The following is a 122,169-nucleotide window of genomic DNA, read 5'->3' as shown; positions in this document are numbered from 1 at the left end:
CGGTAGGTAGCCTAGTGGTTAGAGTGGAGGGGCGGCAGGTAGCCTAGTGGTTAGAGGGTAGGGGCGGCAGGTAGCCTAGTGGTTAGAGGGTAGGGGTGGCAGGTAGCCTAGTGGTTAGAGTGTAGGGGCGGCAGGTAGCCTAGTGGTTAGAGTGTAGCGGCGGCAGGTAGCCTAGTGGTTAGAGGGTAGGGGCGGCAGGTAGCCTAGTGGTTAGAGGGTAGGGGGGGGCGGGTAGCCTAGTGGTTAGAGTGTAGGGGCGGTAGGTAGCCTAGTGGTTAGAGTGTAGGGGCGGTAGGTAGCCTAGTGGTTAGAGTGGAGGGGCGGCAGGTAGCCTAGTGGTTAGAGGGTAGGGGCGGCAGGTAGCCTAGTGGTTAGAGGGTAGGGGCGGCAGGTAGCCTAGTGGTTAGAGTGTAGGGGCGGCAGGTAGCCTAGTGGTTAGAGGGTAGGGACGGCAGGTAGCCTAGTGGTTAGAGGGTAGGGGGGGGCGGGTAGCCTAGTGGTTAGAGTGTAGGGGCGGTAGGTAGCCTAGTGGTTAGAGTGTAGGGGCGGTAGGTAGCCTAGTGGTTAGAGTGGAGGGGCGGCAGGTAGCCTAGTGGTTAGAGGGTAGGGGCGGCAGGTAGCCTAGTGGTTAGAGGGTAGGGGCGGCAGGTAGCCTAGTGGTTAGAGTGTAGCGGCGGCAGGTAGCCTAGTGGTTAGAGGGTAGGGGCGGCAGGTAGCCTAGTGGTTAGAGTGTAGCGGCGGCAGGTAGCCTAGTGGTTAGAGTGTAGGGGCGGCAGGTAGCCTAGTGGTTAGAGTGTAGCGGCGGCAGGTAGCCTAGTGGTTAGAGTGTAGGGGCGGCAGGTAGCCTAGTGGTTAGAGTGTAGCGGCGGCAGGTAGCCTAGTGGTTAGAGTGTAGGGGCGGCAGGTAGCCTAGTGGTTAGAGTGTAGCGGCGGCAGGTAGCCTAGTGGTTAGAGTGTAGCGGCGGCAGGTAGCCTAGTGGTTAGAGTGGAGGGGGCAGGTAGTCTAGTGGTTAGAGTGGAGGGGCGGCAGGTAGCCTAGTGGTTAGAGGGTAGGGGCGGCAGGTAGCCTAGTGGTTAGAGTGTAGGGGCGGCAGGTAACCTAGTGGTTAGAGTGTAGCGGCGGCAGGTAGCCTAGTGGTTAGAGGGTAGGGGCGGCAGGTAGCCTAGTGGTTAGAGGGTAGGGGGGGGCGGGTAGCCTAGTGGTTAGAGTGTAGGGGCGGTAGGTAGCCTAGTGGTTAGAGTGTAGGGGCGGTAGGTAGCCTAGTGGTTAGAGTGGAGGGGCGGCAGGTAGCCTAGTGGTTAGAGGGTAGGGGCGGCAGGTAGCCTAGTGGTTAGAGGGTAGGGGCGGCAGGTAGCCTAGTGGTTAGAGTGTAGGGGCGGCAGGTAGCCTAGTGGTTAGAGGGTAGGGAGGGCAGGTAGCCTAGTGGTTAGAGGGTAGGGGCGGCAGGTAGCCTAGTGGTTAGAGTGTAGGGGCGGCAGGTAGCCTAGTGGTTAGAGGGTAGGGGCGGCAGGTAGCCTAGTGGTTAGAGGGTAGGGGCGGCAGGTAGCCTAGTGGTTAGAGGGTAGGGGCGGCAGGTAGCCTAGTGGTTAGAGTGTAGGGGCGGCAGGTAGCCTAGTGGTTAGAGGGTAGGGGCGGCAGGTAGCCTAGTGGTTAGAGGGTAGGGGCGGCAGGTAGCCTAGTGGTTAGAGGGTAGGGGCGGCAGGTAGCCTAGTGGTTAGAGTGTAGGGGCGGCAGGTAGCCTAGTGGTTAGAGGGTAGGGACGGCAGGTAGCCTAGTGGTTAGAGTGTAGCGGCGGCAGGTAGCCTAGTGGTTAGAGGGTAGGGGCGGCAGGTAGCCTAGTGGTTAGAGGGTAGGGGGGGCAGGTAGCCTAGTGGTTAGAGGGTAGGGGCGGCAGGTAGCCTAGTGGTTAGAGTGTAGGGGCGGCAGGTAGCCTAGTGGTTAGAGGGTAGGGACGGCAGGTAGCCTAGTGGTTAGAGTGTAGCGGCGGCAGGTAGCCTAGTGGTTAGAGGGTAGGGGCGGCAGGTAGCCTAGTGGTTAGAGGGTAGGGGGGGGTGGGTAGCCTAGTGGTTAGAGTGTAGGGGCGGTAGGTAGCCTAGTGGTTAGAGTGTAGGGGCGGTAGGTAGCCTAGTGGTTAGAGTGGAGGGGCGGCAGGTAGCCTAGTGGTTAGAGGGTAGGGGCGGCAGGTAGCCTAGTGGTTAGAGGGTAGGGGGGGGTGGGTAGCCTAGTGGTTAGAGTGTAGGGGCGGTAGGTAGCCTAGTGGTTAGAGTGTAGGGGCGGTAGGTAGCCTAGTGGTTAGAGTGGAGGGGCGGCAGGTAGCCTAGTGGTTAGAGGGTAGGGGCGGCAGGTAGCCTAGTGGTTAGAGGGTAGGGGCGGCAGGTAGCCTAGTGGTTAGAGGGTAGGGGGGGGTGGGTAGCCTAGTGGTTAGAGTGTAGGGGCGGTAGGTAGCCTAGTGGTTAGAGTGTAGGGGCGGTAGGTAGCCTAGTGGTTAGAGGGTAGGGGGGGGTGGGTAGCCTAGTGGTTAGAGTGTAGGGGCGGTAGGTAGCCTAGTGGTTAGAGTGTAGGGGCGGTAGGTAGCCTAGTGGTTAGAGTGGAGGGGCGGCAGGTAGCCTAGTGGTTAGAGGGTAGGGGCGGCAGGTAGCCTAGTGGTTAGAGGGTAGGGGCGGCAGGTAGCCTAGTGGTTAGAGGGTAGGGGCGGCAGGTAGCCTAGTGGTTAGAGTGTAGGGGCGGCAGGTAGCCTAGTGGTTAGAGGGTAGGGACGGCAGGTAGCCTAGTGGTTAGAGTGTAGCGGCGGCAGGTAGCCTAGTGGTTAGAGTGTAGCGGCGGCAGGTAGCCTAGTGGTTAGAGGGTAGGGGCGGCAGGTAGCCTAGTGGTTAGAGGGTAGGGGGGGGGCGGGTAGCCTAGTGGTTAGAGTGTAGGGGCGGTAGGTAGCCTAGTGGTTAGAGGGTAGGGGTGGCAGGTAGCCTAGTGGTTAGAGTGTAGGGGCGGCAGGTACCATAGTGGTTAGAGTGTAGGGGCGGTAGGTAGCCTAGTGGTTAGAGTGTAGGGGCGGTAGGTAGCCTAGTGGTTAGAGGGTAGGGGCGGCAGGTAGCCTAGTGGTTAGAGTGTAGGGGCGGTAGGTAGCCTAGTGGTTAGAGGGTAGGGGCGGCAGGTAGCCTAGTGGTTAGAGTGTAGGGGCGGCAGGTAGCCTAGTGGTTAGAGTGTAGGGGCGGCAGGTAGCCTAGTGGTTAGAGTGTAGGGGCGGTAGGTAGCCTAGTGGTTAGAGTGGAGGGGCGGCAGGTAGCCTAGTGGTTAGAGGGTAGGGGCGGCAGGTACCCTAGTGGTTAGAGTGTAGGGGCGGTAGGTAGCCTAGTGGTTAGAGTGTAGGGGGGGGGGGGTGGGGCAGGTAGCCTAGTGGTTAGGGGGTAGGGGTGGCAGGTAGCCTAGTGGTTAGAGTGTAGGGGCGGCAGGTACCCTAGTGGTTAGAGTGTAGGGGCGGCAGGTAGCCTAGTGGTTAGAGGGTAGGGGTGGCAGGTAGCCTAGTGGTTAGAGTGTAGGGGCGGCAGGTAGCCTAGTGGTTAGAGGGTAGGGGCGGCAGGTAGCCTAGTGGTTAGAGGGTAGGGGGGGGTGGGTAGCCTAGTGGTTAGAGTGTAGGGGCGGTAGGTAGCCTAGTGGTTAGAGTGTAGGGGCGGTAGGTAGCCTAGTGGTTAGAGTGGAGGGGCGGCAGGTAGCCTAGTGGTTAGAGGGTAGGGGTGGCAGGTAGCCTAGTGGTTAGAGTGTAGGGGCGGCAGGTAGCCTAGTGGTTAGAGTGTAGCGGCGGCAGGTAGCCTAGTGGTTAGAGGGTAGGGGCGGCAGGTAGCCTAGTGGTTAGAGGGTAGGGGGGGGGCGGGTAGCCTAGTGGTTAGAGTGTAGGGGCGGTAGGTAGCCTAGTGGTTAGAGGGTAGGGGTGGCAGGTAGCCTAGTGGTTAGAGTGTAGGGGCGGCAGGTACCATAGTGGTTAGAGTGTAGGGGCGGTAGGTAGCCTAGTGGTTAGAGTGTAGGGGCGGCAGGTAGCCTAGTGGTTAGAGGGTAGGGGCGGCAGGTAGCCTAGTGGTTAGAGTGTAGGGGCGGCAGGTAGCCTAGTGGTTAGAGTGTAGGGGCGGTAGGTAGCCTAGTGGTTAGAGTGTAGGGGCGGCAGGTAGCCTAGTGGTTAGAGTGTAGGGGCGGCAGGTAGCCTAGTGGTTAGAGTGTAGGGGCGGTAGGTAGCCTAAAGGTTAGAGTGGAGGGGCGGCAGGTAGCCTAGTGGTTAGAGGGTAGGGGCGGCAGGTACCCTAGTGGTTAGAGTGTAGGGGCGGTAGGTAGCCTAGTGGTTAGAGTGTAGGGGGGGGGCGGTGGGGCAGGTAGCCTAGTGGTTCGAGGGTAGGGGTGGCAGGTAGCCTAGTGGTTAGAGTGTAGGGGCGGCAGGTACCCTAGTGGTTAGAGTGTAGGGGCGGCAGGTAGCCTAGTGGTTAGAGGGTAGGGGTGGCAGGTAGCCTAGTGGTTAGAGTGTAGGGGCGGCAGGTACCATAGTGGTTAGAGTGTAGGGGCGGTAGGTAGCCTAGTGGTTAGAGTGTAGGGGCGGTAGGTAGCCTAGTGGTTAGAGGGTAGGGGCGGCAGGTAGCCTAGTGGTTAGAGTGTAGGGGCGGTAGGTAGCCTAGTGGTTAGAGGGTAGGGGCGGCAGGTAGCCTAGTGGTTAGAGTGTAGGGGCGGCAGGTAGCCTAGTGGTTAGAGTGTAGGGGCGGCAGGTACCATAGTGGTTAGAGTGTAGGGGCGGTAGGTAGCCTAGTGGTTAGAGGGTAGGGGCGGCAGGTAGCCTAGTGGTTAGAGGGTAGGGGGGGGCGGGTAGCCTAGTGGTTAGAGTGTAGGGGCGGTAGGTAGCCTAGTGGTTAGAGTGTAGGGGCGGCAGGTAGCCTAGTGGTTAGAGGGTAGGGGCGGCAGGTAGCCTAGTGGTTAGAGTGTAGGGGCGGCAGGTAGCCTAGTGGTTAGAGGGTAGGGAGGGCAGGTAGCCTAGTGGTTAGAGGGTAGGGGCGGCAGGTAGCCTAGTGGTTAGAGTTTAGGGGCGGCAGGTAGCCTAGTGGTTAGAGGCTAGGGGCGGCAGGTAGCCTAGTGGTTAGAGTGTAGGGGCGGCAGGTAACCTAGTGGTTAGAGTGTAGCGGCGGCAGGGAGCCTAGTGGTTAGAGTGTAGGGGCGGCAGGTAGCCTAGTGGTTAGAGTGTAGCGGCGGCAGGTAGCCTAGTGGTTAGAGTGTAGGGGCGGCAGGTAGCCTAGTGGTTAGAGTGTAGCGGCGGCAGGTAGCCTAGTGGTTAGAGTGTAGCGGCGGCAGGTAGCCTAGTGGTTAGAGGGTAGGGGCGGCAGGTAGCCTAGTGGTTAGAGTGTAGGGGCGGCAGGTAACCTAGTGGTTAGAGTGTAGCGGCGGCAGGTAGCCTAGTGGTTAGAGGGTAGGGGCGGCAGGTAGCCTAGTGGTTAGAGTGGAGGGGCGGCAGGTAGCCTAGTGGTTAGAGGGTAGGGGCGGCAGGTAGCCTAGTGGTTAGAGGGTAGGGGCGGCAGGTAGCCTAGTGGTTAGAGTGTAGGGGCGGCAGGTAGCCTAGTGGTTAGAGGGTAGGGACGGCAGGTAGCCTAGTGGTTAGAGTGTAGCGGCGGCAGGTAGCCTAGTGGTTAGAGGGTAGGGGCGGCAGGTAGCCTAGTGGTTAGAGGGTAGGGGCGGCAGGTAGCCTAGTGGTTAGAGTGTAGGGGCGGCAGGTAACCTAGTGGTTAGAGTGTAGCGGCGGCAGGTAGCCTAGTGGTTAGAGGGTAGGGGCGGCAGGTAGCCTAGTGGTTAGAGTGGAGGGGCGGCAGGTAGCCTAGTGGTTAGAGTGTAGGGGCGGCAGGTAGCCTAGTGGTTAGAGGGTAGGGGCGGCAGGTAGCCTAGTGGTTAGAGTGTAGGGGCGGCAGGTAGCCTAGTGGTTAGAGGGTAGGGACGGCAGGTAGCCTAGTGGTTAGAGTGTAGCGGCGGCAGGTAGCCTAGTGGTTAGAGGGTAGGGGCGGCAGGTAGCCTAGTGGTTAGAGGGTAGGGGGGGGCGGGTAGCCTAGTGGTTAGAGTGTAGGGGCGGTAGGTAGCCTAGTGGTTAGAGTGTAGGGGCGGTAGGTAGCCTAGTGGTTAGAGTGGAGGGGCGGCAGGTAGCCTAGTGGTTAGAGGGTAGGGGCGGCAGGTAGCCTAGTGGTTAGAGGGTAGGGGTGGCAGGTAGCCTAGTGGTTAGAGTGTAGGGGCGGCAGGTAGCCTAGTGGTTAGAGTGTAGCGGCGGCAGGTAGCCTAGTGGTTAGAGGGTAGGGGCGGCAGGTAGCCTAGTGGTTAGAGGGTAGGGGGGGGCGGGTAGCCTAGTGGTTAGAGTGTAGGGGCGGTAGGTAGCCTAGTGGTTAGAGTGTAGGGGCGGTAGGTAGCCTAGTGGTTAGAGTGTAGGGGCGGCAGGTAGCCTAGTGGTTAGAGGGTAGGGAGGGCAGGTAGCCTAGTGGTTAGAGGGTAGGGGCGGCAGGTAGCCTAGTGGTTAGAGTGTAGGGGCGGCAGGTAGCCTAGTGGTTAGAGGGTAGGGACGGCAGGTAGCCTAGTGGTTAGAGGGTAGGGGGGGGCGGGTAGCCTAGTGGTTAGAGTGTAGGGGCGGTAGGTAGCCTAGTGGTTAGAGTGTAGGGGCGGCAGGTACCCTAGTGGTTAGAGTGTAGGGGCGGCAGGTAGCCTAGTGGTTAGAGGGTAGGGGTGGCAGGTAGCCTAGTGGTTAGAGTGTAGGGGCGGCAGGTACCATAGTGGTTAGAGTGTAGGGGCGGTAGGTAGCCTAGTGGTTAGAGTGTAGGGGCGGTAGGTAGCCTAGTGGTTAGAGGGTAGGGGCGGCAGGTAGCCTAGTGGTTAGAGTGTAGGGGCGGTAGGTAGCCTAGTGGTTAGAGGGTAGGGGCGGCAGGTAGCCTAGTGGTTAGAGTGTAGGGGCGGCAGGTAGCCTAGTGGTTAGAGTGTAGGGGCGGCAGGTAGCCTAGTGGTTAGAGTGTAGGGGCGGCAGGTACCATAGTGGTTAGAGTGTAGGGGCGGTAGGTAGCCTAGTGGTTAGAGGGTAGGGGCGGCAGGTAGCCTAGTGGTTAGAGGGTAGGGGGGGGCGGGTAGCCTAGTGGTTAGAGTGTAGGGGCGGTAGGTAGCCTAGTGGTTAGAGTGTAGGGGCGGCAGGTAGCCTAGTGGTTAGAGGGTAGGGGCGGCAGGTAGCCTAGTGGTTAGAGTGTAGGGGCGGCAGGTAGCCTAGTGGTTAGAGGGTAGGGAGGGCAGGTAGCCTAGTGGTTAGAGGGTAGGGGCGGCAGGTAGCCTAGTGGTTAGAGTTTAGGGGCGGCAGGTAGCCTAGTGGTTAGAGGGTAGGGGCGGCAGGTAGCCTAGTGGTTAGAGTGTAGGGGCGGCAGGTAACCTAGTGGTTAGAGTGTAGCGGCGGCAGGGAGCCTAGTGGTTAGAGTGTAGGGGCGGCAGGTAGCCTAGTGGTTAGAGTGTAGCGGCGGCAGGTAGCCTAGTGGTTAGAGTGTAGGGGCGGCAGGTAGCCTAGTGGTTAGAGTGTAGCGGCGGCAGGTAGCCTAGTGGTTAGAGTGTAGCGGCGGCAGGTAGCCTAGTGGTTAGAGGGTAGGGGCGGCAGGTAGCCTAGTGGTTAGAGTGTAGGGGCGGCAGGTAACCTAGTGGTTAGAGGGTAGGGGCGGCAGGTAGCCTAGTGGTTAGAGTGTAGCGGCGGCAGGTAGCCTAGTGGTTAGAGGGTAGGGGCGGCAGGTAGCCTAGTGGTTAGAGGGTAGGGGCGGCAGGTAGCCTAGTGGTTAGAGTGTAGGGGCGGCAGGTAACCTAGTGGTTAGAGTGTAGCGGCGGCAGGTAGCCTAGTGGTTAGAGGGTAGGGGCGGCAGGTAGCCTAGTGGTTAGAGTGGAGGGGCGGCAGGTAGCCTAGTGGTTAGAGTGTAGGGGCGGCAGGTAGCCTAGTGGTTAGAGGGTAGGGGCGGCAGGTAGCCTAGTGGTTAGAGTGTAGGGGCGGCAGGTAGCCTAGTGGTTAGAGGGTAGGGACGGCAGGTAGCCTAGTGGTTAGAGTGTAGCGGCGGCAGGTAGCCTAGTGGTTAGAGGGTAGGGGCGGCAGGTAGCCTAGTGGTTAGAGGGTAGGGGGGGGCGGGTAGCCTAGTGGTTAGAGTGTAGGGGCGGTAGGTAGCCTAGTGGTTAGAGTGTAGGGGCGGTAGGTAGCCTAGTGGTTAGAGTGGAGGGGCGGCAGGTAGCCTAGTGGTTAGAGGGTAGGGGCGGCAGGTAGCCTAGTGGTTAGAGGGTAGGGGCGGCAGGTAGCCTAGTGGTTAGAGTGTAGGGGCGGCAGGTAGCCTAGTGGTTAGAGGGTAGGGACGGCAGGTAGCCTAGTGGTTAGAGGGTAGGGGGGGGCGGGTAGCCTAGTGGTTAGAGTGTAGGGGCGGTAGGTAGCCTAGTGGTTAGAGTGTAGGGGCGGTAGGTAGCCTAGTGGTTAGAGTGGAGGGGCGGCAGGTAGCCTAGTGGTTAGAGGGTAGGGGCGGCAGGTAGCCTAGTGGTTAGAGGGTAGGGGTGGCAGGTAGCCTAGTGGTTAGAGTGTAGGGGCGGCAGGTAGCCTAGTGGTTAGAGTGTAGCGGCGGCAGGTAGCCTAGTGGTTAGAGGGTAGGGGCGGCAGGTAGCCTAGTGGTTAGAGTGTAGCGGCGGCAGGTAGCCTAGTGGTTAGAGTGTAGGGGCGGCAGGTAGCCTAGTGGTTAGAGTGTAGCGGCGGCAGGTAGCCTAGTGGTTAGAGTGTAGGGGCGGCAGGTAGCCTAGTGGTTAGAGTGTAGCGGCGGCAGGTAGCCTAGTGGTTAGAGTGTAGCGGCGGCAGGTAGCCTAGTGGTTAGAGTGGAGGGGGCAGGTAGTCTAGTGGTTAGAGTGGAGGGGCGGCAGGTAGCCTAGTGGTTAGAGGGTAGGGGCGGCAGGTAGCCTAGTGGTTAGAGTGTAGGGGCGGCAGGTAACCTAGTGGTTAGAGTGTAGCGGCGGCAGGTAGCCTAGTGGTTAGAGGGTAGGGGCGGCAGGTAGCCTAGTGGTTAGAGGGTAGGGGGGGGCGGGTAGCCTAGTGGTTAGAGTGTAGGGGCGGTAGGTAGCCTAGTGGTTAGAGTGTAGGGGCGGTAGGTAGCCTAGTGGTTAGAGTGGAGGGGCGGCAGGTAGCCTAGTGGTTAGAGGGTAGGGGCGGCAGGTAGCCTAGTGGTTAGAGGGTAGGGGCGGCAGGTAGCCTAGTGGTTAGAGTGTAGGGGCGGCAGGTAGCCTAGTGGTTAGAGGGTAGGGACGGCAGGTAGCCTAGTGGTTAGAGTGTAGCGGCGGCAGGTAGCCTAGTGGTTAGAGGGTAGGGGCGGCAGGTAGCCTAGTGGTTAGAGGGTAGGGGGGGGTGGGTAGCCTAGTGGTTAGAGTGTAGGGGCGGTAGGTAGCCTAGTGGTTAGAGTGTAGGGGCGGTAGGTAGCCTAGTGGTTAGAGTGGAGGGGCGGCAGGTAGCCTAGTGGTTAGAGGGTAGGGGCGGCAGGTAGCCTAGTGGTTAGAGGGTAGGGGTGGCAGGTAGCCTAGTGGTTAGAGTGTAGGGGCGGCAGGTAGCCTAGTGGTTAGAGTGTAGCGGCGGCAGGTAGCCTAGTGGTTAGAGGGTAGGGGCGGCAGGTAGCCTAGTGGTTAGAGGGTAGGGGGGGGGCGGGTAGCCTAGTGGTTAGAGTGTAGGGGCGGTAGGTAGCCTAGTGGTTAGAGTGTAGGGGCGGCAGGTAGCCTAGTGGTTAGAGTGTAGGGGCGGCAGGTAGCCTAGTGGTTAGAGGGTAGGGACGGCAGGTAGCCTAGTGGTTAGAGGGTAGGGGCGGCAGGTAGCCTAGTGGTTAGAGTTTAGGGGCGGCAGGTAGCCAAGTGGTTAGAGGGTAGGGGCGGCAGGTAGCCTAGTGGTTAGAGTGTAGGGGCGGCAGGTAGCCTAGTGGTTAGAGTGTAGCGGCGGCAGGTAGCCTAGTGGTTAGAGTGTAGGGGCGGCAGGTAGCCTAGTGGTTAGAGGGTAGGGGCGGCAGGTAGCCTAGTGGTTAGAGGGTAGGGGGGGGCGGGTAGCCTAGTGGTTAGAGTGTAGGGGCGGTAGGTAGCCTAGTGGTTAGAGTGTAGGGGCGGTAGGTAGCCTAGTGGTTAGAGTGGAGGGGCGGCAGGTAGCCTAGTGGTTAGAGGGTAGGGGCGGCAGGTAGCCTAGTGGTTAGAGGGTAGGGGCGGCAGGTAGCCTAGTGGTTAGAGTGTAGGGGCGGCAGGTAGCCTAGTGGTTAGAGGGTAGGGACGGCAGGTAGCCTAGTGGTTAGAGTGTAGCGGCGGCAGGTAGCCTAGTGGTTAGAGGGTAGGGGCGGCAGGTAGCCTAGTGGTTAGAGGGTAGGGGGGGGTGGGTAGCCTAGTGGTTAGAGTGTAGGGGCGGTAGGTAGCCTAGTGGTTAGAGTGTAGGGGCGGTAGGTAGCCTAGTGGTTAGAGTGGAGGGGCGGCAGGTAGCCTAGTGGTTAGAGGGTAGGGGCGGCAGGTAGCCTAGTGGTTAGAGGGTAGGGGTGGCAGGTAGCCTAGTGGTTAGAGTGTAGGGGCGGCAGGTAGCCTAGTGGTTAGAGTGTAGCGGCGGCAGGTAGCCTAGTGGTTAGAGGGTAGGGGCGGCAGGTAGCCTAGTGGTTAGAGGGTAGGGGGGGGGCGGGTAGCCTAGTGGTTAGAGTGTAGGGGCGGTAGGTAGCCTAGTGGTTAGAGTGTAGGGGCGGCAGGTAGCCTAGTGGTTAGAGTGTAGGGGCGGCAGGTAGCCTAGTGGTTAGAGGGTAGGGACGGCAGGTAGCCTAGTGGTTAGAGGGTAGGGGCGGCAGGTAGCCTAGTGGTTAGAGTTTAGGGGCGGCAGGTAGCCAAGTGGTTAGAGGGTAGGGGCGGCAGGTAGCCTAGTGGTTAGAGTGTAGGGGCGGCAGGTAGCCTAGTGGTTAGAGTGTAGCGGCGGCAGGTAGCCTAGTGGTTAGAGTGTAGGGGCGGCAGGTAGCCTAGTGGTTAGAGGGTAGGGGCGGCAGGTAGCCTAGTGGTTAGAGTGTAGGGGCGGTAGGTAGCCTAGTGGTTAGAGTGGAGGGGCGGCAGGTAGCCTAGTGGTTAGAGTGTAGGGGCGGCAGGTAGCCTAGTGGTTAGAGGGTAGGGGCGGCAGGTAGCCTAGTGGTTAGAGTGTAGGGGCGGCAGGTAGCCTAGTGGTTAGAGTGTAGCGGCGGCAGGTAGCCTAGTGGTTAGAGTGGAGGGGGCAGGTAGTCTAGTGGTTAGAGTGGAGGGGCGGCAGGTAGTCTAGTGGTTAGAGTGTAGGGGGGGCGGGTAGCCTAGTGGTTAGAGTGTAGGGGCGGCAGGTAGCCTAGTGGTTAGAGGGTAGGGGCGGCAGGTAGCCTAGTGGTTAGAGTGTAGGGGCGGCAGGTAACCTAGTGGTTAGAGTGTAGGGGTGGGGGGGGCAGGTAGCCTAGTGGTTAGAATGTAGGGGTGGCAGGTAGCCTAGTGGTTAGAGTGTAGGGGCGGCAGGTAGCCTAGTGGTTAGAGTGTAGCGGCGGCAGGTAGCCTAGTGGTTAGAGTGTAGCGGCGGCAGGTAGCCTAGTGGTTAGAGTGGAGGGGGTGCAGGTAGCCTAGTGGTTAGAGTGTAGGGGGTGCAGGTAGCCTAGTGGTTAGAGTGTAGGGGCGGCAGGTAGCCTAGTGGTTAGAGGGTAGGGGCGGCAGGTAGCCTAGTGGTTAGAGGGTAGGGGCGGCAGGTAGCCTAGTGGTTAGAGTGTAGAGGTGGCAGGGAGCCTAGTGGTTAGAGTGTAGCGGCGGTAGGTAGCCTAGTGGTTAGAGTGTAGGGGGGGGGGGGGGGGGCAGGTAGCCTAGTGGTTAGAGGGTAGGGGCGGTAGGTAGCCTAGTGGTTAGAGTGTAGGGGCGGTAGGTAGCCTAGTGGTTAGAGGGTAGGGGCGGCAGGTAGCCTAGTGGTTAGAGTGTAGGGGCGGCAGGTAGCCTAGTGGTTAGAGTGTAGGGGAGGTAGGTAGCCTAGTGGTTAGAGGGTAGGGGCGGCAGGTAGCCTAGTGGTTAGAGGGTAGGGAGGGGCGGGTAGCCTAGTGGTTAGAGTGTAGGGGCGGTAGGTAGCCTAGTGGTTAGCGTGTAGGGGCGGTAGGTAGCCTAGTGGTTAGAGGGTAGGGGCGGCAGGTAGCCTAGTGGTTAGAGTGTAGGGGCGGTAGGTAGCCTAGTGGTTAGAGTGGAGGGGCGGCAGGTAGCCTAGTGGTTAGAGTGTAGGGGCGGTAGGTAGCCTAGTGGTTAGAGGGTAGGGGCGGCAGGTAGCCTAGTGGTTAGAGTGTAGGGGCGGCAGGTAGCCTAGTGGTTAGAGGGTAGGGGCGGCAGGTAGCCTAGTGGTTAGAGTGGAGGGGCGGCAGGTAGCCTAGTGGTTAGAGTGGAGGGGGTGCAGGTAGCCTAGTGGTTAGAGTGTAGGGGCGGCAGGTAGCCTAGTGGTTAGAGTGGAGGGGGTGCAGGTAGCCTAGTGGTTAGAGTGGAGGGGGTGCAGGTAGCCTAGTGGTTAGAGTGGAGGGGCGGCAGGTAGCCTAGTGGTTAGAGTGGAGGGGGTGCAGGTAGCCTAGTGGTTAGAATGGAGGGGGTGCAGGTAGCCTAGTGGTTAGAGTGGAGGGGCGGCAGGTAGCCTAGTGGTTAGAGTGTAGGGGGTGCAGGTAGCCTAGTGGTTAGAGTGTAGGGGCGGCAGGTAGCCTAGTGGTTAGAGTGCAGCGGCGGCAGGTAGCCTAGTGGTTAGAGTGTAGGGGCGGCAGGTAGTCTAGTGGTTAGAGTGGAGGGGCGGCAGGTAGTCTAGTGGTTAGAGTGTAGGGGGGGCGGGTAGCCTAGTGGTTAGAGTGTAGGGGCGGCAGGTAGCCTAGTGGTTAGAGGGTAGGGGCGGCAGGTAGCCTAGTGGTTAGAGTGTAGGGGGGGGGGGGGGGCAGGTAGCCTAGTGGTTAGAATGTAGGGGTGGCAGGTAGCCTAGTGGTTAGAGTGTAGGGGCGGCAGGTAGCCTAGTGGTTAGAGTGTAGCGGCGGCAGGTAGCCTAGTGGTTAGAGTGTAGCGGCGGCAGGTAGCCTAGTGGTTAGAGTGGAGGGGCGGCAGGTAGCCTAGTGGTTAGAGTGTAGGGGGTGCAGGTAGCCTAGTGGTTAGAGTGTAGGGGCGGCAGGTAGCCTAGTGGTTAGAGGGTAGGGGCGGCAGGTAGCCTAGTGGTTAGAGTGTAGAGGTGGCAGGGAGCCTAGTGGTTAGAGTGTAGGGGGGGCAGGTAGCCTAGTGGTTAGAGTGTAGGGGCGGCAGGTAGCCTAGTGGTTAGAGTGTAGGGGCGGCAGGTAGCCTAGTGGTTAGAGGGTAGGGGCGGCAGGTAGCCTAGTGGTTAGAGTGTAGAGGTGGCAGGGAGCCTAGTGGTTAGAGGGTAGGGGCGGCAGGTAGCCTAGTGGTTAGAGTGTAGGGGCGGCAGGTAGCCTAGTGGTTAGAGTGTAGAGGTGGCAGGGAGCCTAGTGGTTAGAGTGTAGGGGCGGCAGGTACCCTAGTGGTTAGAGTGAAGGGGCGGCAGGTAGCCTAGTGGTTAGAGTGTAGAGGTGGCAGGTAGCCTAGTGGTTAGAGGGTAGGGGGGGCAGGTAGCCTAGTGGTTAGAGGGTAGGGGCGGCAGGTAGCCTAGTGGTTAGAGGGTAGGGGCGGTAGGTAGCCTAGTGGTTAGAGTGTAGAGGTGGCAGGGAGCCTAGTGGTTAGAGGGTAGGGGGGGCAGGGAGCCTAGTGGTTAGAGTGTAGAGGTGGCAGGGAGCCTAGTGGTTAGAGGGTAGGGGGGGCAGGTAGCCTAGTGGTTAGAGAGTAGGGGCGGCAGGTAGCCTAGTGGTTAGAGGGTAGGGGCGGCAGGTAGCCTAGTGGTTAGAGTGTAGAGGTGGCAGGGAGCCTAGTGGTTAGAGTGTAGAGGTGGCAGGGAGCCTAGTGGTTAGAGGGTAGGGACGGCAGGTAGCCTAGTGGTTAGAGTGTAGGGGCGGCAGGTAGCCTAGTGGTTAGAGTGTAGGGGCGGCAGGTAGCCTAGTGGTTAGAGTGTAGGGGCGGCAGGTAGCCTAGTGGTTAGAGTGTAGGGGCGGCAGGTAGCCTAGTGGTTAGAGTGTAGGGGCGGCAGGTAGCCTAGTGGTTAGAGTGTAGGGGCAGCAGGTAGCCTAGTGGTTAGAGTGTAGGGGCGGCAGGTAGCCTAGTGGTTAGAGTGTAGGGGGGGCAGGTAGCCTAGTGGTTAGAGTGTAGGGGCGGCAGGTAGCCTAGTGGTTAGAGTGTGGAGGCGGCAGGTAGCCTAGTGGTTAGAGTGTAGGGCGGGCAGGTAGCCTAGTGGTTAGAGTGTAGGGACGACAGGTAGCCTAGTGGTTAGAGTCTAGGGGCGGTAGGTAGCCTAGTGGTAAGAGTGTAGGGGCGGCAGGTAGCCTAGTGGTTAGAGTGTAGGGGCGGCAGGTAGCCTAGTGGTTAGAGTGTAGGGGCGGCAGATAGCCTAGTGGTTAGAGTGTAGGGGCGGCAGGTAGCCTAGTGGTTAGAGTGTAGGGGCGGTAGGTAGCCTAGTGGTTAGAGTGTAGGGGCGGTAGGTAGCCTAGTGGTTAGAGTGTAGGGGCTGCAGGTAGCCTAGTGGTTAGAGTGTTGGGCCAGTAACTGAAAGGTTGTGAGATTGAATCCCTGAGCTGACAAGGTAAAAATGTATCGTTCTGCCCCTGAACAAGGCAGTTAACCCACTGTTCCTAGGCTGTCATTGTAAATAAGAATTTGTTCTTAACTGACTTGCCTAGTTGAGTAAAGATAAAATATAAAAGCCAGATAATGGATGTAGTGGTTCATTACCGCCCTCTGCTGGATGATTCTGAGATTACACCATGAAATAGCACTGACATTTACAGTTGTTCATGTTGTTGGTAAGTCTATTTTGCCGGCTCCTTACTGTACTGTCAACTACAGTAACATTACTGATTTGTAAATACAGAGCACTGCCAAAGACAGGTTTAGAAACTCTGGCACAACCATGCAGAGAACCATAGAGAGAACCACGCATAGAACCATGGAGAGAACCAAGCAGAGAACCACGCATAGAACCATGGAGAGAACCACACAGAGAACCATTCATAGAACCATTCATAGAACCACACAGAGAACCACGGAGAGAACCATGCAGAGAACGCAACTTTCTCCACCCGGAACTTTTGCTTTTGTGACATAATGGTGATCTCTCCTATAGACACACACACACACACTCCATTCTATTTCATATTTCTCCAGTATGACAACTCTTACATCTCACGCATTGAAAAGTACGTCTTTTATCATTTTAATTAGTCCAGTAAGCGCGTTAACTTTTCAACTGTGCTCCAAATCGTTCGGAAATAGTAGCATGCAGTTTAACATCACGAGTTTAACCTCTAACCTCTATCATTGTCCTGTCCAGCCACAGCACTGAGCCTGCAGTTTAACCTCTATCATTGTCCCGTTCAGCCACAGCACTGAGCCTGCAGTTTAACCTCTATCATTGTCCCGTTCAGCCACAGCACTGAGCCTGCAGTTTAACCTCTATCATTGTCCTGTCCAGCCACAGCACTGAGCCTGCAGTTTAACCTCTATCATTGTCCTGTCCAGCCACAGCACTGAGTCTGCAGTTTAACCTCTATCATTGTCCCGTTCAGCCACAGCACTGAGCCTGCAGTTTAACCTCTATCATTGTCCTGTTCAGCCACAGCACTGAGCCTGCAGTTTAACCTCTATCATTGTCCCGTTCAGCCACAGCACTGAGCCTGCAGTTTAACCTCTATCATTGTCCCGTTCAGCCACAGCACTGAGCCTGCAGTTTAACCTCTATCATTGTCCTGTTCAGCCACAGCACTGAGCCTGCAGTTTAACCTCTATCATTGTCCTGTTCAGCCACAGCACTGAGCCTGCAGTTTAACCTCTAACCTCTATCATTGTCCCGTTCAGCCACAGCACTGAGCCTGCAGTTTAACCTCTATCATTGTCCTGTCCAACCACAGCACTGAGCCTGCAGTTTAACCTCTAACCTCTATCATTGTCCCGTTCAGCCACAGCACTGAGCCTACAGTTTAACCTCTATCATTGTCCCGTTCAGCCACAGCACTGAGCCTGCAGTTTAACCTCTAACCTCTATCATTGTCCCGTTCAGCCACAGCACTGAGCCTACAGTTTAACCTCTATCATTGTCCTGTTCAGCCACAGCACTGAGCCTGCAGTTTAACCTCTATCATTGTCCTGTTCAGCCACAGCACTGAGCCTGCAGTTTAACCTCTATCATTGTCCCGTTCAGCCACAGCACTGAGCCTGCAGTTTAACCTCTATCATTGTCCCGTTCAGCCACAGCACTGAGCCTGCAGTTTAACCTCTATCATTGTCCCGTTCAGCCACAGCACTGAGCCTGCAGTTTAACCTCTATCATTGTCCCGTTCAGCCACAGCACCGAGCCTGCAGTTTAACCTCTATCATTGTCCCGTTCAGCCACAGCACTGAGCCTGCAGTTTAACCTCTATCATTGTCCCGTTCAGCCACAGCACTGAGCCTGCAGTTTAACCTCTATCATTGTCCTGTCCAACCACAGCACTGAGCCTGCAGTTTAACCTCTATCATTGTCCTGTCCAGCCACAGCACTGAGCCTACAGTTTAACCTCTATCATTGTCCCGTTCAGCCACAGCACTGAGCCTGCAGTTTAACCTCTATCATTGTCCTGTCCAGCCACAGCACTGAGGCTACAGTCTAACCGCTATCATTGTCCCGTTCAGTCACAGCACTGAGCCTGCAGTTTAACCTCTATCATTGTCCTGTTCAGCCACAGCACTGAGCCTGCAGTTTAACCTCTATCATTGTCCTGTTCAGCCACAGCACTGAGCCTGCAGTTTAACCTCTATCATTGTCCCGTTCAGCCACAGCACTGAGCCTGCAGTTTAACCTCTATCATTGTCCCGTTCAGCCACAGCACTGAGCCTACAGTTTAACCTCTAACCTCTATCATTGTCCCGTCCAACCACAGCACTGAGCCTGCAGTTTAACCTCTATCATTGTCCTGTCCAACCACAGCACTGAGCCTACAGTCTAACCTCTATCATTGTCCCGTTCAGCCACAGCACTGAGCCTGCAGTTTAACCTCTATCATTGTCCTGTCCAACCACAGCACTGAGCCTACAGTCTAACCTCTATCATTGTCCCGTTCAGCCACAGCACTGAGCCTGCAGTTTAACCTCTATCATTGTCCTGTTCAGTCACAGCACTGAGCCTGCAGTTTAACCTCTATCATTGTCCCGTTCAGCCACAGCACTGAGCCTGCAGTTTAACCTCTATCATTGTCCTGTTCAGCCACAGCACTGAGCCTGCAGTTTAACCTCTATCATTGTCCCGTTCAGCCACAGCACTGAGCCTGCAGTTTAACCTCTATCATTGTCCCGTTCAGCCACAGCACTGAGCCTACAGTTTAACCTCTAACCTCTATCATTGTCCCGTTCAGCCACAGTACTGAGCCTGCAGTTTAACCTCTATCATTGTCCTGTCCAACCACAGCACTGAGCCTGCAGTTTAACCTCTATCATTGTCCCGTTCAGCCACAGCACTGAGCCTGCAGTTTAACCTCTATCATTGTCCTGTTCAGCCACAGCACTGAGCCTACAGTTTAACCTCTAACCTCTATCATTGTCCCGTTCAGCCACAGCACTGAGCCTGCAGTTTAACCTCTATCATTGTCCCGTTCAGCCACAGCACTGAGCCTGCAGTTTAACCTCTATCATTGTCCTGTCCAGCCACAGCACTGAGCCTGCAGTTTAACCTCTAACCTCTATCATTGTCCTGTCCAGTCACAGCACTGAGCCTGCAGTTTAACCTCTATCATTGTCCTGTCCAGCCACAGCACTGAGCCTACAGTCTAACCTCTATCATTGTCCCGTTCAGCCACAGCACTGAGCCTGCAGTTTAACCTCTATCATTGTCCTGTTCAGCCACAGCACTGAGCCTGCAGTTTAACCTCTATCATTGTCCTGTTCAGCCACAGCACTGAGCCTGCAGTTTAACCTCTATCATTGTCCCGTTCAGCCACAGCACTGAGCCTACAGTTTAACCTCTAACCTCTATCATTGTCCCGTCCAACCACAGCACTGAGCCTGCAGTTTAACCTCTATCATTGTCCTGTCCAACCACAGCACTGAGCCTACAGTCTAACCTCTATCATTGTCCCGTTCAGCCACAGCACTGAGCCTGCAGTTTAACCTCTATCATTGTCCTGTTCAGTCACAGCACTGAGCCTGCAGTTTAACCTCTATCATTGTCCCGTTCAGCCACAGCACTGAGCCTGCAGTTTAACCTCTATCATTGTCCTGTTCAGCCACAGCACTGAGCCTGCAGTTTAACCTCTATCATTGTCCCGTTCAGCCACAGCACTGAGCCTGCAGTTTAACCTCTATCATTGTCCCGTTCAGCCACAGCACTGAGCCTACAGTTTAACCTCTAACCTCTATCATTGTCCCGTTCAGCCACAGCACTGAGCCTGCAGTTTAACCTCTATCATTGTCCTGTCCAACCACAGCACTGAGCCTGCAGTTTAACCTCTATCATTGTCCCGTTCAGCCACAGCACTGAGCCTGCAGTTTAACCTCTATCATTGTCCTGTTCAGCCACAGCACTGAGCCTACAGTTTAACCTCTAACCTCTATCATTGTCCCGTTCAGCCACAGCACTGAGCCTGCAGTTTAACCTCTATCATTGTCCCGTTCAGCCACAGCACTGAGCCTGCAGTTTAACCTCTATCATTGTCCTGTTCAGCCACAGCACTGAGCCTGCAGTTTAACCTCTATCATTGTCCCGTTCAGCCACAGCACTGAGCCTGCAGTTTAACCTCTATCATTGTCCCGTTCAGCCACAGCACTGAGCCTACAGTTTAACCTCTAACCTCTATCATTGTCCCGTTCAGCCACAGCACTGAGCCTGCAGTTTAACCTCTATCATTGTCCTGTCCAACCACAGCACTGAGCCTGCAGTTTAACCTCTATCATTGTCCCGTTCAGCCACAGCACTGAGCCTGCAGTTTAACCTCTATCATTGTCCTGTTCAGCCACAGCACTGAGCCTACAGTTTAACCTCTAACCTCTATCATTGTCCCGTTCAGCCACAGCACTGAGCCTGCAGTTTAACCTCTATCATTGTCCCGTTCAGCCACAGCACTGAGCCTGCAGTTTAACCTCTATCATTGTCCCGTTCAGCCACAGCACTGAGCCTGCAGTTTAACCTCTAACCTCTATCATTGTCCTGTCCAGTCACAGCACTGAGCCTGCAGTTTAACCTCTATCATTGTCCTGTCCAGTCACAGCACTGAGCCTGCAGTTTAACCTCTATAATTGTCCTGTCCAGTCACAGCACTGAGCCTGCAGTTTAACCTCTATCATTGTCCTGTCCAACCACAGCACTGAGCCTGCAGTTTAACCTCTATCATTGTCCTGTCCAACCACAGCACTGAGCCTGCAGTTTAACCTCTATCATTGTCCTGTCCAGCCACAGCACTGAGCCTGCAGTTTAACCTCTATCATTGTCCCGTTCAACCACAGCACTGAGCCTGCAGTTTAACCTCTATCATTGTCCTGTTCAGCCACAGCACTGAGCCTGCAGTTTAACCTCTATCATTGTCCCGTTCAACCACAGCACTGAGCCTGCAGTTTAACCTCTATCATTGTCCTGTCCAACCACAGCACTGAGCCTGCAGTTTAACCTCTATCATTGTCCTGTCCAACCACAGCACTGAGAGCGGTAGTGTATATATATATACATAAACTGGGTGGTTCGAGCCCTGAATGCTGATTGGCTGACAGCTGTGGTATATCAGACCGTATACAACGGGTATGACAAAACATTTATTTTTTACTGCTCTAATTACGTTGGTAACCAGTATATAATAACATTGAGACACCTAGGGGGTTTGTGGTATATCGCCAATATACCACGACTAAAGACTAGCCCTTAGCCATGGTATATTGGCCATATATCACACCCCCTCGGGCCTTACTGCTTAAATATATATACAGTTGAAGTCGGACGTTTACATACACTTAGGTTGGAGTCATTAAAACTCGTTTTTCAACCACTCCACAAATTTCTTGTTAACAAACAACAAAAATAGTTTTGGCAAGTCAGTTAGGACATCTACTTTGTGCATGAGACAAGTAATTTTTCCAACAATTGTTTACAGAACGATTATTTCACTGTATCACAGTTCCAGTGGGTCAGAAGTTTACATACACTAAGTTGACTGTGCCTTTAAACTGCTTGGATAATTCCAGAAAATTATGTCATGGCTTTAGAAGCTTCTAATAGGCTAATTGACATAATTTGAGTCAATTGGAGGTGTACCTGTGGATGTATTTCAAGACCTACCTTCAAACTCAATGCCTCTTTGCTTGACATCATGGGAAAATCAAAAGGATTCAGCCAAGATCTCAGAAAAATAATTGTAGACCTCCACAAGTCTGGTTCATCCTTGGGAGCAATTTCCAAACGCCTGAAGGTACCACGTTCATCTGTACAAACAATAGTATGCAAGTATAAACACCATGGGACCACGCAGCCGTCATACCGCTCAGGAAGGAGACACGTTCTGTCTCCTAGAGATGAACGTACTTTGGTACGAAAAGTGCAAATCAATCCCAGAACAACAGCAAAGGGCCTTGTGAAGATGTTGGAGGAAACAGGTACAAAAGTATCTATATCCACAGTAAAACTAGTCCTATATCGACATAACCTGAAAGGCCGCTCAGCAAGGAAGAAGCCACTGCTCCAAAACTGCCATAAAAAAGCCAGACTACGGTTTGCAACTGCACATGGGGACAATCATCGTACTTTTTGGAGAAATGTCCTCTGGTCTGATGAAACAAAAATAGAACTGTTTAGCCATAATGACCATCGTTATGTTTGGAGGGAAAAAGCTTGCAAGCCGAAGAACACCATCCCAACCATAAAGTATGGGGGTGGCAGCATCATGTTGTGGGGGTGCTTTGCTGCAGGAGGGACTGTTTCACTTCACAAAATCGATGCCTTCATGAGGAAGGAAAATTGTGGATATATTGAAGCAACATCTCAAGACCTCAATCAGGAAGTTGAAGCTTGGTCGCAAATGGGTCTTCCAAATGGACAATGACCCCAAGCATACTTCCAAAGTTGTGGCAAAATGGCTTAAGGACAACAGAGTCAAGGTATTGGAGTGGCCATCACAAAGCCCTGACCTCAATCCTATAGAAAATTTGTGGGCAGAACTGAAAAAGCGTGTGCGAGCAAGGAGGCCTACAAACCTGACTGTTACACCCGCTCTGTCAGGAGGAATGGGCAAAAATTCACCCAATTTATTGTGGGAAGCTTGTTGAAGGCTACCAGAAACTGACCCAAGTTAAACAATTTAAAGGCAATGTTACCAAATATTAATTGAGTGTATGTAAACTTCTGACCCACTGGGAATGTGATGAAAGAAAAGAAAGCTGAAATAAATAATTCTCTCTACTATTATTCTGACATTTCACATTCTTAAAATAAAGTGGTGATCCTAACTGACCTAAAACAGGGAATTTTGTACTAGGATTAAAAGTCAGGAATTGTGAAACTGAGTTTAAATGTATTTGGCTAAGGTGTATGTAAACTTCTGACTTCAACTGTATATACATATATACAGCTTTTATGACATTATTAACATTAGAATTCTGTGTGTATTATGGCTATAATGTACATGGACAATTTGGTTCAATAAAAACTGTATCTGGCTGTTTTTATCTAATTATAGGAAAACAAACATTTACTAGATCTATATTCCTCTAGTGATTTATCACTTGTAGACCCAAAACTAAGTCTTAAAATATTTTAAAGTATTTTTGTAACTACTTTTCCCTCTCAGCTGGGCTCAGAAGGCCCAGAACAGCGCCGACATCCCACAATGCAACACGTTCCACAGGGGTAAATTGCGCCTGCGACCTCAGCTCTTCCTCTTTGGACCTACGTCTCCTCAGCTACAATGGTGAGCCCAAAATGTTCTCGTCCTAATCCACACCAATCTATCTAATCCAAGGCGAATAATTGTAGAAGAAATGATCTGAAGGCCTGTATATATAATTCGCCATTAGATCCACAAGTTATTACAGATATTATTGTGAACAAAATGCTAAAATATATCATTTTTTGTGTGTTTGCATACCTGATAGTCGTAGCAATGGCCGCCCAGTACGTGCATGGCTTTCGGCTTGGCGTCAGGTTTCTGGCTGGCTGAAACCGAGTATACTGCTAACAAGCTACAGCGGAGTGTGTGTGTTTTTTGTAATATTGCAGCAGTCACCAGACTCAAAGCATGGTCCGTGTCAATAACTCGTTATAAGCAAGCAGTTAGTCTTTTCTAGCATGCTAATCTGCGAAGGCTAGTTGCTTGCCTACACTCCCAGTCCGTCCTCGCTGTTTTCACTAGAGGCGGCGGCGTGGCTAATGCTAGCTAACTAATATTCGGAGAAATGCCGGTAACGGTGAGTAACGTTATTCCAGAGTGTGGTTGTCAGACGTTGGCTGTTCCGTCTTCTGCTTTCTCTATGCCGAGAAGTCAACGGGAGCGCTAGTTGAGTGCATGGCTTTTTGTCTACAACTTGGCTAATCGCTAACTTTATGGTTCTGTAATGTTGCTTAGGAAGAGACTGTCGTTGGCTGAATGTTTTGGCATTGCCTCTGTTTAGATATGCATCTGTGTTTGGGAGAGCTATTTCCTATCACAGTAAAGTGGGATTTGCTAACTTGAGAGTTGTGTATGGATAATTGTATTTAATGATGTTCTTCCTCAGGCCAAGCGCACCAAGAAGGTGGGGATTGTGGGTAAATACGGCACGCGTTATGGCGCCTCGCTCAGGAAGATGGTAAAGAAGATTGAGATCAGCCAACATGCCAAGTATACCTGCTCCTTCTGTGGCAAGGTACAGTCCTGCAGAACTGTTCCTGATGTGTTAATAACGGGACAGAACGGAGGTTAATAACAGCACCCAATTGTTTTTAATCTTCAGACCAAGATGAAGAGGAGGGCTGTTGGTATCTGGCACTGTGGGTCCTGCATGAAGACTGTTGCTGGAGGTGCCTGGACATACAAGTAAGTCGTGCTGTGTGGGTGAGAGGGTCTGGACTGTGGGTGTTCCTGGTCGATTCTCCCTCTCAGATCTGTTTGCTGTCTATCCTCTAGCCCTCCAGACTAGAACTAGCTGGTAACGTTTACGTTTTAGTCATTTAGCAGATGCTCTTATCCAGAGCAACTTCCTGTTCATCTTCTGATGGCTAGGTGAGATCCATGTCAGTCATAGTAAGAGGGAACAGTCAGGTGCTGCAGGTGTTAGTTCACAAGAGGCTTTCTGGGGGGGGGGGGGGGTTCTACAATGCTGTTTGTAGAGGTAGGGTTTTGTGTGCTTTTGGAAGATGGGCAGGAACTCTGCTGTCCTAGCTTCAGGAGGAGGCTGATAACACCATCGAGGTGCCAGGACAGAAAGGAGCTTTGCGGGAGCTGCCCTCTCGTAGGGTTGGAAGGGCCAACAGACCTGAGGTGGTTCGCTGGGTTAGTGTGCAGGGTTTGAGCGGAGCCTGGAGGTAGAGAGGTTCCTCTTGCTCCTCTGGGGGGGAATCGGAAGGCTATAATTTAGTGGCTTTCTTTGCCGATCTGGAAACAATGTTCCAGCAGGACTGGAACTAAAGCCTGCACCCTCAATAGTCCATCCTTGGTCTTATGCTGTTTTCACATGTCTCTCACTCTTAGAGAAGGTCAGAGAAGAATCAGAGCCGCACAAAAAGCTTATTTCTCTCATATGTAGTGCACATGTTTGTTTACATCCCTGTTAGTGAGCATTTGTCCGTTGCCAAGATAATCCATCCACCTGATGGGCATGCTGAAGAAGTGTGCTCTCGTGGATGAATCTCGGTTTCAACTGTACCGGGCAGACGGCGTGTATGGCGTCGTGTGGATGAGCGGTTTGCTGACGTCAACATTGTGAACAGAGTGACCCGTGGGGTTATGGTATGGGCAGGCGTAAACTACCCACAAACACAATAGCATTTTATCTATGGGAATTTGAATGCCCAGAGATACCGCGACGAGATCCCGAGGCCCGTTGTCGTGCCTTTCATCCACCGCCATCACCTCATGTTTCAGCATGATGATGCACGGCCCCGTTTCACAAGGATCTGTACACAATTCCTGGAAGCTAAAAATGTCCCAGTTCTTCCACAATCCGCATACTTACCAGAACCAGAAATGTCACGTGTTAAGCATGTTTGGGATGCTCTGGATCAACGTGAACGACAGCGTGTTCCAGTCACCCCCCCCCCATTATCCAGCTACTTCACACAGCAATTGAAGAAGAGTGGAACAACATTCAACAGCCTGACCAACTCTATGTGAAGGAGATGTGTCACGCTGCATGAGGCAAATGGTGGTCACACCAGATACTGACTGGTTTTCTGATCCACACTCCTACCTTTTTTTAGGGTATCTATGACCAACAGATTCATATCTAAATTCCCAGTCATGTGATTTTTTTTTTCTTTTTTTTTCAATTGACTGATGTCCTTACATGAACTGCCTCAGTAAAGTCTTTGAAATGGTCTGTTTTTTTGTTCCGTGTGACTATACCACTGGGACATGACTGTTGGGAGAAGATGGAGTCATATGGGCCCTGTTGAAATAGTTTGGAAGCACATTTTATTTCTTCAACGTTTTGTAGGAAGGACTCTGCCATCTGTCCAGTCATATCAGTTCAGTGATTTGTCCTCTGAAAGACGTGTCAGTAGTGTTGAGTTCTAGCAGTGTTTCCGCTGCAGTCATTTTAGCTGTGGCGCTGCACAATGGTGAAATCCACTACGCCCCCAAAACTATGGGAAGACCAGGCGACCCCATAGTAGTACAGTTGATCTATTCACCCAAGTCGACTGGCTTGTTCTATGCGTGAGAATAGACTACTAATAATTTGTTCTCTGCAGAACCTCTCAACCTCTGTCAGGTTGGATGGGGAGCGTTGCTGCACAGCTATTTTCAGGTCTCTCCAGAGATGTTGGATCGGGTTCAAGTCTGGCCTCTGGCTGAAGGACGGAGACCTAAAGGGGGTCTGAAAATTCAGAATAAAATGGCTAAATGACCGTAAACAATTCCATATAGCTTAGTAGAACCCCCCCCCCCCCCCCCCCCCGGCTTAGACTCGTGTGGGTAAAAAAAATACTTGGATAGCTGTCAATCCTATTTATATGTAGCTACCTTGACTGGATGGTAAACCACATACCTGTGTGCAACACATCCTGGTGCCGCCACCTGCTGCGAACGTTACTTGCGTAGCTATCCGTGCAGGAAATGCGCCCGGCTGCGACGCTTCTTTGGGAAATCTATTCACTTTAATTTAAAAAATATATATGTTTTATTCGTACCCAGACATAAGGACCATCCCACCCGTGAATACTATGATCATAATTGCTAAATTTGACCTTGAGAAAACAACTAAACTTAAGTTAGCTAGCTGTTTACTAATGCACAGGAAGTTCTTCGGAGTTCCAGGGTTCACTTCCACTCCTCAAAAAGCCATTAAAACGTCTAAACTATAACAAATGCAACAATTTCTACTTTTTTAGAGTTACACCATGTAAGGAAATTAGTCAATTGAAATACATTCATAAAGCCTTAGTCTATGGATTTCACATGACTGGGCAGGGGTGCAGCCATAGGTATGCCTTGGCTGGCATAGGCCCTGCCCCTGGGGAGCCAATCAGAATGTTGGGCTTTATTACACACACTGCTCAGCCCCCCCCCCCCCCCCAGACAATCCCGCAGGTGAAGAAGCCGGAGGCAAGTTGGACATGCTGCCAAATTCTCTAAAATGACATTGGAGGCAGCTTATGGTAGAGAAATTAACATTAAATTCTCTGGCAACAGCTCTGGTGGACATTCCTGCAGTGAGCGTGACAATTGCACACTGCCTCAACTTGACATCTGTGGCATTGTGTCGTGTGACAAAACTGCACATTTTAGCTGCCTTTTTAATGTCCCCAGCACAAGGTGCACCTGTGTAATGATCATGCTGTTTAATCAGCTTCTTGATATGCCACACCTGACAGGTGGATGGATTATCTTGGCAAAGGACACATGCTCCCTAACAGGGATGTAAACAAATTTGTGAACAAAATGTAAAGCTTTTTGTGTGTTTAGTTAATGTGAGGATTGATTTTTTTTTGCTCATGAAACATAGGGACCAACACTTTACATGTTGCGTTTTTATATTTTAGTTCGGTGTAAATTGTTCCTCTCTGTACTAAACCATTGTTCCTCTGTTCCAGCACGACGTCTGCAGTCACAGTGAAGTCGGCCATCAGGAGACTGAAGGAGCTGAAGGACCAGTAAAGGGTTACTGGAGGACCAGACTGTAGTTTATCCCGAGCTGGACGCTGCCTCATCAAACATCCACCACAATAAAAAGCAGTCAAGAGAGGAACGTCTGAGTCTCTGTTACTATGTTGTGTTGCTCATTTACTTCTACGTTTTTCATTTAGCACTCTTATCCAGACACTACAGTAGGGAGTCATTTAGCAGACTGATCCAGAGCCACTACAGTAGTGAGTCATTTAGCAGACTCTCTTATCCAGAGAGACACTACAGTAGTGAGTCATTTAGCAGACTCTGATCCAGAGCCACTACAGTAGTGAGTCATTTAGCAGACTCTCTGATCCAGAGAGACACTACAGTAGTGAGTCATTTAGCAGACTCTGATCCAGAGCCACTACAGTAGGGAGTCATTTAGCAGACTCTCTGATCCAGAGACACTACAGTAGTGAGTCATTTAGCAGACTCTGATCCAGAGCCACTACAGTAGGGAGTCATTTAGCAGACTCTCTGATCCAGAGACACTACAGTAGGGAGTCATTTAGCAGACTCTCTGGTCCAGAGCCACTACAGTAGGGAGTCATTTAGCAGACTCCCTGATCCAGAACCACTACAGTAGGGAGTCATTTAGCAGACTCCCTGATCCAGAACCACTACAGTAGTGAGTCATTTAGCAGACTCCCTGATCCAGAGCCACTACAGTAGGGAGTCATTTAGCAGACGCTCTGATCCAGAGCCACTACAGTAGTGAGTCATTTAACAGACTCTGATCCAGAGTCACTACAGTAGTGAGTCATTTAACAGACTCTGATCCAGAGTCACTACAGTAGTGAGTCATTTAGCAGACTCCCTGATCCAGAGCCACTACAGTAGGGAGTCATTTAGCAGACGCTCTGATCCAGAGCCACTACAGTAGTGAGTCATTTAACAGACTCTGATCCAGAGCCACTACAGTAGTGAGTCATTTAGCAGACGCTCTGATCCAGAGCCACTACAGTAGGGAGTCATTTAACAGACTCTGATCCAGAGTCACTACAGTAGTGAGTCATTTAGCAGACTGATCCAGAGCCACTACAGTAGTGAGTCATTTAGCAGACTCTGATCCAGAGCCACTACAGTAGGGAGTCATTTAGGTAGAGCATTCATCTTAAGATAGCAAGGTGAGACAACCACATCAGTCGTAAGTACATTTTCCCTCAAAGTGGGTGTGGTTAATGTCAGTCTTTGAAGAGCTAGGATCTCAGCAGATGGGCAGGGAGGGACGCCGCTGTCCTGACGTTACGGGGAAGCTTGTTCCAGCCAATCCTGACGTTACGGGGAAGCTTGTTCCAGCCAATGATTTTGTATACTGTGCCTTGAGAAAGTATTCATGACCCGTGGCGGCTGCTGAGGGGAGGACGGTGCTAATAATGGCTGGTACGGCGCTAATGGAATGGTGTCAAACACATAAACCATCTGTTTGTATTTGATACCATTCCACTAATTCTGCTCCAGCCATTACCATGAGCACATCCTCAATTAAGGTGCCATCGATACTCCACATTTAGTTGTTATACATGTAGCCGGAATTCAACATGAATACAACAGTCTAAACCAATTACACACTATTCCATAATGACAAAGTGAAAACATGTTTTTAGACATTTTGGCCAATTTGTTAAATTAATGATCTAATGTAATCTATTACAAAAATATAGCGAACGATGGCATATGGAGAAAAATGCACAAAATTCTTCCTGAATCTCCAATACAGGAACGCTAACAAAAATAATTTGCAGAAACTCGTTGCTGAAAACGGAGTCATCTGATTCTCCAAATTATATCTTAAAAGAGGAAGCAAATTATTTTAGGCAGATGTTCTTTTTTCCATCCCATCTTCTTACAAATTATATAAAACATTTCAAATGAACAAATGTACAGAAAGATCAGTGTGAAGGCCAAATTAGAGGAATAACTTTCTGGGGCTATTAAATCCTTTGGAAAAACTCCAGGGCTTGATGGCATACCGGTAGAGGTATATCAAGCCATTTTTGATACACTAAAAGCTCCATTGTTAGATTGTTTTAACTACTCCTATAGAAATGGTAGTCTGTCAGGTACTCAGCAGGAAGTTCTGATTTCTCTATTATTAAAACAAGACCCAGATGGCAAATATAAAGATCCAGTCCATCTAAAAAACTGGAGGCCTCTTACACTTCAATGTTGTGAAGCAAAAATACTAGCGAAATGCACTCAGAATTAAAAGGGTTTTACCAGGTATTGTTCATCCTGACCAGACAGGTTTTTTACATGGACGATACATTGGAGATAATATACGACAACTACTAGAAATAATAGAACATCATGAAACATAGAAGAAGCCAGGAATGGTATTTATAGAGGATTTTGAAAAGGCATTTGATAAAGTAAGACTGGATTTTATTTATAAATGCCTGGATTTTTTCAATTTCAGTGATTCTCAGCATTAGAGGATTAGAAATCCAAGGCTTAAAAACAAAGGTGTCCATGTATGCCGATGACTCAAGTTTTATATTAAGTCCTTAAGCTAGATCCTTGCAATGTCTCATTGAAGATCTAGATAACTTTTCTGTACTCTCTGGACTAAAACATAATTATAATAAGTGTACAATATTACGTATTGGATCTTTAAAAAATACAACTTTTACATTACCCTGCAGTTTACCTATAAAATGGGCTGACGGGGAAGTAGACATACTTGGTATTCAGATCACAAAATATATAAATGAGCTCTCCACAACAGAAAATTAGTAAAAATAGACAAGATCCTGCAACCATGGAGAGGTAAATAGCTGTCTATTTATGGAAAGATTGCCCTGATTAACTCCTCATATGTCAGTTTACTCACAACCCACCCAATTCATATTCATTATATAGATATGCACGCTTTATTTTGTCTGGTTTAGTGTCCCAGATAAAGCAAAATATTTTTTGCTCGTATGATTTGAAAAACGAATCATCAGGAGTAGGCAGCACCTTATGAAATATAATTAAATATAAAAGCATTAAACCTCTCTCTAAAACCTTCACTTATTCAAAAGTTTTACTTGAACCCTAAATGGTTCTCCAGTGGATTACTAAGAATTTTCGATTAATTGAAAATGATACTTTTTTCAAAGTATCTCTCTTTTTCAAACAAGTATTGCAGAGCTGATTACAATTTCAATTTCATCCCCCTGAAAAGATAAAACAAATATTATGGCTGAACTCAAATGTGCTGGTTGATAAAATACCTCTATTAATGGGAAAGATGTTTCAAAAGGGTATTTTGTTCTTAAATGATATTGTAAATTGGAATGGTAGAGTTATGTCCTTCATGGAGTTATCAGAATTGTACGGGAAGGTCTGCTCAATCCAAGAGTACAACCAAATGATTACAGCATTATAAAAATAGCATAAATAGTAAAGTATACCAGTTTCATTTGAGAACCAGGATGTTGACAAAATAGTTGGGAAGAGATTTTTGATGTACCGATTCCATGGTACGAGTTGATATATAAAACAACACAAGATTCAAGACTTTGTACTCTTCAGCTAAAATTATTATATAGAATTCTTGCCACCAACAAAATGTTGAATATTTGGGGCATAAAATCATCGAAGCTCTGCAGATTTTGTTGTGAGGATACAGAATCAATAGACCATCTATTTTGGTATTGCCCTCAGGTAGCCTGTTTCTGGTCTCAGGTTCAGGAATGGCTGAAAATGCATAGCATTGATCTGAAATTGACCCTAGAAATAGTACTGTTAGGAGATCTGGTGAGACTGGGTCAGTCAATTACTAATATACTAATACTCTTAGTAAAAGTATTTATCTTCAACTCTCAATCTGTGGATTCTACTCGATTAGATCGATTGAAATTGTATGTTAAACATCACAGCATAGTTGAAAGATATGTGTTGAGTAGAAACCCGAAGAGGGTGTCCAGCAGAGATAGATGGGATGGGCTGAGGGAAGCTGAGGGTTGGTATATGGAATTGGAGACAAGTGGGAGTGGAGTTGCTGTGTGAGAGAGAGAATGACGGTCAAAGATAAAAGCTTTTTTTTTAAAGTACGTTTGAATGACACTGAGGGGCAGTGTTTTTTACAACTAATGCCGGTTTGCCTGAGGCTGATGCCGTGCAGGTGTTTGTACACATGCATATACACACACTCACTCAAATAAACACATACAAGAACACACACATACATGTAATAGTGCCAGACATGCACACAAACATATACAGTAGGCATTGCTGCTATGATTTTAGTTGTCCTTGATGTTGTAGTTTATTTTTTGTATTGTTGTTTGCTGTTTTCTTCTGTCTTTTGTCTCTTTAGTTCATTCTCTTGGTTGTTGGTGCATTGGGGGGTTCTTGGGGGAATGGAATTCATTGTTTTTTTTATTTTTATTTTTATTCTTGGGGGTGGACTGTGGGAGGGGTGAGGGACAGCTATTGGGGAACTGTGGGGGGATCTTGGAGGGTTCGGGTTCACCTTTTTTGGCCTGGTGGTCGATCGGTCAACATGCCCTTGAGCAGGGCATTGACCCTGGATGCTTCTGTGTGTCGCTCTGAATGGGAATCTGTTGAATGACTGGTATGGTGTAGTTGTTGAGCGGCTTCACTGCAAGTATATTGTATGTTTCCTGTCTAGTTAAATAAAGCAAAAAAATTAAAACAAAAAAAAGAAAATGATTCAAAAATTAATTCTGCCCCTACAGAAAATATAAGAAACAAGTGAAAAAATGAGAAATATCTATATTTTTGTATTTGTATTTAACTATTTTTATGTTGTAGTGGGGATGGTAACATTAGTACTCTCTAAATATATATATTTTGTATGTTTAAGTATGCATTAAGGTGTCTGTAATAGAATAAATGTGGCTTCCAAAACCTGTTTTAAGATTGAGGAAGAGTACCAAGATGGCTGCCCGGTGGCTTCAATACAGCATCCCCCAATAGTCATCCAGGGTTTATACACATCGTTGGTTCCAAAATGCGCACTTGCATTCTTTCAAAGGTGATCCTCCAAGAATACCTGAGAGAGAGCATACGGTCTAGTATGGGAGAATGTAGTGTGTTCCACACAGTTTTTAAACTCTACTGTTTTTGCCATTACATCTTAAATGTACAGTCGTGGCCAAAAGTTTTGAGAATGACACAAATATTAATTTTCACAAAGTCTGCTGCCTCAGTTAGTATGATGGCAATTTGCATATACTCCAGAATGTTATGAAGAGTGATCAGATGAATTGCAATTAATTGGAAAGTCCCTCTTTGCCATGAAAATGAACTGAATCCCCCAAAAACATTTCCACTGCATTTCAGCCCTGCCACAAAAGGACCAGCTGACATCATGTCAGTGATTCTCTCGTTAACACAGGTGTGAGTGTTGACGAGGACTAGGCTGGAGATCACTCTGTCATGCTGATTGAGTTCGAATAACAGACTGAAAGCTTCAAAAGGAGGGTGGTGCTTGGAATCATTGTTCTTCCTCTGTCAATCATGGTTACCTGCAAGGAAACACGTGCCGTCATCATTGCTTTGCACAAAAAGGGCTTCACAGGCAAGGTTATTGCTGCCAGTAAGATTGCACCTAAATCAACCATTTATCGGATCATCAAGAACTTCAAGGAGAGTGGTTCAAAGAAGTGCTGTGAAGAAGGCTTCAGGGCGCCCAAGAAAGTCCAGCAAGCGCCAGGACCGTCTCCTAAAGTTGATTCAGCTGCGGGATCGGGGCACCACCTGTACAGAGCTTGCTCAGGAATGGCAGCAGGCAGGTGTGAGTGCATCTGCATGCACAGTGAGGCAAAGACTTTTGGAGGATTGGCTGGTGTCAAGAAGGGCAGCAAAGAAGCCACTTCTCTCCAGGAAAAACATCAGGGACAGACTGATATTCTGCAAAAGGTACAGGGATTGGACCGCTGAGGACTGGGGTAAAGTCATTTTCTCTGATGAATCCCCTTTCCGATTTTTTGGGGCATCCGGAAAAAAGCTTGTCCGGAGAAGACAAGGTGAGCGCTACCATCAGTCCTGTGTCATGCCTGTGTCATGCCAACAGTAAAGCATCCTGAGACCATTCATGTGTGGGGTTGCTTCTCAGCCAAGGGAGTGGGCTCACTCACAATTTTGCCTAAGAACACAGCCATGAATAAAGAATGGTACCAACACATCCTCCGAGAGCAACTTCTCCCAACCATCCAGGAACAGTTTGGTGACGAACAATGCCTTTTCTATGGAGCACCTTGCCATAAGGCAAAAGTGATGACTAAGTGGCTCGGGGAACAAAACATCGATATTTTGGGTCCATGGCCAGGAAACTTCCCAGACCTTAATCCCATTGAGAACTTGCTTTCAATCCTCAAGAGGCGGGTGGACAAACAAAAACCCACAAATTCTGACAAACTCTAAGCATTAATTATGCAAGAATGGGCTGCCATCAGTCAGGATGTGTATAAATACCCACAACAGTGTGTGAAAACCTTGTGAAGACTTACAGAAAACGTTTGACCTCTGTCATTGACAACAAAGGGTATATAACAAAGTATTGAGATAAACTTTTGTTATTGACCAAATACTTATTTTCCACCATAATTTGCAAATAAATTCATTAAAAATCCTAGAATGTGATTTTCTGGATTTTTTTCCCTCATTTTGTCTGTCATAGTTGAAGTGTACATATGATAAAAATTACAGGCCTCTCTCATCTTTTTAAGTGAGAGAACTTGCACAATTGGTGGCTGACTAAATACTTTTTTGCCCCACTGTATCTGCAAATCAAATTCAGGAAGGTGAACGCCTGCTCCTGTGCTCCTGTTGATCAGGAGCTCTACCGAGGCAGTCCCGTTAGTGAGAAGCTCTACCGGGGGAGTCTCCTTAGTGAGGAGCTCTACCAGGGCAGTCCCGTTAGTGAGGAGCTCTACCGGGGCAGTCTCCTTAGTGAGGAGCTCTACCGGGGCAGTCCCATTAGTGAGGAGCTCTACCGAGGCAGTCTCCTTAGTGAGGAGCTCTACCGGGGCAGTCCCGTTAGTTCCCTTATATACTGACAAATTATATTTGCATGATTTAACTTATTCATCATTCATAATTAATGTTTTCTTCATTCATGTGATGACCAATACTGTTTCATAACATGTGACAGACCTCACGATGCTTCTCTCTAAGCTGAGACCTTGAAACTGAGATCATCTCTAAACGAGGTTCTGGGCGTACTGCCAAATTAAAGATACTGATAGTGAGGATTCGTTCAATCAGTCACTTGCATTAACACAGAAATTGGTTATTAGAAAAGCACAAACATAAAAATGTCCACATTCCATCCACATATCACTTGTGTGATAATAATCATTACATTTTAATACAAGCATTTAGATTTTAGCTTCTATATCATCATATTCTATACTCCTATTAAGGTAAGGGAAATCCACACAGAAAAAAACGGACACTTCATCATTTCAAGCCCTTCATTCTGGGTCGTATGGTAATACTATAATTATAATAGAGGTCCTATTCACGGGAATTCATAAAAAACACACACACAACGTGTTAAATTACATAATTTAGACAAACAAAGAACAAATGCTGCATGCTGCAGCCCATTTGGCCATTTAGGATCCCCAACTTCCAAACAGGGACTCCAACTAGGTTGCAGACGTCCAGTCTGGTTGTGGGGAATTATTCTTAGCAACAGTTGCAATGTATTGGGCGAAATCAGTCATATTAGAAGAATGAGCTGGGACAAAAGTACAACATTCATTGCCAATGATTGAACAAGTGCCCCCTTGGACCTGCCAACAGATAGTGAAGAGCCTCTCTGTTTTACAGAGACAATATACACAATTATTTGAGCATTTCCAATTTTCTGTACGTCTCTAGACATCTCCTGAAATCGGGTCCAGGGCACATTGACTTTCACAGGGAAGCGACAACACATGTTACAACAGTTTCAGACCAACCTTGATCAGAATGAGATTGGGGCAAGGTTAGCTACAATCCAGTGGCTCTCCTCACATGTTTAGGAGCATTACTCTGTCTCTAGAAGGCTCTCCTTTCCAAATCATAATTACAACTATTGATAAATTATCAAACCCAAATGTAGAATGACAGTCCTTGTTGGTTCTATCACTTTAATTTAAGACCCTCAATTTATCACACGCTGATACTAGCAGAATGTGCATTCACATTGACACTATATTCATCTTGTATTATTATCCACATTTCAATCAGCTTAGGATCAATAACGGGGGCATATAAGCAGACAATAAAAGCTCTTACAATATTGAATGATAACATGTCTCTAAAACAGGCTATAGGCTATATGCGCATCACCAAGTCAGAACAGTAGGCTAAGTTCTCAGGGGGAGTGGGACCAAATTATTAGGGTGAGGCTCATGGGCTACTAACAGCTTACTACACAACATACACTTAGTATTACTTTCTTAGCTACAGTATACATATCTCCCTGGCATATTACGTAATATATGTAACAGCATAAAATATATTTTGTTGGACTCACCTTGTTGTGCTGTGCTCACTTGAACAGGAAGGTGGCGCAGCGGTCCTTCTTGTGGGCAAACTTTGTCATCAAACTTTGTCATCAAAGTCTGGCATTCTCTGAATTCATGGTGCATTCTAGAAAACTTTGGAGAAGAAACTAGATCGAATCCTTACGTCAGTGAAAGAGGCCCGAGTTACCAACTTGGAGTTCCGAGTTGGATGACCGTTCAAAACGTATTATCCCAGTCTGAGCTCGTTTCTTTCAGAGTTCCGAGTTGGATGACCGTTCAAAACGTATTATCCCAGTCTGAGCTCGTTTCTTTCAGAGTTCCGAGTTGGATGACCGTTCAAAACGTATTATCCCAGTCTGAGCTCGTTTCTTTCAGAGTTCCGAGTTGGATGACCGTTCAAAACGTATTATCCCAGTCTGAGCTCGTTTCTTTCAGAGTTCCGAGTTGGATGACCGTTCAAAACGTATTATCCCAGTCTGAGCTCGTTTCTTTCAGAGTTCCCAGTTGGATGACCGTTCAAAACGTATTATCCCAGTCTGAGCTCGTTTCTTTCAGAGTTCCCAGTTGTCTTCAACACACGGAATTCTGAGATTACCCAGATGTTTTCAACGTGGATGGAGTCATGCTGGATTGACCAACGTCTTCAACCTTTTCTGGCCCTAGGTGCTGCGTGTGAATGTTTATCCTTTTAAAAGGAAAAGAGACCTTTCCAGACAGATTGTTTTAAACCCTTCAACCCAGACGTGGACCACACACCCTCTCTACCGAAGCAAGGGAAGAAAAAATTACGCAACACTTGCATTTAGACACTGATTCCTTCCTTGTTGAATTTTGCGATTTCCCGACATGATGTGTAATGTTTATGTCCAAATGCCGATGAGCATCGATACGTTTGATCTATAATTTCTCTTCATATGACAAGGATTTAAAAGGATTTGTCAGTAGATTGTCGACGTGATTCATGATGATGACTGCTTCTCATAGGAAAATAAATATATGGCCTTATAGTGAACAACATGAAAGGAGCTGAAATAAAAGGTTCCAGGAATGTTCCATTCCATTTTAGTTCCACTAAAAGCTAATTTCTCCTTTGTCAAGACAATCCATCCACCTGACAGGTGTGGCATATCAATAAGCTGACTAAAACAGCATGATCATTACACAGGTGCACCTTGTGCTGGGGACAATAAAAAGCCACTCTAAAATGTACCGTTTTGTCTCACAACACAATGCCACAGATGTCTCAAGTTTTGAGGGAACGTGCATTTGGCATGCTGACTACAGGAAAGTCCACCAGAGCTGTTGCCAGAGAATTGAATGTTCATTTCTCTACCATAAGCTGCCTCCAACGTTGTTTAAGAAAATTTGGCAATTTCGAGTCTCATATCAAAGGGTCTGTGTCACGCCCTGGCCTTAGTATTCTTTGTTTTCTTAATTATTTTGGTTAGGTCAGGGTGTGACATGGGGAATGTATGTGGTTTTTGTAGTGTCTAGGGTGGTTGTAAGGTTTAGGGGGTTTATTAGAGTAGTTGGGTTTATGTTTAGTATAGTAGTCTAGCTGTGTCTATGGTTGAGTGTAGGTATCTAGGAAAGTCTATGGTTGCCTGAATTGGGTCTCAATTAGAGACAGCTGGTTATTGTTGTCTCTGATTGGGAGCCATATTTAAGGCAACCATAGGCTTTAGCTGTTTGTGGGGAATTGTCTATGTTGAACGTTTGTAGCCTGTGTGTGTGCACTACGTTTATAGCTTCACGGTCGTTTGTTGTTTTTGTATAGTTTTTAATAGTGTTTCGTTTCATGTTCATCTTCGTAGTAAAATAAAAGAAGATGGCTTATTTTCCACATGCTGCGTTTTGGTCCGTCTCTCCTCCACACGATTGTGACAGAATTCCCCACCAACATCGGATCAAGCAGCGTGTGCAACAACAACAGGACCCACCTACACAGGACTATTGGAATTGGGAGGAAATTCTGGACCGCGAAGTACCAGGAGAATATAACCGCCCCAAAGCTGAGCTGGAGGCAGCGAAAGCAGAGAGGCGGAGATATGAGGAGGCAGCAAGGAAACAAGGCTGGAAGCCCGTAAGTCAAACCCAAAAATTTCTTGGGGGGGGCTCTCGGGTAGTTTAGTTGGGTCAGTCGGGAGACGTGAGCCAACTCCTCCTGCTTACCGTAAGGAGCCGGTGAGGGCGGATTTGGAGGAGAGTGACGCAGAGACAGTAAAGGAGTTAATGGAGAAATTGGAGGAGAGAGTTATGAGGGATGTATTGGTTTGGTGCATGAGGCACGGCATCCGTCCGAATGAACGTGTTGGTGATTTAATGTCACCGGGAACAGCTCTCCATACTCGTCCTGAGGTGCGTGCTAGCCGTCTGGTTAAGACAGTGCCTACAGCACGCACAAAGCCTCCTGTGCGTCTCCAGAGTCCTGTGCGTCCTGTTACTGCTCCTCGCACTAGCCCTGTGGTGTGTGTTCCCAGCCCAGTGCCTCCAGTCCCGGCACCACGCACCAAGCCTCCTGTGCGTCTCCAGAGCCCTGTACGCACTGATCCTTCTCCCCGCACTCGTCCTGAGGTGCGTGCCCTCAGCCCGGTACCACCAGTTCTGGTACCACGCACCAGTCCTATAGTGCGCCTTGAGAACTCAGTGTGCCCTGTTGTTGTTCCCCGCACTAGCCTGAAGGTGCGTGTCTTTAGCCCGGTACCTCCAGTTCCGGCACCACGCACCAGGCCTACAGTGCGTCTCAGCCGGCCAGAGTCTGCCGTCTGCCCAACGGTGCCTGAACTGCCCGTCTGCCAAGCGGCGCCTGAACTGCCCGTCTGCCAAGCGGCGCCTGAACTGCCCGTCTGCCAAACGGCGCCTGAACTGCCCGTCTGCCCAACGCCGTCTGAACTGTCCGTCTGCCAAGCGCCGCATGAACTGCCCGTCTGTATTGAGCCTTCAAAGCCGCCCGTCTGCCATGAGTCTGCAAAGCCGCCCGTCTGCCATGAGCCTACAGAGCCGTCCGCCAGACAGGAGCCGCTAGAGCCTTCCGCCAGACAGGAGCCGCTAGAGCCTTCCGCCAGAACGGATCAGCCAGAGCCTTCCGCCAGAACGGATCAGCCAGAGCCTTCCGCCAGACCGGATCAGCCAGAGCCTTCCGCCAGACCGGATCAGCCAGAGCCTTCCGCCAGACCGGATCAGCCAAAGCCTTCCGCCAGACCGGATCAGCCAGAGCCTTCCGCCAGACCGGATCAGCCAGAGCCTTCCGCCAGACCGGATCAGCCAGAGCCTTCCGCCAGACCGGATCAGCCAGAGCCTTCCGCCAGACCGGATCAGCCAGAGCCTTCCGCCAGAACGGATCAGCCAGAGCCTTCCGCCAGAACGGATCAGCCAGAGCCTTCCGCCAGCCATGACCAGCCAGAGCCGTCAGCGAGCCATGACCAGCCAGAGCCGTCAGCGAGCCATGACCAGCCAGAGCCGTCAGCGAGCCATGACCAGCCAGAGCCGTCAGCGAGCCATGACCAGCCAGAGCCGTCAGCGAGCCATGACCAGCCAGAGCCGTCAGCGAGCCATGACCAGCCAGAGCCGTCAGCGAGCCATGACCAGCCAGAGCCGCCAACCAGACAGGATCTGCCAGAGCCGCCAACCAGACAGGATCTGCCAGAGCCGCCAACCAGACAGGATCTGCCAGAGCCGCCAGCCAGCCATGAGCGTCCAGAGCCGCCAGCCAGCCATGAGCGTCCAGAGCCGTCAGCCAGCCATGAGCAGCCAGATCCGTCAGCCAGCCATGAGCAGCCAGATCCGTCAGCCAGCCATGAGCCGTCCAGCCAGGATCCGCCAGAGCCGTCCAGCCAGGATCCGCCAGAGCCGTCATCCAGCCAGGATCCGTCCCTCAGTCCGGAGCTGCCGTCCCTCAGTCCGGAGCTGCCCCTTATCCTGGTGCTGCCCCTTATCCTGGTGCTGCCCCTTATCCTGGTGCCGCCCCTCAGTCCGGTGCTGCCCCTTAGTCCGGTGCTGCCCCTTAGTCCGGTGCTGCCCCTTAATCCAGTGGGGTTAATGTGGAGGGTGGTTATTTGGAGGAGGCTACGAAAGCGGGTAGTGACTATGGTGGGGACCACGACCAGTGCCGGAGCCGCCGCCGTGGACGGAAGCCCACCCAGACCCTCCCCTAGACTTTGTGCTGGTGCGCCCGGAGTTCGCACCTTAAGGGGGGGGTTATGTCACGCCCTGGCCTTAGTATTCTTTGTTTTCTTAATTATTTTGGTTAGGTCAGGGTGTGACATGGGGAATGTATGTGGTTTTTGTAGTGTCTAGGGTGGTTGTAAGGTTTAGGGGGTTTATTAGAGTAGTTGGGTTTATGTTTAGTATAGTAGTCTAGCTGTGTCTATGGTTGAGTGTAGGTATCTAGGAAAGTCTATGGTTGCCTGAATTGGGTCTCAATTAGAGACAGCTGGTTATTGTTGTCTCTGATTGGGAGCCATATTTAAGGCAACCATAGGCTTTAGCTGTTTGTGGGGAATTGTCTATGTTGAACGTTTGTAGCCTGTGTGTGTGTGCACTACGTTTATAGCTTCACGGTCGTTTGTTGTTTTTGTATAGTTTGTAATAGTGTTTCGTTTCATGTTCATCTTCGTAGTAAAATAAAAGAAGATGGCTTATTTTCCACATGCTGCGTTTTGGTCCGTCTCTCCTCCACACGATCGTGACAGTCTGAATCATTTAAGTATATATTGTTTTATATATTTGCAAACATTTCTAAAAACCTGTTTTCACTTTGTCATTATGGGGTATTGTGTGTAGATTGATGAGGAAAAACTTTTATTTAATACATTTTTGAATAAGGCTGTAACATAACCGAATGTGGAAAACGTCAAGGGGTCTGAATACTTTCCGAATGCACTGTATTTGTTTTCTTAAGGGGGAAGGTGTTACCGGTTTTGTTTTTTCCATATATGTTGAGGTTGGACTTTAGCACGTTTATCCCTTTAGCACCAATTACCTCGTTAGTCAGTATGATCCTAGGCTCCTCGCTCTTCTCAATTTACATCAACAACATAGCTCTCTCATCCATATATATGCCGATGATACACTCTTATACTCAGCTGGCCCGTCCCCGGATTTTGTGTTAAATGCTCTACAGCAAAGCTTTCTTAGTGTCCAACTTTCTCTACCCTTAACCTTGTTCTGAACACCTCCAAAACAAAGGTCATGTGGTTTGGTAAGAAGAACGCCCCTCTCCCCACCGGTGTGATTACTACCTCTGAGGGTTTAGAGCTTGAGGTAGTCACCTCCTACAGGTACTTGGGAGTATGGCTAGACGGTACACTGTCCTTCTCTCAGCACATATCAAAGCTGCAGGCTAAAGTTAAATCTAGACTTGGTTTCCTCTATCGTATTCACTTCTCTTTCACCCCAGCTGCCAAACTAACCCTGATTCAGATGACCATCCTACCCATGCTAGATTACGGAGACATAATTTATAGATCGGCAGATAAGGGTGCTCTCGAGCGGCTAGATGTTCTTTACCATTCGGCCATCAGATTTGCCACCAATGCTCCTTATAGGACACATCACTGCACTCTATACTCCTCTGTAAACTGGTCATCTCTGTATACCCGTCGCAAGACCCACTGGTTGATGCTTATTTATAAAACCCTCTTAGACCTCACCCCCCCTATCTGAGATATCTACTGCAGCCCTCATCCTCCACATACAACACCCGTTCTGCCAGTCACATTCTGTTAAAGTTCCTCAAAGCACACACATCCCTGGGTCGCTCCTCTTTTCAGTTCGCTGCAGCTAGCGACTGGAACGAGCTGCAACAAACACTCAAACTGGACAGTTTTATCTCAATCTCTACATTCAAAGACTTAGTAAGAGTGTCCCATGATTGACAATTGTGGCTGCTTTGCGTGATGTATTGTTGTCTCTCCTTTCTTGCCCTTTGTGCTGTTGTCTGTGCCCAATAATGTTTGTACCATGTTTTGTGCTGCTACCATGCTGTGTTGTCATGTGCTGCTGCCTTGCTATGTTGTCTTAGGTCTCTCTTTATGTAGTGTTGTGTTGTCTCTCTTGTTGTGATGTGTGTATTGTCCTATATTTATATTGTATTTATTTTTTATCCCAGGCCCCCGTCCCCGCAGGAGGCCTTTTGCCTTTTGGTAGGCCGTCATTGTAAATAAGACATTTGTTCTTAACTGACTTGCCTAGTTAAATAAATAAATACATTTCCTTAATTTCATGTTGCTCTACTTTTAGGTGTACATCCTGTCTTTAAGTTTGGTGTGGGTTTTTCTTTTGTTTGCCTCTTCCTGGGTAAATTTAGTGGGTGTCATGGTCGGTGTCTTTTAGGTCCCAGTTGTTGTTGCTAGTCAACTGTCAGTGGACACGAGTGTCTTTCAGAACCTAAAACTGCACCTGTTTCGTTTTGGTTGTTGATCAGTTCTCCCTTCTGTTTGAGCAACATCGTAGTTTAATTTTTGCTGTGGATTAGATTTGACTGGATTAGATTTGACTGGATTAGATTTGACTGGATTAGATTTGACTGGATTAGATTTGACTGGATTAGATTTGTCGTCGACAGTGGACCAGATCAGACTGTAATCCTAATGAATGTATAATAAATGTTTAAGTGGTTTAATCCACTGAATGGTTGTATTGGTGTGGTTAGGATTACTCTCCCCGATACTGAAACAGAAAAACAACCATCTTTATTTCCTGAAGACATCTGTGGTGTATTCATTAGTGTACAGTCCATTTTGGTAGCTTCCTCCCCAGTACCCGTTTGGTTCCATTTGTTTTCTGTTTGCTTCTGATTCCCGCTTGGTTGGTTCCCTTATCCTCAGATGGAGAGAATCTGTTGCTGTTTCACTCAGTTGACTCTCTACTGAAGGAGACCCAGGTGCGCTGGTGGTGGAACAGAACAAGGGGGATGGCTGAGCGTCTTCCAGGTGTTAATTAGGAAGAGCTGGTATACACAATTTTAATACACAACATTTTAGGAAATTTAAAATAAATGTGGATATCTGTTGTTGCCTCTGGGCTCCGCCCCTACTGGTCAGTCCTCCTTCATCTTCCTGGTTGTGAACCTCCGCACGCACAGGGACAAGCACTTTAACGTCACCACGACAACGGACGTCGCCACGACGATCAACAGGCCAATCACATCCAAGCTGTGGTACTGGAACCAGTGGAGGTCTTGGGCGGCGGCTCTCAGGTGGCCCGCCCCTTTGTGACGCATCACAAACTCTGTCCAATAGACAGAGAGCTCCAGGGGGTCCACTGGTTGGTCCTTGTGAATGGCTGAGAGCTTCAGTACACTGGACTTATACCTGTAGAAAGACACACCAGGACCCGATTACCAACCGGGCTGGACTTATACCTGCAGAAAGACACACCATGACCCGATTACCAACCGGGCTGGACTTATACCTGCAGAAAGACACACCATGACCCGATTACCAACCGGGCTGGACTTATACCTGCAGAAAGACACACCATGACCCGATTACCAACCGGGCACACAGGGTGGAAAATACCCAGGAGCCTCGCCCTCCAGAGGGCCCAAACTAATTTAGTTCTAATGTTTGATGGACCCACATATTATGCAGATGTTATCGCAGGAGCAGCAAAATGCTTGTGTTCCAACAGGGCAGTAAAAATACCTAACAATATACCACAAATACCCCAAAATAAAAATAAAGGAATTAAGAAATATCAGAACAAACAATGTCAGAGACTGGAATATAACTATATAGTGGTGTGTATAGACAGAATAGACAGAATAGACAGAATGGACAGTAGTAGTTATATAGGATGAGCCATGACTAGAATACAGTATTATACATATGAAGTGGACAGCAGTAGTTATATAGGATGAACCAGGACTAGAATACAGTATTATACATATGAAGTGGACAGCAGTAGTTATATAGGATGAACCAGGACTAGAATACAGTATGAAGTGGACAGCAGTAGTTATATAGGATGAACCATGACTAGAATACAGTATTATACAGTATGAAGTGGACAGCAGTAGTTATATAGGATGAACCATGACTAGAATACAGTATTATACATATGAAGTGGACAGCAGTAGTTATATAGGATGAACCAGGACTAGAATACAGTATTATACATATGAAGTGGACAGCAGTAGTTATATACAGTGAGGGAAAAAAGTATTTGATCCCCTGCTGATTTTGTACGTTTGCCCACTGACAAAGAAATTATCAGTCTATAATTTTAATGGTAGGTTTATTTGAACAGTGAGAGACAGAATAACAACAAAAATATCCAGAAAAATGCATGTCAAAAATGTTATAAATTGATTTGCATTTTAATGAGGGAAATAAGTATTTGACCCCTTCTCAATCAAAAAGATTTCTGGCTCCCAGGTGTCTTTCATACAGGTAACGAACGGAGATTAGGAGCACACTCTTAAAGGGAGTGCTACTAATCTCAGTTTCTTACCTGTATAAAAGATACCTGTCCACAGAAGCAATCAATCAATCAGATTCCAAACTCTCCACCATGGCCAAGACCAAAGAGCTCTCCAAGGATGTCAGGGACAAGATTGTAGACCTACACAAGGCTGGAATGGGCTACAAGACCATCGCCAAGCAGCTTGGTGAGAAGGTGACAACAGTTTCTGTGATTATTCGCAAATGGAAGAAACACAAAAGAACTGTCAATCTCCCTCAGCCTGGGGCTCCATGCAAGATCTCACCTCGTGGAGTTGCAATGATCATGAGAACGGTGAGGAATCAGCCCAGAACTACACAGGAGGATCTTGTCAATGATCTCAAGGCAGCTGGGACCATAGTCATCAAGAAAACAATTGGTAACACACTATGCCGTGAAGGACTGAAATCCTGCAGCGCCCGCAAGGTCCCCCTGCTCAAGAAAGCCCATATACATGCCCGTCTGAAGTTTGCCAATGAACATCTGAATGATTCAGAGGACAACTGGGTGAACGTGTTGTGGTCAGATGAGACCAAAATGGAGTTCTTTGGCATCAACCCAACTTGCCGTGTTTGGAGGAGGAGGAATGCTGCCTATGACCCCAAGAAACCATCCCCACCGTCAAACATGGAGGTGGAAACATTATGCTTTGGGGGTGTTTTTCTGCTAAAGGGACAGGACAACTTCACCGCATCAAAGGGACGATGGACGGGGCCATGTACCGTCAAATCTTGGGTGAAAACCTCCTTCCCTCAGCCAGGGTATTGAAAATGGGTCGTGGATGGGTATTCCAGCATGACAATGACCCAAAACACACGGCCAAGGCAACAAAGGAGTGGCTCAAGAAGAAGCACATTAAGGTCCTGGATTGGCCTAGCCAGTCTCCAGACCTTAATCCCATAGAAAATCTGTGGAGGGAGCTGAAGGTTCGAGTTGCCAAACGTCAGCCTCGAAACCTTAATGACTTGAAGAAGATCTGCAAAGAGGAGTGGGACAAAATCCCTCCTGAGATGTGTGCAAACCTGGTGGCTAACTACAAGAAATGTCTGACCTCTGTGATTGCCAACAAGGGTTTTGCCACCAAGTACTAAGTCATGTTTTGCAGAGGGGTCAAATACTTATTTCCCTCATTAAAATGCAAATCAATTCATAACATTTTTGACATGCGTTTTTCTGGATTTTTTTGTTGATATTCTGTCTCTCACTGTTCAAATAAACCTACCATTAAAATTATAGACTGATCATTTCTTTGTCAGTGGGCAAACGTACAAAATCAGCAGGGGATCAAATACTTTTTTCCCTCACTGTAGGACGAACCAGGACTAGAATACAGTATTATACATATGAAGTGGACAGCAGTAGTTACAGTGGGGAGAACAAGTATTTGATACACTGCCGATTTTGCAGGTTTTCCTACTTACAAAGCATGTAGAGGTCTGTAATTTTTATCATAGGTACACTTCAACTGTGAGAGACGGAATCTAAAACAAAAATCCAGAAAATCACATTGTATGATTTTTAAGTAATTAATTTGCATTTTATTGCATGACATAAGTATTTGATCACCTACCAACCAGTAAGAATTCCGGCTCTCACAGACCTGTTAGTTTTTCTTTGAGAAGCCCTCCTGTTCTCCACTCATTACCTGTATTAACTCCACCTGTTTGAACTCGTTACCTGTATAAAAGACACCTGTCCACACACTCAATCAAACAGACTCCAACCTCTCCACAATGGCCAAGACCAGAGAGCTGTGTAAGGACATCAGGGATAAAATTGTAGACCTGCACAAGGCTGGGATGGGCTACAGGACAATAGAAAAACAGCTTGGTGAGAAGGCAACAACTGTTGGCGCAATTATTAGAAAATGGAAGACGTTCAAGATGACGGTCAATCACCCTCGGTCTGGGGCTCCATGCAAGATCTCACCTCGTGGGGCATCAATGATCATGAAGAAGGTGAGGGATCAGCCCAGAACTACACGGCAGGACCTGGTCAATGACCTGAAGAGAGCTGGGACCACAATCTCAAAGAAAACCATTAGTAACACACCACGCCGTCATGGATTAAAATCCTGCAGTGCACGCAAGGTCCCCCTGCTCAAGCCAGTGCATGTCCAGGCCCGTCTGAAGTTTGCCAATGACCATCTGGATGATCCAGAGGAGGAATGGGAGAAGGTCATGTGGTCTGATGAGACAAAAATAGAGCTTTTTGGTCTAAACTCCACTCGCCGTGTTTGGAGGAAGAAGAAGTATGAGTACAACCCCAAGAACACCATCCCAACCGTGAAGCATGGAGGTGGAAACATCATTCTTTGGGGATGCTTTTCTGCAAAGGGGACAGGACGACTGCACTGTATTGAGGGAAGGATGGATTTGGCCATGTATCGCGAGACCTTGGCCAACAACCTCCTTCCCTCAGTAAGAGCATTGAAGATGGGTCGTGGCTGGGTCTTCCAGCATGACAACGACCTGAAACACACAGCCAGGGCAACTAAGGAGTGGCGCCGTAAGAAGCATCTCAAGGTCCTGGAGTGGCCTAGCCAGTCTCCAGACCTGAACCCAATAGAAAATCTTTGGAGGGAGCTGAAAATCCGTATTGCCCAGCGACAGCCCCGAAACCTGAAGGATCTGGAGAAGATCTGTATGGAGGAGTGGGCCAAAATCCCTGCTGCAGTGTGTGCAAACCTGGTCAAGAACTACAGGAAACGTATGATCTCTGTAATTGCAAACAAAGGTTTCTGTACCAAATATTAAGATCTGCTTTTCTGATGTATCAAATACTTATGTCATGCAATAAAATGCAAATTAATTACTTAAAAATCATACAATGTGATTTTCTGGATTTTTGTTTTAGATTCCGTCTCTCATAGTTGAAGTGTACCCATGATAGAAATTACAGACCTCTACATGCTTTGTAAGTAGGAAAACCTGCAAAATCGGCAGTGTATCAAATACTTGTTCTCCCCACTGTATATAGGATGAACCAGGACTAGAATACAGTATTATACATATGAAGTGGACAGCAGTAGTTATATAGGATGAACCAGGACTAGAATACAGTATGAAGTGGACAGCAGTAGTCATATAGGATGAACCAGGACTAGAATACAGTATGAAGTGGACAGCAGTAGTTATATAGGATGAACCATGACTAGAATACAGTATTATACAGTATGAAGTGGACAGCAGTAGTTATATAGGATGAACCAGGACTAGAATACAGTATGAGGTGGACAGCAGTAGTTATATAGGACGAACCAGGACTAGAATACAGTATTATACATATGAAGTGGACAGCAGTAGTTATATAGGATGAACCAGGACTAGAATACAGTATGAAGTGGACAGCAGTAGTTATATAGGATGAACCAGGACTAGAATACAGTATATACATATGAAGTGGACAGCAGTAGTTATATAGGATGAACCATGACTAGAATACAGTATATACATATGAAGTGGACAGCAGTAGTTATATAGGATGATCCAGGACTAGAATACAGTATTATACATATGAAGTGGACAGCAGTAGTTATATAGGATGAACCAGGACTAGAATACAGTATTATACATATGAAGTGGACAGCAGTAGTTATATAGGATGAACCAGGACTAGAATACAGTATGAAGTGGACAGCAGTAGTTATATAGGATGAACCAGGACTAGAATACAGTATTATACATATGAAGTGGACAGCAGTAGTTATATAGGATGAACCAGGACTAAAATACAGTATTATACATATGAAGTGGACGGCAGTAGTTATATAGGATGAACCAGGACTAGAATACAGTATTATACATATGAAGTGGACAGCAGTAGTTATATAGGATGAACCAGGACTAGAATACAGTATTATACATATGAAGTGGACAGCAGTAGTTATATAGGATGAATCAGGACTAGAATACAGTATGAAGTGGACAGCAGTAGTTATATAGGATGAACCAGGACTAGAATACAGTATGAAGTGGACAGCAGTAGTTATATAGGATGAACCAAGACTAGAATACAGTATGATGTGGACAGCAGTAGTTATATAGGATGAACCAGGACTAGAATACAGTAGAAGTGGACAGCAGTAGTTATATAGGATGAACCAGGACTAGAATACAGTATTATACATATGAAGTGGACAGCAGTAGTTATATAGGATGAACCAGGACTAGAATACAGTATTATACATATGAAGTGGACAGCAGTAGTTATATAGGATGAACCAGGACTAGAATACAGTATTATACATATGAAGTGGACAGCAGTAGTTATATAGGATGAACCAGGACTAGAATACAGTATGAAGTGGACAGCAGTAGTTATATAGGATGAACCAGGACTAAAATACAGTATTATACATATGAAGTGGACAGCAGTAGTTATATAGGACGAACCAGGACTAGAATACAGTATTATACATATGAAGTGGACAGCAGTAGTTATATAGGATGAACCAGGACTAGAATACAGTATGAAGTGGACAGCAGTAGTTATATAGGATGAACCAGGACTAGAATACAGTATATACATATGAAGTGGACAGCAGTAGTTATATAGGATGAACCATGACTAGAATACAGTATATACATATGAAGTGGACAGCAGTAGTTATATAGGATGATCCAGGACTAGAATACAGTATTATACATATGAAGTGGACAGCAGTAGTTATATAGGATGAACCAGGACTAGAATACAGTATTATACATATGAAGTGGACAGCAGTAGTTATATAGGATGAACCAGGACTAGAATACAGTATGAAGTGGACAGCAGTAGTTATATAGGATGAACCAGGACTAAAATACAGTATTATACATATGAAGTGGACGGCAGTAGTTATATAGGATGAACCAGGACTAGAATACAGTATTATACATATGAAGTGGACAGCAGTAGTTATATAGGATGAATCAGGACTAGAATACAGTATGAAGTGGACAGCAGTAGTTATATAGGATGAACCAGGACTAAAATACAGTATTATACATATGAAGTGGACGGCAGTAGTTATATAGGATGAACCAGGACTAGAATACAGTATGAAGTGGACAGCAGTAGTTATATAGGATGAACCAAGACTAGAATACAGTATGAAGTGGACAGCAGTAGTTATATAGGATGAACCAGGACTAGAATACAGTATATACATATGAAGTGGACAGCAGTAGTTATATAGGATGAACCAGAACTAGAATACAGTATTATACATATGAAGTGGACAGCAGTAGTTATATAGGATGAACCAGGACTAAAATACAGTATGAAGTGGACAGCAGTAGTTATATAGGATGAACCAGGACTAGAATACAGTATTATACATATGAAGTGGACAGCAGTAGTTATATAGGATGAATCAGGACTAGAATACAGTATGAAGTGGACAGCAGTAGTTATATAGGATGAACCAGGACTAGAATACAGTATGAAGTGGACAGCAGTAGTTATATAGGATGAACCAAGACTAGAATACAGTATGAAGTGGACATCAGTAGTTATATAGGATGAACCAGGACTAGAATACAGTATATACATATGAAGTGGACAGCAGTAGTTATATAGGATGAACCAGAACTAGAATACAGTATGAAGTGGACAGCAGTAGTTATATAGGATGAACCAGAACTAGAATACAGTATGAAGTGGACAGCAGTAGTTATATAGGATGAACCAGGACTAGAATACAGTATTATACATATGAAGTGGACAGCAGTAGTTATATAGGATGAACCAGGACTAAAATACAGTATTATACATATGAAGTGGACAGCAGTAGTTATATAGGATAAACCAGGACTAGAATACAGTATGAAGTGGACAGCAGTAGTTATATAGGATGAACCAGGACTAGAATACAGTATTATACATATGAAGTGGACAGCAGTAGTTATATAGGATGAACCAGGACTAGAATACAGTATTATACATATGAAGTGGACAGCAGTAGTTATATAGGATGAACCAGGACTAGAATACAGTATGAAGTGGACAGCAGTAGTTATATAGGATGAACCAGGACTAGAATACAGTATATACATATGAAGTGGACAGCAGTAGTTATATAGGATGAACCAGGACTAGAATACAGTATGAAGTGGACAGCAGTAGTTATATAGGATGAACCAGGACTAGAATACAGTATTATACATATGAAGTGGACAGCAGTAGTTATATAGGATGAACCATGACTAGAATACAGTATTATACATATGAAGAGGACAGCAGTAGTTATATAGGATGAACCATGACTAGAATACAGTATGAAGTGGACAGCAGTAGTTATATAGCATGAACCAGGACTAGAATACAGTATGAAGTGGACAGCAGTAGTTATATAGGATGAACCAGGACTAGAATACAGTATTATACATATGAAGAGGACAGCAGTAGTTATATAGGATGAACCAGGACTAGAATACAGTATTATACATATGAAGTGGACAGTAGTAGTTATATAGGATGAACCATGACTAGAATACAGTATGAAGTGGACAGCAGTAGTTATATAGGATGAACCAGGACTAGAATACAGTATTATACATATGAAGTGGACAGCAGTAGTTATATAGGATGAACCAGGACTAGAATACAGTATTATACATATGAAGTGGACAGTAGTAGTTATATAGGATGAACCATGACTAGAATACAGTATGAAGTGGACAGCAGTAGTTATATAGGATGAACCAGGACTAGAATACAGTATTATACATATGAAGTGGACAGCAGTAGTTATATAGGATGAACCATGACTAGAATACAGTATTATACATATGAAGTGGACAGCAGTAGTTATATAGGATGAACCAGGACTAGAATACAGTATGAAGTGGACAGCAGTAGTTATATAGGATGAACCAGGACTAGAATACAGTATGAAGTGGACAGCAGTAGTTATATAGGATGAACCAGGACTAGAATACAGTATGAAGTGGACAGCAGTAGTTATATAGGATGAACCAGGACTAGAATACAGTATATACATATGAAGTGGACAGCAGTAGTTATATAGGATGAACCAGGACTAGAATACAGTATTATACATATGAAGTGGACAGCAGTAGTTATATAGGATGAACCAGGACTAGAATACAGTATTATACATATGAAGTGGACAGCAGTAGTTATATAGGATGAACCAGGACTAGAATACAGTATTATACATATGAAGTGGACAGCAGTAGTTATATAGGATGAACCAGGACTAGAATACATATGAAGTGGACAGCAGTAGTTATATAGGATGAACCAGGACTAGAATACAGTATTATACATATGAAGTGGACAGCAGTAGTTATATAGGATGAACCAGGACTAGAATACAGTATTATACATATGAAGTGGACAGCAGTAGTTATATAGGATGAACCAGGACTAGAATACAGTATTATACATATGAAGTGGACAGCAGTAGTTATATAGGATGAACCAGGACTAGAATACAGTATTATACATATGAAGTGGACAGCAGTAGTTATATAGGATGAACCAGGACTAGAATACAGTATTATACATATGAAGTGGACAGCAGTAGTTATATAGGATGAACCAGGACTAGAATACAGTATTATACATATGAAGTGGACAGCAGTAGTTATATAGGATGAATCAGGACTAGAATACAGTATGAAGTGGACAGCAGTAGTTATATAGGATGAACCAGGACTAGAATACAGTATGAAGTGGACAGCAGTAGTTATATAGGATGAACCAAGACTAGAATACAGTATGAAGTGGACAGCAGTAGTTATATAGGATGAACCAGGACTAGAATACAGTATGAAGTGGACAGCAGTAGTTATATAGGATGAACCAGGACTAAAATACAGTATTATACATATGAAGTGGACGGCAGTAGTTATATAGGATGAACCAGGACTAGAATACAGTATTATACATATGAAGTGGACAGCAGTAGTTATATAGGATGAATCAGGACTAGAATACAGTATGAAGTGGACAGCAGTAGTTATATAGGATGAACCAGGACTAGAATACAGTATGAAGTGGACAGCAGTAGTTATATAGGATGAACCAAGACTAGAATACAGTATGAAGTGGACAGCAGTAGTTATATAGGATGAACCAGGACTAGAATACAGTATATACATATGAAGTGGACAGCAGTAGTTATATAGGATGAACCAGAACTAGAATACAGTATTATACATATGAAGTGGACAGCAGTAGTTATATAGGATGAACCAGGACTAAAATACAGTATGAAGTGGACAGCAGTAGTTATATAGGATGAACCAGGACTAGAATACAGTATTATACATATGAAGTGGACAGCAGTAGTTATATAGGATGAATCAGGACTAGAATACAGTATGAAGTGGACAGCAGTAGTTATATAGGATGAACCAGGACTAGAATACAGTATGAAGTGGACAGCAGTAGTTATATAGGATGAACCAAGACTAGAATACAGTATGAAGTGGACATCAGTAGTTATATAGGATGAACCAGGACTAGAATACAGTATATACATATGAAGTGGACAGCAGTAGTTATATAGGATGAACCAGAACTAGAATACTGTATGAAGTGGACAGCAGTAGTTATATAGGATGAACCAGAACTAGAATACAGTATGAAGTGGACAGCAGTAGTTATATAGGATGAACCAGGACTAGAATACAGTATTATACATATGAAGTGGACAGCAGTAGTTATATAGGATGAACCAGGACTAAAATACAGTATTATACATATGAAGTGGACAGCAGTAGTTATATAGGATAAACCAGGACTAGAATACAGTATGAAGTGGACAGCAGTAGTTATATAGGATGAACCAGGACTAGAATACAGTATTATACATATGAAGTGGACAGCAGTAGTTATATAGGATGAACCAGGACTAGAATACAGTATTATACATATGAAGTGGACAGCAGTAGTTATATAGGATGAACCAGGACTAGAATACAGTATGAAGTGGACAGCAGTAGTTATATAGGATGAACCAGGACTAGAATACAGTATATACATATGAAGTGGACAGCAGTAGTTATATAGGATGAACCAGGACTAGAATACAGTATGAAGTGGACAGCAGTAGTTATATAGGATGAACCAGGACTAGAATACAGTATTATACATATGAAGTGGACAGCAGTAGTTATATAGGATGAACCATGACTAGAATACAGTATTATACATATGAAGAGGACAGCAGTAGTTATATAGGATGAACCATGACTAGAATACAGTATGAAGTGGACAGCAGTAGTTATATAGCATGAACCAGGACTAGAATACAGTATGAAGTGGACAGCAGTAGTTATATAGGATGAACCAGGACTAGAATACAGTATTATACATATGAAGAGGACAGCAGTAGTTATATAGGATGAACCAGGACTAGAATACAGTATTATACATATGAAGTGGACAGTAGTAGTTATATAGGATGAACCATGACTAGAATACAGTATGAAGTGGACAGCAGTAGTTATATAGGATGAACCAGGACTAGAATACAGTATTATACATATGAAGTGGACAGCAGTAGTTATATAGGATGAACCAGGACTAGAATACAGTATTATACATATGAAGTGGACAGTAGTAGTTATATAGGATGAACCATGACTAGAATACAGTATGAAGTGGACAGCAGTAGTTATATAGGATGAACCAGGACTAGAATACAGTATTATACATATGAAGTGGACAGCAGTAGTTATATAGGATGAACCATGACTAGAATACAGTATTATACATATGAAGTGGACAGCAGTAGTTATATAGGATGAACCAGGACTAGAATACAGTATGAAGTGGACAGCAGTAGTTATATAGGATGAACCAGGACTAGAATACAGTATGAAGTGGACAGCAGTAGTTATATAGGATGAACCAGGACTAGAATACAGTATGAAGTGGACAGCAGTAGTTATATAGGATGAACCAGGACTAGAATACAGTATATACATATGAAGTGGACAGCAGTAGTTATATAGGATGAACCAGGACTAGAATACATATGAAGTGGACAGCAGTAGTTATATAGGATGAACCAGGACTAGAATACAGTATTATACATATGAAGTGGACAGCAGTAGTTATATAGGATGAACCAGGACTAGAATACAGTATTATACATATGAAGTGGACAGCAGTAGTTATATAGGATGAACCAGGACTAGAATACAGTATTATACATATGAAGTGGACAGCAGTAGTTATATAGGATGAACCAGGACTAGAATACAGTATTATACATATGAAGTGGACAGCAGTAGTTATATAGGATGAACCAGGACTAGAATACAGTATTATACATATGAAGTGGACAGCAGTAGTTATATAGGATGAACCAGGACTAGAATACAGTATGAAGTGGACGGCAGTAGTTATATAGGATGAACCAGGACTAGAATACAGTATGAAGTGGACAGCAGTAGTTATATAGGATGAACCAGGACTAGAATACAGTATTATACATATGAAGTGGACAGCAGTAGTTATTTAGGATGAGCCTTGACTAGAATACAGTATTATACATATGAAGTGGACAGCAGTAGTTATATAGGATGAACCAGGACTAGAATACAGTATTATACATATGAAGTGGACAGCAGTAGTTATATAGGATGAACCAGGACTAGAATACAGTATGAAGTGGACAGCAGTAGTTATATAGGATGAACCAGGACTAGAAAACAGTATTATACATATGAAGTGGACAGCAGTAGTTATATAGGATGAGCCTTGACTAGAATACAGTATGAAGTGGACAGCAGTAGTTATATAGGATGAACCAGGACTAGAATACAGTATGAAGTGGACAGCAATAGTTATATAGGATGAACCAGGACTAGAATACAGTATTATACATATGAAGTGGACAGCAGTAGTTATATAGGATGAACCAGGACTAGAATACAGTATTATACATATGAAGTGGACAGCAGTAGTTATATAGGATGAACCATGACTAGAATACAGTATTATACATATGAAGTGGACAGCAGTAGTTATATAGGATGAACCAGGACTAGAATACAGTATGAAGTGGACAGCAGTAGTTATATAGGATGAACCAGGACTAGAATACAGTATGAAGTGGACAGCAGTAGTTATATAGGATGAACCAGGACTAGAATACAGTATGAAGTGGACAGCAGTAGTTATATAGGATGAACCAGGACTAGAATACAGTATATACATATGAAGTGGACAGCAGTAGTTATATAGGATGAACCAGGACTAGAATACATATGAAGTGGACAGCAGTAGTTATATAGGATGAACCAGGACTAGAATACAGTATTATACATATGAAGTGGACAGCAGTAGTTATATAGGATGAACCAGGACTAGAATACAGTATTATACATATGAAGTGGACAGCAGTAGTTATATAGGATGAACCAGGACTAGAATACAGTATTATACATATGAAGAGGACAGCAGTAGTTATATAGGATGAACCAGGACTAGAATACAGTATTATACATATGAAGTGGACAGTAGTAGTTATATAGGATGAACCATGACTAGAATACAGTATGAAGTGGACAGCAGTAGTTATATAGGATGAACCAGGACTAGAATACAGTATTATACATATGAAGTGGACAGCAGTAGTTATATAGGATGAACCAGGACTAGAATACAGTATTATACATATGAAGTGGACAGTAGTAGTTATATAGGATGAACCATGACTAGAATACAGTATGAAGTGGACAGCAGTAGTTATATAGGATGAACCAGGACTAGAATACAGTATTATACATATGAAGTGGACAGCAGTAGTTATATAGGATGAACCATGACTAGAATACAGTATTATACATATGAAGTGGACAGCAGTAGTTATATAGGATGAACCAGGACTAGAATACAGTATGAAGTGGACAGCAGTAGTTATATAGGATGAACCAGGACTAGAATACAGTATGAAGTGGACAGCAGTAGTTATATAGGATGAACCAGGACTAGAATACAGTATGAAGTGGACAGCAGTAGTTATATAGGATGAACCAGGACTAGAATACAGTATATACATATGAAGTGGACAGCAGTAGTTATATAGGATGAACCAGGACTAGAATACATATGAAGTGGACAGCAGTAGTTATATAGGATGAACCAGGACTAGAATACAGTATTATACATATGAAGTGGACAGCAGTAGTTATATAGGATGAACCAGGACTAGAATACAGTATTATACATATGAAGTGGACAGCAGTAGTTATATAGGATGAACCAGGACTAGAATACAGTATTATACATATGAAGTGGACAGCAGTAGTTATATAGGATGAACCAGGACTAGAATACAGTATTATACATATGAAGTGGACAGCAGTAGTTATATAGGATGAATCAGGACTAGAATACAGTATGAAGTGGACAGCAGTAGTTATATAGGATGAACCAGGACTAGAATACAGTATGAAGTGGACAGCAGTAGTTATATAGGATGAACCAAGACTAGAATACAGTATGAAGTGGACAGCAGTAGTTATATAGGATGAACCAGGACTAGAATACAGTATGAAGTGGACAGCAGTAGTTATATAGGATGAACCAGGACTAAAATACAGTATTATACATATGAAGTGGACGGCAGTAGTTATATAGGATGAACCAGGACTAGAATACAGTATTATACATATGAAGTGGACAGCAGTAGTTATATAGGATGAATCAGGACTAGAATACAGTATGAAGTGGACAGCAGTAGTTATATAGGATGAACCAGGACTAGAATACAGTATGAAGTGGACAGCAGTAGTTATATAGGATGAACCAAGACTAGAATACAGTATGAAGTGGACAGCAGTAGTTATATAGGATGAACCAGGACTAGAATACAGTATATACATATGAAGTGGACAGCAGTAGTTATATAGGATGAACCAGAACTAGAATACAGTATTATACATATGAAGTGGACAGCAGTAGTTATATAGGATGAACCAGGACTAAAATACAGTATGAAGTGGACAGCAGTAGTTATATAGGATGAACCAGGACTAGAATACAGTATTATACATATGAAGTGGACAGCAGTAGTTATATAGGATGAATCAGGACTAGAATACAGTATGAAGTGGACAGCAGTAGTTATATAGGATGAACCAGGACTAGAATACAGTATGAAGTGGACAGCAGTAGTTATATAGGATGAACCAAGACTAGAATACAGTATGAAGTGGACATCAGTAGTTATATAGGATGAACCAGGACTAGAATACAGTATATACATATGAAGTGGACAGCAGTAGTTATATAGGATGAACCAGAACTAGAATACAGTATGAAGTGGACAGCAGTAGTTATATAGGATGAACCAGAACTAGAATACAGTATGAAGTGGACAGCAGTAGTTATATAGGATGAACCAGGACTAGAATACAGTATTATACATATGAAGTGGACAGCAGTAGTTATATAGGATGAACCAGGACTAAAATACAGTATTATACATATGAAGTGGACAGCAGTAGTTATATAGGATAAACCAGGACTAGAATACAGTATGAAGTGGACAGCAGTAGTTATATAGGATGAACCAGGACTAGAATACAGTATTATACATATGAAGTGGACAGCAGTAGTTATATAGGATGAACCAGGACTAGAATACAGTATTATACATATGAAGTGGACAGCAGTAGTTATATAGGATGAACCAGGACTAGAATACAGTATGAAGTGGACAGCAGTAGTTATATAGGATGAACCAGGACTAGAATACAGTATATACATATGAAGTGGACAGCAGTAGTTATATAGGATGAACCAGGACTAGAATACAGTATGAAGTGGACAGCAGTAGTTATATAGGATGAACCAGGACTAGAATACAGTATTATACATATGAAGTGGACAGCAGTAGTTATATAGGATGAACCATGACTAGAATACAGTATTATACATATGAAGAGGACAGCAGTAGTTATATAGGATGAACCATGACTAGAATACAGTATGAAGTGGACAGCAGTAGTTATATAGCATGAACCAGGACTAGAATACAGTATGAAGTGGACAGCAGTAGTTATATAGGATGAACCAGGACTAGAATACAGTATTATACATATGAAGAGGACAGCAGTAGTTATATAGGATGAACCAGGACTAGAATACAGTATTATACATATGAAGTGGACAGTAGTAGTTATATAGGATGAACCATGACTAGAATACAGTATGAAGTGGACAGCAGTAGTTATATAGGATGAACCAGGACTAGAATACAGTATTATACATATGAAGTGGACAGCAGTAGTTATATAGGATGAACCAGGACTAGAATACAGTATTATACATATGAAGTGGACAGTAGTAGTTATATAGGATGAACCATGACTAGAATACAGTATGAAGTGGACAGCAGTAGTTATATAGGATGAACCAGGACTAGAATACAGTATTATACATATGAAGTGGATAGCAGTAGTTATATAGGATGAACCATGACTAGAATACAGTATTATACATATGAAGTGGACAGCAGTAGTTATATAGGATGAACCAGGACTAGAATACAGTATGAAGTGGACAGCAGTAGTTATATAGGATGAACCAGGACTAGAATACAGTATGAAGTGGACAGCAGTAGTTATATAGGATGAACCAGGACTAGAATACAGTATGAAGTGGACAGCAGTAGTTATATAGGATGAACCAGGACTAGAATACAGTATATACATATGAAGTGGACAGCAGTAGTTATATAGGATGAACCAGGACTAGAATACAGTATGAAGTGGACAGCAGTAGTTATATAGGATGAACCAGGACTAGAATACATATGAAGTGGACAGCAGTAGTTATATAGGATGAACCAGGACTAGAATACAGTATTATACATATGAAGTGGACAGCAGTAGTTATATAGGATGAACCAGGACTAGAATACAGTATTATACATATGAAGTGGACAGCAGTAGTTATATAGGATGAACCAGGACTAGAATACAGTATTATACATATGAAGTGGACAGCAGTAGTTATATAGGATGAACCAGGACTAGAATACAGTATTATACATATGAAGTGGACAGCAGTAGTTATATAGGATGAACCAGGACTAGAATACAGTATGAAGTGGACGGCAGTAGTTATATAGGATGAACCAGGACTAGAATACAGTATGAAGTGGACAGCAGTAGTTATATAGGATGAACCAGGACTAGAATACAGTATTATACATATGAAGTGGACAGCAGTAGTTATTTAGGATGAGCCTTGACTAGAATACAGTATTATACATATGAAGTGGACAGCAGTAGTTATATAGGATGAACCAGGACTAGAATACAGTATTATACATATGAAGTGGACAGCAGTAGTTATATAGGATGAACCAGGACTAGAATACAGTATGAAGTGGACAGCAATAGTTATATAGGATGAACCAGGACTAGAATACAGTATTATACATATGAAGTGGACAGCAGTAGTTATATAGGATGAACCAGGACTAGAATACAGTATTATACATATGAAGTGGACAGCAGTAGTTATATAGGATGAACCATGACTAGAATACAGTATTATACATATGAAGTGGACAGCAGTAGTTATATAGGATGAACCAGGACTAGAATACAGTATGAAGTGGACAGCAGTAGTTATATAGGATGAACCAGGACTAGAATACAGTATGAAGTGGACAGCAGTAGTTATATAGGATGAACCAGGACTAGAATACAGTATGAAGTGGACAGCAGTAGTTATATAGGATGAACCAGGACTAGAATACAGTATATACATATGAAGTGGACAGCAGTAGTTATATAGGATGAACCAGGACTAGAATACATATGAAGTGGACAGCAGTAGTTATATAGGATGAACCAGGACTAGAATACAGTATTATACATATGAAGTGGACAGCAGTAGTTATATAGGATGAACCAGGACTAGAATACAGTATTATACATATGAAGTGGACAGCAGTAGTTATATAGGATGAACCAGGACTAGAATACAGTATGAAGTGGACGGCAGTAGTTATATAGGATGAACCAGGACTAGAATACAGTATGAAGTGGACAGCAGTAGTTATATAGGATGAACCAGGACTAGAATACAGTATTATACATATGAAGTGGACAGCAGTAGTTATTTAGGATGAGCCTTGACTAGAATACAGTATTATACATATGAAGTGGACAGCAGTAGTTATATAGGATGAACCAGGACTAGAATACAGTATTATACATATGAAGTGGACAGCAGTAGTTATATAGGATGAACCAGGACTAGAATACAGTATGAAGTGGACAGCAGTAGTTATATAGGATGAACCAGGACTAGAAAACAGTATTATACATATGAAGTGGACAGCAGTAGTTATATAGGATGAGCCTTGACTAGAATACAGTATGAAGTGGACAGCAGTAGTTATATAGGATGAACCAGGACTAGAATACAGTATGAAGTGGACAGCAATAGTTATATAGGATGAACCAGGACTAGAATACAGTATTATACATATGAAGTGGACAGCAGTAGTTATATAGGATGAACCAGGACTAGAATACAGTATTATACATATGAAGTGGACAGCAGTAGTTATATAGGATGAACCATGACTAGAATACAGTATTATACATATGAAGTGGACAGCAGTAGTTATATAGGATGAACCAGGACTAGAATACAGTATGAAGTGGACAGCAGTAGTTATATAGGATGAACCAGGACTAGAATACAGTATGAAGTGGACAGCAGTAGTTATATAGGATGAACCAGGACTAGAATACAGTATGAAGTGGACAGCAGTAGTTATATAGGATGAACCAGGACTAGAATACAGTATATACATATGAAGTGGACAGCAGTAGTTATATAGGATGAACCAGGACTAGAATACATATGAAGTGGACAGCAGTAGTTATATAGGATGAACCAGGACTAGAATACAGTATTATACATATGAAGTGGACAGCAGTAGTTATATAGGATGAACCAGGACTAGAATACAGTATTATACATATGAAGTGGACAGCAGTAGTTATATAGGATGAACCAGGACTAGAATACAGTATTATACATATGAAGTGGACAGCAGTAGTTATATAGGATGAACCAGGACTAGAATACAGTATTATACATATGAAGTGGACAGCAGTAGTTATATAGGATGAACCAGGACTAGAATACAGTATGAAGTGGACGGCAGTAGTTATATAGGATGAACCAGGACTAGAATACAGTATGAAGTGGACAGCAGTAGTTATATAGGATGAACCAGGACTAGAATACAGTATTATACATATGAAGTGGACAGCAGTAGTTATTTAGGATGAGCCTTGACTAGAATACAGTATTATACATATGAAGTGGACAGCAGTAGTTATATAGCATGAACCAGGACTAGAATACAGTATTATACATATGAAGTGGACAGCAGTAGTTATATAGGATGAACCAGGACTAGAATACAGTATGAAGTGGACAGCAGTAGTTATATAGGATGAACCAGGACTAGAAAACAGTATTATACATATGAAGTGGACAGCAGTAGTTATATAGGATGAGCCTTGACTAGAATACAGTATGAAGTGGACAGCAGTAGTTATATAGGATGAACCAGGACTAGAATACAGTATGAAGTGGACAGCAATAGTTATATAGGATGAACCAGGACTAGAATACAGTATTATACATATGAAGTGGACAGCAGTAGTTATATAGGATGAACCAGGACTAGAATACAGTATTATACATATGAAGTGGACAGCAGTAGTTATATAGGATGAACCATGACTAGAATACAGTATTATACATATGAAGTGGACAGCAGTAGTTATATAGGATGAACCAGGACTAGAATACAGTATGAAGTGGACAGCAGTAGTTATATAGGATGAACCAGGACTAGAATACAGTATGAAGTGGACAGCAGTAGTTATATAGGATGAACCAGGACTAGAATACAGTATGAAGTGGACAGCAGTAGTTATATAGGATGAACCAGGACTAGAATACAGTATTATACATATGAAGTGGACAGCAGTAGTTATATAGGATGAACCAGGACTAGAATACAGTATGAAGTGGACGGCAGTAGTTATATAGGATGAACCAGGACTAGAATACAGTATGAAGTGGACAGCAGTAGTTATATAGGATGAACCAGGACTAGAATACAGTATTATACATATGAAGTGGACAGCAGTAGTTATATAGGATGAACCAGGACTAGAATACAGTATTATACATATGAAGTGGACAGCAGTAGTTATATAGGATGAACCAGGACTAGAATACAGTATATACATATGAAGTGGACAGCAGTAGTTATATAGGATGAACCAGGACTAGAATACAGTATGAAGTGGACAGCAGTAGTTATATAGGATGAACCAGGACTAGAATACAGTATTATACATATGAAGTGGACAGCAGTAGTTATATAGGATGAACCATGACTAGAATACAGTATTATACATATGAAGAGGACAGCAGTAGTTATATAGGATGAACCATGACTAGAATACAGTATGAAGTGGACAGCAGTAGTTATATAGCATGAACCAGGACTAGAATACAGTATGAAGTGGACAGCAGTAGTTATATAGGATGAACCAGGACTAGAATACAGTATTATACATATGAAGAGGACAGCAGTAGTTATATAGGATGAACCAGGACTAGAATACAGTATTATACATATGAAGTGGACAGTAGTAGTTATATAGGATGAACCATGACTAGAATACAGTATGAAGTGGACAGCAGTAGTTATATAGGATGAACCAGGACTAGAATACAGTATTATACATATGAAGTGGACAGCAGTAGTTATATAGGATGAACCAGGACTAGAATACAGTATTATACATATGAAGTGGACAGTAGTAGTTATATAGGATGAACCATGACTAGAATACAGTATGAAGTGGACAGCAGTAGTTATATAGGATGAACCAGGACTAGAATACAGTATTATACATATGAAGTGGACAGCAGTAGTTATATAGGATGAACCATGACTAGAATACAGTATTATACATATGAAGTGGACAGCAGTAGTTATATAGGATGAACCAGGACTAGAATACAGTATGAAGTGGACAGCAGTAGTTATATAGGATGAACCAGGACTAGAATACAGTATGAAGTGGACAGCAGTAGTTATATAGGATGAACCAGGACTAGAATACAGTATGAAGTGGACAGCAGTAGTTATATAGGATGAACCAGGACTAGAATACAGTATATACATATGAAGTGGACAGCAGTAGTTATATAGGATGAACCAGGACTAGAATACAGTATTATACATATGAAGTGGACAGCAGTAGTTATATAGGATGAACCAGGACTAGAATACAGTATTATACATATGAAGTGGACAGCAGTAGTTATATAGGATGAACCAGGACTAGAATACAGTATTATACATATGAAGTGGACAGCAGTAGTTATATAGGATGAACCAGGACTAGAATACAGTATTATACATATGAAGTGGACAGCAGTAGTTATATAGGATGAACCAGGACTAGAATACAGTATGAAGTGGACGGCAGTAGTTATATAGGATGAACCAGGACTAGAATACAGTATGAAGTGGACAGCAGTAGTTATATAGGATGAACCAGGACTAGAATACAGTATTATACATATGAAGTGGACAGCAGTAGTTATTTAGGATGAGCCTTGACTAGAATACAGTATTATACATATGAAGTGGACAGCAGTAGTTATATAGGATGAACCAGGACTAGAAAACAGTATTATACATATGAAGTGGACAGCAGTAGTTATATAGGATGAGCCTTGACTAGAATACAGTATGAAGTGGACAGCAGTAGTTATATAGGATGAACCAGGACTAGAATACAGTATGAAGTGGACAGCAATAGTTATATAGGATGAACCAGGACTAGAATACAGTATTATACATATGAAGTGGACAGCAGTAGTTATATAGGATGAACCAGGACTAGAATACAGTATTATACATATGAAGTGGACAGCAGTAGTTATATAGGATGAACCATGACTAGAATACAGTATTATACATATGAAGTGGACAGCAGTAGTTATATAGGATGAACCAGGACTAGAATACAGTATGAAGTGGACAGCAGTAGTTATATAGGATGAACCAGGACTAGAATACAGTATGAAGTGGACAGCAGTAGTTATATAGGATGAACCAGGACTAGAATACAGTATGAAGTGGACAGCAGTAGTTATATAGGATGAACCAGGACTAGAATACAGTATATACATATGAAGTGGACAGCAGTAGTTATATAGGATGAACCAGGACTAGAATACAGTATTATACATATGAAGTGGACAGCAGTAGTTATATAGGATGAACCAGGACTAGAATACAGTATTATACATATGAAGTGGACAGCAGTAGTTATATAGGATGAACCAGGACTAGAATACAGTATGAAGTGGACGGCAGTAGTTATATAGGATGAACCAGGACTAGAATACAGTATGAAGTGGACAGCAGTAGTTATATAGGATGAACCAGGACTAGAATACAGTATTATACATATGAAGTGGACAGCAGTAGTTATTTAGGATGAGCCTTGACTAGAATACAGTATTATACATATGAAGTGGACAGCAGTAATTATATAGGATGAACCAGGACTAGAATACAGTATTATACATATGAAGTGGACAGCAGTAGTTATATAGGATGAACCAGGACTAGAATACAGTATGAAGTGGACAGCAGTAGTTATATAGGATGAACCAGGACTAGAAAACAGTATTATACATATGAAGTGGACAGCAGTAGTTATATAGGATGAGCCTTGACTAGAATACAGTATGAAGTGGACAGCAGTAGTTATATAGGATGAACCAGGACTAGAATACAGTATGAAGTGGACAGCAATAGTTATATAGGATGAACCAGGACTAGAATACAGTATTATACATATGAAGTGGACAGCAGTAGTTATATAGGATGAGCCATGACTAGAATACAGTATTATACATATGAAGTGGACAGCAGTAGTTATATAGGATGAACCAGGACTAGAATACAGTATTATACATATGAAGTGGACAGCAGTAGTTATATAGGATGAACCAGGACTAGAATACAGTATTATACATAAGAAGTGGACAGCAGTAGTTATATAGGATGAATCAGGACTAGAATACAGTATGAAGTGGACAGCAGTAGTTATATAGGATGAGCCATGACTAGAATACACTATTATACATATGAAGTGGACAGCAGTAGTTATATAGGATGAACCAGGACTAGAATACAGTATTATACATAAGAAGTGGACAGCAGTAGTTATATAGGATGAATCAGGACTAGAATACAGTATGAAGTGGACAGCAGTAGTTATATAGGATGAATCAGGACTAGAATACAGTATTATACATATGAAGTGGACAGCAGTAGTTATATAGGATGAACCAGGACTAGAATACAGTATTATACATATGAAGTGGACAGCAGTAGTTATATAGGATGAACCAGGACTAGAATACAGTACAAACCCAACATGTAAAGTGTGGGTTCCATGTTTAATGAGGTGTAATAAAATATCCCAGAAATGTTCAATACACACAAAAAGCTTATTTCTCTCAAAATATGGTGCACAAATTTGTTTACATCCCTGTTAGTGAGCATTTCTCCCTTTGCCAAGATAATCCATCCACCTGACAAGTGTAGCATATCATGAAACTGATTAAACAGCATGATCATTACACAGGTGCACCTTGTGCTGGGGACAATAAAAGGCCACTCTAAAATGAGCAGTTTTGTCACACGACACAATACCACAGAAGTTTTGAGGGAGCGTGTAATTGGCATGCTGACTGCAGGAAGGTCCACCAGAGCTGTTGCCAGAGAATTTTATGTTCATTTCTCTACCATAAGCCTCCAACGTCATTTTAGAGAATTTGGCAGTACGTCAAGCCAGCTTCACAACTGCAGACCACGTGTATGGCGCAGTGTGGGTTAGCTGAAGTCAACGTTGTGAACAGAGTACCCCATGGTGGTGGTGGGGTTATGGTATGGGCAGGCATAAGCTACGGACAACAAACACAATTGCTGTTTATTGACGGCAATTTGAAAATTTGAATGCCCAGAGATACCGTGACGAGATCCCTGAGGCCCATTGTCGTGCCATTCATCCGCCGCCATCACCTCATGTTTCAGCAGGATAACGCACGGCCCCGTGTCACAAGGATCTGGAAGCTGAAAATGTCCCAGGGATATGCCCCAAAATGTCCCAGGGAAATGCCCCAAAATGTCCCAGGGAAATGCCCCAAAATGTCCCAGGGAATAAGCTTCTTCACCACACTGTAAGTGTGGATGGACTATAGAAAATGGCAAAATTGCAGGAAATTTGCTTTAAAACTGAAACATTCTTAGAACCCACACTGGGGCGGTGTAGCAAACTTTACCGACTGACGTCTCACACACTCCTCTGACCGTCTCTCACACTCCTCTGACCGTCTCTCTCACACTCCTCTGACCGTCTCTCTCACACTCCTCTGACCGTCTCTCACACTCCTCTGACCGTCTCTCACACTCCTCTGACCGTCTCTCTCACTCCTCTGACCGTCTCTCACACTCCTCTGACCGTCTCTCACACTCCTCTGACCATCTCTCACACTCCTCTGACCGTCTCTCACACTCCTCTGACCGTCTCTCTCACTCCTCTGACCGTCTCTCACACTCCTCTGACCGTCTCTCACACTCCTCTGACCGTCTCTCTCACTCCTCTGACCGTCTCTCACACTCCTCTGACCGTCTCACACACTCCTCTGACCGTCTCTCTCACTCCTCTGACCGTCTCTCACACTCCTCTGACCGTCTCACACACTCCTCTGACCGTCTCTCTCTCACTCCTCTGACCGTCTCTCTAACTCCTCTGACCGTCTCTCTAACTCCTCTGACCGTCTCTCTCACACTCCTCTGACCGTCTCTCACACTCCTCTGACCGTCTCTCACACTCCTCTGACCGTCTCTCTCACACTCCTCTGACCGTCTCTCTCACTCCTCTGACCGTCTCTCACACTCCTCTGACCGTCTCTCACACTCCTCTGACCGTCTCTCTCACTCCTCTGACCGTCTCTCACACTCCTCTGACCGTCTCTCACACTCCTCTGACCATCTCTCACACTCCTCTGACCGTCTCTCACACTCCTCTGACCGTCTCTCTCACTCCTCTGACCGTCTCTCACACTCCTCTGACCGTCTCTCACACTCCTCTGACCGTCTCTCTCACTCCTCTGACCGTCTCTCACACTCCTCTGACCGTCTCACACACTCCTCTGACCGTCTCTCTCACTCCTCTGACCGTCTCTCACACTCCTCTGACCGTCTCACACACTCCTCTGACCGTCTCTCTCTCACTCCTCTGACCGTCTCTCTAACTCCTCTGACCGTCTCTCTAACTCCTCTGACCGTCTCTCTCACACTCCTCTGACCGTCTCTCACACTCCTCTGACCGTCTCTCACACTCCTCTGACCGTCTCTCTCACACTCCTCTGACCGTCTCTCTCACTCCTCTGACCGTCTCTCACACTCCTCTGACCGTCTCTCACACTCCTCTGACCGTCTCTCTCACTCCTCTGACCGTCTCTCACACTCCTCTGACCGTCTCTCACACTCCTCTGACCGTCTCTCTCACACTCCTCTGACCGTCTCTCTCACTCCTCTGACCGTCTCTCTCACACTCCTCTGACCGTCTCTCTCACACTCCTCTGACCGTCTCTCTCACTCCTCTGACCGTCTCTCTCTCACTCCTCTGACCGTCTCTCTCACTCCTCTGACCGTCTCACACAGTCCTCTGACCGTCTCTCACACTCCTCTGACCGTCTCTCACACTCCTCTGACCGTCTCTCACACTCCTCTGACCGTCTCTCTCACACTCCTCTGACCGTCTCTCTCACTCCTCTGACCGTCTCTCACACTCCTCTGACCGTCTCTCACACTCCTCTGACCGTCTCACACACTCCTCTGACCGTCTCTCTCACTCCTCTGACCGTCTCACACACTCCTCTGACCGTCTCTCACACTCCTCTGACCGTCTCTCTCACTCCTCTGACCGTCTCTCACACTCCTCTGACCGTCTCTCTCACACTCCTCTGACCGTCTCTCTCACTCCTCTGACCGTCTCTCACACTCCTCTGACCGTCTCTCTCACACTCCTCTGACCGTCTCTCTCACTCCTCTGACCGTCTCTCTCACACTCCTCTGACCGTCTCACACACTCCTCTGACCGTCTCTCACACTCCTCTGACCGTCTCTCTCACACTCCTCTGACCGTCTCTCTCACTCCTCTGACCGTCTCTCTCACTCCTCTGACCGTCTCTCTCACTCCTCTGACCGTCTCTCTCACTCCTCTGACCGTCTCTCACACTCCTCTGACCGTCTCTCTCACACTCCTCTGACCGTCTCACACACTCCTCTGACCGTCTCTCACACTCCTCTGACCGTCTCTCTCACACTCCTCTGACCGTCTCTCTCACTCCTCTGACCGTCTCTCACACTCCTCTGACCGTCTCTCTCACTCCTCTGACCATCTCTCTCACTCCTCTGACCGTCTCACACACTCCTCTGACCGTCTCTCACACTCCTCTGACCGTCTCTCTCACACTCCTCTGACCGTCTCTCTCACTCCTCTGACCGTCTCACACACTCCTCTGACCGTCTCGCACACTCCTCTGACCGTCTCTCACACTCCTCTGACCGTCTCTCTCACTCCTCTGACCGTCTCTCTCACTCCTCTGACCGTCTCTCTCACTCCTCTGACCGTCTCACACACTCCTCTGACCGTCTCTCACACTCCTCTGACCGTCTCTCTCACACTCCTCTGACCGTCTCTCTCACACTCCTCTGACCGTCTCTCTCACACTCCTCTGACCGTCTCTCACACTCCTCTGACCGTCTCTCACACTCCTCTGACCGTCTCTCACACTCCTCTGACCGTCTCTCTCACTCCTCTGACCGTCTCTCACACTCCTCTGACCGTCTCTCACACTCCTCTGACCGTCTCTCTCACTCCTCTGACCGTCTCTCACACTCCTCTGACCGTCTCTCTCACACTCCTCTGACCGTCTCTCTAACTCCTCTGACCGTCTCTCTCACACTCCTCTGACCGTCTCTCTCACACTCCTCTGACCGTCTCTCTCACTCCTCTGACCGTCTCTCTCACACTCCTCTGACCGTCTCACACACTCCTCTGACCGTCTCTCACACGCCTCTGACCGTCTCTCTCACACTCCTCTGACCGTCTCTCTCACTCCTCTGACCGTCTCTCTCACTCCTCTGACCGTCTCTCTCACTCCTCTGACCGTCTCTCACACTCCTCTGACCGTCTCTCTCACACTCCTCTGACCGTCTCACACACTCCTCTGACCGTCTCTCACACTCCTCTGACCGTCTCTCTCACACTCCTCTGACCGTCTCTCTCACTCCTATGACCGTCTCTCACACTCCTCTGACCGTCTGTCTCACTCCTCTGACCGTCTCTCTCACTCCTCTGACCGTCTCACACACTCCTCTGACCGTCTCTCACACTCCTCTGACCGTCTCTCTCACACTCCTCTGACCGTCTCTCTCACTCCTCTGACCGTCTCACACACTCTTCTGACCGTCTCTCACACTCCTCTGACCGTCTCTCACACTCCTCTGACCGTCTCTCTCACACTCCTCTGACCGTCTCTCACACTCCTCTGACCATCTCTCACACTCCTCTGACCGTCTCTCTCACACTCCTCTGACCGTCTCTCTCACTCCTCTGACCGTCTCTCACACTCCTCTGACCGTCTCTCACACTCCTCTGACCGTCTCTCTCACTCCTCTGACCGTCTCTCACACTCCTCTGACCGTCTCTCTCACTCCTCTGACCGTCTCTCTAACTCCTCTGACCGTCTCTCACACTCCTCTGACCATCTCTCACACTCCTCTGACCGTCTCTCTCACTCCTCTGACCGTCTCTCACACTCCTCTGACCGTCTCTCTCACACTCCTCTGACCGTCTCTCTCACACTCCTCTGACCGTCTCTCTCACACTCCTCTGACCGTCTCTCTCACACTCCTCTGACCGTCTCTCTCACTCCTCTGACCGTCTCTCACACTCCTCTGACCGTCTCTCACACTCCTCTGACCGTCTCTCTCACTCCTCTGACCGTCTCTCTCACTCCTCTGACCGTCTTTCTAACTCCTCTGACCGTCTCTCTCACACTCCTCTGACCGTCTCACACACTCCTCTGACCGTCTCACACACTCCTCTGACCGTCTCTCTCACACACTCCTCTGACCGTCTCACACACTCCTCTGACCGTCTCTCACACTCCTCTGACCGTCTCTCTCACTCCTCTGACCGTCTCTCACACTCCTCTGACCGTCTCTCTCACTCCTCTGACCGTCTCTCTCACTCCTCTGACCGTCTCTCTCACTCCTCTGACCGTCTCTCTCACTCCTCTGACCGTCTCTCACACTCCTCTGACCGTCTCTCTCACACTCCTCTGACCGTCTCACACACTCCTCTGACCGTCTCACACACTCCTCTGACCGTCTCTCACACTCCTCTGACCGTCTCTCTCACTCCTCTGACCGTCTCTCTCACTCCTCTGACCGTCTCTCTCACTCCTCTGACCGTCTCTCACACTCCTCTGACCGTCTCTCTCACACTCCTCTGACCGTCTCACACACTCCTCTGACCGTCTCACACACTCCTCTGACCGTCTCTCTCACTCCTCTGACCGTCTCACACACTCCTCTGACCGTCTCTCACACTCCTCTGACCGTCTCTCTCACACTCCTCTGACCGTCTCTCTCACTCCTCTGACCGTCTCTCTCACTCCTCTGACCGTCTCTCACACTCCTCTGACCGTCTCTCTCACACTCCTCTGACCGTCTCTCTCACTCCTCTGACCGTCTCTCTCACTCCTCTGACCGTCTCTCACACTCCTCTGACCGTCTCTCTCACACTCCTCTGACCGTCTCTCTCACTCCTCTGACCGTCTCTCTCACTCCTCTGACCGTCTCTCTAACTCCTCTGACCGTCTCTCACACTCCTCTGACCGTCTCTCTAACTCCTCTGACCGTCTCTCTAACTCCTCTGACCGTCTCTCACACTCCTCTGACCGTCTCACACACTCCTCTGACCGTCTCTCTCACTCCTCTGACCGTCTCTCTCTCACTCCTCTGACCGTCTCTCTCACACTCCTCTGACCGTCTCTCTCACACTCCTCTGACCGTCTCTCTCACTCCTCTGACCGTCTCTCTCACTCCTCTGACCGTCTCTCTCACACTCCTCTGACCGTCTCTCTCACTCCTCTGACCGTCTCTCACACTCCTCTGACCGTCTCTCTCACTCCTCTGACCGTCTCTCTCACACTCCTCTGACCGTCTCTCTCACTCCTCTGACCGTCTCTCTAACTCCTCTGACCGTCTCTCACACTCTTCTGACCGTCTCTCTCACTCCTCTGACCGTCTCACACACTCCTCTGACCGTCTCTCTCACTCCTCTGACCGTCTCTCTCACTCCTCTGACCGTCTCACACACTCCTCTGACCGTCTCACACACTCCTCTGACCGTCTCTCTCTCACTCCTCTGACCGTCTCTCTAACTCCTCTGACCGTCTCTCACACTCTTCTGACCGTCTCTCTCACTCCTCTGACCGTCTCACACACTCCTCTGACCGTCTCTCTCACTCCTCTGACCGTCTCTCACACTCCTCTGACCGTCTCTCACACTCCTCTGACCGTCTCTCACACTCCTCTGACCGTCTCTCTCACTCCTCTGACCGTCTCTCACACTCCTCTGACCGTCTCTCACACTCCTCTGACCGTCTCTCTCACTCCTCTGACCGTCTCTCACACTCCTCTGACCGTCTCTCTCACACTCCTCTGACCGTCTCTCTAACTCCTCTGACCGTCTCTCTCACACTCCTCTGACCGTCTCTCTCACACTCCTCTGACCGTCTCTCTCACTCCTCTGACCGTCTCTCTCACACTCCTCTGACCGTCTCACACACTCCTCTGACCGTCTCTCACACGCCTCTGACCGTCTCTCTCACACTCCTCTGACCGTCTCTCTCACTCCTCTGACCGTCTCTCTCACTCCTCTGACCGTCTCTCTCACTCCTCTGACCGTCTCTCACACTCCTCTGACCGTCTCTCTCACACTCCTCTGACCGTCTCACACACTCCTCTGACCGTCTCTCACACTCCTCTGACCGTCTCTCTCACACTCCTCTGACCGTCTCTCTCACTCCTCTGACCGTCTCTCACACTCCTCTGACCGTCTCTCTCACTCCTCTGACCGTCTCTCTCACTCCTCTGACCGTCTCACACACTCCTCTGACCGTCTCTCACACTCCTCTGACCGTCTCTCTCACACTCCTCTGACCGTCTCTCTCACTCCTCTGACCGTCTCACACACTCTTCTGACCGTCTCTCACACTCCTCTGACCGTCTCTCACACTCCTCTGACCGTCTCTCTCACACTCCTCTGACCGTCTCTCACACTCCTCTGACCATCTCTCACACTCCTCTGACCGTCTCTCTCACACTCCTCTGACCGTCTCTCTCACTCCTCTGACCGTCTCTCACACTCCTCTGACCGTCTCTCACACTCCTCTGACCGTCTCTCTCACTCCTCTGACCGTCTCTCACACTCCTCTGACCGTCTCTCTCACTCCTCTGACCGTCTCTCTAACTCCTCTGACCGTCTCTCACACTCCTCTGACCGTCTCTCACACTCCTCTGACCGTCTCTCTCACTCCTCTGACCGTCTCTCACACTCCTCTGACCGTCTCTCTCACACTCCTCTGACCGTCTCTCTCACACTCCTCTGACCGTCTCTCTCACACTCCTCTGACCGTCTCTCTCACACTCCTCTGACCGTCTCTCTCACTCCTCTGACCGTCTCTCACACTCCTCTGACCGTCTCTCACACTCCTCTGACCGTCTCTCTCACTCCTCTGACCGTCTCTCTCACTCCTCTGACCGTCTTTCTAACTCCTCTGACCGTCTCTCTCACACTCCTCTGACCGTCTCACACACTCCTCTGACCGTCTCACACACTCCTCTGACCGTCTCTCTCACTCCTCTGACTGTCTCACACACTCCTCTGACCGTCTCTCACACTCCTCTGACCGTCTCTCTCACTCCTCTGACCGTCTCTCACACTCCTCTGACCGTCTCTCTCACACTCCTCTGACCGTCTCTCTCACTCCTCTGACCGTCTCTCTCACTCCTCTGACCGTCTCTCTCACTCCTCTGACCGTCTCTCTCACACTCCTCTGACCGTCTCTCTCACTCCTCTGACCGTCTCTCTCACTCCTCTGACCGTCTCTCTCACTCCTCTGACCGTCTCTCTCACTCCTCTGACCGTCTCTCTCACTCCTCTGACCGTCTCTCTCACTCCTCTGACCGTCTCTCTAACTCCTCTGACCGTCTCACACACTCCTCTGACCGTCTCTCTCACTCCTCTGACCGTCTCTCTCTCACTCCTCTGACCGTCTCTCTCACTCCTCTGACCGTCTCTCTCACTCCTCTGACCGTCTCACACACTCCTCTGACCGTCTCTCACACTCCTCTGACCGTCTCTCTCACACTCCTCTGACCGTCTCTCTCACTCCTCTGACCGTCTCTCTCACTCCTCTGACCGTCTCTCACACTCCTCTGACCGTCTCTCTCACACTCCTCTGACCGTCTCTCTCACTCCTCTGACCGTCTCTCTCACTCCTCTGACCGTCTCTCTCACTCCTCTGACCGTCTCTCACACTCCTCTGACCGTCTCTCTCACACTCCTCTGACCGTCTCTCTCACTCCTCTGACCGTCTCTCTCACTCCTCTGACCGTCTCTCACACTCCTCTGACCGTCTCTCTAACTCCTCTGACCGTCTCTCTAACTCCTCTGACCGTCTCTCACACTCCTCTGACCGTCTCACACACTCCTCTGACCGTCTCTCTCACTCCTCTGACCGTCTCTCTCTCACTCCTCTGACCGTCTCTCTCACACTCCTCTGACCGTCTCTCTCACACTCCTCTGACCGTCTCTCTCACTCCTCTGACCGTCTCTCTCACTCCTCTGACCGTCTCTCTCACACTCCTCTGACCGTCTCTCTCACTCCTCTGACCGTCTCTCACACTCCTCTGACCGTCTCTCTCACTCCTCTGACCGTCTCTCTCACACTCCTCTGACCGTCTCTCTCACTCCTCTGACCGTCTCTCTAACTCCTCTGACCGTCTCTCACACTCTTCTGACCGTCTCTCTCACTCCTCTGACCGTCTCACACACTCCTCTGACCGTCTCTCTCACTCCTCTGACCGTCTCTCTCACTCCTCTGACCGTCTCACACACTCCTCTGACCGTCTCACACACTCCTCTGACCGTCTCTCTCTCACTCCTCTGACCGTCTCTCTAACTCCTCTGACCGTCTCTCACACTCTTCTGACCGTCTCTCTCACTCCTCTGACCGTCTCACACACTCCTCTGACCGTCTCTCTCACTCCTCTGACCGTCTCTCACACTCCTCTGACCGTCTCTCACACTCCTCTGACCGTCTCACACACTCCTCTGACCGTCTCTCACACTCCTCTGACCGTCTCTCTCACTCCTCTGACCGTCTCTCACACTCCTCTGACCGTCTCTCTCACTCCTCTGACCGTCTCTCTCACTCCTCTGACCGTCTCACACACTCCTCTGACCGTCTCTCACACTCCTCTGACCGTCTCTCTAACTCCTCTGACCGTCTCTCTCACTCCTCTGACCGTCTCTCTCACTCCTCTGACCGTCTCACACACTCCTCTGACCGTCTCACACACTCCTCTGACCGTCTCTCTCAACTCCTCTGACCGTCTCTCTCACACTCCTCTGACCGTCTCTCTACACTCCTCTGACCGTCTCTCTCACTCCTCTGACCGTCTCTCTCACTCCTCTGACCGTCTCACACACTCCTCTGACCGTCTCTCACACTCTTCTGACCGTCTCTCTCACTCCTCTGACCGTCTCTCTCACTCCTCTGACCGTCTCTCTCACACTCCTCTGACCGTCTCACTCCTCTGACCGTCTCTCTCACTCCTCTGACCGTCTCACACACTCCTCTGACCGTCTCACACACTCCTCTGACCGTCTCACACACTCCTCTGACCGTCTCTCTCACTCCTCTGACCGTCTCTCACACTCCTCTGACCGTCTCTCTCACTCCTCTGACCGTCTCTCTCTCACTCCTCTGACCGTCTCTCTCTCACTCCTCTGACCGTCTCTCTCACTCCTCTGACCGTCTCTCTCACTCCTCTGACCGTCTCTCTCTCACTCCTCTGACCGTCTCTCTCACACTCCTCTGACCGTCTCTCTCACTCCTCTGACCGTCTCTCTCTCACTCCTCTGACCGTCTCTCTCACTCCTCTGACCGTCTCTCACACTCCTCTGACCGTCTCACACACTCCTCTGACCGTCTCTCTCACTCCTCTGACCGTCTCTCACACTCCTCTGACCGTCTCTCTCACTCCTCTGACCGTCTCTCTCTCACTCCTCTGACCGTCTCTCTCTCACTCCTCTGACCGTCTCTCTCACTCCTCTGACCGTCTCTCTCACTCCTCTGACCGTCTCTCTCACTCCTCTGACCGTTTCTCTCACACTCCTCTGACCGTCTCTCTCACTCCTCTGACCGTCTCTCTCTCACTCCTCTGACCGTCTCTCTCACTCCTCTGACCGTCTCTCACACTCCTCTGACCGTCTCACACACTCCTCTGACCGTCTCTCTCTCACTCCTCTGACCGTCTCTCTCACTCCTCTGACCGTCTCTCTACACTCCTCTGACCGTCTCACACACTCCTCTGACCGTCTCTCTCTCACTCCTCTGACCGTCTCTCTCACTCCTCTGACCGTCTCACACACTCCTCTGACCGTCTCTCTCACTCCTCTGACCGTCTCTCTCACACTCCTCTGACCGTCTCTCTCACTCCTCTGACCGTCTCTCTCACACTCCTCTGACCGTCTCTCTCACTCCTCTGACCGTCTCACACACTCCTCTGACCGTCTCTCACACTCCTCTGACCGTCTCTCTCACACTCCTCTGACCGTCTCTCACACTCCTCTGACCGTCTCTCTCACACTCCTCTGACCGTCTCTCTCACACTCCTCTGACCGTCTCTCACACTCCTCTGACCGTCTCTCTCACACTCCTCTGACCGTCTCTCTCACTCCTCTGACCGTCTCTCTCACACTCCTCTGACCGTCTCACACACTCCTCTGACCGTCTCTCACACTCCTCTGACCGTCTCTCTCACACTCCTCTGACCGTCTCTCTCACTCCTCTGACCGTCTCTCACACTCCTCTGACCGTCTCTCACACTCCTCTGACCGTCTCTCTCACTCCTCTGACCGTCTCTCTCACTCCTCTGACCGTCTCTCACACTCCTCTGACCGTCTCACACACTCCTCTGACCGTCTCTCACACTCCTCTGACCGTCTCTCTCACACTCCTCTGACCGTCTCTCTCACTCCTCTGACCGTCTCTCACACTCCTCTGACCGTCTCTCTCACTCCTCTGACCGTCTCTCTCACTCCTCTGACCGTCTCACACACTCCTCTGACCGTCTCTCACACTCCTCTGACCGTCTCTCTCACACTCCTCTGACCGTCTCACACACTCCTCTGACCGTCTCTCACACTCCTCTGACCGTCTCTCTACACTCCTCTGACCGTCTCTCACACTCCTCTGACCGTCTCTCACACTCCTCTGACCGTCTCTCTACACTCCTCTGACCGTCTCTCTCCACTCCTCTGACCGTCTTCTCTCACTCCTCTGACCGTCTCTCTCTCACTCCTCTGACCGTCTCTCTCACTCCTCTGACCGTCTCTCACACTCCTCTGACCGTCTCTCTCACTCCTCTGACCGTCTCTCTCTCACTCCTCTGACCGTCTCTCTCACTCCTCTGACCGTCTCACACACTCCTCTGACCGTCTCTCTACACTCCTCTGACCGTCTCTACACACTCCTCTGACCGTCTCTCTCACTCCTCTGACCGTCTCTCTCACTCCTCTGACCGTCTCACACACTCCTCTGACCGTCTCTCTCACTCCTCTGACCGTCTCTCTCACTCCTCTGACCGTCTCTCTCACTCCTCTGACCGTCTCACACACTCCTCTGACCGTCTCTCTCACTCCTCTGACCGTCTCACACACTCCTCTGACCGTCTCTCACACTCCTCTGACCGTCTCTCTCACTCCTCTGACCGTCTCTCTCACACTCCTCTGACCGTCTCTCTCACTCCTCTGACCGTCTCTCACACTCCTCTGACCGTCTCACACACTCCTCTGACCGTCTCTCTCTCACTCCTCTGACCGTTTCTCTCACTCCTCTGACCGTCTCTCTCACTCCTCTGACCGTCTCACACACTCCTCTGACCGTCTCTCACACTCCTCTGACCGTCTCTCTCACTCCTCTGACCGTCTCACACACTCCTCTGACCGTCTCTCTCACTCCTCTGACCGTCTCTCACACTCCTCTGACCGTCTCTCTCACTCCTCTGACCGTCTCACACACTCCTCTGACCGTCTCTCTCTCACTCCTCTGACCGTTTCTCTCACTCCTCTGACCGTCTCTCTCACTCCTCTGACCGTCTCTCTCACTCCTCTGACCGTCTCACACACTCCTCTGACCGTCTCTCACACTCCTCTGACCGTCTCTCTCACACTCCTCTGACCGTCTCTCTCACACTCCTCTGACCGTCTCACACACTCCTCTGACCGTCTCTCACACTCCTCTGACCGTCTCTCACACTCCTCTGACCGTCTCTCTCACACTCCTCTGACCGTCTCTCTCACTCCTCTGACCGTCTCTCTCACACTCCTCTGACCGTCTCTCACACTCCTCTGACCGTCTCTCTCACTCCTCTGACCGTCTCACACACTCCTCTGACCGTCTCTCACACTCCTCTGACCGTCTCTCTACACTCCTCTGACCGTCTCTCTCACTCCTCTGACCGTCTCTCACACTCCTCTGACCGTCTCTCACACTCCTCTGACCGTCTCACACACTCCTCTGACCGTCTCTCACACTCCTCTGACCGTCTCTCTCACACTCCTCTGACCGTCTCTCTCACTCCTCTGACCGTCTCTCACACTCCTCTGACCGTCTCTCTCACTCCTCTGACCGTCTCTCACACTCCTCTGACCGTCTCTCTCACTCCTCTGACCGTCTCTCTCACACTCCTCTGACCGTCTCTCTCACTCCTCTGACCGTCTCTCTCACTCCTCTGACCGTCTCACACACTCCTCTGACCGTCTCTCTCACTCCTCTGACCGTCTCACACACTCCTCTGACCGTCTCTCTCACTCCTCTGACCGTCTCTCACACTCCTCTGACCGTCTCTCTCACTCCTCTGACCGTCTCACACACTCCTCTGACCGTCTCTCACACTCCTCTGACCGTCTCTCTCACTCCTCTGACCGTCTCTCTCACACTCCTCTGACCGTCTCTCTCACTCCTCTGACCGTCTCTCTCACTCCTCTGACCGTCTCTCTCTCACTCCTCTGACCGTCTCTCTCACTCCTCTGACCATCTCTCTCTCACTCCTCTGACCGTCTCTCTCACTCTTCTGACCGTCTCACACACTCCTCTGACCGTCTCTCTCACTCCTCTGACCGTCTCACACACTCCTCTGACCGTCTCTCACACTCCTCTGACCGTCTCTCTCACTCCTCTGACCGTCTCACACACTCCTCTGACCGTCTCTCTCACTCCTCTGACCGTCTCTCTCACTCCTCTGACCGTCTCTCTCACTCCTCTGACCGTCTCACACACTCCTCTGACCGTCTCTCTCACTCCTCTGACCGTCTCACACACTCCTCTGACCGTCTCTCACACTCCTCTGACCGTCTCTCTCACTCCTCTGACCGTCTCTCTCACACTCCTCTGACCGTCTCTCTCACTCCTCTGACCGTCTCTCTCACTCCTCTGACCGTCTCTCTCACTCCTCTGACCGTCTCTCTCACTCCTCTGACCGTCTCTCTCTCACTCCTCTGACCGTCTCTCTCACTCCTCTGACCGTCTCTCACACTCCTCTGACCGTCTCTCACACTCCTCTGACCGTCTCTCACACTCCTCTGACCGTCTCTCACACTCATCTGACCGTCTCTCTCACTCCTCTGACCGTCTCTCTCACTCCTCTGACCGTCTCACACACTCCTCTGACCGTCTCTCACACTCCTCTGACCGTCTCACACACTCCTCTGACCGTCTCACACACTCCTCTGACCGTCTCTCTCACTCCTCTGACCGTCTCTCTACACTCCTCTGACCGTCTCTCTCACTCCTCTGACCGTCTCACACACTCCTCTGACCGTCTCTCACACTCCTCTGACCGTCTCTCTCACTCCTCTGACCGTCTCACACACTCCTCTGACCGTCTCTCTCACTCCTCTGACCGTCTCTCACACTCCTCTGACCGTCTCTCACACTCCTCTGACCGTCTCACACACTCCTCTGACCGTCTCTCTCACTCCTCTGACCGTCTCTCTCACTCCTCTGACCGTCTCTCTCACTCCTCTGACCGTCTCACACACTCCTCTGACCGTCTCTCACACTCCTCTGACCGTCTCTCACACTCCTCTGACCGTCTCTCTCACTCCTCTGACCGTCTCTCACACTCCTCTGACCGTCTCTCTACACTCCTCTGACCGTCTCTCACACTCCTCTGACCGTCTCTCACACTCCTCTGACCGTCTCTCACACTCCTCTGACCGTCTCTCTCACTCCTCTGACCGTCTCTCACACTCCTCTGACCGTCTCACACACTCCTCTGACCGTCTCTCTCTCACTCCTCTGACCGTCTCTCTCACTCCTCTGACCGTCTCTCTCACTCCTCTGACCGTCTCACACACTCCTCTGACCGTCTCTCACACTCCTCTGACCGTCTCTCTCACTCCTCTGACCGTCTCACACACTCCTCTGACCGTCTCTCACACTCCTCTGACCGTCTCTCTCACACTCCTCTGACCGTCTCTCACACTCCTCTGACCGTCTCTCTCACTCCTCTGACCGTCTCACACACTCCTCTGACCGTCTCTCTCACTCCTCTGACCGTCTCTCTCACTCCTCTGACCGTCTCTCTCACTCCTCTGACCGTCTCTCTCACTCCTCTGACCGTCTCTCTCACTCCTCTGACCGTCTCACACACTCCTCTGACCGTCTCTCACACTCCTCTGACCGTCTCTCTCACTCCTCTGACCGTCTCTCTCACACTCCTCTGACCGTCTCTCTCACTCCTCTGACCGTCTCTCTCACTCCTCTGACCGTCTCTCTCTCACTCCTCTGACCGTCTCTCTCACTCCTCTGACCGTCTCTCTCTCACTCCTCTGACCGTCTCTCTCACTCCTCTGACCGTCTCACACACTCCTCTGACCGTCTCTCTCACACTCCTCTGACCGTCTCACACACTCCTCTGACCGTCTCACACACTCCTCTGACCGTCTCTCTCTCACTCCTCTGACCGTCTCTCTCACTCCTCTGACCGTCTCTCTCACTCCTCTGACCGTCTCACACACTCCTCTGACCGTCTCTCACACTCCTCTGACCGTCTCTCTCACTCCTCTGACCGTCTCACACACTCCTCTGACCGTCTCTCTCACTCCTCTGACCGTCTCTCACACTCCTCTGACCGTCTCTCTCACTCCTCTGACCGTCTCACACACTCCTCTGACCGTCTCTCTCTCACTCCTCTGACCGTTTCTCTCACTCCTCTGACCGTCTCTCTCACTCCTCTGACCGTCTCCACATCCTCGACCGTCTCTCACACTCCTCTGACCGTCTCTCTCACTCCTCTGACCGTCTCACACACTCCTCTGACCGTCTCTCACACTCCTCTGACCGTCTCTCTCACACTCCTCTGACCGTCTCTCACACTCCTCTGACCGTCTCTCACACTCCTCTGACCGTCTCTCTCACACTCCTCTGACCGTCTCTCACACTCCTCTGACCGTCTCTCTCACTCCTCTGACCGTCTCACACACTCCTCTGAACGTCTCTCTCTCACTCCTCTGACCGTTTCTCTCACTCCTCTGACCGTCTCTCTCACTCCTCTGACCGTCTCACACACTCCTCTGACCGTCTCTCACACTCCTCTGACCGTCTCTCTCACTCCTCTGACCGTCTCACACACTCCTCTGACCGTCTCTCACACTCCTCTGACCGTCTCTCTCACACTCCTCTGACCGTCTCTCACACTCCTCTGACCGTCTCTCACACTCCTCTGACCGTCTCTCACACTCCTCTGACCGTCTCTCACACTCATCTGACCGTCTCTCTCACTCCTCTGACCGTCTCTCTCACTCCTCTGACCGTCTCACACACTCCTCTGACCGTCTCTCTCACTCCTCTGACCGTCTCTCTCACTCCTCTGACCGTCTCTCACACTCCTCTGACCGTCTCACACACTCCTCTGACCGTCTCACACACTCCTCTGACCGTCTCTCTCACTCCTCTGACCGTCATTCTCTCACTCCTCTGACTGTCTCTCACACTCCTCTGACCGTCTCTCTCACTCCTCTGACCGTCTCTCACACTCCTCTGACCGTCTCTCTCACTCCTCTGACCGTCTCACACACTCCTCTGACCGTCTCTCACACTCCTCTGACCGTCTCTCACACTCCTCTGACCGTCTCTCACACTCCTCTGACCGTCTCACACACTCCTCTGACCGTCTCTCACACTCCTCTGACCGTCTCACACACTCCTCTGACCGTCTCTCACACTCCTCTGACCGTCTCTCACACTCCTCTGACCGTCTCACACACTCCTCTGACCGTCTCTCACACTCCTCTGACCGTCTCTCACACTCCTCTGACCGTCTCTCTCACTCCTCTGACCGTCTCTCACACTCCTCTGACCGTCTCTCACACTCCTCTGACCGTCTCTCACACTCCTCTGACCGTCTCTCACACTCCTCTGACCGTCTCTCACACTCCTCTGACCGTCTCTCTCACACTCCTCTGACCGTCTCTCTCACACTCCTCTGACCGTCTCTCTCACTCCTCTGACCGTCTCTCTCACTCCTCTGACCGTCTCTCACACTCCTCTGACCGTCTCACACACTCCTCTGACCGTCTCACACACTCCTCTGACCGTCTCTCACACTCCTCTGACCGTCTCTCTCTCACTCCTCTGACCGTCTCTCTCACTCCTCTGACCGTCTCACACACTCCTCTGACCGTCTCTCACACTCCTCTGACCGTCTCTCACACTCCTCTGACCGTCTCTCTCACTCCTCTGACCGTCTCTCACACACTCCTCTGACCGTCTCTCATCACTCCTCTGACCGTCTCTCACACTCCTCTGACCGTCTCTCTCACTCCTCTGACCGTCTCACACACTCCTCTGACCGTCTCTCTCTCACTCCTCTGACCGTTTCTCTCACTCCTCTGACCGTCTCTCTCACTCCTCTGACCGTCTCACACACTCCTCTGACCGTCTCTCACACTCCTCTGACCGTCTCTCTCACTCCTCTGACCGTCTCACACACTCCTCTGACCGTCTCTCACACTCCTCTGACCGTCTCTCTCACTCCTCTGACCGTCTCTCTCACACTCCTCTGACCGTCTCTCTCACTCCTCTGACCGTCTCTCTCACTCCTCTGACCGTCTCACACACTCCTCTGACCGTCTCTCTCACTCCTCTGACCGTCTCTCTCACACTCCTCTGACCGTCTCTCTCACTCCTCTGACCGTCTCTCTCACTCCTCTGACCGTCTCTCACACTCCTCTGACCGTCTCTCTCACTCCTCTGACCGTCTCACACACTCCTCTGACCGTCTCTCACACTCCTCTGACCGTCTCTCACACTCCTCTGACCGTCTCTCTCACTCCTCTGACCGTCTCTCTCACTCCTCTGACCGTCTCTCTCACTCCTCTGACCGTCTCTCACACTCCTCTGACCGTCTCTCACACTCCTCTGACCGTCTCACACACTCCTCTGACCGTCTCTCACACTCCTCTGACCGTCTCTCTCACTCCTCTGACCGTCTCTCTCACACTCCTCTGACCGTCTCTCTCACTCCTCTGACCGTCTCTCTCACTCCTCTGACCGTCTCTCACACTCCTCTGACCGTCTCTCTCTACTCCTCTGACCGTCTCTCACACTCCTCTGACCGTCTCTCTCACACTCCTCTGACCGTCTCTCACACTCCTCTGACCGTCTCACACACTCCTCTGACCGTCTCTCTCTCACTCCTCTGACCGTCTCTCTCACTCCTCTGACCGTCTCTCTCACTCCTCTGACCGTCTCACACACTCCTCTGACCGTCTCTCACACTCCTCTGACCGTCTCTCTCACTCCTCTGACCGTCTCTCACACTCCTCTGACCGTCTCTCTCACTCCTCTGACCGTCTCTCTCACACTCCTCTGACCGTCTCACACACTCCTCTGACCGTCTCACACACTCCTCTGACCGTCTCTCTCTCACTCCTCTGACCGTTTCTCTCACTCCTCTGACCGTCTCTCTCACTCCTCTGACCGTCTCACACACTCCTCTGACCGTCTCTCACACTCCTCTGACCGTCTCTCTCACTCCTCTGACCGTCTCACACACTCCTCTGACCGTCTCACACACTCCTCTGACCGTCTCTCACACTCCTCTGACCGTCTCTCTCACACTCCTCTGACCGTCTCTCACACTCCTCTGACCGTCTCTCACACTCCTCTGACCGTCTCTCTCACACTCCTCTGACCGTCTCTCACACTCCTCTGACCGTCTCTCTCACTCCTCTGACCGTCTCACACACTCCTCTGACCGTCTCTCACTCACTCCTCTGACCGTCTCTCTCACTCCTCTGACCGTCTCTCTCATACTCCTCTGACCGTCTCACACACTCCTCTGACCGTCTCTCACACTCCTCTGACCGTCTCTCACACTCCTCTGACCGTCTCACACACTCCTCTGACCGTCTCTCACACTCCTCTGACCGTCTCTCTCACACTCCTCTGACCGTCTCTCACACTCCTCTGACCGTCTCTCACACTCCTCTGACCGTCTCTCACACTCCTCTGACCGTCTCTCTCACTCCTCTGACCGTCTCTCACACTCCTCTGACCGTCTCACACACTCCTCTGACCGTCTCTCACACTCCTCTGACCGTCTCTCACACTCCTCTGACCGTCTCTCACACTCCTCTGACCGTCTCTCACACTCCTCTGACCGTCTCTCTCACACTCCTCTGACCGTCTCTCTCACTCCTCTGACCGTCTCTCTCACTCCTCTGACCGTCTCCCACACTCCTCTGACCGTCTCTCACACTCCTCTGACCGTCTCTCTCACTCCTCTGACTGTCTCTCACACTCCTCTGACCGTCTCACACACTCCTCTGACCGTCTCTCTCTCACTCCTCTGACCGTTTCTCTCACTCCTCTGACCGTCTCTCTCACTCCTCTGACCGTCTCACACACTCCTCTGACCGTCTCTCACACTCCTCTGACCGTCTCTCTCACTCCTCTGACCGCTCTCACACACTCCTCTGACCGTCTCTCTCACTCCTCTGACCGTCTCTCACACTCCTCTGACCGTCTCTCTCACTCCTCTGACCGTCTCACACACTCCTCTGACCGTCTCTCTCTCACTCCTCTGACCGTTTCTCTCACTCCTCTGACCGTCTCTCTCACTCCTCTGACCGTCTCACACACTCCTCTGACCGTCTCTCACACTCCTCTGACCGTCTCTCACTCCTCTGACCGTCTCACACACTCCTCTGACCGTCTCTCACACTCCTCTGACCGTCTCTCTCACACTCCTCTGACCGTCTCTCACACTCCTCTGACCGTCTCTCACACTCCTCTGACCGTCTCTCACACTCATCTGACCGTCTCTCTCACTCCTCTGACCGTCTCTCTCACTCCTCTGACCGTCTCACACACTCCTCTGACCGTCTCTCACACTCCTCTGACCGTCTCACACACTCCTCTGACCGTCTCACACTCCTCTGACCGTCTCTCACACTCCTCTGACCGTCTCTCTCATACTCCTCTGACCGTCTCTCTCACTCCTCTGACCGTCTCTCTCTCACTCCTCTGACCGTCTCTCACACTCCTCTGACCGTCTCTATCACACTCCTCTGACCGTCTCACACACTCCTCTGACCGTCTCTCACACTCCTCTGACCGTCTCTCTCACTCCTCTGACTGTCTCTCACACTCCTCTGACCGTCTCACACACTCCTCTGACCGTCTCTCACACTCCTCTGACCGTCTCTCACACTCCTCTGACCGTCTCTCTCACTCCTCTGACCGTCTCTCACACTCCTCTGACCGTCTCTCACACTCCTCTGACCGTCTCTCACACTCCTCTGACCGTCTCTCTCACTCCTCTGACCGTCTCTCTCACACTCCTCTGACCGTCTCTCTCACTCCTCTGACCGTCTCTCTCACTCCTCTGACCATCTCTCTCACACTCCTCTGACCGTCTCTCTCACTCCTCTGACCGTCTCTCACACTCCTCTGACCGTCTCTCACACTCCTCTGACCGTCTCTCTCTCACTCCTCTGACCGTCTCTCTCTCACTCCTCTGACCGTCTCTCTCTCACTCCTCTGACCGTCTCTCTCACTCCTCTGACCGTCTCACACACTCCTCTGACCGTCTCTCACACTCCTCTGACCGTCTCTCACACTCCTCTGACCGTCTCACACACTCCTCTGACCGTCTCTCACACTCCTCTGACCGTCTCTCTCACACTCCTCTGACCGTCTCTCACACTCCTCTGACCGTCTCTCACACTCCTCTGACCGTCTCTCACACTCATCTGACCGTCTCTCTCACTCCTCTGACCGTCTCTCTCACTCCTCTGACCGTCTCACACACTCCTCTGACCGTCTCTCACACTCCTCTGACCGTCTCACACACTCCTCTGACCGTCTCTCTCACTCCTCTGACCGTCTCTCACACTCCTCTGACCGTCTCACAAACTCCTCTGACCGTCTCACACACTCCTCTGACCGTCTCTCTCTCACTCCTCTGACCGTTTCTCTCACTCCTCTGACCGTCTCTCTCACTCCTCTGACCGTCTCACACACTCCTCTGACCGTCTCTCACACTCCTCTGACCGTCTCTCTCACTCCTCTGACCGTCTCACACACTCCTCTGACCGTCTCTCACACTCCTCTGACCGTCTCTCTCACACTCCTCTGACCGTCTCTCACACTCCTCTGACCGTCTCTCACACTCCTCTGACCGTCTCTCTCACACTCCTCTGACCGTCTCTCACACTCCTCTGACCGTCTCTCTCACTCCTCTGACCGTCTCACACACTCCTCTGACCGTCTCTCACACTCCTCTGACCGTCTCTCTCACTCCTCTGACCGTCTCACACACTCCTCTGACCGTCTCTCACACTCCTCTGACCGTCTCTCTCACACTCCTCTGACCGTCTCTCACACTCCTCTGACCGTCTCTCACACTCCTCTGACCGTCTCTCACACTCATCTGACCGTCTCTCTCACTCCTCTGACCGTCTCTCTCACTCCTCTGACCGTCTCACACACTCCTCTGACCGTCTCTCTCACTCCTCTGACCGTCTCTCACACTCCTCTGACCGTCTCACACACTCCTCTGACCGTCTCACACACTCCTCTGACCGTCTCTCACACTCCTCTGACCGTCTCTCTCACTCCTCTGACTGTCTCTCACACTCCTCTGACCGTCTCTCTCACTCCTCTGACCGTCATTCTCTCACTCCTCTGACCGTCTCTCACACTCCTCTGACCGTCTCTCTCACTCCTCTGACCGTCTCACACACTCCTCTGACCGTCTCTCTCTCACTCCTCTGACCGTTTCTCTCACTCCTCTGACCGTCTCTCTCACTCCTCTGACCGTCTCACACACTCCTCTGACCGTCTCTCACACTCCTCTGACCGTCTCTCTCACTCCTCTGACCGTCTCACACACTCCTCTGACCGTCTCCTCACTCCTCTGACTGTCTCTCACACTCCTCTGACCGTCTCACACACTCCTCTGACCGTCTCTCACACTCCTCTGACCGTCTCTCTCACTCCTCTGACCGTCTCACACACTCCTCTGACCGTCTCTCTCAGTCCTCTGACCGTCTCACACACTCCTCTGACCGTCTCTCACACTCCTCTGACCGTCTCTCACTCCTCTGACCGTCTCACACACTCCTCTGACCGTCTCTCACACTCCTCTGACCGTCTCTCTCACTCCTCTGACCGTCTCACACACTCCTCTGACCGTCTCTCACACTCCTCTGACCGTCTCTCTCACTCCTCTGACCGTCTCACACACTCCTCTGACCGTCTCTCACACTCCTCTGACCGTCTCTCTCACTCCTCTGACCGTCTCACACACTCCTCTGACCGTCTCTCACACTCCTCTGACCGTCTCTCTCACACTCCTCTGACCGTCTCACACACTCCTCTGACCGTCTCTCTCACTCCTCTGACCGTCTCTCACACTCCTCTGACCGTCTCTCTCACTCCTCTGACCGTCTCACACACTCCTCTGACCGTCTCTCTCTCACTCCTCTGACCGTCTCTCTCACTCCTCTGACCGTCTCACACACTCCTCTGACCGTCTCTCACACTCCTCTGACCGTCTCTCACACTCCTCTGACCGTCTCACACACTCCTCTGACCGTCTCTCACACTCCTCTGACCGTCTCTCTCACACTCCTCTGACCGTCTCTCACACTCCTCTGACCGTCTCTCACACTCATCTGACCGTCTCTCTCACTCCTCTGACCGTCTCTCTCACTCCTCTGACCGTCTCACACACTCCTCTGACCGTCTCTCACACTCCTCTGACCGTCTCACACACTCCTCTGACCGTCTCACTCACTCCTCTGACCGTCTCTCACACTCCTCTGACCGTCTCTCACACTCCTCTGACCGTCTCACTCACTCCTCTGACCGTCTCTCTCTCACTCCTCTGACCGTCTCTCTCACTCCTCTGACCGTCTCTCACACTCCTCTGACCGTCTCACACACTCCTCTGACCGTCTCTCACACTCCTCTGACCGTCTCTCTCACTCCTCTGACCGTCTCTCACACTCCTCTGACCGTCTCTCACACTCCTCTGACCGTCTCTCTCACACTCCTCTGACCGTCTCTCACACTCCTCTGACCGTCTCTCACACTCCTCTGACCGTCTCTCTCACACTCCTCTGACCGTCTCTCACACTCCTCTGACCGTCTCTCTCACTCCTCTGACCGTCTCACACACTCCTCTGACCGTCTCTCACACTCCTCTGACCGTCTCTCACACTCCTCTGACCGTCTCTCACACTCCTCTGACCGTCTCTCACACTCCTCTGACCGTCTCTCTCACACTCCTCTGACCGTCTCTCACACTCCTCTGACCGTCTCTCACACTCCTCTGACCGTCTCTCACACTCCTCTGACCGTCTCTCTCACTCCTCTGACCGTCTCTCTCACTCCTCTGACCGTCTCGCACACTCCTCTGACCGTCTCTCTCACTCCTCTGACCGTCTCTCACACTCCTCTGACCGTCTCACACACTCCTCTGACCGTCTCACACACTCCTCTGACCGTCTCTCACACTCCTCTGACCGTCTCTCTCACTCCTCTGACTGTCTCTTACACTCCTCTGACCGTCTCTCTCACTCCTCTGACCGTCATTCTCTCACTCCTCTGACCGTCTCTCACACTCCTCTGACCGTCTCTCTCACTCCTCTGACCGTCTCACACACTCCTCTGACCGTCTCTCTCTCACTCCTCTGACCGTTTCTCTCACTCCTCTGACCGTCTCTCTCACTCCTCTGACCGTCTCACACACTCCTCTGACCGTCTCTCACACTCCTCTGACCGTCTCTCTCACTCCTCTGACCGTCTCACACACTCCTCTGACCGTCTCTCTCACTCCTCTGACCGTCTCTCACACTCCTCTGACCGTCTCACACACTCCTCTGACCGTCTCTCACACTCCTCTGACCGTCTCTCTACACTCCTCTGACCGTCTCTCACACTCCTCTGACCGTCTCTCTCACTCCTCTGACCGTCTCACACACTCCTCTGACCGTCTCTCACACTCCTCTGACCGTCTCTCTCACTCCTCTGACCGTCTCACACACTCCTCTGACCGTCTCTCACACTCCTCTGACCGTCTCTCTCACTCCTCTGACCGTCTCACACACTCCTCTGACCGTCTCTCACACTCCTCTGACCGTCTCTCTCACTCCTCTGACCGTCTCACACACTCCTCTGACCGTCTCTCACACTCCTCTGACCGTCTCTCTCACTCCTCTGACCGTCTCACACACTCCTCTGACCGTCTCTCACACTCCTCTGACCGTCTCTCTCACTCCTCTGACCGTCTCTCTCACTCCTCTGACCGTCTCACACACTCCTCTGACCGTCTCTCACACTCCTCTGACCGTCTCTCTCACTCCTCTGACCGTCTCTCACACTCCTCTGACCGTCTCACACACTCCTCTGACCGTCTCTCTCTACACTCCTCTGACCGTCTCTCTCACTCCTCTGACCGTCTCACACACTCCTCTGACCGTCTCTCACACTCCTCTGACCGTCTCTCTCACTCCTCTGACCGTCTCACACACTCCTCTGACCGTCTCTCACACTCCTCTGACCGTCTCTCTCACACTCCTCTGACCGTCTCTCACACTCCTCTGACCGTCTCTCACACTCCTCTGACCGTCTCTCTACACTCCTCTGACCGTCTCTCTCACTCCTCTGACCGTCTCTCTCACTCCTCTGACCGTCTCACACACTCCTCTGACCGTCTCTCACACTCCTCTGACCGTCTCACACACTCCTCTGACCGTCTCTCACACTCCTCTGACCGTCTCTCACACTCCTCTGACCGTCTCTCACACTCCTCTGACCGTCTCTCTACACTCCTCTGACCGTCTCTCTCACTCCTCTGACCGTCTCTCACACTCCTCTGACCGTCTCTCACACTCCTCTGACCGTCTCTCACACTCCTCTGACCGTCTCTCACACTCCTCTGACCGTCTCTCACACTCCTCTGACCGTCTCTCACACTCCTCTGACCGTCTCTCTCACTCCTCTGACCGTCTCACACACTCCTCTGACCGTCTCTCACACTCCTCTGACCGTCTCTCACACTCCTCTGACCGTCTCTCACACTCCTCTGACCGTCTCTCACACTCCTCTGACCGTCTCTCTCACTCCTCTGACCGTCTCTCACACTCCTCTGACCGTCTCTCACACTCCTCTGACCGTCTCTCTCACACTCCTCTGACCGTCTCTCTCACTCCTCTGACCGTCTCATCTCACACTCCTCTGACCGTCTCTCACACTCCTCTGACCGTCTCTCACTCCTCTGACCGTCTCTCACACTCCTCTGACCGTCTCTCACACTCCTCTGACCGTCTCTCTCACACTCCTCTGACCGTCTCTCACACTCCTCTGACCGTCTCTCACACTCCTCTGACCGTCTCTCACACTCATCTGACCGTCTCTCTCACTCCTCTGACCGTCTCTCTCACTCCTCTGACCGTCTCACACACTCCTCTGACCGTCTCTCACACTCCTCTGACCGTCTCACACACTCCTCTGACCGTCTCACACTCCTCTGACCGTCTCTCACACTCCTCTGACCGTCTCTCACACTCCTCTGACCGTCTCTCTCACACTCCTCTGACCGTCTCTCTCACTCCTCTGACCGTCTCTCTCACTCCTCTGACCGTCTCTCACACTCCTCTGACCGTCTCACACACTCCTCTGACCGTCTCACACACTCCTCTGACCGTCTCTCACACTCCTCTGACCGTCTCTCTCACTCCTCTGACTGTCTCTCACACTCCTCTGACCGTCTCACACACTCCTCTGACCGTCTCTCACACTCCTCTGACCGTCTCTCACACTCCTCTGACCGTCTCTCTCACTCCTCTGACCGTCTCTCACACTCCTCTGACCGTCTCTCACACTCCTCTGACCGTCTCTCACACTCCTCTGACCGTCTCTCACACTCCTCTGACCGTCTCTCTCACACTCCTCTGACCGTCTCTCTCACACTCCTCTGACCGTCTCTCTCACTCCTCTGACCGTCTCACACACTCCTCTGACCGTCTCTCACACTCCTCTGACCGTCTCTCACACTCCTCTGACCGTCTCTCACACTCCTCTGACCGTCTCTCTCACACTCCTCTGACCGTCTCTCTCACACTCCTCTGACCGTCTCTCTCACTCCTCTGACCGTCTCTCTCACTCCTCTGACCGTCTCTCACACTCCTCTGACCGTCTCACACACTCCTCTGACCGTCTCACACACTCCTCTGACCGTCTCTCACACTCCTCTGACCGTCTCTCACACTCCTCTGACCGTCTCTCACACTCCTCTGACCGTCTCTCTCACTCCTCTGACCGTCTCTCACACTCCTCTGACCGTCTCTCACACTCCTCTGACCGTCTCTCACACTCCTCTGACCGTCTCTCTCACTCCTCTGACCGTCTCTCACACTCCTCTGACCGTCTCTCACACTCCTCTGACCGTCTCTCACACTCCTCTGACCGTCTCTCTCACTCCTCTGATCGTCTCACCTGGGGTTGTTGACAACCTCGTCCAGCGCCTGTAGCAGTGTTTCCACGGTGATATGGTTAATATCCAGGACCACGCCCACTCCCTTACTGGCCAATCGCTGAGCGTTGTCAGGTTGGTCGCCAAACAGCGGCAGCATCACCATGGGAACGGCGTGACACACCCCCTCGTACAGACCATGGGTCCCGCTGTGGGTCAGGAAGGCCCGTGCACCATGATGAGCTAATACACACAGATCAGACAGACAGATCAGACAGATCAGACAGACAGATCAGACAGACAGATCAGACAGACAGATCCGGGCACATTTTGCGTTTATATGTTTGTTCAGTATAGATCTACGTACCCAGCTGATCATTCTGAGGGATCCACTTCCTCATCTGTCTGTTCTAGATCTACGTACCCAGCTGATCATTCTGAGGGATCCACTTCCTCATCTGTCTGTTCTAGATCTACGTACCCAGCTGATCATTCTGAGGGATCCACTTCCTCATCTGTCTGTTCTAGATCTACGTACCCAGCTGATCATTCTGAGGGATCCACTTCCTCATCTGTCTGTTCTAGATCTACGTACCCAGCTGATCATTCTGAGGGATCCACTTCCTCATCTGTCTGTTCTAGATCTACGTACCCAGCTGATCATTCTGAGGGATCCACTTCCTCATCTGTCTGTTCTAGATCTACGTACCCAGCTGATCATTCTGAGGGATCCACTTCCTCATCTATCTGTTCTAGATCTACGTACCCAGCAGATCATTCTGAGGGATCCACTTCCTCATCTGTCTGTTCTAGATCTACGTACCCAGCAGATCATTCTGAGGGATCCACTTCCTCATCTGTCTGTTCTAGATCTACGTACCCAGCAGGTCATTCTGAGGGATCCACTTCATCATCTGTCTGTTCTAGATCTACATACCCAGCAGGTCATTCTGAGGGATCCACTTCATCATCTTCACGTTGTCTGGAACGTTGCCAGGAACCGGCCCAGAGTACCGCCACAGGACCTACACACACACACACACACAGGTTAGTTGACGGTATCTTAGAGTGAGGGTCTGACTGTGTTTACCTTCTGTGGTATGAGGGTGAAGGCCTGTAGGAAGACGAGAGTGATGTCTTCTGGTAGAGACGCCACCATGGAGCCCAGAGAGAACACGATGAAGCCATCCTCCCCTGATACCCACTGCTCCAGCTCCTACACACACACACACACACACACACACACACACACACACACACACACACACACACACACACACACACACACACACACACACACACACACACACAGTTAATATAGCAAATTAAATTAGCCGACAACAAGAGCGTTTTAACCCTTCGTCAGCACAGTGTTTTTGACCAATCAACAGACTCACCCGTGGCAGAGGGTTCCTGACATGGCAGTTGATCCCTCCCACCAGCACCATATTAGGCATGAGGGGGCGGGGAAACTCCAGCGTAAAGTCATACCTTAGATTAACAACAAAATGTTGGAGAGCGTGTGATGAACTGCAGTCGTACCTTAGCAACCAGAATGTGTGTGCAGGGGAACTGCAGTTGCACCTTAGCAACCAGAATGTGTGTGCAGGGGAACTGCAGTCGTACCTTAGCAACCAGAATGTGTGTGCAGGGGAACTGCAGTCGTACCTTAGCAACCAGAATGTGTGTGCAGGGGAACTGTAGTCGTACCTTAGCAACCAGAATGTGTGTGCAGGAGAACTGCAGTCGTACCTTAGCAACCAGAATGTGTGTGCAGGGGAACTGCAGTCGTACCTTAGCAACCAGAATGTGTGTGCAGGGGAACTGCAGTCGTACCTTAGCAACCAGAATGTGTGTGCAGGGGAACTGCAGTCGTACCTTAGCAACCAGAATGTGTGTGCAGGGGAACTGCAGTCGTACCTTAGCAACCAGAATGTGTGTGCAGGGGAACTGCAGTCGTACCTTAGCAACCAGAATGTGTGTGCAGGGGAACTGCAGTCGTACCTTAGCAACCAGAATGTGTGTGCAGGGGAACTGCAGTCGTACCTTAGCAACCAGATGGCGGTGTCTGCCAGTACCTCGGCCACACCCACATCCTCTCCCAGGAAGCGATTGGCCAGCTGGTCGAAGCGCCAGTACAGCAGTCGGCATAGCAACGGCTCCACCAGACTCACCTATAGAACCAGATGAAGAAGGTGTGTGGTTTGTATGAATGAGTGAGTGTGAGTGAGTGAGTGTGAATGAGTGAGTGAGTGAGTGTGGATAAGTGAGTGAGTGTGAATGAGTGAGTGTGAATGAGTGAGTGAGTGTGAATGAGTGAGTGTGAATGAGTGAGTGTGAATGAGTGAGTGTGAATGAGTGAGTGAGTGTGGATAAGTGAGTGAGTGTGAATGAGTGAGTGTGAATGAGTGAGTGAGTGTGAATGAGTGAGTGTGAATGAGTGAGTGTGAATGAGTGAGTGAGTGTGAATTATTGAGTGTAAATGAGTGAGTGAGTTGCATCATTCACACTCAAATCACACTCACTCACTCAAGCCATGACATCATTTTCTGGAATTAGTGTATGTAAACTTCTGACCCACTGGAATTGTGATACAGTGAATTATAAGTGAAATAATCTGTCTGTAAACAATTGTTGGACAATTACTTGTGTCATGCACAAAGTAGATGTCCTAATAAACTATAGTTTGTTTACAAGAAATGTGTGGAGTGGTTGAAAAACGAGTTTAAATGACTCCAACCTAAGTGTATGTAAACGTCTGACTTCAACTGTATGTGTTTTTGCATGTGTGTACGGTTGTGTCATGTGTGTGTGTGTGTGTGCGTGCGGTCGTGTATGCAGTCGTGTGTGTGTCCTCACCAGTACATTGCCCACCCTCTGTGGAAAGCTCATGCTATGTGTGTATTTGGTGAAGAAGCGTGGAACGTAAGATGGAGGAGAGGGGCAGGCGGCTGATGTCAGGTCCAGACCACAGGGGATCCCTCTGAGTAGACACACAGATGGAATGCCCAGACGCCTGGCTATCAGACTGCCTGTAGGGACCAGCGGGTCGGTCAACACTGCATCAAAACCCTGGAGAGGAGGGATAGATGGGGAGAGAGAGAGAGAGGGAGGGAAGGAGAGAGGGAGAGGGAGGGATGGAGAGAGGGAAGGAGAGAGAGAGAGAGAGAGAGAGGCAAGGAGAGAGAGGGAGACAGGGAGAGAGGGAGGGATGGAGAGAGGGAGAGAGGGAGGGAAGGAGAGAGGGAGAGAGAGGGAGGGAAGGAGAGAGGGAGAGAGAGGGAGGGAGGAGAGAGGGAGGGAAGGAGAGAGAGCGGGAAGGAGAGAGAGAGAGAGAGAGAGGGAGGGATGGAGAGAGAGAGAGGGAGGGAGAGAGAGAGAGAGAGAGAGAGAGAGAGAGGGAAGGAGAGGGGGAGAGAGGGAGAGGGAGAGAGGGAAGGAGAGAGGGAGAGGGAGGGAGGGAGGAGAGAGGGAGAGAGAGGGAGGGAAGGAGAGAGAGAGGGAAGGAGAGAGAGAGAGAGAGGGAGGGATGGAGAGAGAGAGAGAGAGAGAGAGAGAGAGAGAGAGAGAGAGAGAGAGAGAGAGAGAGAGAGAGAGAGAGAGAGAGAGAAGGAGAGGGGGAGAGAGGGAGAGGGAGAGAGGGAATGAGAGAGGGAGAGAGGGAGAGGGAGAGAGGGAAGGAGAGAGGGGGAGAGAGAGAGGGAAGGAGGGAGAGAGAGAGGGAAGGAGAGAGGGAGAGAGAGGGAGACATGGAGAGAGGGAGGGATGGAGAGAGGGAGAGAGGGAAGGAGAAAGAGAGAGAGAGAGAGAGAGAGAGAGAGAGAGAGAGAGAGAGAGAGAGAGAGAGAGAGAGGGGGGGGGGGGGAAGGGGAGGAGGGGGAGAGAGAGGGAAGGAGGGAGAGGGGGAAGGAGAGAGAGAGGGAGGGAAGGAGAGAGGAAGGAGAGAGGGAGAGAGAGAGGGAAGGAGAAGGAGAGGGAAGGAGAGAGGGGGAGAGAGTGACAGGGAGGGAAGGAGAGAGGAAGGAGAGAGAGAGGGAGAGGGAGGGAAGGAGAGAGGGAAGGAGAGGGAGAGGGAAGGAGAGAGGGGGAGAGAGAGACAGGGAGGGAAGGAGAGAGGGAGGGAAGGAAGGAAGGAGAGAGGGAGGTAAGGAGGAGGGACACACAAGCTCACAAGACCTCTCTCACACACACACATACACACACACACCCACCCCCACCCCCACACACACACCCTGACTGACCTGCTGTTCCAGAGAGGTGATTAGTGTGGTGTTGAACAGCAGACTCTCAGCAGTAGTCAGTATGAAGGAGCTGACACTCTGGATATTAGCCATGTGTTGAGTCATCCGCTCCACTAGGGGCAGTGTGGCAGCACGCAGGTTATCTTTATGCTTGTCCATCAGCATGTCCACTGTCTCCTGGCCGTAGGGGACAGGATATGACACAGTCCTGCAGTTGCTGCTGGGGCCCAGACGCATGCTCACCTCGGGGATCACCACGGTAACCTGGTGTCCACGGCGACCCATCTCCTCGGTGATGGCCTTAACCCCCACCCAGTGGCTTCCGTCCATCGGTACTACCAGCAGACGGCCCACGTAACCAGTCGGACCACCGACTGTTACATCATTACCAGTATCAACAGTTTGACCAATTACAATCTCAGGGCTACTAGTATCATCAGTTAAATGGTCTGCTCTACCAGGTGAAACGTTCTCTGTACCACCACCAGTCTTTCGAGCCACACTCTGCCCCAGAGTTGTAGTCAGCAACAGGCACATACCCACAACTGCTGTTACCCCCATTTCTTTCTCTCTTTCTCTCTGTCTCTCTCTCTCTTTTTCTCTCAGCCGTTGATCAGTCACTACAAGTTAAATGAGAACCTTTCTTGACTGTCTTCTTGTGTTCTGGTCATGTGTTGTCTTCCTATTCAATATCCTTTGTCTTTCTCCCTCTCTCATTCACTCTGCTTCCTAATCTCTCTGGGACTGGATTGGTCTGAATTCCTCTGTCACAGGAATAGCAGCTCTTACTAAGGTCTGGAATGGAGCGAACGGAATGGAATTCAGCCATATGTTTGATGTATTTCAAATCAAATGTTATTAGTCACGTGCGCCGAATACAACAGGTGTAGATCTTACAGTGAAATGCTGAATTCAACAGGTGAATACAACAGTGAAATGCTTACTCACGAGCCCCTAACCAACAATGCAGTTTAAAAAATATGGATAAGAATAAGAAATAATAGTAACAAGTAATTAAAGAGGAGTAAAATAACAATATATACATGGGGGTGCCGGTACAGAGTCAATGTGTGGGGGCACCGGTTAGTTGAGGTAGTATGAACATGTAGGTAGAGTTAATTAAAGTGAATATGCATAGATGACAACAGAGAGTGGCAGTGGTGTGGAGAGGGGAGGGGTGGGTGTGGGGCAATGTGAATAATCTGGGTAGCCATTTGACTAGATGTTCAGGAGGGCTTGGGGGTAGAAGCTGTTGAGAAGCCTCTTGGACCTAGACTTTTTCAGGGCTTTCCTCTGACACCGCCTGGTATAGAGGTCCTGGATGGCAGGAAGCTTGGCCCCAGTGATGTACTGGGCCGTACGCACTACCCTCTGTAGTGCCTTGCGGTCGGAGACCGAGCAGTTGCTGTACCAGTCAGGATGCTCTCGATGGTGCAGCAGCAGAACATTTTGAGGATCTGAGGACCCGTGACAAATCTTTTCAGTCTCCTGAGGGGGAATAGGTTTTGTCGTGCCTGCTTCACGACTGTCTTGGTGTGCTTGGACCATGTTAGTTTGTTGGTGAACACAAAGGAACTTGAAGCTCTCAACCTGCTCCACTACAGCCCCGTCGATGAGAATGGGGACGTGCTCGGTCCTCTTTTTCCCGTAGTCCACAATCATCTCCTTTGTCTTGATCACGTTGAGGGAGAGGTTGTTGTCCTGGCACCACACGGCCAGGTCTCTGACCTTCCTATAGGCTGTCTCATCGTTGTCGGTGATCAGGCCTACCACTGTTGTGTCATCATCAAATTTAATGATGGTGTTGGAGTCGTGCCTGACCATGCAGTCATGAGTGAACAGGGAGTACAGGAGGGGGCTGAGCATGCTCCCCTGAGAGGCCCCTGTGTTGAGGATCAGCGTGGCGGATATGTTGTTACCTATCCTTACCACCTGGGGGCGGCCCGTCAGGAAGTCCAGGATCCAGTTGCAGAGGGAGGTGTTTAGTCCCAGGGTCCTTAGCTTAGTGATGAGCTTTGAGGGTACTATGGTGTTGAACGCTGAGCTGTAGTCAATGAATAGCATTCTCACATAGATGTTCCTTCTGTCCAGGTGGGAAAGGGCAGTGTGGAGTGCAATAGAGACTGCATAATCTGTGGATCTGTTGGGGCGGTATGCAAATTGGAGTGGGTCTAGGGTTTCTGGGATAATGGTGTTGATGTGAGCCATTACCAGCCTTCAAAGCACTTCATGGCTACAGACGTGAGTGCTACGGGACGGTAGTCATTTAGGCAGGTTACCTTAGTGTTCTTGGGCACAGCCACTATGGTGGTCTGCTTGAAACATGTTGGTATTACAGACTCGGACAGGGAGAGGTTGAAAATGTCAGTGAAGACACTTGCCAGTTGGTTAGCACATGCTCGGAGTACACGTCCTGGTAATCCGTCTGGCCCTGCGGCCTTGTGAATGTTGACCTGTCTAAAGGTCTTATTCACATCGGCTGCAGAGAGCGTGATCACACAGTCTTCCGGTACACCTGGTGCTCTCATGCATGTTTCAGTGTTATTTGCCTCGAAGTGAGGATAGAAGTAGTTTAGCTTGTCTGGTAGGCTCGTGTCACTGGGCAGCTCTCGGCTGTGCTTCCCTTTGTAGTCTGTAATGGTTTGCAGGCCCTGCCACATCCGACAAGCGTCAGAGCCGGTGTAGTACGACTCGATCTTAGTCCTGTATTGGCACTTTGTCTGTTTGATGGTTCGTCGGAGGGCATTTGATACCATTCCACCAATTCCACCCCAGCCGTTACCACGAGCCCGTCATGTGGTGTGTGTGTCTGAAGGCAAGGTCCTCTCAGTAATGTAAATAATGTGTGTAGTTGGCAGCTTATCTTAGCTGTGTACTTTACAGGGGGGTTATTATTATAAAACACACACACACACACACACACACACACACACACACACACACACACACACACACACACACACACACACACACACACACACACACACACACACACACACACACACACACACACACACACACACACACACACACACACACACACACACACACACACACAGAGCTGTAAGAGCTGGGGTAAAGATCAGAATGACTATCAGATTCAAGGCAAATTCAATTTATAAAGTGATTTATTAGCATGGGAAACATATGTTAACATTGCCAAAGCAAGTGAAGTAGATAATAAACAAAATTCACAAAAGTGAATAAACAATAAAAAGTGAACAGTAAACATTACACTCACAGAAGTTCCAAAAGAATAAAGACATTTCAAATGCCATATTATGTCTATACTGTATATACAGTGTTGTAACGATGTGCAAATAGTTAAAGTACAAAAGGGAAAATAAATCAACATAAATATGGGTTGTATTTACAATGGTGTTTGTTCTTCACTGGTTGACCTTTTCTTGTGGCAACAGGTCACACATCTTGCTGCTGTGATGGCACACTGTGGTATTTCACCCAGTAGATATGGGAGTTTATCAAAATTAGGTTTGTTTTCGAATTTATTGAGGATCTGTGTAATCTGAGGGAAATATGTGTCTTTAATATGGTCATACATTTGGCAGGAGGTGAGGAAATGCAGCTCAGTTTCCACCTCATTTTGTGGGCAGTGTGCACATAGCCTGTCTTCTCTTGACAGCCAGGTCTGCCTACGGCGGCCTTTCTCAATAGCAAAGCTATGCTCACTGAGTCTGTACATAGTCAAAGCTTTCCTTAAGTTTGGGTCAGTCACAGTGGTCAGGTGTTCTGCCACTGTGTACTCTCTGTTTAGGGCCAAATAGCATTCTAGTTTGTCAAGTATTTATCATTTTGTTTTCTCATGATTTGGTTGGGTCTAATTATGTTGCTGTCCTGGGGCTCTGTGGGGTGTGTTTGTGTTTGTGAACAGAGCCCCAGGACCAGCTTGCTTAGGGGACTCTTCTCCAGGTTCATCTCTCTGTAGGTGATGGCTTTGTTATGGAAGGTTTGGGAATCGCTTCCTTTTAGGTGGTTGTAGAATTTAACAGCGCTTTTCTGTATTTTGATAATTAGCGAGTATCGGCCTAATTCTGCTCTGCATGCATTATTTGGTGATTTACGTTGTACACTGAGGATAGTTTCGCAAAATTCTGCATGCAGAGTCTCAATTTAGTGTTTGTCCCATTTTGTGAATTCTTGGTTGGAGAGCGGACCCCAGACCTCACAACCATAAAGGGCAATGGGTTCTATGACTGATTTAAGTATTTTTAGCCAGATCCTAATTGTATGTCGAATTTTATGTTCCTTTTTATGGCATAGAAGGCCCTTCTTGCGTTGTCTCTCAGCTCATTCACAGCTTTGTGGAAGTTACTGATGTTTAGGCCGAAGTAGGTATAGTTTTTTTGTCGTACGGTAATTTGGTAAAAAGCCAATTTGATAATTGCTCAGTACATTGTTTTCACTGAGGAAATGTAGGAGTCTGCTGTTAATGATGATGCAGAGGATTTTCCCAAGGTTGCTGTTGACGCATATCCCACGGTAGTTATTGGGGTCAAATCTGTCTCCACTTTTGTGTATTGGGGTGATCAGTCCTTGGTTCCAAATATTGGGGAAGATGCCAGAGCTAAGGACGATGTTAAAGAGTTTTAGTATAGCCAATTGGAATTTGTGGTCTGTATATTTTATCATTTCATTTAGGATACCATCAACCGCAAAGGCCTTTTTGGGTTGGAGGGTTTGTATTTTGTCCTGTAGTTCATTAAATGTAATTGGAGAATCCAGTGGGTTCTGTTCGTCTTTAATAGTTGATTCTAAGATTTGATCATGTATATGTTTTTGCTGTTTGTTCTCTGTTATATTGAAGTAGTGGTTTATCTATACATCTCCGTTTTGGATAGATAACTCGTTGTGTTGTTTGTTTAGAGTTTTCCAATTTTCCCAGAAGTGGTTTCTTCTACATTGAGCTGATTTCGGACGTGCTATTCCTTCTTTTTCCGTAGTGTATTTCTGTATTGTTTTAGTGATTCACCATAGTGAAGGCGTAGACTCAGGTTTTCCGGGTCTCTATGTTTTTGGTTGGACAGGTTTCTCTATTTCTTTCTTAAGTTTTTGCATTCTCCATCAAACCATTTGTCATTGTTGTTCATTTTCTTAGGTTGTCTGCTTGAATTTTTGGGATTTGACAGGGAAGCTGAAAGGTCAAATATACTGTTTAGGTTTTCTACTACAGTTTACACCTTCACTATTACAGCGAAACATTTTAGAAAGGTTTGAAGTTGTTGTTGCCTAATTGTTTTTTGGTAGATTTCACACTACTTTCCTTCCATCTATAGCATTTCTTAATATTATTCAGATCCTTTGGCTTTGATGCCTCATGATTGAGTATTGCTCTGTTCAAGTAGACTGATTTTGCTGTGCTCTGATAGGGGTGTCAGTGGACTGACTGAACACTCTGGGTTGAGGTCGGTGATAAAATAGTCTACAGTACTACTGCCAAGAGATGAGCTACCTACCGTAGGAGTCCCCTCAAAGCTTACCATTGACTATGTACATACCCTGAGTCAGACAGAGCTGCAGGAGTTGTGACCCATTTTGGTTGGTTATGTTGTCATTATTGTGTCTAGGGGGGCATATGGGGGAGGAAATACTGTCACCTCCAGGTAGGTGTTTGTCCCCCTGTGTGCTGAGGGTGTCAGGTTCTTGTCCAGTTCTGGCATTTAGGTCACCACAGACTAGTACATGTCCCTGGGCCTGGAAATGGTTGATCTCTCCTTCTAGGATGGAGAAGCTGTCATCGTTAAAGAATGGGGATTCTATTGGGGGGATATAGGTAGCACACATGAGGATATTTTACTACAAAGGGAAGCACAGCCAAGAGCTGCCCAGTGACCCAACCTACCAGACGAGCTAAACTACTTCTATGATTGCTTTGAGGCAAATGACACTGAAATATGCATGAGAGCACCAGCTGTTCTGGACGACTGTGTGATCACACTCAGGTCAACATTCACAAGGCCGCAGCGCCAGATGGATTACCAGGACGTGTACTCTGAGCATGCGCTGACCAACTAGCAAGAGTTTTCACTGACATTTTCAACATCTCCCTGTCTGAGTCTGTAATACCAATATGTTTCAAGCAGACCAGCATAGTCCCTGTGCCCAAGAACACTAAGGTAACCTGCCTAAATGACTACCGACCCTTATCACTCATGTCTGTAGCCATGAAGTGCTTTGAAGGCTGGTCATGGCTCACATCAACACCATCATCCCAGAAACCCTAGACCCACTCCAATTTGCATAGCGCCCCAACAGATCCACAGATGATGCAATCTCTATTGCACTCCACACTGCCCTTTCCCACCTGGACAAAAGGAACACCTATGTGAGAATGCTATTCATTGACTACAGCTCAGCGTTCAACACCATAGTGCCCTCAAAGCTCATCACTAAGCTAAGGATCCTGGGACTAAACACCTCCCTCTGCAACTGGATCCTGGACTTCCTGACGGGCCGCCCCCAGGTGGTAAGGGTAGGTAACAACATATCCGCCACGCTGATCCTCAACACCTGGGCCACTCAGGGGTGCGTTCTCAGTCCCCTCCTATACTCCTTGTTCACTCATGACTGCATGGCCAGGCACGACTCCAACACCATCAGTAAGTTTGCAGACGACACAACAGTGGTAGGCCTGATCACCGACAACGACGAGACAGCCTATAGGGAGGAGGTCAGAGACCTGGCTGGGTGGTGCCAGAATAACAACCTATCCCTCAACGTAACCAAGACTAAGGAGATGATTGTGGACTATGGGAAAAGGAGGACCGAGCACTCCCCCATTCTCATCGACGGGACTGTAGTGGAGCAGGTTGAGAGCTTCAAGTTCCTTGGTGTCCACATCAACAACAGACTAGAATGGTCCAAACACACCAAGACAATCGTGAAGAGGGCACGACAAAGCCTATTCCCCCTCAGGAAACTAAAAAGATTTGTCATGGGTCCTGAGATCCTCAAAAGGTTCTACAGCTGCAACATCGAGAGCATCCTGACTGGTTGCATCACTGCCTGGTACGGCAATTGCTCGGCCTCTGACCGCAAGGTACTACAGAGGGTAGTGCGTACAGCCCAATACATCACTGGGGCCAAGCTTCCTGAAATCCAGGACCTCTATACCAGGCGGTGTCAGAGGAAGGCCCTAAAAATTGTCAAAGACCCCAGCCACCCAAGTCATAGACTGTTCTCTCTAGTACCGCATGGCAAGCGGTACCGGAGTGCCAAGTCTTGGACAAAAAGGCTTCTCAACAGTTTTTACCCCCAAGCCATAAAACTCCTGAACAGGTAATCAGGCTACCTGGACTATTTGCATTGTGTGCCCCCCCCCAACCCCTATTTCTACGCTGCTGCTACTCTCTGTTTATCATATATGCATAGTCACTTTAACTATACATTCATGTACATACTACCTCAATTGGGCCGACCAACCAGTGCTCCCGCACATTGGCTAACCGGGCTATCTGCATTGTGTCCCACCTCCCCCCAACCCCTCTTTTACGCTACTGCTACTCTCTGTTCATCATATATGCACAGTCACTTGAACCATATCTACATGTACATACTACCTCAATCAGCCCGACTAACCGGTGTCTGTATGTAGCCTCGCTACTGTATATAGCCTCTACTGTATATAGCCTCGCTACTGTTATGTTTCACTGTCTTTTTACTGTTGTTTTATTTCTCTACTTACCTATTGTTCACCTAATACCCTTTTTGCACTATTGGTTAGAGTCTGTAAGTAAGCATTTCACTGTAAGGTCTACTACACCTGTTGAATTCAGCATTTCACGGTGAGGTCTACTACACCTGTTGTATTCAGCATTTCACTGTAAGATCTACTACACCTGTTGTATTCAGCATTACACTGAGGTCTACTACACCTGTTGTATTCAGCATTTCACTGTGAGGTCTACTACACCTGTTGTATTCAGCATTTCACTGTGAGGTCTACTACACCTGTTGTATTCAGCATTTCACTGTGAGGTCTACTACACCTGTTGTATTCAACATTTCACTATAAGGTCTACTACACCTGTTGTATTCAGCATTTCACTGTGAGGTCTACTACACCTGTTGTATTCAGCATTTCACTGTGAGGTCTACTACACCTGTTGTATTCAGCATTTCACTGTGAGGTCTACTACACCTGTTGTATTCAGCATTTCACTGTGAGGTCTACTATACCTGTTGTATTCAACATTTCACTATAAGGTCTACTACACCTGTTGTATTCAGCATTTCACTGTGAGGTCTACTACACCTGTTGTATTCAGCATTTCACTGTGAGGTCTACTACACCTGTTGTATTCAGCATTTCACTGTAAGGTCTACTACACCTGTTGTATTCAGCATTTCACTGTGAGGTCTACTACACCTGTTGTATTCAGCATTTCACTGTGAGGTCTACTACACCTGTTGTATTCAGCATTTCACTGTGAGGTCTACACCTGTTGTATTCAGCATTTCACTGTAAGGTCTACTACACCTGTTGTATTCAGCATTTCACTGTGAGGTCTACTACACCTGTTGTATTCAGCATTTCACTGTGAGGTCTACTACACCTGTTGTATTCAGCATTTCACTGTAAGGTCTACTACACCTGTTGTATTCAGCATTTCACTGTGAGGTCTACTACACCTGTTGTATTCAGCATTTCACTGTAAGGTCTACTACACCTGTTGTATTCAGCATTTCACTGTAAGGTCTACTACACCTGTTGTATTCAGCATTTCACTGTAAGGTCTACTACACCTGTTGTATTCAGCATTTCACTGTAACGTCTACTACACCTGTTGTATTCAGCATTTCACTGTGAGGTCTACTACACCTGTTGTATTCAGCATTTCACTGTGAGGTCTACTACACCTGTTGTATTCAGCATTTCACTGTGAGGTCTACTACACCTGTTGTATTCAGCATTTCACTGTAAGGTCTACTACACCTGTTGTATTCAGCATTTCACTGTAAGGTCTACTACACCTGTTGTATTCAGCATTTCACTGTGAGGTCTACTACACCTGTTGTATTCAGCATTTCACTGTGAGGTCTACTACACCTGTTGTATTCAGCATTTCACTGTGAGGTCTACTACACCTGTTGTATTCAGCAGCATTTCACTGTGAGGTCTACTACACCTGTTGTATTCAGCATTTCACTGTAAGGTCTACACCTGTTGTATTCAGCATTTCACTGTGAGGTCTACTACACCTGTTGTATTCAGCATTTCACTGTGAGGTCTACTACACCTGTTGTATTCAGCATTTCACTGTGAGGTCTACTACACCTGTTGTATTCAGCATTTCACTATAAGGTCTACTACACCTGTTGTATTCAGCATTTCACTGTGAGGTCTACTACACCTGTTGTATTCAGCATTTCACTGTGAGGTCTACTACACCTGTTGTATTCAGCATTTCACTGTAAGGTCTACACCTGTTGTATTCAGCATTTCACTGTAAGGTCTACTACACCTGTTGTATTCAGCATTTCACTGTAAGATCTACTACACCTGTTGTATTCAGCATTTCACTGTAAGGTCTACTACACCTGTTGTATTCAGCATTTCACTGTAAGGTCTACTACACCTGTTGTATTCAGCATTTCACTGTAAGGTCTACTACACCTGTTGTATTCAGCATTTCACTATAAGGTCTACTACACCTGTTGTATTCAGCATTTCACTGTAAGGTCTACTGCACCTGTTGTATTCAGCATTTCACTGTAAGGTCTACTACACCTGTTGTATTCAGCATTTCACTATAAGGTGTACTACACCTGTTGTATTCAGCATTTCACTGTAAGGTCTACTACACCTGTTGTATTCAGCATTTCACTATAAGGTCTACTACACCTGTTGTATTCAGCATTTCACTGTAAGGTCTACTACACCTGTTGTATTCAGCATTTCACTGTGAGGTCTACTACACCTGTTGTATTCAGCATTTCACTGTAAGGTCTACTACACCTGTTGTATTCAGCATTTCACTATAAGGTCTACTACACCTGTTGTATTCAGCATTTCACTGTAAGGTCTACTACACCTGTTGTATTCAGCATTTCACTGTGAGGTCTACTACACCTGTTGTATTCAGCATTTCACTGTGAGGTCTACTACACCTGTTGTATTCAGCATTTCACTGTGAGATCTACTACACCTGTTGTATTCAGCATTTCACTGTAAGGTCTACTACACCTGTTGTATTCAGCATTTCACTGTAAGGTCTACTACACCTGTTGTATTCAGCATTTCACTGTGAGGTCTACTACACCTGTTGTATTCAGCATTTCACTGTGAGGTCTACTACACCTGTTGTATTCAGCATTTCACTGTGAGGTCTACTACACCTGTTGTATTCAGCATTTCACTGTGAGGTCTACTACACCTGTTGTATTTGGCTTCTGTCACAAATAACATTTGATTTGATTTGAGTTCTCTCACCTCAGTCCTTAGAGCAGCTCTCTCAGACAGCAGTCCATCTCCACCTTCAGCCCTCCGGGTCTTGTTGGGGGGATGTTGTTATGCTGGTCTGTTTTGTGGGTTTGTTCTGTCTGTGTGGACTAGCTCTCTGAGCTCCACCATGTCTCTCTCCAGCTCTGTGAATGTATCCCTCTCAATGATGGAGGAGCAGTGCAGTTGTGGTACCTGGGTGTGTTCAGTGGGGGGTGACTATCCTCGTCTACAGAACAGTTTGAAGAGGTGTGATCAGACTCACTCAGGATGGGGGGAGACGTCACAGAGAGAGATCTTTTCCTACTGTTCTCTCTCGTTGATCCCTCGTCCTGCTGGAACTGAGGATGTCCTGCACCGTTACTGTCCCAGACCTGTACACGTTGACAGAGGTTGTTTCAGTTACCTCACTGTCAAGTATTCTGAGTTCCCACCCTGGGCCAATACCCTCGCTCTTGATTTAAGGGTAACTTACTCAGGCAGTTGTTGTTGCCATCCTGTACCTGTCCCGCAGATGTGATGTTCGGATCTACCGATCCTGTGCAGGTGTTGTTACACGTGGTCTGCCACTGCGAGGATGATCAGCTGTCCGTCCTGTCTCCCTGTAGAGCTGTCTTAGGCATCTCACAGTACGGACATTGCAATTTATTGCCCTGGCCACATCTGCAGTCTTCATGCCTCCTTGCAGCATGCCTAAGGCACATTCACGCAGATGAGCAGGGACCCTGGGCATCTTTCTTTTGGTGTTTTTCAGAGTCAGTAGAAAGGACTTTTTAGTGTCCTAAGTTTTCATAACTGTGACCTTAATTGCCTACCGTCTGTAAGCTGTTAGTGTCTTAATGACCGTTCCACAGGTGCATTGTAACGGCAGCCTTCCTCCTCTTCGTCTGAAGAGGTGTAACAGGGATCGGACCAAGACGCAGCGTATTCCGTGTTCAACATGATTTTAATAAACAAGACGAAACTGTGAACACTTACAAAATAACAAACGTGGCTTACCGATACAGCCCTATCTGGTGCAGAGAAAACACAGTGACAGGAAACAACCACCCACAAAATCCCAACACAAAACAAGCCCCCTATATATGATTCCCAATCAGAGACAACACAAAACATCTGCCTCTGATTGAGAACCATATTAGGCCAAACATAGAAACAGACAAACTAGACACACAACATAGAATGCCCACTCAGCTCACGTCCTGACCAACACTAAAACAAGCAAAACACACAAGAACTATGGTCAGAACGTGACATGCATATTCATTAATTGTTTATGGTTCATTGAACAAGCATGGGAAACAGTGTTTAAACCCTTTACAATGAAGATCTGTGAAGTTATTGGGATTTTTACAAATTATCTTTGAAAGACAGGGTCCTGAAAAAGGGACGTTTCTTTTTTTGCTGAGTTTATGTGCTATGGACAATAGCCCGGGGACAACGTTACAGTCTGGGTAACTAACTGTGCAACATGGAACATCAAAAATGATTTGATTGATTCTCCTTTGAAATATTTGATCAATAGATTGTTATGACATCTCCTTTCAGAGTTGTGTGCCCGTAGAGATAAATGAATCAGTCAATCTGTTTATCTGTGATAAATCAATGTATTTATCTTGGATTGTGAACGTCATGTAGCCTCAGTTTCTGGCACGGTCAGAGTCTCAGGTAAGGATCATATTATTACAACGTTAAGAGTTCTACTCTCACCTGCCTGCATTATGACATCACAGTGAGCTCAGAGTGTTGCTGCTCTCATTGGCTCTCTGGTCTACCTCCATTATGACATCACTGTGAGCTCAGAGTGTTGCTGCTCTCATTGGCTCTCTGGTCTACCTCCATTATGACATCGCTAGGAGGCCATAACAGGGGTGTTTCACACAGTAAGGGGGTGTGCCTGTAAGCATTTGCTCTCTGTCTGTCTCTGCCAATCACAGACTCGTAGAGATGGAAGAGAAAGGAGACATGACTACAAGCCCGGCTTGTGAAGGCAAGAATACACCCTCACATTTATAGGCTACTGTTACCTTTAAAAGTCTCTCTCCCCTTGACTCTCTCTCTCCCCTTGACTCTCTCTCCCCTTGACTCTCTCTCCCCTTGACTCTCTCTCCCCTTGACTCTCTCTCCCCTTGACTCTCTCTCCCCTTGACTCGCTCTCTCCTTGACTCGCTCTCTCCTTGACTCGCTCTCCCCTTGACTCTCTCTCCTTTACTCTCTCTCCTTTACTCTCACTCTCTTCTCTCTCTCTCTTTACTACATTATATACAGTAGTTAAAAACAAATAATTGTATTATTCTCTGCTCTGTCTTTTCTTTCTCTATTTCACTTCTGTCTATCTTTCCTTCCTAGATTTGACTACTTACCCTTCACAGGGTCAGGGTTTACGTTAGTTTAGTTTAGGTTACTTTAGGTTAGGTTATTATATGGCATAAGTGGCAAATGGAAATCTAATTGATTGCATCAAACAGAAGATAGCGTAGCCTATTGGTTACTGGTAAAGTATTGATTGTTGCTAAGGCACTGACTGTTGCTAAGGCACTGACGAATCGTAGCTTCTGTTTTCCAGTAGCCCCTCCCGTTTGCACCTCCCCCTGTTGGGTCCCAGCCAATGAGGCGCAAGGAGAGGAGGAAGGGGAAAAGGAGGGGGGAGAGAAGAGGAAGAGGGAACTGTCCAGTGAGGGGGGGAAAGAATGGGGGAGGGAAGACTCAGGTAGAGAGAAAGATGCCAAGAAGAGAGGAGGGGTGAGGAGGGAGGGGCCGGGACCCCACCGCAACCTGCCAGTCGAACGGTCTGCCAGTTACAAGCTGACCAAACAGAGAAACCGCATGAAGGGAGGGGCGGGGTTCTGCAAAGAGCTGGAACGCTATAGGAGGCTGGCATTTGGCCCCGCCCTGGGAACGCGCAGCATGACCCGATGGAGAGACACATCGGCCAGCATCTCACAACACCCACACATCCCCAGCATACACTACAAACACACACCGCTCCCCGCTAACACACACACCAACACACACACACCGCTCCCCGCTAACACACACACACCGCTCCCCGCTGACACACACACCAACACACACACAAAGACACCGGCCCTGCCCACACTGACCCCGCCCACACCCGTCAACACACCCACACAGGCCGCCACTGACACCAGCAAACACACTCTTACAACCACACACAACACTCGTAGTAACAAACAGCAAGCACAGGTCTCTCACACACAGGCCTCACAGGCCTCTCACACACAGGCCTCACAGGCCTCACACACACAGGCCTCACAGGCCTCTCACACACAGGCCTCTCACACACAGGCCTCACAGGCCTCTCACACACAGGCCTCTCACACACAGGCCTCACAGGCCTCACACACACAGGCCTCTCACACACAGGCCTCACAGGCCTTACACACACAGGCCTCTCACACACAGGCCTCTCACACACAGGCCTCACAGGCCTTACACACACAGGCCTCACAGGCCTCTCACACACAGGCCTCTCACACACAGGCCTCACACACACAGGCCTCTCAGGCCTTACACACACAGGCCTCTCAGGCCTCACACACACAGGCCTCACAGGCCTTACACACACAGGCCTCTCACACACAGGACTCACACACACAGGCCTTACAGGCCTTACACACACAGGCCTCTCACACACAGGCCTCACACACACAGGCCTCACACACACAGGCCTCACACACACAGATCTCTCAGGCCTCACACACACAGGTCTCTCACACACAGGCCTCACAGGCCTCTCACACACAGGCCTCACAGGCCTCTCACACACAGGCCTCACAGGTCTCTCACACACAGACCTCACAGGTCTCTCACACACAGGCATCAAACACACAGAAAAGGACCAAACACACTCCTAACGCAGACCAGGAGAACACACGGGATAAACAGATACCTCAGAACCCACACACACCCCAAACTCAGAACCAGGAGGGGAGCCTGGAGAGCACAGGTGCACCAACCCACAAACACAGAGGTATGTATGGACACGTATGTGTGTGTGCGTGTGTGTGCGTGTGTGTGTGTGTGTGTGTGTGTGTGTGTGTGTGTGTGTGTGTCATACTTGTGTCTATATGTATAATGAGAATACTCTCTCTTGTGGGGAAGTATACTGTATGTAACGGGAGCTGTGTGTGTGTGTGTGTGTGTGTGTGTGTGTGTGTGTGTGTGTGTGTGTGTGTGTGTGTGTGTGTGTGTGTGTGTGTGTGTGTGTGTGTGTGTGTGTGTGTGTGTGTGTGTGTGTGTGTGTGTGTGTGTGTGCGTGCGTGTTGTAGAAAGGTTCGAGGAGCTCTATGTGAAAGGAGAACTGATTGGACACGGAGGCTATGGGAGTGTCTATGCCGGGTTCAGGAAGACAGACAACCAACCGGTGAGCAACTCCTCTTGTCTACTTCCTGTCTCAGTGCCTGCCCCAGCTCTGTTCCCCTGACCCTTCCTGTCTCAGTGCCTGCCCCAGCTCTGTCCCCGACACTTCCTGTCTCAGTGCCTGCCCCAGCTCTGTCCCCCTGACACTTCCTGTCTCAGTGCCTGCCCCAGCTCTGTCCCCCTGACACTTCCTGTCTCAGTGACTGCACCAGCTCTGTCCCCCTGACACTTCCTGTCTCAGTGCTTGCCCCAGCTCTGTCCCCCTCACCCTTCTCACCAACGTGTGCACTCATTCCATCCCCCTGAAACAGCTTATAGGATTGGTCTAAGCATGTCTGACATATTCCTCAATCCACTCCATGCCTGTGTCCCAAATGGTACCATATTCCCTATGTAACGTATGTAGTGTCCTATGGGCCCTGGTCAGAAGTAGTGCCCTATGGACCCTGGTCAGAAGTAGTGCCCTATGGACCCTGGTCAACAGTAGTGTCCTATGGGTCCTGGTCAGAAGTAGTGTCCTATGGACCCTGGTCAGAAGTAGTGTCCTATGGACCCTGGTCAGAAGTAGTGCACTATGGGCCCTGGTCAGAAGTAGTGTCCTATGGGCCCTGGTCAGAAGTAGTGCCCTATGGACCCTGGTCAGAAGTAGTGCCCTATGGGCCCTGGTCAGAAGTAGTGCCCTATGGGCCCTGGTCAGAAGTAGTGCCCTATGGGCCCTGGTCAGAAGTAGTGTCCTATGGACCCTGGTCAGAAGTAGTGCCCTATGGGCCCTGGTCAGAAGTAGTGCCCTATGGGCCCTGGTCAGAAGTAGTGCCCTATGGGCCCTGGTCAGAAGTAGTGTCCTATGGACCCTGGTCAGAAGTAGTGCCCTATGGGCCCTGGTCAGAAGTAGTGCCCTATGGGCCCTGGTCAGAAGTAGTGCACTATGGGCCCTGGTCAGAAGTAGTGCCCTATGGGCCCTGGTCAGAAGTAGTGTCCTATGAGCCCTGGTCAGAAGTAGTGTCCTATGGACCCTGGTCAGAAGTAGTGTCCTATGGACCCTGGTCAGAAGTAGTGCCCTATGGGCCCTGGTCAGAAGTAGTGCCCTATGGGCCCTGGTCAGAAGTAGTGCCCTATGGGCCCTGGTCAGAAGTAGTGTCCTATGGACCCTGGTCAGAAGTAGTGCCCTATGGGCCCTGGTCAGAAGTAGTGCACTATGGACCCTGGTCAGAAGTAGTGCCCTATGGGCCCTGGTCAGAAGTAGTGTCCTATGGGCCCTGGTCAGAAGTAGTGCACTATGGGCCCTGGTCAGAAGTAGTGCACTATGGGCCCTGGTCAGAAGTAGTGCACTATGGGCCCTGGTCAGAAGTAGTGCCCTATGGGCCCTGCCCTGAATAGAGAACAGGGTGCCATTCGGGACTAGGTTGAATAGTGTCTTTGTAAGATGCATAGTAGGTGAACGGATGATCTCCGCATGTGTGGTTCCCACCGTGAAGCATGGAGAAGGAGGTGTGATGGTGCATTGTTGGTGACACTGTCTGTGATTTATTTAGAATTCAAGGCACACTTAACCATTATAGCTACCACAGCATTCTGCAGCGATACGCCATCCCATCTGGGAACTGCTTCAGGACTGTTGGAAAAGCATTCCAGGTGAAGCTGGTGCCAAATGCCAAAATCAAATCAAATGTATTTATATTGCCCTTCTTAGATCAGCTGATATCTCAAAGTGCTGTACAGAAACCCAGCCTAAAACCCCAAACAGCAAGCAATGCAGGTGTAGAAGCACCTGTAGAAGCACAAGACTGTGCAAAGCTGTCATCAAGGCAAAGGGTGGCTACTTTGAAGAATCTAAAATCTAAAATATTTTGATTTGTTTAACACTTTTTTGGTCACTACATGATTCCATATGTGTTATTTCATAGTTTTGATGTCTTCACTATTATTCTACAAGAATATAGTAAAAATACAGAAAACCCCTGGAATGAGTAGGTGTGTCCAAACTTTTGACTGGTACTGTACGTTGTCCCAACACAGACCATTACACCAGAATGACATGTTGTTCATGTTGTCTGTCTCTAGGACAGCAGTAACTAGACATGTTGTCTGTCTCTAGGACAGCAGTAACTAGACATGTTGTCTGCCTCCAGGGACAGCAGTAACTAGACATGTTGTCTGTCTCTAGGACAGCAGTAACTAGACATGTTGTCTGCCTCTAGGACAGCAGTAACTAGACATGTTGTCTGTCTCCAGGGACAGCAGTAACTAGACATGTTGTCTGTCTCTAGGACAGCAGTAACTAGACATGTTGTCTGTCTCCAGGACAGCAGTAACTAGACATGTTGTCTGTCTCCAGGGACAGCAGTAACTAGACATGTTGTCTGTCTCCAGGGACAGCAGTAACTAGACATGTTGTCTGTCTCCAGGGACAGCAGTAACTAGACATGTTGTCTGTCTCCAGGGACAGCAGTAACTAGACATGTTGTCTGTCTCTAGGGACAGCAGTAACTAGACATGTTGTCTGTCTCCAGGGACAGCAGTAACTAGACATGTTGTCTGTCTCTAGGACAGCAGTAACTAGACATGTTGTCTGTCTCTAGGACAGCAGTAACTAGACATGTTGTCTGTCTCCAGGGACAGCAGTAACTAGACATGTTGTCTGTCTCTAGGACAGCAGTAACTAGACATGTTGTCTGTCTCCAGGGACAGCAGTAACTAGACATGTTGTCTGTCTCCAGGGACAGCAGTAACTAGACATGTTGTCTGTCTCCAGGGACAGCAGTAACTAGACATGTTGTCTGTCTCCAGGGACAGCAGTAACTAGACATGTTGTCTGTCTCCAGGGACAGCAGTAACTAGACATGTTGTCTGTCTCTAGGACAGCAGTAACTAGACATGTTGTCTGTCTCTAGGACAGCAGTAACTAGACATGTTGTCTGTCTCCAGGGACAGCAGTAACTAGACATGTTGTCTGTCTCCAGGGACAGCAGTAACTAGACATGTTGTCTGTCTCTAGGACAGCAGTAACTAGACATGTTGTCTGTCTCCAGGGACAGCAGTAACTAGACATGTTGTCTGTCTCCAGGGACAGCAGTAACTAGACATGTTGTCTGTCTCTAGGACAGCAGTAACTAGACATGTTGTCTGTCTCCAGGGACAGCAGTAACTAGACATGTTGTCTGTCTCCAGGACAGCAGTAACTAGACATGTTGTCTGTCTCTAGGACAGCAGTAACTAGACATGTTGTCTGTCTCCAGGGACAGCAGTAACTAGACATGTTGTCTGTCTCCAGGGACAGCAGTAACTAGACATGTTGTCTGTCTCCAGGGACAGCAGTAACTAGACATGTTGTCTGTCTCTAGGACAGCAGTAACTAGACATGTTGTCTGTCTCCAGGGACAGCAGTAACTAGACATGTTGTCTGTCTCTAGGACAGCAGTAACTAGACATGTTGTCTGTCTCTAGGACAGCAGTAACTAGACATGTTGTCTGTCTCCAGGGACAGCAGTAACTAGACATGTTGTCTGTCTCCAGGGACAGCAGTAACTAGACATGTTGTCTGTCTCCAGGGACAGCAGTAACTAGACATGTTGTCTGTCTCCAGGGACAGCAGTAACTAGACATGTTGTCTGTCTCTAGGACAGCAGTAACTAGACATGTTGTCTGTCTCCAGGGACAGCAGTAACTAGACATGTTGTCTGTCTCCAGGGACAGCAGTAACTAGACATGTTGTCTGTCTCTAGGACAGCAGTAACTAGACATGTTGTCTGTCTCCAGGGACAGCAGTAACTAGACATGTTGTCTGTCTCCAGGGACAGCAGTAACTAGACATGTTGTCTGTCTCCAGGACAGCAGTAACTAGACATGTTGTCTGTCTCTAGGACAGCAGTAACTAGACATGTTGTCTGTCTCCAGGGACAGCAGTAACTAGACATGTTGTCTGTCTCCAGGACAGCAGTAACTAGACATGTTGTCTGTCTCTAGGACAGCAGTAACTAGACATGTTGTCTGTCTCTAGGACAGCAGTAACTAGACATGTTGTCTGTCTCTAGGACAGCAGTAACTAGACATGTTGTCTGTCTCCAGGACAGCAGTAACTAGACATGTTGTCTGTCTCTAGGACAGCAGTAACTAGACATGTTGTCTGTCTCTAGGACAGCAGTAACTAGACATGTTGTCTGTCTCCAGGGACAGCAGTAACTAGACATGTTGTCTGTCTCCAGGGACAGCAGTAACTAGACATGTTGTCTGTCTCCAGGGACAGCAGTAACTAGACATGTTGTCTGTCTCTAGGACAGCAGTAACTAGACATGTTGTCTGTCTCCAGGGACAGCAGTAACTAGACATGTTGTCTGTCTCCAGGGACAGCAGTAACTAGACATGTTGTCTGTCTCTAGGACAGCAGTAACTAGACATGTTGTCTGTCTCTAGGACAGCAGTAACTAGACATGTTGTCTGTCTCTAGGACAGCAGTAACTAGACATGTTGTCTGTCTCCAGGGACAGCAGTAACTAGACATGTTGTCTGTCTCTAGGACAGCAGTAACTAGACATGTTGTCTGTCTCTAGGACAGCAGTAACTAGACATGTTGTCTGTCTCCAGGGACAGCAGTAACTAGACATGTTGTCTGTCTCCAGGACAGCAGTAACTAGACATGTTGTCTGTCTCCAGGGACAGCAGTAACTAGACATGTTGTCTGTCTCCAGGGACAGCAGTAACTAGACATGTTGTCTGTCTCTAGGACAGCAGTAACTAGACATGTTGTCTGTCTCCAGGGACAGCAGTAACTAGACATGTTGTCTGTCTCTAGGACAGCAGTAACTAGACATGTTGTCTGTCTCTAGGACAGCAGTAACTAGACATGTTGTCTGTCTCCAGGGACAGCAGTAACTAGACATGTTGTCTGTCTCTAGGACAGCAGTAACTAGACATGTTGTCTGTCTCTAGGACAGCAGTAACTAGACATGTTGTCTGTCTCCAGGGACAGCAGTAACTAGACATGTTGTCTGCCTCTAGGACAGCAGTAACTAGACATGTTGTCTGTCTCCAGGGACAGCAGTAACTAGACATGTTGTCTGTCTCTAGGACAGCAGTAACTAGACATGTTGTCTGCCTCTAGGACAGCAGTAACTAGACATGTTGTCTGTCTCTAGGGACAGCAGTAACTAGACATGTTGTCTGTCTCCAGGGACAGCAGTAACTAGACATGTTGTCTGTCTCCAGGGACAGCAGTAACTAGACATGTTGTCTGTCTCCAGGGACAGCAGTAACTAGACATGTTGTCTGTCTCCAGGGACAGCAGTAACTAGACATGTTGTCTGTCTCTAGGACAGCAGTAACTAGACATGTTGTCTGTCTCTAGGACAGCAGTAACTAGACATGTTGTCTGCCTCTAGGACAGCAGTAACTAGACATGTTGTCTGTCTCCAGGGACAGCAGTAACTAGACATGTTGTCTGTCTCCAGGGACAGCAGTAACTAGACATGTTGTCTGTCTCCAGGGGACAGCAGTAACTAGACATGTTGTCTGTCTCCAGGGACAGCAGTAACTAGACATGTTGTCTGTCTCCAGGGACAGCAGTAACTAGACATGTTGTCTGTCTCCAGGGACAGCAGTAACTAGACATGTTGTCTGTCTCCAGGGACAGCAGTAACTAGACATGTTGTCTGTCTCTAGGACAGCAGTAACTAGACATGTTGTCTGTCTCTAGGACAGCAGTAACTAGACATGTTGTCTGTCTCCAGGGACAGCAGTAACTAGACATGTTGTCTGTCTCCAGGGACAGCAGTAACTAGACATGTTGTCTGTCTCCAGGGACAGCAGTAACTAGACATGTTGTCTGTCTCTAGGACAGCAGTAACTAGACATGTTGTCTGTCTCCAGGGACAGCAGTAACTAGACATGTTGTCTGTCTCTAGGACAGCAGTAACTAGACATGTTGTCTGTCTCCAGGGACAGCAGTAACTAGACATGTTGTCTGTCTCCAGGGACAGCAGTAACTAGACATGTTGTCTGTCTCCAGGGACAGCAGTAACTAGACATGTTGTCTGTCTCCAGGGACAGCAGTAACTAGACATGTTGTCTGTCTCCAGGGACAGCAGTAACTAGACATGTTGTCTGTCTCCAGGGACAGCAGTAACTAGACATGTTGTCTGTCTCTAGGACAGCAGTAACTAGACATGTTGTCTGTCTCCAGGGACAGCAGTAACTAGACATGTTGTCTGTCTCCAGGGACAGCAGTAACTAGACATGTTGTCTGTCTCCAGGGACAGCAGTAACTAGACATGTTGTCTGTCTCCAGGGACAGCAGTAACTAGACATGTTGTCTGTCTCCAGGGACAGCAGTAACTAGACATGTTGTCTGTCTCTAGGACAGCAGTAACTAGACATGTTGTCTGTCTCCAGGGACAGCAGTAACTAGACATGTTGTCTGTCTCCAGGGACAGCAGTAACTAGACATGTTGTCTGTCTCCAGGGACAGCAGTAACTAGACATGTTGTCTGTCTCTAGGACAGCAGTAACTAGACATGTTGTCTGTCTCCAGGGACAGCAGTAACTAGACATGTTGTCTGTCTCTAGGACAGCAGTAACTAGACATGTTGTCTGTCTCTAGGGACAGCAGTAACTAGACATGTTGTCTGTCTCCAGGGACAGCAGTAACTAGACATGTTGTCTGTCTCTAGGACAGCAGTAACTAGACATGTTGTCTGTCTCTAGGACAGCAGTAACTAGACATGTTGTCTGTCTCCAGGGACAGCAGTAACTAGACATGTTGTCTGTCTCCAGGGACAGCAGTAACTAGACATGTTGTCTGTCTCTAGGACAGCAGTAACTAGACATGTTGTCTGTCTCCAGGGACAGCAGTAACTAGACATGTTGTCTGTCTCCAGGGACAGCAGTAACTAGACATGTTGTCTGCCTCTAGGACAGCAGTAACTAGACATGTTGTCTGTCTCCAGGGACAGCAGTAACTAGACATGTTGTCTGTCTCTAGGACAGCAGTAACTAGACATGTTGTCTGTCTCTAGGACAGCAGTAACTAGACATGTTGTCTGTCTCCAGGGACAGCAGTAACTAGACATGTTGTCTGCCTCCAGGGACAGCAGTAACTAGACATGTTGTCTGTCTCCAGGGACAGCAGTAACTAGACATGTTGTCTGTCTCCAGGGACAGCAGTAACTAGACATGTTGTCTGTCTCCAGGGACAGCAGTAACTAGACATGTTGTCTGTCTCCAGGGACAGCAGTAACTAGACATGTTGTCTGTCTCCAGGGACAGCAGTAACTAGACATGTTGTCTGTCTCTAGGACAGCAGTAACTAGACATGTTGTCTGTCTCTAGGACAGCAGTAACTAGACATGTTGTCTGTCTCTAGGACAGCAGTAACTAGACATGTTGTCTGTCTCTAGGACAGCAGTAACTAGACATGTTGTCTGCCTCTAGGACAGCAGTAACTAGACATGTTGTCTGTCTCCAGGGACAGCAGTAACTAGACATGTTGTCTGTCTCTAGGACAGCAGTAACTAGACATGTTGTCTGTCTCTAGGACAGCAGTAACTAGACATGTTGTCTGTCTCCAGGGACAGCAGTAACTAGACATGTTGTCTGTCTCCAGGGACAGCAGTAACTAGACATGTTGTCTGTCTCCAGGGACAGCAGTAACTAGACATGTTGTCTGTCTCTAGGACAGCAGTAACTAGACATGTTGTCTGTCTCTAGGACAGCAGTAACTAGACATGTTGTCTGTCTCTAGGACAGCAGTAACTAGACATGTTGTCTGTCTCCAGGGACAGCAGTAACTAGACATGTTGTCTGTCTCTAGGACAGCAGTAACTAGACATGTTGTCTGTCTCCAGGGACAGCAGTAACTAGACATGTTGTCTGTCTCTAGGACAGCAGTAACTAGACATGTTGTCTGTCTCCAGGGACAGCAGTAACTAGACATGTTGTCTGTCTCTAGGACAGCAGTAACTAGACATGTTGTCTGTCTCCAGGGACAGCAGTAACTAGACATGTTGTCTGTCTCCAGGGACAGCAGTAACTAGACATGTTGTCTGTCTCTAGGACAGCAGTAACTAGACATGTTGTCTGTCTCCAGGGACAGCAGTAACTAGACATGTTGTCTGTCTCCAGGGACAGCAGTAACTAGACATGTTGTCTGTCTCCAGGGACAGCAGTAACTAGACATGTTGTCTGTCTCTAGGACAGCAGTAACTAGACATGTTGTCTGTCTCTAGGGACAGCAGTAACTAGACATGTTGTCTGTCTCCAGGGACAGCAGTAACTAGACATGTTGTCTGTCTCTAGGACAGCAGTAACTAGACATGTTGTCTGTCTCCAGGGACAGCAGTAACTAGACATGTTGTCTGTCTCCAGGGACAGCAGTAACTAGACATGTTGTCTGTCTCTAGGACAGCAGTAACTAGACATGTTGTCTGCCTCTAGGACAGCAGTAACTAGACATGTTGTCTGTCTCCAGGGACAGCAGTAACTAGACATGTTGTCTGTCTCTAGGGACAGCAGTAACTAGACATGTTGTCTGTCTCCAGGGACAGCAGTAACTAGACATGTTGTCTGTCTCCAGGGACAGCAGTAACTAGACATGTTGTCTGTCTCTAGGACAGCAGTAACTAGACATGTTGTCTGTCTCCAGGGACAGCAGTAACTAGACATGTTGTCTGTCTCCAGGGACAGCAGTAACTAGACATGTTGTCTGTCTCCAGGGACAGCAGTAACTAGACATGTTGTCTGTCTCCAGGGACAGCAGTAACTAGACATGTTGTCTGTCTCCAGGGACAGCAGTAACTAGACATGTTGTCTGTCTCCAGGGACAGCAGTAACTAGACATGTTGTCTGTCTCCAGGGACAGCAGTAACTAGACATGTTGTCTGTCTCTAGGACAGCAGTAACTAGACATGTTGTCTGCCTCTAGGACAGCAGTAACTAGACATGTTGTCTGTCTCCAGGGACAGCAGTAACTAGACATGTTGTCTGCCTCTAGGACAGCAGTAACTAGACATGTTGTCTGTCTCCAGGGACAGCAGTAACTAGACATGTTGTCTGTCTCTAGGACAGCAGTAACTAGACATGTTGTCTGTCTCCAGGGACAGCAGTAACTAGACATGTTGTCTGTCTCTAGGACAGCAGTAACTAGACATGTTGTCTGTCTCCAGGGACAGCAGTAACTAGACATGTTGTCTGTCTCCAGGGACAGCAGTAACTAGACATGTTGTCTGTCTCCAGGGACAGCAGTAACTAGACATGTTGTCTGTCTCTAGGACAGCAGTAACTAGACATGTTGTCTGTCTCTAGGACAGCAGTAACTAGACATGTTGTCTGTCTCTAGGACAGCAGTAACTAGACATGTTGTCTGCCTCCAGGGACAGCAGTAACTAGACATGTTGTCTGCCTCTAGGACAGCAGTAACTAGACATGTTGTCTGTCTCTAGGACAGCAGTAACTAGACATGTTGTCTGTCTCTAGGACAGCAGTAACTAGACATGTTGTCTGTCTCCAGGGACAGCAGTAACTAGACATGTTGTCTGTCTCCAGGGACAGCAGTAACTAGACATGTTGTCTGTCTCTAGGACAGCAGTAACTAGACATGTTGTCTGTCTCCAGGGACAGCAGTAACTAGACATGTTGTCTGTCTCCAGGGACAGCAGTAACTAGACATGTTGTCTGTCTCCAGGGACAGCAGTAACTAGACATGTTGTCTGTCTCCAGGGACAGCAGTAACTAGACATGTTGTCTGTCTCTAGGGACAGCAGTAACTAGACATGTTGTCTGTCTCTAGGGACAGCAGTAACTAGACATGTTGTCTGTCTCCAGGGACAGCAGTAACTAGACATGTTGTCTGTCTCTAGGACAGCAGTAACTAGACATGTTGTCTGTCTCCAGGGACAGCAGTAACTAGACATGTTGTCTGTCTCCAGGGACAGCAGTAACTAGACATGTTGTCTGTCTCCAGGGACAGCAGTAACTAGACATGTTGTCTGTCTCTAGGACAGCAGTAACTAGACATGTTGTCTGTCTCCAGGGACAGCAGTAACTAGACATGTTGTCTGTCTCCAGGGACAGCAGTAACTAGACATGTTGTCTGTCTCCAGGGACAGCAGTAACTAGACATGTTGTCTGTCTCCAGGGACAGCAGTAACTAGACATGTTGTCTGTCTCTAGGGACAGCAGTAACTAGACATGTTGTCTGTCTCTAGGGACAGCAGTAACTAGACATGTTGTCTGTCTCCAGGGACAGCAGTAACTAGACATGTTGTCTGTCTCTAGGACAGCAGTAACTAGACATGTTGTCTGTCTCCAGGGACAGCAGTAACTAGACATGTTGTCTGTCTCCAGGGACAGCAGTAACTAGACATGTTGTCTGTCTCTAGGGACAGCAGTAACTAGACATGTTGTCTGTCTCTAGGGACAGCAGTAACTAGACATGTTGTCTGTCTCTAGGGACAGCAGTAACTAGACATGTTGTCTGTCTCCAGGGACAGCAGTAACTAGACATGTTGTCTGTCTCCAGGGACAGCAGTAACTAGACATGTTGTCTGTCTCCAGGGACAGCAGTAACTAGACATGTTGTCTGTCTCTAGGGACAGCAGTAACTAGACATGTTGTCTGTCTCTAGGGACAGCAGTAACTAGACATGTTGTCTGTCTCTAGGGACAGCAGTAACTAGACATGTTGTCTGTCTCCAGGGACAGCAGTAACTAGACATGTTGTCTGTCTCTAGGGACAGCAGTAACTAGACATGTTGTCTGTCTCCAGGGACAGCAGTAACTAGACATGTTGTCTGTCTCCAGGGACAGCAGTAACTAGACATGTTGTCTGTCTCCAGGGACAGCAGTAACTAGACATGTTGTCTGTCTCCAGGGACAGCAGTAACTAGACATGTTGTCTGTCTCTAGGACAGCAGTAACTAGACATGTTGTCTGTCTCCAGGGACAGCAGTAACTAGACATGTTGTCTGTCTCTAGGACAGCAGTAACTAGACATGTTGTCTGTCTCCAGGGACAGCAGTAACTAGACATGTTGTCTGTCTCCAGGGACAGCAGTAACTAGACATGTTGTCTGTCTCTAGGGACAGCAGTAACTAGACATGTTGTCTGTCTCTAGGGACAGCAGTAACTAGACATGTTGTCTGTCTCTAGGGACAGCAGTAACTAGACATGTTGTCTGTCTCCAGGGACAGCAGTAACTAGACATGTTGTCTGTCTCCAGGGACAGCAGTAACTAGACATGTTGTCTGTCTCCAGGGACAGCAGTAACTAGACATGTTGTCTGTCTCTAGGGACAGCAGTAACTAGACATGTTGTCTGTCTCTAGGGACAGCAGTAACTAGACATGTTGTCTGTCTCTAGGGACAGCAGTAACTAGACATGTTGTCTGTCTCCAGGGACAGCAGTAACTAGACATGTTGTCTGTCTCTAGGGACAGCAGTAACTAGACATGTTGTCTGTCTCCAGGGACAGCAGTAACTAGACATGTTGTCTGTCTCCAGGGACAGCAGTAACTAGACATGTTGTCTGTCTCCAGGGACAGCAGTAACTAGACATGTTGTCTGTCTCCAGGGACAGCAGTAACTAGACATGTTGTCTGTCTCTAGGACAGCAGTAACTAGACATGTTGTCTGTCTCTAGGACAGCAGTAACTAGACATGTTGTCTGTCTCCAGGGACAGCAGTAACTAGACATGTTGTCTGTCTCCAGGGACAGCAGTAACTAGACATGTTGTCTGTCTCCAGGGACAGCAGTAACTAGACATGTTGTCTGTCTCTAGGACAGCAGTAACTAGACATGTTGTCTGTCTCTAGGACAGCAGTAACTAGACATGTTGTCTGTCTCCAGGGACAGCAGTAACTAGACATGTTGTCTGTCTCCAGGGACAGCAGTAACTAGACATGTTGTCTGTCTCTAGGACAGCAGTAACTAGACATGTTGTCTGTCTCCAGGGACAGCAGTAACTAGACATGTTGTCTGTCTCCAGGGACAGCAGTAACTAGACATGTTGTCTGTCTCCAGGGACAGCAGTAACTAGACATGTTGTCTGTCTCCAGGGACAGCAGTAACTAGACATGTTGTCTGTCTCCAGGGACAGCAGTAACTAGACATGTTGTCTGTCTCCAGGGACAGCAGTAACTAGACATGTTGTCTGTCTCCAGGGACAGCAGTAACTAGACATGTTGTCTGTCTCCAGGGACAGCAGTAACTAGACATGTTGTCTGTCTCCAGGGACAGCAGTAACTAGACATGTTGTCTGTCTCCAGGGACAGCAGTAACTAGACATGTTGTCTGTCTCCAGGGACAGCAG

The 122,169-nt window shown here is 48.4% G+C and overlaps 2 protein-coding genes across 2 annotated transcripts; one reads left to right on the top strand and one right to left on the bottom strand.

Annotated features, from left to right (window-relative positions):
• The first annotated feature begins 19,747 nt into the window (after nucleotides 1–19,747).
• On the top strand, nucleotides 19,748–26,473 carry LOC139559929 (large ribosomal subunit protein eL43). The gene is made up of 5 exons (XM_071376397.1): nucleotides 19,748–19,844; nucleotides 21,883–22,002; nucleotides 22,808–22,936; nucleotides 23,024–23,106; nucleotides 26,322–26,473. Exons 2-5 carry the CDS (start codon nucleotides 22,000–22,002, stop codon nucleotides 26,383–26,385), a joined length of 279 nt encoding a protein of 92 aa, XP_071232498.1. The 5' UTR covers nucleotides 19,748–19,844; nucleotides 21,883–21,999; the 3' UTR covers nucleotides 26,386–26,473.
• Nucleotides 26,474–41,546: 15,073 nt separating this feature from the next.
• On the bottom strand, nucleotides 41,547–95,793 carry LOC139559686 (UDP-glucuronosyltransferase 1-6-like). The gene is made up of 8 exons (XM_071375890.1): nucleotides 95,034–95,793; nucleotides 93,652–93,864; nucleotides 92,839–92,966; nucleotides 92,190–92,283; nucleotides 91,883–92,008; nucleotides 91,730–91,817; nucleotides 90,816–91,035; nucleotides 41,547–42,184 (listed from the first exon to the last, which is right to left on the bottom strand). Exons 1-8 carry the CDS (start codon nucleotides 95,592–95,594, stop codon nucleotides 41,911–41,913), a joined length of 1,704 nt encoding a protein of 567 aa, XP_071231991.1. The 5' UTR covers nucleotides 95,595–95,793; the 3' UTR covers nucleotides 41,547–41,910.
• Nucleotides 95,794–122,169: the final 26,376 nt, after the last annotated feature.

This window comes from Salvelinus alpinus, chromosome 30 (genome assembly GCF_045679555.1).
Source record: "Salvelinus alpinus chromosome 30, SLU_Salpinus.1, whole genome shotgun sequence".
NCBI classification, from domain to species: Eukaryota; Metazoa; Chordata; class Actinopteri; order Salmoniformes; family Salmonidae; genus Salvelinus; species Salvelinus alpinus.
Note: the sequence above shows the minus strand (reverse complement) of the source record. Positions and strands in the feature narration are given on the sequence as shown.

Excerpts from the sequence above, each read along its gene's own strand:
- LOC139559686 (XM_071375890.1), bottom strand. The coding sequence starts at position 95,594 with ATGGGGGTAACAGCAGTTGTGGGTATGTGCCTGTTGCTGACTACAACT. Across the intron at positions 93,865-95,033 it reads TCACCTCTCTGGAACAGCAG|GGTTTTGATGCAGTGTTGAC; the intron begins GTCAGTCAGGGT and ends CCTCCTCTCCAG. Across the intron at positions 92,967-93,651 it reads AGAGGGTGGGCAATGTACTG|GTGAGTCTGGTGGAGCCGTT; the intron begins GTGAGGACACAC and ends CTGGTTCTATAG.
- LOC139559929 (XM_071376397.1), top strand. Across the intron at positions 22,937-23,023 it reads CCTGCTCCTTCTGTGGCAAG|ACCAAGATGAAGAGGAGGGC; the intron begins GTACAGTCCTGC and ends TTTAATCTTCAG. Across the intron at positions 23,107-26,321 it reads GGAGGTGCCTGGACATACAA|CACGACGTCTGCAGTCACAG; the intron begins GTAAGTCGTGCT and ends CCTCTGTTCCAG.